The sequence below is a fragment of the Crocodylus siamensis genome, chromosome 3 (genome assembly GCF_052110815.1).
Source record: "Crocodylus siamensis isolate JL-2025a chromosome 3, ASM5211081v1, whole genome shotgun sequence".
NCBI classification, from domain to species: domain Eukaryota; kingdom Metazoa; phylum Chordata; order Crocodylia; family Crocodylidae; genus Crocodylus; species Crocodylus siamensis.
In genome coordinates this window covers 123,188,167-123,314,177 of record NC_143397.1, presented here as the reverse complement: position 1 = coordinate 123,314,177, position 126,011 = coordinate 123,188,167, and the positions used below count along the sequence as shown (strand labels likewise).

Here is a 126,011-nt window from a genome sequence, read left to right as displayed (position 1 = left end):
TGAACCAGTACGATCACCCAAAACAATGATTGTCAGTAGGGTGTTGAATGATTGTCAGTAGGGTGCTGTGGAATCTTTTTAAGGGTACCACACATTATTAGCACTGTTAGGTGTGCAAACACCTACACGCTACTTGCAAGATGAACACAAAAGGTTCAAATAGGAATCCTTAGCATCGAGAACATTTTGACCTGGTGTGGTCTTTCTGACTTCTTTGTAACCTAATATTCACTCTATTATAATTTTTCCACAATCAACAAAAATAAAAATGACAAAAAACAGAGCAAAAGCTAAAAGCTGGCAATTTCCAAGGTATGCCTTAAATCTAGAAAGATTCAGAACCACCAATTTATAGTTTGCACCCCTGCCATAACAAAAGGCTAAGGAAATCTTGCTCGGTAATTGTTGCGTCATATCTATACATTCCAGTTAAACTAGAGCGTTACTTTTAGGAGTACATCCAATAAATCTGAAAATTTCAAATCATGTGGAAACCAGGATAGTCCTAACTGCCATGCAGGAGCCTTTAGCAGTAGAAGTACAGTAGAGCAAGACTGCTCCACCTTTACTCTTCTTCATCCAAGGTCAAAGTTGGGTCAGTTTAATTCACTCACTCTACAAGCTCATACATATGTAATAATTAGAACATGACAGCTCCTCTGTGGTTCTAAGCAACATTTTCTGTCCTTTTGAGGCACTCTGAGTATGTTTGTTTAATGCTCTTAGATTTCTCTGCTCTCTGAGCTCTACTCCTCATGTCAGAAGATGATGACCAAGGAAAGTGTAGGCTCCTTCCTGAATGCAATGGGCAGTTTGATAAAAGGTCATGCAGAGAAGGCTGAAGCATTCAGTGCTTTTTTTAAAAAAATGTATTTCAGGCTGCACAAATAAGGTCAGCTACTACATGATGAGCAGAGCTAGCAGCCAGAAAAGAGGAAATAAACAGCTAAGTAATGAAAGAACAGGTTATGGACTACTTGGACAACCTGGATGTTTTTAAGTCCGTAGAACCAGACAAGATTCATCCTAGAGTAATCAAGGCATTTGCTGAGGTTACTGAAGAGCCACTGGCAATTCTGAGAACTCATGGAGACTGAGTAAGGTCGTGGGCATCTAGAAGAAGGGCAAAGATAGTGCCCATGTTTAAGAAAGGGAAAAGGGGAAATCTAGGAAATGATAGACTGTATGACCTTGAAACCTGGAAAGACAATGAGGCATGTCAAAGAAACAAATTTCTAAATGCCTGGAGGAAAAACAAAAGTGATAGGGAACAGCCAGCTACATGGATTTGTCAAAAGCAAGCCACTCCTGGCCAACCCGATTTCCTTTTATGACAAGGTGATGAGTTTTTTTTGTATTTGGAGCAGGAAATGGAGAAGAGAAATGGACAGGACTCTTCAGCAAGGCTTCTGACACCATCTTCCCCTCTTCACCTCCCCACATTGTTAGGAACCTAATAGTCTAAACTACTAAAAGGTGGACACAACTGGTTGCAGTCATGTTCAATTCAGTTTCAATTCATTAAGGATTCTGGCTAAATGCCACGCTCCCAAAAACAACATAACATGCATATGACCATAATATAAACAAGTTCAAACAAAGTAACCAAACTACAAATATTATACTAAAAATAGTGCCCACCAACATAAAAACTTTAATATATAGTATTAAATCAAAGACATGAATCTATAATATTGTTGTACATAAATCCACAAGAGAATAAAATCAAATCTAATGTTAAAATTTTTCACTCGTATTAGTAATAAAGGATATTTAACTCTAATCGCCTTAGCCAATTAGCAAAACCTGCAAGACTGTTTACTAAATTTGGATGTATGCTGTAAAAGTCAGATTAATTTCTCTCCGTTTGAAATATCCACAGAATAATTCTCTATCAATTTCCACAAGAACGGTAATAAATAGATTCTCCTTGTGTCATTACATAAAGAACATTCTAAAACATAGTGGATAGTATCTTCCAAAACTTCTAGACAGACTGGACAACATCTTTTAGCCCTTGGAATGGAAAATCTACAGCCAGCCAGAACAGCTGCGGGCATCTGTTTGGTCCCAAGTCTAGTCAAAGAGGATCACCATTTATTATTGAGATCCAACTGTAAATACCTTTCTCCCCCCAATCTAATTTCCAAAGTGTATGTAAAGGGGCAATGAGTAGCCCTAGCCACAGCAAAAACACTCTGCGTGGCAATCTCTCGTATTCTCTAGAAAACCCAAACTTTTTGTCTGAGGGAGAAAAATCTTTCATTATCTTTGAGGTAGTATCCCATCCCAGAAAGTGCAAGAGTACAGGAAGGAAAAAGCTAATCAGGGTGATTGGAGGAGGGGGATTATTAATACCTTCTATATAACATAATTTAAGCAGACTAGATGGTAAAAAGGGCAGGATTTTAAACCAAAATCCTGCTATTTTAATATAATATTAAAATAGAATTCATTCCCATCTTTAGTCTCAACAAAGATGCAGGAATTGAAGGAGGAAGAGCCCTTAAGAAACTTGTTCTGAGGTATGTCTAAATCATTACTAGCAGCATAACCCCATACTTCAGTGCCATAAGATCTAAAAGGTAGCTTTGGCTTATACGCTGATATAGGAGCTTGGACTGATTGTCCTGCTGTGGTTTCATAAAATTTCTTTATAGCCACAGCCGATTGGCTGTTTTAATTGACTGAATAAGTCTTCATGATGGAGAAGCTGTGAATAACACACCCAAACAGCTGTGCTGGGCTCCGGGCTCTGGCATCAACTCCACACTGGCGCATGTAGCCACGCATCACAGCAGGCGGTGAGGGAGGGGCCTGAGGCAGCGCAGCCTCGGTCTCTCCCTTGCTCCCAGCACAGAGGTGATAGGGCTCCAGAGCACAGCACAGCACAGCAGTTTAGAGCGATCCCAGGCTCTGGGCAGCTGCAGCAAGCAAGCAGGGGACAGGCTAGAAACAGCTATCACCACAGAACCTGGGCTGGGGGGCAGGGGCTTTGGGTGGGAGGCAGGGCATCCTGCCATGTATCCCTTACCCTTATTTAGTTTTTCTGCCATGCCAGCACTCCGGCACCTTCTGAGGTAGGCAGTGTGGTGTTTTTTGGCACTCTGGCCAAAAAACATGGTGAAATCTCCTTCCCAGGAATTTTTTAGGGCAGATCAGACAAATATTCGTCTGGAATGGTTTAAAAAGAGATGACCCTGCTACAACCAAGGAGGTGAACTAGAAATCTGCCAAGTTCCTTTCCAGACCACCCCCCGCTTTTTTGCCTTTTTTTTTTTTTTTTAAAAGGATTCTAGGCAAGGATTATTCCAATCCAAGACAAGGCTTCCTGCCTGCCCCCAGTTACGTGGGAAAAAAGCCTCACGTTAAGTTACAGTACCAGCCCAGGGCAAGCAGCAGCTCAGCTCCAGCTTTGGCCCAAGGCTTGGAGTCAAAGCCAAAGTTGAGCCATTGCCTGACCTGGGCTGAGCTGGCCCATGTGGCAAGGAACAGGCACGTGGCTGGGGAAACACGAGGAGACCGAGGCAGGGGGGAGTGTAGAAAGAAGCAATGCACAGGGGACACCAGCACATGCAGTTTGGGGGAAGGCAGGGGAGACCATACTGCATGCTCCACCCCCACTTACCTTCTGCTCCATTTCTGCTCAAGGAGGGTGGGGGGAAGGCAGGCAGGGATCTGGCATGTTACCCCTTGCCACAGCCAGAGGGTGGGGAGGGGGAAGAAGAGGGAAAAGAGAATTTAACACTACCTTCCACTAACTAGATTCTATACTTGGACAATTATAACAAATGTATTAGGTTCTATACCTGGAAAATTATTAACTGGCAAGGGGGAGAAAGGAGGTTGTCTTCATTTTGGATTTAGGTAAATGCAGCATCATGCCCATGTTGCTTTTTTAGATGCATCTTGAACAAATTACATTAGGGATGTCTAACTCCTCTGTCCCCTCGGGTCAGATCTGGACTGCAGGGCTCCCTGTGACTTGGATCTGACAGAGTGGCAGTGGAAAAAGTGGGAGCTACTGTGGGAGCTAATGCAGCCCTCACTGACTCTTCACTGCCAACCTGCATCCTCAGCAAGGCTCCTTAACAAGGTTTTGGTGGCAGGCCTGGCCCCTACAGGCAGCCACAAACCAGACAACATGGCTCTCTAGGGTGTATCTGGCCCACAGGCCATGTTTGACACCCCAGAACTAAACTGAAGTCCTTTGGTTTCTCACCACGATATACTTGTTCTCCAGATATCAAATTGCTTTTGTAGCTTTTCTCTGAACCCATTCCAATATGTTTCAACATCTTTTTTTTTTCTCTTTTTTTTTTTTGAACACGAACTGAAGAACTGGAAATATTACAGTAATTTCCTTATTCATGCTATGTATAAAGTGAAATATCATTTTCCGACTCCCAAGACTCAGTGTTGTAAAGACAGCTTAGAAACATTTGAGAACCTAAATATTAAAACAAAAAACAAAAAAACACTGCTTTTTTTTTTCGCTTTGCTTTTAATTTGGCTGAAATTTCATTTCACACTGAAAATTTGTTTTACAGTAGTAAGCCAGTCACAAAGAAAGTGTCCAGCTGGGCAGAATGACCAGTGATTTCATAATGGACATTAAAACTTGTAAGGAGTCCTCGGTTTCATTCATAAAATATTGACAATAATTTCAATTCTCCTTTATTAAATCAGCATACCACTCAAAGCACGGTGTAAGCTTATATCATTATGCTGCTGCTTGGCTCAGTTTAGTTTATAGTAACTATAGTCAATATCAAAGACAATGTAATTTCAACTCACCTGACAATTAACAAGAAAAAATATTTGTTCAAATTGAGGTATTTCTTTTAAGAAATTACTGAACATCACTGGTATTAGGAGGTAATGTTAAACCCATATTATTTAAAAACTTGAGAAAATGTATAAAACAAGTCAATTTTTTTTTTTAAATAGAATGCTTAATTTTCCATGCATTTTAATAAAAAATATAAAATCAAATTTTTAGCACTGAAACTATACTTTTCATTTGGAAGTGGTTAACATCTAGTCAAAGAATCTCCACCACCTGAACAACTGACTAAGGTATTTTTCTTCTTTTCTTTTTTGCTTAATTATGAAATATAATTCAATCCAGTGCAAAGATAACGGTCTATATACATATACCTTAGAAGCCTGTTAACGGGAAAAATCGGCAACAGAAAAAAAGTTTAGGATGCTTCCTCTCATTAGCAGTATATGCTGTTATTACGTTCCAGGGATTTAATAATAGCAAGGACTCGTTGGCAGTGTGCATATCTATATACAATCACAAAAAGGCTTGATCTAGCACTGTTGAAGTCAACTGTACGCTGGAACAAGACCACAATACCCATTACGTGGCTTCTTACAAAACTGGCTTTCCTGAATATGAATATAGGACTTGCCATATAAGCACAAGTCACAGCATCAACTAAAAGTGTTCTGTTCATGGCAGTGCCTATACTGAATACAGATGTAATGGAACACGCACACATGCATACAAGTTACCAAACTGATTATTTGAACAATTAACAGTTCTCTCAACAATTTAAATTCACATTTCATTTAAAAAAATGCAGAAGTGTTTGTCAAAATCTACAAATAGCCATATTTTGATGGCAGTTTAGAAGTAATTCATGAGATTTTAAAAAAAAAAAAAAATCCAGAATTTTTTTTTTTTTTTTTAAACTTTAACTTGGTTGATAATTCTTCCAAAAGAGAATTTATTTCATGCCTGGAGAGATATTGGGAATTACAAAAGATTTTTAAAAATGGTCCCACTGAACAGATTCTGAAATACTTTCAACATCATAATGCTGCACCACTGAAGTTAAAATAGTACGTTATACAAAGTTAGTAGATGCTTAACTTCATCCTCTTTCAGGATACAAATGCTTCTACTTTAAATAGATTTCTACATTTCTGAGTTCTAATGCTAAACACTTACTGATGCATAATTTTCATGGACCTCTTTAAATACCCTTGAAAATTATTACAGAAAGCAGTATAATTTTAATTAAAATAATTCACTAATACAAATTACCATGTAGACAAGCAGCTTTTTTTCTCTAAGTATATACAGTTGCTAATGAGTCTCAAGTTAAAGTTTAAGGAATTCTATTCTACATACTTTTAAAAACACGATTCAGTTTTAGGTTGTACTTTAAAAAATTGCTTTTCTGGTTAGGACAGCAGTCACAATAAACGACGTGCTTAGACATCCCTTCCAAAATATAAGAAATATCTAGTTGGATTTTTACAATAAAAGACAACATGTATGACAAAAATATATACTTAGAACATACAAGAACTTTACAAGTTTATTCAACATTTGAAATACAAAACTGTTTTCATGCTAGATAATGACAAAAGACATGTATCTGGGATTTTCTCCCCATATATGTTCAGAGACTTAGAAATGACCAATAATCAAATAAATTGTATACCCAATACTATAGTAGCATGTAAAGTGTTATAGTTTTCGCTTTCTCCAGCATCTGTAAGGACAAACTATTGTCCCTAGTTATTTTATCCACATTGCATTCTTATGGCAATAGGCACCTGCCAACTAAAGTAATGACGTGAAAAGGAAGCCAGGAAATACTACAAAAATAGACATAATCCAGAATGTCTCTCTTTTTTAAAAAAAAGAAAAACAAGAATTTCAACATCCAATTTCTTGTCTTACATAGAAACACACTCTTTCATTTCTCTCACTCAGATGGATACATATGTAAGGCTTGAATTATGGAGGGAAAGCAGTGGTATTATTATTGATAATGACACAGGCCTGAACAGTCAAGTGCATGGGACCATGGTTGCCAGAGTCCTGCAATGGCATCAGAATCTCATTTTTAAAAAAAGTCTATAAACCCTCATTCCAAATTGTGAAGAAAAGCTTGTGAACATGACCCAAGCCAAAGAGATGCAGGAATGTCTGTTTGAGGCTATAGCCAGCCACAAGCAGAAAAGATGAAGAGCACCAACAGGAGTCAGGAAAGGAGGAGACTGGACCACAGACCAGCATTAGAGCAAACCAGGTTCACATGATTCTGGAAAGGGACCAGACAGGTGAGTGGGACAGCTTTGTTGCTTGTGGGATTGTGTTGGTCTTGGTGAAAATCAGAAGTGCAATCTCTGCTCCGCCCCCCCCCGATTTTCAGTTCCATTGGTCAAAATTGAAAACAGGGACAAGTGTTGCTACTCTCAAATGCTCCTCATTCATGGCCCTAAATGGAATGTCACATTTGTAGTATATTATCCAAACCTTCTTAATATATTTTTTTGCTTTCCTTCCTTACCTGCCTTGACCAGAAAAAGGTTTGGCTGATATTTAAATCATCATTGCTGGGGGTCTCACTGTCTTTATAGCTCAGAGAGATGAAGCACTGAATTTACACCTTTTAGAGTTGTTAACGTTTCTAGCAGACAAAAATGCCTTAAACAACGAGGGTGACATAATTTTCATTTTCAAGGTTTTAAATGAAAAACATAATAGCTAGAAGGTTATTTTCTCTCCAGATTTTAAAATTTGGGCAACAGCCTCCAGGCAGCTCAATCCAGGCCAGCACAACGTAAGACCCAAAACCTGATCTTCAGCCTAGTAGAGAATCCAAGATATACAAAACATACCTTCTTCACCACAAACTGCTACTTCATTCAAACAAAGATAATGGTCATCTCCCTATCCTACCAAGAAGAGCTCGCTGACTTACCAAAGATGCTGAATCCTTCAACTGTTCAGCAATTTCTACAAATGTAAATTACTCACTCGTGAAGGCTGTGTTGACGATACTGTAACAACCGATAACCAGTCAGCAATACAGTGTAGCCATAAATAACTGCCCTGATCTCAGAGATGGCTTATCAATGAATTAATGTCAGACAAACGAAACCAGCGGACTCCAACACATACACAAAACCAATATGCTGACAACACAATGGGTTTAGTAAAAGATCACACTACTATCACACAATTAAAGGATGTGGAAGCCCCTGTTCCCTGCTTTTCCAGCTGTAAGTTACAAGGTGATATTATTTTGCCAAAGAAACATAAAAGTAAATCCAGATTACAGAAATAAGCCTCAGACCAAAGAATCAACCATGCAAAAAGCTCTCCTCCCTTTCACAGAAATTTAACTTTTAACTTTTACTACGAAAATTTAAAACAGAAAGCATCAGCCATCCCAGTTTGGTCCTGTTACAGTGGATAAAGGAGCCCTAAAAAAGTGTTTGAGCCATTACACGCAACTTAAGGTACAGCCCCTCTTGGTAAGAATAGAAGTTATTAACACTGTCTTGAAAGAGGCATGCCTGCCACCATCCCTGATGAATGTAATGGTCTCCCTGAACCTCCACACATGATGCATGAAATAGTCACAGAGGCAAGCCCTAGGAGCTATAATGGATGATCCTCTTATGGCTACGACAAACTTTCTAAATTTCATACTATCTAACCCGTTTATGTTTTAAAACACAAATTTATCAGAAGGTGCTGCCAAGCCATTCATAAGATATTGCTACGATACAATAGGCAGCATTCTTCTCAACTCATCCCAGAGGAGGGTGATGTTTTAAGGATGTTCACATGTAGGTCACACAAGGTTCTATTTTGATCCCAGCTGCTTTTCAGTATCTACATGAGGCTACTTGGAGAAGTGATGAGACACCACAGACTGCACAGCCAGTGGCCTCAGCTGAATAGTTTCTTTGAAAAGAGTCAGCGTCCTCACCAGTTGTCACAACGCCTGCAAAAAGAATGCACCCAAATAAGCAGTAGCTAGCTTAATCTGAATCCAAGCATGACTGGAATAATGCTCCTGGAAAAAAAAGAAGAGAATATTATTAAGGGATTACCTGAAATGGTTTCCCTCATTGGAATATCTGCTCACTGAAATATTCCCTCATTGGGAATACCTCCTAGTCATCAGCAAACCCAACCTTGGGGTCTGGATGGACTCGCCAATCTAGCGACACTGGGTAGAAATTTACACTTCCATTTCCAACTTGGGGGGAGCTTTTCTTTCTTCCTTTTGGAGAAACATCTGGTCACAGCTATACTTTGAGCAAAATGCTCAAAGTTAGGAGCCTATGTAAGCATGTAACCACCTAAAATCAGTGGTAGGCAACCTTTTTAGGCTGCGGGCGAAATGACTCTGCTCAGGTTAGAAGTGAGTAGGCAAGTGGACACTAGGATACAACCCCACTACCAGTTCTCCCTATTGCAGCACGGATGAGGCCCCCCCTGTGGTCAGGTCTCCCTGCTGTGGCACAGAGGAAGCCCCTGCCACTGAAGCCCTGCATCCTGGGGCTGGATCCAATGGTTCTGTAGGCCAGATCCAGCCCACAGGCTGTAGGCTGCCCATTCCGGATCTAAATAAGTAGTCTGATATACAAAGTGCTAAACCCAACAAGACTTACTTGCTGCTCAGCACTTTCCGAAGTCAGAACCCTGAAGATACAATTAAGAGCTTAGCCATTAAACCTCCAGTCCTTGAAAATCTTGGCCCACATGTTTATCACTGCCAGCCTGAATTACTGAAATAAGCTATCCTGGGAGTGAGGCTGGAAACAAAAGGAAAGTTCCAACTTGGGCAGGATGCAGCAGTCTGTCCCTCTCAAGATCAAGTGGCTGAGGCCTGTGATGGTACTAAAAGTCAATGATGCTTAGACTGCCAATTCACTTTTGTAAATTAACTCTAAGTAGACTTAGAACTAAGTGGTTTATGTCTTGCAATGCCAAGCAAAACAATACTGAATGTCTTTAAAAATCTGGGCCAGAGAAGATAGCCTCTGAACTCTGCATCATCCAGTCTCTCTCTGAGCATTTCTCCTCAAAGCTGCAAAGGGAGCCAAATTCTACTACATCAGTAAGCCACCTCTCTTTCCCACAGCCTGCCAAAATTACTGCAATTCTGGTAGCAGGACTAAACAAACAACCAAATAAACAACCAAACCACAAGACAAAGTAATTAGCATGTTATCAGTTGAGATGGTACTTCTGTTGAATGAGCTACCTGAGAATATTAGGAGTCAGATCTGTTAGATCTATGATGTAAAACCAACTTTTTAAATAAAGGTTTCATATCATAATGGAAATGTTTAACAACAGTAATGTTTAATGCACGCAAACAGAGAAGCCTTTCTAGCGGCAAAGGACTTGCACTTTGCGGTATAGATTACTCTGTCTTCTAGAGAACACATTAAACTGCCTTTTAGAGACACCTAAGCTAGCTTTAAAACAAGCTGAGCAGGACAGAGCTCCATTTAGGCTAATTTACTCTGCTACTTGAGCAACAGGGTAAATTAGCCCACACACTGGGTTACTGCAGTTGCTTTTAGCTGGCTCTGATCTCTGCATGCATACAAACAGGTAGATAACTAACTCCGACAGTTTAAAGAATCTTAGTCGCATCTGATCTGGATCCAAAGCATCCTGCATGTCCCTATAAAAGCTGCAAAACTAAAATTTAAAGAAGTCAGAAGTATGCCACTTGGGACAGAAAATAGAAGATCCTCTCCTACCACCTTTTCCAAGAAGAACAGTGATTTAATTATGGAAGAACTGATGCAACAAAACACAAGCAATTAACATGAAACCACTGTTGTACTTCGATACGGCAGCATAACATAAGGCATCATTTAATGACAAGAATACCAAAGGCTGCAAACAGATTACTTGACTTGTCTGAAAAGAAGTAGAATGGTGTCGAAGACATTAAGATGCAACTATCACCCTCTTCCCCACAAAAAAACCCCAAACCAAACCAAACCAAACCAAAACAAAAAACATTTACTACATACCAGTATTCTTGTGAACCATACTATTGAGAATGAGAGTGTAAAATTCTGGTGCTCTCCAGGCATAATTTTTTTTAAATTCCATTTTGTTTTTAACAAATGTGTTCAATCAAATTGCTTTGAAATATTACTGAACTACTACCTGAATAACTGATCTCTTTATTTACTCCTTTTAGTGGTAAGCTTTGCCTCCAGGGAGAAAGTGAAAGGAGTTCCTCTTTTTCTTGTTGTTTCCCTTCATTTTTTTGTTTTAAAGGAATTAGGATTCTATAATGGGATTAGCAAACAGAACAGTAACAAGTGTCTGTACTCCTTGCGAGCAAAGAGAAACAAAATTCTAACAAAAATATAGATAGATAAAACATCTTGGAAATTCAGTGATATGTGGGCATTTATCATTTATTTTACAAACTAATATTGCATGCAAGTTGACTTAGAAACTGCTTACAACAACATTTTCTAAAAAAACGGAAGAATTTGCTCTGACCAACGTTGTCTGTAATTTAAGTGAATAAAACGATTTAGCCAAATCTCCTAAAACATGTAAGGGATCCACACATGGATCTCACCTCTACAATGAAAGTGAAGATCAGTTTCCATGAGGAATATACAGAAGAATTAATACTACCTCCAGCTGTGGTTCCCAAAGACACTAGAAGACAACCTAAAGTTTTGTTTAAATCTCATAATTATCCCAGTAATCCTCTCTTTTAGGTGCACAGCTATTGAGTTACTAGAGAGCTACGCACAAGAATGATGGGAGAGGGAAAAAAAAACTGTTGATAAAATGCAAAATTCACTCAAGTCCCTATACTAAATAGCATTTCTTTAACTTTTAAGCCCAAGAAGTGAAGAAACTTCCTGGACAAAAAACTTATCCTTAAATTCTAGTTGAACAGAACCATAAAAACCACTATAGTTGGAATCTTGGAACCATATTCTACCCCCTCTCACCTATTAAGATCTCATTAAAAAAAAAAACCACACAGCACAGTGGAAAATTATAAATGCTTTGTTAAAGATACCTAGCAGGGCTTGATAAATTAAATTGCATCCTCCTCTCTCCTCCTTGCAAAAGACAAAAATTTAGATAACTACTTGTGTTCAGAGAACAGGGGTTTATAATTGAAGACCTCCATTACAGAGGACATTGTACCATGCCCCACTTACTTTTATGGGAGCAGCTTTTAATCGCCCTTACTCACGAATGGTATTTTACTCTTAGAGAATACCACCAAATCAGCAGGCAGGATACATGTAAAGTAGAACATATTTTAAAAGAGAGAGACAGGCTCAGACAGCGATTACGTAAAGAACTATTTAAAGATGCAGTTTCTTTTAAAAAAACCAAAAAACTCATCAACTTCCAGCCTCCTTTGAAACTATATACTGTATATAGTTCCCACTGTTCCCCAGCATTGTGAATCACCAGTTACATACAACTACCCACAGAATAAGTCTTACTTACCAGGTAGAGATGTCCTAGTTTAATATCCCTTACTTTATGGGAATAATATGGTAAGATCAAAGATTGGGTATGGTGGTGAAGAAGTGCACGTTATATTAGATTTGCAAAATTGATGCTATAATACACATTTTCTGTTAAAGACAATTTGCACAAATAAATTTGCATATCCAAGTGTAGAATAATCAAAATAGACAAAATACAAACTTTTGTGAGTCTTTACAAAAATTAAGTCCAATTAAAAACTTAGGAAAAAGCATTCATTAAGAGACTTTATCTTCTATGGTGGATATATGAGAAAGAAAGGGTAGAATATAGGAGCTGGTAATAATACAGAAACAGGAAAGTTTGCACTCAGTGAAACCTATGCTTCCAAAGGCATCCAAAGCATCTGCTTTTTAAAGCTAAAATGAAAACAAACTGGATGTTAGGTGCAGGCCACGTGTGCACTTTACAACTTAGGTCTAGAATGACTGCCATGCAGTAGGGACAGCTTCATCTAGTCAGCTCAGGGACCAATACCAATTTAGTTGTAACAGGAGAGAAGTTAATTTATCATATTCCCAAGCTAGCTCACATTAAAGTTACCTTGCATATCTTCGCATTACACTGCATTTGCCTGTGATACTATGGTGCAGAGAATTATATGCTCTAATGCTTAGCTTTCCTGGTTTTTCAAAAACAGAATCTTTGGATGCCTTGGATTTCTACAGTGTATGCAGGTGTTTTGATTTTAGTTAGATACTGCAGGGACACGGGGAAAAGGGGTGTGAGGGGAGACTCCCCCTCTCCCCACCAATAGGTTTGCACTACATCTCTTCAACATTAATTTCAGATTAATGAAACTTTGGCTCAGGTCTGCATCTAGCTATAGTTTTTAATGTGATAATTTAAATCTGGTATAAAAAGGGTTTTATTGGAACATACCTGGAAGGGCAGTAATACTCTTACCTGACAAAGAGCTATGACCAAAATACTTCTAAGTCAACAGAAATGAGTGCTGATAAACTTTACCACTCACCCAGCCATCATGAATTTCTGCCTATGAACTACATATCACAGAGAAACTATTTTAGAAAACTAAAATGATGGGTTTATATTTCTGCTTCTATAAAGTGAGGTGCTATAGTTACCACTGGCCTAGCTTGAGAGCTGCTAGTAGGTGTTGTAACACAAATATTCACCTTGATTAGCTTTTCTACACCTCAGATGTTTGACAGTGTTAATGCTTTAAATTATATAACATTCCCATTTCTGGCCAGATAGTGCTGCTAGATCCTAGAACTTAAAATGTGTCACTGGTCTAGGGCCAAATATGTTTTATTCTATTCCTCAGGCCACACTGGTTTTGGGATATGGGTAGAATTTCACATTTGCAGGAAGAATAAAAGTGTGTCAGATGAGTGTCCTTTAAAAACTGTGGCTGTTTGAAGCTACTAGAACATAAGTTTCAGATGAAAAGGATTAATGGACGTTAATTAAATAATGAACATAACTAAGTGTTACACCCCAACAGCCTGTACTGAACCCTGAAAGCTTAAATCATTTTTACCATTAAGATTGCAAAATTTCTTTCAGTATCTTTGAGACCCAGTACTTCTAATCCTTTCGGGGCATCTGGCACATTCTGAGGGTCCACTGTAGCATTGTTTTGCAGAAAAGCTGTATTTTCAGGAAGCTTTTTACATTTACTAATGTCAATTTTTCTATCAGCCCTGCTCAGTTGGATTTATAGTAATAACTAAGGCACTCAGTTTTACAAAAGAAAAAAAAAAAGATACAAGACTCCCAATACAAATTTTTAAAACTTCCGTAAAACATTCCTAAAATAGTTTGCAGATTACATATGCACCAGATACAGTGTTTATGAGAGGTATAAATGGATTTTCCTGGCATTCCTTTAAGATGTCTTGTAACTCATTTGTGACTTTGTCCCTTTTGAGGAAAATGCAACCCTTCTGAACTCATGATGAAAAAAAACCCTTTATTCTCTGCCATATATCAAATATTTATGTACATGTCTACATGGACTTCCACCAAAAATCCTTCCATCCGTGTTATTCCCACTGCAGCTACATTAAATAAATAAAGAATTAGTTTACAGGTTACCTGTGAAACTATTGGGTAGAAATGCCATTCAAAAACGTTTTTGAAATGAACGTAAAATAAAACCTAACCTTCCAAAATCTGCTTGAAAAAAACCTGATAAATACACCACATGGGAATGAAAGAGTAATGAAAGCGTTTTTTGTTGGTTTGTTTTTACACAAAAAAATGAATTTGCTGTATAGTTGACATGACTAAGAAGATCTCAAGAAAAGAAATAATCCTCTCACCAGGAGAGGAATGTGATGTTTGTAGTATCAATTCAGTTTCTTCTTCTGGGGATTCTTTTTATCTTCAGCATTTTCTGGACTGAAGTCAGTACAGAAGCCATTAGGGGCTGGAAGAGAGGAAGTCTCCAAACTGCTCTCAACTCCTGTCTGGTCAGGGTAGAGATACTCTTCTGCAAAGTCTGGATACATTTCTGTAAACCTGTGGAAGTCATCTAAAAAGAAACCATATAGATACTTTTGTCACATGGAGACTGCTACCTGTAAAAACAAAGGAAGTCTTACCACTTCAACTATTTACAGCCATTCACATTTCACATGATTCTCTTCAATGTAAGGATAGCTGTCACTGTTGTCTACTTTTCTCTCAAGGTTTCAGACCCCAAAAGGGAGTTACACAGGAGATGGGATAGGCAAGAGGGGGCAGAGAAAGCCATACAAAAATCTCAGAACAAATATTCATAAGCTTACTAAACACCAGAAACCACTAACTTAAGACACTGTAACAGCTGCACCCTCTGTTAACCTCTTTGCAGTCTGTGGGCAATAACAAACCTCTTCCCTTCCAAATACTTTTTTTTCTTCTGTGTTTTTAATCTATAGATTAAACTTATCTATAATAACTCTTCACTTATTCTATAACTTCTGATAAGTTATCTTTTTCCAAGCTTCCCTGCCACTTCTTTTTGTGCGCGATTTCTTTCATTAATATATCACGGTTAATCAAAAGTATTCTTTACCAGGGTATTTAAGAAAGTGACAGGGTGTTTGAGAAAGGGTGTTTGTACCCACAAGCTTTTCTAACATCTTCCCCCAACCATACAGCTGGTTTAGTTAAAGATAGTACCAAAAATCCTCCTTCTCACATGGAAGGATGAGAGGACAGATCAACCACAGGGGAAAAGAGACAATAGGCAAAAAAGAGTGAGACACGATCAAGGGAGATTAGAGAGAGGATAAAAAATGGAAATCCATCACAGAGTAGGTGCAGCCTGAAAAGAGCTCATCCAAGTACTACCTAGTCTAAGGTAGGAAAATTAAACCACTTAAATACAGCAATGGATCTTTTAGGTTCCAAATTTTGATCTAGCTAAAATTACTCCATCTACATCATCTTTCTTTTTGAGTTTGTTTTGTAAAGGCAACCAATGTTAGACAAGCTGCTAGGTATTTTAATATATATTGGGGCATCTTTGACCACTCACTTGTGTAAAGCATTTCAACTCCATTTTAACACTTACCAAATGTGATTGTTCCTTTCTCCCCTTCATCTATAGCTCTGAAGAGGTTTGTTACATTGAGTTCTGACACACCCATGGCAGTCTTCAGAATGCAAGCTAAATTGTCTTCTACTATAGTTCCATTTTCTGACTGATACATCTATAGAATAATGCAGGAAGGCAAATTACTACCAGCATAATTGTTAGAAAAATAACAAAGTTAAAATAATTCCCATATGGGTAAAATTTGTTTCTGATAAATCAAGTACATCTCAGCTAGATTCATTTTTGCATATGTACACTGCTTTCTATACAGGGATCTTACTAATGAATAAAACTACCCAAACCAGATAAAATAGTTGATTATCCCCATTTTACAGAAACTGAGCTGGATCAAGGGAAGGGAAGTGAGGAGCAGGCAAAGTCAGCTGGGGCAGAGTCAATGGGAAGAGGAGAGGGGCAGGTAATTGCAATAACTGCCTGCCCCCACCCCCATTGTCCCTTACTCAATTCTAAGACAAACTACTCTCCTCACCCCAAATGTTAAAATGGGGGGGGAAAGCCTTGTAGTGGAATTGTGCAGATATGGTACTCAATGAGCTACATGCATTCATAAAAAAAAAAAAGTCTTACTGTTACAAGGTGCCACAGGCCAAGAGCTTAATATGATAAAGAAGGACTGTACATTTCATGGAAAACAAAGATGCTAGGAATTACATGAGGGCAGTGGTTCTCAGCCTTTTGCACCTTATGTCCCACCCACCAGAGGTGGGTTGAAGAGCTGAGGGGAGGGGGATCCCTGAGCGGCCAGTCAAAGCATGGGGAGAAGGGACAGTGGTAGGAAAAAAACCTAACCAGTTTCAAGGAGAGGGGGAAGGAGGGGCAGCAGTGGATAGAGGACCCGAAGGAATCCTTGATGGCTTGGAACCTTTAATTTTGAAATAGATCCCTTCAAGAAACCAAGGACCCCCTCCAAGATGTTCCCTTTCTCCTAAATAATGCACAACAAACGAATGCACATGCTGCAAAATGAGAAAAAAAACTCACTGAAATCTTGCTTCCAAACTACATTTAAAGACTAAGAGTGAAGTTGGATAGAATCAGCTGTTTAAACACAAAAAACCAAGGACCCTAATCAGTCTGTGCTAGCAAGTTATAACCGACCTATTGTAGCAAAATTCAGGAGACAAGCTTTGCTTCCAGTGGGTCTCATGTAAAGGTGCCTAGGAGTTCATTTCCCAAAAGACACTATTTTTAGTACTGAAAAAAACCTGCTAAAAAAGTAGAACACTGGAAGCCAGTTATTCAGATTGGTGCTAAAGAATCACACTTCTTCCCAGCCAGCCACAACAGAAAAGGTTCTAATTTGCCACAGTCTAATCTACCTGTTCTGAAGATTTTTTATACATTCACTTAATCCAGAGGCACTCAGCTTCTGGCCCATAAGCCAAATCCAGCCCCCAGCATCATACTATTGGGTCCATGGACAGCCTTGCAGGCTGTGGTCCTGTCTACTAGTTTGGAGGTGCAAGGCCCAATCCCAGGGTGTGGGGAGCACTGGGCCAGGCCCCCATGTGTGAGGCTAAACAGGGGTGGCACAGAGCCCAATCCAGTCCACAGACATGTCATTCATCTGGCCCACATGGCCAAAGCCTTGAGCGCCACTGTCTTAGTCTAATTTAATTCTCCAGTTCAGCTAAGTGCATATCAAAACAGAAATACTGCAGAACTGCCAGATACAGGGGGTGTAACAAAGTAGTTACAGAAGCTCCTTTGGGGGTATCAGACCTCTAAAATCCTAAGAATTCTTCACCTCCAGAACTGTGGTACCAAAAGTTGTTCAAAATTTGAAGGCAGGCCTGGTCTATACCCCTGTAAGATTCCTGAGCTTCTCATGTTTCTCTTAGGGTGAAGAACTAACCACAGAATGATCTTATTTCACAACTCCTCCGGGCCTTTTCCTCTGTAGGCATTGACATGGTGATACATAATTTGCTTTTGCAAACTAGTATATCCTTTTTCCTAATGAATGTGAGGTTTCTTACTTTCCAAAACGTCTAGTACAGAGCAAGGTGGCGGCCCCTACAGTCCTAACCATTTCAAATTACCAGACTATATCCATCTGTTGATACCAAGTCTCTTCTGATGATCACCAGTTTCAAATAATGAAATATAGAAACAAGGACACAGGGAGGTATTGTAGGAAAACAGTCCTGGGTGTTCTAGAAATAAGGCTGCCTCACAGTTTTGCCAAAGGAAAACCCCAAGTCTGCATGTAAGCCAGCGGTGATAACGTAAGTCTCATCACTTCTCCAGTCGGTTGACTTTGAGCTATACTATATGTGTTCTTCCTCCAAACCACTCTCAACCAACCTTGAAAAGGTATTATGAAAAGTATCTATGTTATGTTTCAATCATATATTAGAGCTGCTTGCCCAGTTTCTTAAACACAAGGAATATCACCTGTTGGTATATGCTGCAAACATACATATAATGCCAAGCAAGATGACACCCATCCTCCCCTCCCTGAACACATTTGTTGATATAGTTCTGCAAGTTTTGTCCCTCTTGAAGCTGAGCTTCCTTTAATGGGAGGCAACATGTTGCAAAAGGAAAAGAGAGAGAAGTAAAAGGTTTTGATTAAATCAGGCCTGTCTAACTAGTGGCCCACAGGCCACATGTGACCTGCAAAAGGTTGAGCTGCAGCTCTTCCCCTCCCTTCACCCCATGTGGCTGCCACTCCCCCTATTGCTCCAGTTGTAACAGCAGCTGGAGTCTCTGGATTTTCCCTCCCTCCTCCAGCTTCTGCATTCTGTGGCCGGGGGGGGGCTGGGGCAAACATGCACTTTAGCAGGTGGTGCATCTACCTGGCATGCAGCACAGAAGCCCTTTTGGTGCAGCCCATGGAGCAGCTGGAGGGTGCGTGCTTAAACGTTAGACAGCCCTTTGTTAAATAATTCAAAGCAGCAACAATGAAACCCAAAGATGCTGAAGTATCACAGATAAGTGCCCTCTCTCAAGTTATTGTGCAGGTCCCCCCAACCATGAAGGTGACAACTGGACCACCTGGAATCTTTACTACATTGGTCTGAGGACTCTGCTGTCAAAAATATGCAGTTCTCAGGCAGGGACATACTATATACCTGATGTGAAGTCTGGAAAGGGGTGTTACAAAAGTACAGGTGGCCATATTGGCTGCAGTTGAGAGGATCTTTAAACGTGGTCACTGGGCAGTCGTCAACTAGCACCAACTCCCTCTCATAGGGACTGGAAGCAACCTTGCAGAAGGGAAGCCCTTGCAACCATGGAATATGGAGTGGCTACTGTGAACCAGTTTTGACATGGGAACCAGATTTGACCTTCTGCATGTTCACCAAGAAGTCAAATGCACAGAAAAGCTTCACCAGGCTCTGCAACACTTCAATAGAAGAGTTCCCTTCTACCAAATAATTTTCTCAAGAGGGGCAAATTGTGACCTCTCGTTCATCCAAGAGGAGCATCCATAACTAAGAGGAACGAAGTGAACATTTTTGAGTCCACTGACACACCAAAATAGAAGGACATTGTCCTGACCCACCAAAGTGCAAGGAAATGTGGAAATAGGAGTCTTGTAGGAGAGGTGTGAACCTCACCTCCTCCCACAAAGGTATGTTCAGTACTGAAGTCAACCATCTTGACACTGAGCTTCAAATGGAAGTGTTGAGTCTTCATATATCCAACATGGGGCTCTAGCTTTTCCTTCCTCTTGGGACCAGGAAAGAACTATTGCAGAACCCTTTGCCTGAGATGCAGGGTTTGGAAATGGCAGGAGCTTTGACTGTTTCTAAAGCCAAGGAAGGAGAGTTCTTTCTGCCGTAGAAAACTGAGAGAGGTCTCTGAAAAGGGACAGAGGGGGCCTGGGTGCAAAATGAACCCAAACTAGATAATATATCCCCTTTACTACCCTATCCCGAGACTACTAGCTCAATGGAATTTGAGCCCAGGCTGAATGAAAATGTTCCAAGTCATTGTTAAAAGGGAGAAACTAAGAGACAGAATGGCACCAAAAGGAGCTACTGGCATCTCATCATCGCAAAGGCCCTGTCTGTAATCCAATGCATACTAGGAAGAATCCGGTGCTACACAGAAATGTTCCCTCTTTTTAATCCATCGGTCCTTTTAACCATTTTCAACGGGTGATAATGTATGCAAAGGCTGCTTATGGGCAGAAGATAGTACTTTGGCTTCCTCTTTGGAGCCTGCAACTGAAACTTCAGGCCTATGCACTTCATCAGATCTCAGTACAAAACCTCAAATGCAATCCTCCTGACCTCCTTCAGAAAATCAGAAACCTGCTGCCAATAAGGTCATATCATGACAACTACCACAGACAAATCATATTTCAGCAGCATCCAAGGCAAATTGTAAGCAAATGATAATGTTACCTCTCTGGAAATACGGGGTAGAAGGACTTTCATATGTCCTATTGGTGAGGAGTCTACAACATTAGCAACATGACCACACATGTGGAGTCATACCTGGCAAGGAGAGACTCATTGTCTGCTATTTCAAAGCTGCAAATTAGTGGAAGAGTCAAATAAGTCCAAAAGTTTAGGCTCCTTTGTGAGGTCAACTATGCTGCTTTCTCTTTGCATTAGCAGCAGCAGCAGCAAAAAAGAAGGCATAGGGTGAGCGTAAAAAATGCTCCATCCCTTTGGAAGATGCATGGTTCTTTGGCTACAGACTTGCAGTCAGGGAAAAAGTACCTGGCATCTGCCAGATTGCTTTGGGAGTGTGTACAAGAGCCTTGTTTACTGAGCCTTTGTGAAAGCTCAGTGAATCCCCCCCCAGATCTGTAGTCTTCACTGCATGGCACATCAGTTGCTGTACATCACAAAGATCATCCTATGTGATGAAACAATTCTAGAACAACAGTCTTGGCCAGAAGGATGACAAAAAGTATGGATTATTGCCATGTGGACTGCATTCTTGAATTTGGAATCAGAGAACCCTTTTGATTTGAAAAATATATAGGTGGCTACTCCAGAGGCATGTGGTACATTAACATCAAGGGATGAGACCGCACACAGTTAGACCCAACCTTGAACTCAGGGAGAAAATGACAATCCAAAAGTCACATCAGAAGTAGACAGGAACCCTGAGACTCCTGGCCTGGGAACCATGGAATCTCCGAGGACATCTTAAAACAGTGGTCTCCAACCTTTTTAAGTACCTTTAGTATTTAAAAGCAACCCAAGATCTACTATGTGCTGCCACCACCCCTCCCCTCCCCTCCTCCCACACCCTGCAGGTAAGTTTGTGGGGAGGGAAGGGAGGGGCAGACTGAGGCAGAGGGAGAAAAAAAAATGATTTGGGGGCATGCCTCCACAGCAGGGAAGTCCCACCTGGCCAGGGTCCCACTCAACTTATCCCTGCTCCTGCCTCTGTGGCACTGTCCCTCACCGTGGGGGGCCTTGATCTAGCCATGGCCCCTTCCCTCCCCTATGGACTGACCTGCTGGGCTGGGGCACATGCTTGCATACACGTGGGTATTCCAGCCCCCCACCCCAGCCTCTGATCAACTCAGAGAGGCTCCAAGATCTACCGGTAGATCAAGATCCACTGGTTGGTGACCAATGTCTTAAAAGGACAGCATCCCTTTAAAGAGTCATTTGACTCATGAGGCATTTATACACATACTCTGGGAAGTGAAGAGCGGGGGATACTTTAAATTAGACTGGCTCCCAAAGCTTTAAAGTGCCCCTGCCACCATTTTTCAGCGTGGGGATACTGATGATACATGTGCTGCTGGAGTGTGGTAATTACCATGCTCCATGCTGTAATTACAGCATGTTGCAGCAGACTTAATGGACGTGTATAGGCGCCCATGGTGCTGGAATCATAGACAGTTTAGAGCCATGCAAGGACTAACACCCAGACATGGACTCTGATAAGCCAACCTCCTCAGGTAGCGTCAGAGTAATCAGACCAGGAACTAGCATGGCCAGCATACAACACTGATGCCATAAACAAAGCATAACTGTGGCCATCACAGATTTCAAGTACTGATTCTGTGGAGTATAAAGATATTTAGTGCCTTAGGGGAAAAAAGCAGCCTGTCAAGACTACATGCATGACTAGAGTAGTGGCAGTAAGCCTTTCATGCTCCATCCTGGTGTTGGCTATCGTAGAGGTGCAGAGCGACTGAGAAGCGCCTATGCCAGGGGTCAGTAACATTTTCTGGTAGGTGGCTAGAATGAATCACCCTGAGTTCGGGGAAGGTAAGGCTTAAGACACAGCCCACCTCTGCTGCTCCTCCCTGCTGTCTTTACTGTGGTCCAGTGCAGGGACAGCTTCCCTTCCACCAGAGCTGTCGGTGCAGCACAGGGAAACCCACCCCTCCTCCTGCCCACTGCCAAATGCCAAAGCCATGGCTCCACATGCTGTATTTTGCTGATCCCTGCCCTATGCCATTTATTACTAGTGTTCTTAGCAACAGACCTATGATGATCATTGTAAATGGAGAACAGTACTGGAACACTGGTACCACAGCCACTGTGAACTTCAATGATAACTATACCAGGCTGTGATATTTAGGGCTTAGGGAGGCAAGATGACAGCGGGGCATACTTCCTTAAGGAGCCAAGCATAGGTGACCTCCTGCAGGAACCAGGTCTTGGATCTCCAACCTGTAGCTGATCTCTGGATTGTTTCCACGGCCAGTGCCAGTGGAGCAGAGGTGCCACTCAAAGCCTTTGGATCCATGGCTGGAGGTGAAACCCATTCAATGTTCTCAGTGAGACATAGCCAAAAAGACAAGCTCTACAGTCTTTACAAGTGCCCAGTGTAAAGGAGAAGAAAATGTAGCATTTCTCAGGAATGTTGGATTATTCTAAACTTACCCCAGGGAACAAAAATAAATGGTTGAATATTAAAAAGCATTAAAAACCCTCCTAGTTTAGCTAACCACAAAGGGAAGAAAAAATAAATACAAACTAATAGCTTGCAATGGAAAAAGCAACCTGCAAGACTAAGAACCCAGGAAAAAGTAGAAGTGTGGGGGAAAAGAGAAATAATGAAAAGGCAAAATAAAAAAAAAAAAAGGAAGTTCTTTCAGAATGATTGCAGGCCATGGGCAGAAGCCAAAAATGATCTCTCTCTAACCAGGCAAGTGAAAGGAGATAGAATTGCCTACTCCAAAAGCTACCAAAACTGCTACAGCAAAGTAACTAATGATGAGTCTAGGGCACTTGTGGCAGCATAGGTATGTGTAAGGTTAACTACCCAAAGAAACATCTTTCCTTACCTCTGACTTCATGATCTCCAATACACTATTTAGGGTTTTTCTTTTCTTTTTTTTAAATGTATATGTGAAGCAAGAAGAATGTGTCAAATAAGATTCAGTCATATTAAACTGCATGTCTCTTTTTCTCATAAAAACATCTATGTAGTAAAAAACTGCTACTTGCCTTAAATGCCAACTGAATCGTTTCCAAAGCTTTAGTTGGCCTACATACTACTGATAGAGAAATCACAAATTCCCGCAGGTCAATTATGCCTTCTTCATTCTGTAAGGGGAAAGCAGCAAAACACATCCAGAATTTATTTTGTTCCAAAACTCTATTTACTTCATAGCCATTGAAAGAATGTTAAAAAGGTTCAAAATATACGGTGCATATCTCTGTGTAAAAAAGGCATGTATATTATACGATACAGATCCTGTAGGCTTTTAGCTCTATTCTACTGACAACCAATTCCAAACATCCTGACGCTCTTTCTAAAAACCCTGGTCAGAAGTCAGTCGAAAGCCAAAATTAACCTTTCAAAACTATTTAAGACTCTCGTCAGACATCAGGGCACTGGTTACTCCAGGATGCATTTTTCCACTTCACACAAGTCATAATAGCTGGGACTCATCACCTTCCCTCAAATGGCAGCGGCCCTAAGCTAACCCTGCATATGAGTCCTGATATTCAGGAAAGGAAAGAACACCTAGAGACATAATAAACTTCTCCACCTCCTGGCCCAGCTACCACCTTCTCTAGACAAAGAAAAAGACCATCTCCCTCCAGTGCATTAGGCAGAAGAAAGTGATTTGACTTGCCAAAATTGCTGACTGCAAGTTTAAGTTGTTGCTGTTTTAGAAAACAATCCATTGTGCTGATGAGCAGCTCTACACCACCAATAACCACAACCAGCAATGCCTTCACCCCAAGTATGCCTTTGTCATCATTTGTACCTTTAAACCAAAATGGCTGTCTGATTTATATACCAGGTACCTCTTCCTTGAGCCAGCATTTTATTTAGTTAATTGGAATTCTCAACATGTGCTAAATAAGAGGCAGTGCAAGGATACAAAGGGTTAAATTCTCCAAAGTTTACAGAGCTGACCTTGCTTTTCCCAACATTTAGTGTGAGCAGACCGGGGTCAAGGTTGAGTATATGTTTTAAAAACCCAGTTAGAATGATACAAGGAGATTCTTAGCTCTCTGAAGCATGATGGTATTTCTTACCTCATCAAAAAGGGCAAACATGTTCTCCAATATGTCAGAAACTGGAACTTCCAAGTATGCAGCAAATTCTTTAAGACTGACCCTTGCACCTTTCATCTTTTTGGCACTTTCAGAATATTTTTCAAGATCTTTTTCAAGCTTTTCTGGTTTCAGCCTATAAGGAATAAGGGAAAAAGAAGGAAAGTTAAAAGACTTTAAGCTAGAGGGTTTTTTTCCTTTTATTTTTAACCACAAAATACCCCTATCATACAAAATAGTGAAGAATAGATGTTATGTAATGCATCACTTCATAATCCTAATTCAGAATTAACAAAAACGCTGGAACCCCAATATTAAAGTTCCAAAAACAGGCCCTCCCATACAATTTCCAATAGCTCAAAAGCACTTAAATATTCATTATTATTCACTTTACTGTAGTATGTGGGTTCCCTAGTCATGGACCAGGGGTCCACTCCTGAAACTACTATACTACTGTCAACTGCAGATTATTAACAAACCCCAAAATTTTAGCAAGTGTATAGGATTGATTTTCAGGGGGAAAAATAAGTCTATGAAACTCTGATCTGTAACAGACTCGTTTCGACTGGCAGATGGCATGCTTAATCTAGGACAATGGTGGTGTCCAATGTTTTCAGCCTGAGTCCCAAGCAAGTAAGTGGACTACTGCTCATATTATAGGCAGTTTCCCTGCTCTGTTTTGTTCTACTTTTTTGCCATTCCAACAGCAAAGTAAGAAATCTTTTATAATTCTTCCCCCTCTCCCCTGCCCCACAACAGGAGAAACCGCCAGAAATTTGTTCAGCTGCCGTAACCGGCTCCTACTATTCTCTCTCAGCTCTTCATTTTTTCTAGGACTTCCCTGGTCTCCTCAGTGTCTGATGAGGACTGATTTTTGCTAGACCCTGTGGAACCACTACCCTGCTCTCCATAAGGAGACATAAAGAAACCAGAGCTACTGTATCTATCCCATGATGCAGTCACCAACCAGCAGAATAGTTAATGAGCCTCTGTGCTCTAGGGAAGGATGGGAGAAGAGCTATTCAGAGAGATCCTATCTTACATCAGAGGCTCAATTTGACACTGAAAAAGCCACTGAGGACTACCTTCTTGGGAAGCTACCTTCCAAGAAGTACTGGGACTGATTCAATTTAGTCATGATTGGGTGCAAGTTAGAGGGCACATTTCAAATCATCAATAAGAATTCACTTCTTAAAGTGCTTCTTGGGCCACAATTTAGAGCAGAGGGTTACAACCAGATGAAGTGCTGGACATAAGTAACCTAGGTAATCTAGCAGTGATGCCTAACCTATTCTAGGTTAAGGCCTTTTTGGCAAAGAAAACTACTCAGACTTCAGCTAAACTGTACCCATACAAGTAGGGTTATGACTTGACAAAGGCAAATCTGACTATCTATCACACTACAGGCAATCTTTTCTTGTTCTTATTGGGCTCTTACTGAAAACCTTGCAGCAAGACCTTCTGGAAGTTGAATTCACCTCTCTTACATCCAGAAGAACTCGGAAGAAATGCCCAAGTATAGTCCAGGAACAACACCAAGAGTCAATTATCTTTTCCTGAAGATGAATGTAAATCAAGAATCCACATTATTACTCAATCTCATGGGCTTGACAATGCTGATCAAAAGGTACCAATTTGCCTGAAAACTTCATGGCATGAACTAACCTCATTCTTTTCTTTCTGCAAGATCCCAGAATGCACAATTTGTTTCACTGCTCTGTTGCTACAAAGTACCCTGTACAGTTCTTCAAGTCTATCTGTACCTCAACACTGTTCAACTTATTTAAAGGAAAGAAAAAACAAACCAACCAACCTCCACAAACCTCACACAATACAAAGATTTTGGTGGGTTTGTTTTAGTATAGGTGACACTACCCAGCTTTATTTCTTTTTATAGTCTTAGCCAAATAGCTGGCTAAAAATTAGCTATAACTCAGATCTCAGAAAACCAAAACGATGTTGTTGAGATTTGAAACCCACCCAAAAGATTATATCCACTATTTTCTACTGGTGTTCACAACTCTGGAGTCTAGCTAATTTCTTAACTGTCTGATGATCAGGTTTTATAAGTGGTCAATATGGCCTGCTTTTCTTTCTTAACTTACATCTGGCCAAAATACAACAATTATTTTCTTTTTAAATAAGGTAGTGCTAGAAAATGCTGAACAAAGAAAACGAGTAGAATTTATGAGCCAAAGTGATGGACCAGAGAAAAGACAGGCAAAGTGTAAAAGTCAAAAGGTGGCCCTAACATTTCATGAAAATTAGATAAAAGTCTGAGGAAACTGACCAGACATGGATGAAATGCAAAGCACAGATGTGAAAAAGATATTACTGGGATGTAGTAGAGACTGAATGACTGCCAGTGAGATGGAGCATCTCCTGATCACTGCTTCTTTGAAGACTATAGCAAATCAAGAACTGGACTGGAGTGTTTGGAGGACAGTACTTTAAGCCTGCTAGAAAAATACACAGATGACTAGAGGGACCAGTTTGCATCCTTCCTAGTAAAGTCTGACTCTGCACACCCCAAAAATCAAAGCTTAAGAGCCAGGGAAGTTCCAATGATTTTTCATTACAAAGCTGAGATGGCAATGAGCCATGCCAGGAACAAGATCCTCCATGTGACCGTCTTAAGCAAATAGCCTGAGCAAAAAGGTCATAGCTATCTATTACCATTTTTAGAGACAGTGGGTGGGTAATAAGCACTGTTACCATGTATAGTGATCTACTTCAATACCCATAAAACTATAATCCCACAAACATGGGAGTTTACTGGGAGTTTAAAAAAACATTCCTACACTAGACAAAAAGGGAAGTGAAGATAACAATGAAAATGATAGCAATGATTTTAACTACAAATAAAGAAAAAAGCAAGTAGATAAGGGAGACACATCTGTTAAGAGTCCATAGCTTTTGGGGTTAACGGAAATAAGGAACCCTTGCAATGGTATAGGTCAAAAATACCAAACTACCAAAAATAAATAGCAAAATTATCAATAAAGCAAAAAAAGTATTCATTGAATAAATGTAGTTGTAATGATAAAATAGTAATTATGAGAGAGTTAAAAAAAAATCAACTATTAAAAATAATTTTTTAAAAATAAAACAGACTGAAGTGACTTTCAGAGGAACTCTGAACCAACAGTATATTCACTTTTAGAAAAGCAGGGAAGACTTTTTCTACTGGAGAAAAAAATTAATGCTGGGCTAATATTTAACACAGTGAGTTAGATGTCCTGCCAGGTGCTAACAGAATTATACCTAGCATCAGTTCAAGGGTGGGGAGAAAGAATATATACACATCTCTTTCTATCAATGTGGCTGATCAAAGTCTTAACTGAAGATGGTAAAATTATCAGTTAATATGATTTTATGAAAAACAGGTCCACTGAAGTTACCTTCATAAGGTTTCCATAATGAAATTTCAGTAAAACATGTTACTCAGGATAACATAAATATAATTAAAAACCAACACTATATAACAACTGATGGAGGACGTAGTAAATTAATTGGAAACTGACTGTATAATAAGTCTCGTAACGCATACTTAAGTACAGATTCACCCCAAATTACTATTTTGCAAGGACTCATCTAAAAGGAAGAAAAAACAACCTATGGATGACAGAAGATAGTACAAACTGGTAGACTAAATCAATGGAAAGGACCTCTTACGGTTCATACCTACCTACCATAGCAGGGGGCTAGTCTTAACAGCCTAGAACTATAGGACTCAGGTGGCAATTCCTATGTTTCAGGAACAGCTTAGAAAAGAGAGGTTGATTCCTACTGTTTTAACATAGCTGAACACCAGGTTGCATACACAGATAAAGAAATGAGAGGTCACTCATTACAGAACCTGGAGTTCTTGGACACGTGTTGTCCACATGCACATTCCACTCTTGATGCACTTCCCTCCACACACTCAACCTCTAAGACTTTTGTTAGCAGCCCCATTTGGCACACATGAACCCCGATTGGAGCAAGGACACAAAAGGGAAGTATATACCAACTTCACTGACTGCAGTTTCCTCTGAACTACACAATCCCAGGAACAGGTTACAAGGAACAGATTACAAGGAACAGGTAACAGTCAGGCTGCAGAATGTGGTTATGGACAATTAATCTCAAAGAAGAATTATAGTTAGTTAGATAAGAAATTTCTCAGTCACTGATGAGTACTTGTCTATGGGTATTTCACAGGTACAGCCAATTACTTCAAAGTAGTAAACTGGTTCAACCACAGGCGCGATCTCACAGTCACAGGAGAGCAGTGACTGAAACACCACTTTCCTTTGTGCATTGGCAAAAGCAACACATTAAAAAAAAAAAAAAATCAGGGCACCTGCACAGGTACTGCAGGCCAAACATTTCTGCAAGTGGCGAGTGCAAGTGCCTCAGTAGCAGACTGCACATATGGATAATTATGCCAAAGAGAATAAATTTCCTTCATTTGCTCTGGACATGTCTAATGTCAAAAGAGATCTGCCATATGAAGAGCAAACTGGTGGCCATACTGGAGAAGACACATGGTCTAGAAACACAACTATCAATGCTGCATAGCATCTGATCAAATGAAGATTTCCTGAGCAATTAGATTCAGTAAGTTTCCTCCAGAGAGGCTGTAAGCAAACAGAGGAGTGATAACAGAACTGGACAGCAAATCATACTAAAAAAAGAAAATACAAAATGGAATAGAAACAGGAAGCTTTTTAACCAGCTAGAAGCATCAAATTTATCAGATCTGAAGTGAAAGGTACTTATACACCCTATCTTTACACTTAGTTTAATGTACAGAAGAAAACTAGGTAAACAACGATGCAGCAACAGATTAAAAAGATGCCTGAGGGTAGCATATGGGAAGGAAGAACAAAGAAAATACTAAATACTAATAGTGACGTAGGTGATACAGTTAAGGAACACAGCTAATCTGGCTAGGAACTTGGTGAGGTCAGTAAGAAACAAGTGAAGTGCTTGTACACTAAATGCAAGAAGCCTTGGCACAAATGGAGAACCTAGGACTTCTGGTGCAGGATACTGGATATGAAGAGGGTAACAAACATGGTGGAATAGCAGAACTGAGACACAGGCATTATAGGCCATAAGCTAATCAGGGCAGATGAAAAAAGTAAAGCTGATGGGGTATCATTGCATGTTAATGGTGTGTAAAGTTGTGCATGTTAACAACTGTAAAGAAATAAGGAATAGCACGAATAAAACAGAATCCAATAGGGTCAAACTCATTATGGTGAAGGTATTAATGCCTTGTATCTACTATAGGGGTCCACAATGATTATCCCAGGGGCATGAAGACAACAGACACCAGCCACCAGCTAAGCCACCATTTTGTTAAGAAATACATCTGGAAATGATGCAGCTATTACAAACAGAGTGGGTGATTCTTCCCTTCATAAGCCATGCCCCATAACAGAGCTACTATCTGTACCTCCTCATCCCAATGCTTAGGGCTACCATATATCCAATTTCAAAAAGGAGGACACCTGTTGAGAGGGGGGTACATATGATTGTGGGAGGAGCAGTGATTTGCTGGTGCCCTGCCCCTGTTGTTGGCTGCCCCACCCTGCTCCGAGCCCTAATGCTGCCCCTTGCTTCTGACCTGCAGCCCTCCTGTCCCTGCTGGTGCCTGTCACTCCTGACCTGTGGCCCCTGGGCACTGCCAATGCCCCACACTTCCAACCCACAGTCCCCCACACCTCCCTGGCACCCCTCAATCCCAACCCACAGCTCCTCCAGCCCTGCCAGTGCCCCTCATTCCTGACCCACAGCCCCTTGCTCCCCTTGCCTTGCAGCATCTCCTGACTGCCCCACCCCTACAAGCAAGGGCTCTGGCCCCAGTGCCATTGTCATAGTTTCATAGTAGCTAGAGTCAGAAGGGACCTAGGTAGATCATCTAGTCTGACCCCCTGCCTTGGCAGGAAAGAGCACCGGGGTCAGATGACCCCGGCAAGGTGCTCATCTAACTTCCTTTTAAAAATCCCCAGGTTAGGAGCCTGCACCACTTCCCCTGGAAGCCGGTTCCAGGCCCTAGCCGCCCTGACTGTGAAGTAGCGCCTCCTAATATCTAATCTAAACTTACCCTCCGCCAGCTTGTGACCGTTATTCCTGGTCACTTCTGGCAGCGCACGGGGGAACAGGGACTCCCCCAATACCTGCTGATCCCCCCTGACCAGTTTGTAGCAGGCCACAAGGTCCCCCCTTAACCTTCTCTTGTGGAGGCTAAACAGGTTCAGGTCCCGTAGCCTCTCCTCATAAGGCCTGCCCTGCTGACCCCTGATCATACGAGTGGCCCTCCTCTGAACTCTTTCCATATCGTCCACGTCCCTCTTGAAGTGTGGCGCCCAGAACTGGACGCAGTACTCCAGCTGCGGCCTGACCAGTGCCGCATAGAGGGGGAGGATCACCTCCCTGGACCTGCTCGAGATGCATCTGTGGATGCATGACAGGGTACGGTTGGCCTTCTTGACTGCCTCCCCACACTGCCGGCCCATGTTCATCGTGGAGTCAATGACGACTCCAAGATCCTTTTCCATCTCCGTGCTGGCAAGAGGGGAGTTCCCCAACCTGTAAGCGTGGTGCCGGTTCTTCCTCCCCATGTGCAACACCTTGCACTTATCAGTGTTAAACCCCATCCTGGGCTTGCAGCTCCCTGCTTCCCCAAAAGGGTCCCCCCTACTCCCTTCCCCTGCTGGAGGGGCTGGCACCTCCCCCCTGCCCTGATGCAGCACCAGCGTCCAGACCGCTTCCCCTACCACCAGCAGGCACCTGTCACTCCTCAAACACCCAACCTCTGCCAAACCCATCCACCCGCCCATGCCCCCCGGAAGTCCCCAAGCCCTCCAACCCCTGCTCCCCATAGACTTACCTGAATCCAGCTGCTAGGGCTGCTCCTACCACCCTGCCTGAACGCATGCCGGCCATGTGCATGTACATGCGCACACAGCACCCCCTGCCTCCAATTGCCCTTCCCCTGCTTTCCCCAGCCCCAAGCAGCTCCTTGCTAGGGAAAGAAAGGTGGGAAGTGCCAGGAAAAACTTTGATGCTGAGCAGAGCAAAAACCCAGATATTTGTTTATATTTTTAAAAACCGCCTGGATGGAGATTGGAGGATCCAAAAAGAAGACATGTCTGGGAAAACCTGAACATATGGTAACATTACCAGTACCATGAGCAGTCCTTCTAAGACCCCCATCACCCTCTCCTATGAAAAGAAGAATTATTGGGAGGAGGAAAAAAACTGTTTCCTCAAACACAAAAGTTGTTAGGAGCTTCCCAAGCCATTCTCAAATCTCCTTTTAGATATCCCTTTACTCAATCTACTTCTAATCCTTCTGCTTCCAATTCACTACTATCCATACTATGCACCAACCAGACTGTAAATTGGGTGGCGTCACAAGTTACCCATCAGGTCCCTGGACTTCTCAATGTGGGGTAAGAAAATCCCATGTTTGCCCAGACTAATCTACAGAAAAGGCAAAAATGCCTTCCCAGAAACCTGTTTCTCCATAAGGAGTGGAGAGGGAGAATTACTAAAGGCAGAGTGGACCCCAAATAAAGCAAGGGCTTCAAAGTCTTCTCTTGAGTGCACAGAGCTTAAGTCTTAATGCTGTATCACAATGGTAACCAGACTTTTTGGTCCCAGCCACACAGGAATGGGACTCAATTCCTCCACACAGGACCAGTCTGGCTGAGTCCTGATCCAGCCATGTGGGGCTTGGAAATTCAGCAATGGGGAAAAGGTGGCAGTGTTAACTTCCATCACTTCCCACCACCAAATTTCCAGAGCTGTGGGGAGCACCGTGGGTCAGATTACATGGCTCTATCTAGTCAGTCAGAAAAAAGTCCATGGTGAGATGAAGAGGGAGAGAAGGAAATAATCCTTAAGAGAGGCCAGACAAACTTTCCCCGCAGAAGCTAGAAACAGGGCATTTGCTGAAACTAATCTCTTGTGTGGTATTGCTTGAAATATGCATTAGTATTCCTTGTTTGCAATATTAGCAGTTCCACTGTTAACAAAATATCTAAGTTGCGAGAGAGTGAAAACGAAATTACATGAAATAGTACTATAACAATGTTATCAAATAAAAATGAATGTGATGTGCTCACCCAAGACTTCTCACAAGCTTTGCAAATTCCAGGAGACAAGTGTTTGAAGGAAGACGGAGCTGTCCTTCAGCCAAAGCTAGACAGCAGTCTTCAAATGTGTAGTCTGTCACTGGAACTCCTAAGGCCCTTTAAAAAATAAAAAAAGAAATTCTGATATAGCACGTGTGATATCCTTTCACACCCTCCCCACAAATCCACACTATTGTAGTTCTGTACAGCATTAAAATGTTATAATAAATCACCTTCTATATCAAAGCAAAAAAAAAAAAAAAAGGAGCAGCCAAGAAAAGTGTAAGCACAAGAAAGGGGTTAAAAAAATACATTCTTTGCAAAGACAGGTCAAAGAAAGCCACAAAAAAGAATGTTAAATAAAATATGAAATCTGAACTTCCTCAATCATGACAGTAGAAAAAGAAATACTGGACTACTTTTATACACTTTCCATTCTTTAAGCATGTTGGTAGATAAAAATCAAAAGCAAAACAGTGGATGAAAGCTTAAATAGAATAAAATAAAATAAACCTTTAAAAGGTAGCATCCTTATTTACTTTGGAACACAACAATAAAACCATTTTGAAATTACTCACAAAACAACTGTACAAGTAGAACAACAATTACCTTAAGACGGTGTTAAAACTGTAGTTTACAGAACATCTTTTCCCAAAGATAAACAATATACAGTGAGAGAGATTATAGAATACAAATTACAAAAACAAGTGCAAAAGCTTGTTTGAACTTCCTACTAGTTAGGTTAGGGCCAAAAGAAAAAAAAAAAAAAAACACACCAGAAAATTAGAAGACCCTTATTTCAAAATAAATGCATTAAAAACTTTTTTGCTTCAGTTAGAGCTTGACCCTGTGAAGGTATCAAGAAGGGGTTTAAACTACAGTAGACCCCCAATTTATGTGATTCCGACTTATGCATGTCTCACATTTATACAATTTTTTATTAGGGTTCGGACTGGAAAATGCCCCTTAAAATGCGCGTCATTCGTGTATACATGCAAATGCTCACGAGATTCGCATATATACATGAACGCCTCACAAGATTTGCAGACAGGATCAAGCAGAGCTGTGCTGCCACTGTGGTAGTAGCATCTCAAGGTGCATAAGTGAGACACTAGATGTGCATCCTAAAAGCGATTCCACTGAGAAAAGAGGGAAAAAAGCTATGACTGAGGTATGCAACCCCTCACTAGTCTATTTTTTCCTATACGGAAAGTCACCCCAACATATGCAACTTCGACTTACACGAAATTTCCCCAAAACGCAATACTCATGTAAATTGGGGTTCTACTGTACTGTAATTGTTGACACTGCCCCATAAAACCCTGGATCTTGGGGGTCCTCAGCCCAATCCCCTGGATTGAAGTCAATACAGATCTTTCACACATTTGGGGAAAAAATGAAGCAGCCCACACAGGACCCTCAGTTCCCCTTTCCAGTCTCCTGCTGTCAAAGTACCATATCATATAATCTCTTTATGGATGGGTCAAGCTACTCAATAGGGCTGTGCGAAATTTTGCCGTCAGTTTTGTTTCGATGCTGTTTCGACTCATTTCAAGACTGAAACAGTGAAATAGAAACAAAACAAATATTTGTCGAAACAGCCACAAAACAAAACGAGGCAAGTCGAAATGTTTTGACTTTCGAAGCTGAAGCTGGGCTTGCCTTCAATGCCTGCAGGGAAAGAGAAACTGAAGTAAGGAGAGGGAAGGGGAAGCGGGGAAGGAGTGCTTTCATTATTGACTGTGTAGCTGGCCAGTGACTGGCAACCTTCCCTGGGGTCCCTTCCAACCCCAGGGCTCTGGGGGAGGGATGGAAAAATGGCAAAGAAGGCAGCATTGTTTAAACTGCCCTGCTTGGTTTCTGCCTTGGTGTCAGTTAGTGAGCTGTCTGTGTTCCAGCAGCTCAGCGTCAGACAACTACAGCTAGCAGCAGCACTGATCTTCTAAAGGATTCCCTACTTGCTACTTCCCTAGCAGGCCTGCAGTTTTCACCCCGCTCTGCCCCAAGACAGACAGTCCCACAAGCACCCACGTCACAAGTTTTGCCTGTCAGCGGCTAGAGGTGCAGGGCCCCAGAAGCCCCTGCACCTATCTCCTTGACAGCTGGCAGGCTTCATGGCCTCAGCAGGGGATATCATGCCTGCAGCTTTCACCCTGCTGCGCCTTAACACGCAGTGTCACCCATGTCACGAGTTTTGCTTGTCTGCAGCTTGCGGCACAGTTTCCGCCAAACCCCTGCACCGATCTCCTTGAAACTTGGCAAGCTTTGTGGCCTCAGCAGGAGCTAGCACACCTGCAGTTTTGACCTCACTGTGGCTTAACACATACACGTGACATGAGTTTTGCTTTCAAGATTTTGGTTTGCAGTTTCCTCGACCCCCCCTGCACCTATCTCCTTGAAACTTGGGAAGCTTCATGCCCTCAGAAGGGGCTATCATTCCTGCAAGTTTATTCCAAATAAGGCCATGACAAAGTTATAGTCTGTTTCAAGTTTCCCCATTATAGTCTATGGACGAAACGATGAAACTGTTTCGACAGAACGGAAAGGAATGGAACAGCAGTTTCGAATCAAAACTAAATTCAAAACAAAACGCTGCCATTTTGCACAGCACTACTACTCAATGCTACTCTAACTCCTGAAACCCATTACTCCCATCAGAAATCCAATCTAGAAGTCACTGCTCTGACGGTTAGAAAACTTCCACCAGTTACCAACCAAAACTTATTTATATATGGCTAGTTTATATTCATTTGCTCTCATGCCAATATTGCCTGTTATTTTCAATTCCATTCCCTCCCTTACAGCTCTCGCCCACTCCCATGTATAAACAGAAATCATATTCTCTCTCAACCTTTGTACTTCTAGGTTAAACTTGAAAAGCAGAAATCATTTAGTTTCCTCCCAGAACAGGATGATCAAAAAATGGATAAGCCCAATAGTCCTTTTCTGCGCCTTTTCTAGCTTGAATTCAGTTTTCCTGAACATGGGTGAACAAAGCTATATACTACTCCAGATGTTTTACTAGCTTCTCATACAAAGGCATTAATACTTCCCCCTCTGTTGGAAGCAGCTTGTGTGATGTAATTTAAGTTAGCGTCTGCCTTTTGGACCACACAGGTGGCTCATAAATCACCCTACAATAAATTGATATAGACAGGTCTCTCTACCCTAGCATTTCCAACTGCTGGGCTCCCTGTTTAACAGAGAAATTCTTGTTATTAGTCCTTACATGCATGGCACTGGACTTTGTACTACTAAATTTAATCCTATTTCTATCACTACAGGCCCAAAAACATCTAATTCTCACACTGTTTTCAGGCATTTGAAGACTTATCAAATCCCTCACCGTCTTCTCTTTTCCAGACTAAGTAACCATAATTCTTTCAGTCTTTCTGCATTGCCTCCCAGGTCCCCAATACTTTTTGCTGCTCTGTGCAAGACTCTTAGCAATCTGTACACATACTTCCTGGAAGTATAAGGTCCAAAACAGGACAACGGTCAAGATGAGGGCTCACCAGTGCTGAACAGAGCAGAAGAATTACTTCCCTTGATTTGCGAGCAACACTCCTGCTAACAGAGCCCAGTATGGGGATGGCTTTATTTATTTATTTATTGGTGCAATAAGAGCACACTGATTCATTCAGCTTCTGGTAAACTAACTCTAAGGTCCTTAGCTGCAATACTGCAGCCTAGCCAGTCATTTTCCAGTCTCTTTTTGTACATGAAATTATTGTGCCCTAAGGGCAGGACTTTGCGTTTTCCTTGCTGAATCTCATCTATCTACTCTTTGTCAATCTGGGTGCATCTACACAAGATGTTTACAGTGGAGTTGTCCAATTAGCTCCACAGTAAACATCTTAGTGTGTACATGTGAGGGCCTATTAGGCCACAGTAAACTAATGAACTCTGCAGCACTGCACGCATAGATGCTGATGTGGATGACTGGGGAGCGAGGGTGTTTACACCACAGTCAACTTCTCCTGGGTGCAGCATCTACATATGTGCCTAGGACTGCAGCACTTTAAGCCAGGCAGAGTAGCCCCAAGTATAGGGGCCCCAGGGAGGTGAAGTGAGGGGAAGGGAAGGAGGGTTGCCAGTCCCAGGCTCTGGGTAGTGTTGGGAGGTGGAAGGGCTGGCTGGGCCAAAAGGGTGCTAAAGCAAAGAGCTAAGCAGCAGGCAGCCCCCATACTTTAGCACCCTCAGCCCAGCCAGCCCATCACAGTCTACATGTGCATTTCAGTGCACATAAATATTCCACTGTAAGATAGTATGTTCCTTTACTGTACTACCCTATGGAGGAGTTAGTTAATTTACTGCGCCCTAATACTGCCACATGTGTAAATGGTGATGCTTTACTGTGGAGCCACTTAGTCTACTCCACAGTAAAGCACACATGTAGCTCCACCCTGAGTAACAGGAGTTAAAGTCTGTGTACTTTATAATATTTCTTGAGTCAAATGTACTTAACACTGCAACCCTACATTTAGCTTTAAGCAGTGACCAACCAGAAGCAAAGAGAGCTGCTATGTTCGGCACCCAAGCCCCAGGTATTCAAAGGAAGGCTACTCCCACCTCTAGCAGGGAGGCAGGATGATGCTGCTGCAGCAAAAGTTGGTACTAGATTTAACTAACAATGAGCTGGCTTACACTTCCCTAGCCCTGCAGCTGCTGCCAAATTTAGGCCTTTGAATCCTCATTCGCCATATAAAAAAACAAAAAGCTTGTGTTGTTTACAGGCCCAGGGAAAGAGTTAACCTAGCTCTTGGCAGTGACACTTCTTTGCAGTATCCTGCCCCTGGCTCTACTCTGCACAGCAGGAGGCTCAGGCTTCCCTACCTCCATTCTGACCACCACCCCCCCCACAGGACACAAACTATCAGGCACACTTCTGGGCACCTCCATTTACCCTGGAATAAGAATGGAAACATAAAACAACTATAGCAGAGGAGATGACCATTCTACAATGTTAAGTAGGGAGTGGAGGGAAATTTCTGTTTCTATGACCATGCTTTCAGGGAGCTGTAGCTTACTGTGAAGCTGGGTTTTTTTTTTAAAATTTCATTTCATTTCATGTCAGACTGATATCTGAGATGTTCGTCCATTTTAACTCAGTGTTTTCAAAACAAAAAAAATCTCATATATAGCTTAAACTTCAAGGAACATCCAGGTTTTTCTTATCATTTTACATAACATTTTTTCTGAAGTCCTAATACCATAACATAAGAGCAGTCATGGTAACATGTGAGGTACAAAGGAAGTCAAAGCACTTATAAGTTTTCATAGTACTTCCTCTCTGACAATCATTGCAGTTGATTAGCTGCCTCAAATAACCCAATACATTAGGAAGAAGAGTCAAGTAAATGGTGTTTTAAATGTAGGTTATATTCTATATGTTTGTCTGCACAGAGGCAAATATTGATAGCCTTCAGAACTTCTGTTTGATTCCAAAGTGAAAAATCAGGCATACTTACTCTGCCATTACCCGCCTGACATTGTTTGCATACAAAGATGGGTTCTTTCTTTCCTCTTCTGAAGGGATATACACAGGCAGAAACTGAAAACAGAAAACCAAATTATATCAAAATACATATACATTTGAAAACATTTGTATTATTACACTGTAGTGAAAAATATACGTAGCAGTCCTGCTCAGAATAAAATTAAAGCAGTAGTGTGGGAAGACAGCAATTTAAAAACCAAGATTTAGAAAACCTGATGTAATACACACTTAAAGCCACATCATAAGCTACAGCTGTCCATAATGGTATGGCTCTGTTCCTGCCCTCAGTAACACAGATTAGCTTCAACTCTTTTATTGACATGGGGTCTACCTATGTGTACTACAAATACCTTCTCCACTGCTCCTAGTGTAGCAGAAGAGAGAATGACCAAACTTCTACATCAGCCCATTAAGCCTTCCTGCCCCTCTGGACACTTCAACTCAGGGTCACCTGAAGAGTGACTCCTTAACCACAGTACAAGGCGAGCAGTGCAAAGATGAACTGTAAACATCCTTTGCACGAGGTGCCTAGCATGTTACACGCCCTTCAGTTATACACAAGGACGTGGTGCAAGATCTTTAGATAACAAGAAATATAACTAAAAGACTTTGTGAAAAGTAACCAAGGGGTGTCCCTTATGAAGCTATACAGAAGATGCACCTTAATGTATTTTCATAACAAAATGTTACCCTTTGCTCCATAGTTTGTATATTCAGTGCAGGGAATTCATTCGTCTATGGGTAGCAGAAAAAGTGTGGTAGGGCAAGGAGATGAAATGCTTTCTAGTTGAGTAATTCCAAATCGGACTCCATTGTCACTTTTTATAACTCAGCAGAATTCTGAATGTCTGCTTCCCATATTTTCTCTCACATACTCCCTTCCTCCACATGTACAGAAAACACTAGAAGATGAGTTGGGCTGAAGCAGTTAAATGTAGTTAAGCCCTGAAAAAGCAAATTGCAGATGCACAATATCTTTCTGAAGTATTTCTAAGTTTCTGCAACCTTACTGCTCAACTCTTCTAGTCACTACCCTGTTTGCAGCATACATCACAAGTTAAATGCAATTTATACAGAAAACAAGTATTAAACTGCTCATACTTATACAGCAATATTTTTTTTCCTCCCAGGTAACTGCCTAATCTCAACTGGCCAGAGGAAAGGGGTGTTTCTGGCTTGAGATACAGCTAAAACAACACACATGATAAAGCTTTAGACTGTTAAAGATCTTATCTTGGGCAGTTATGCCAGTGAATTTTTTTTTTTTTTTAAAACAAAATGAAGACTAAAAAACAGCATGAAATCCTATAAAAATCTAAGAATCCCTTTAAGAATACTTTTTTAAAAAGCTAGCATACAAACAGTACCTGTACTGAAAATGCACAATGCAAAGTTAAGGCTGCACATGAAAACTTAACTTTCAAATTTCCCCATTCTCACATGCTTAATTGTACAACTTCTTGTTTTGACTGAGGTATTAAAAGATTCTGTATGTGCAGAAAGAAATTTTGCATTTTTTCTCCTTCCAAAGAAAAATCTTAATATTGCACATTAATCATTGATATCTGAAAATAAGGTATCCATAGCTACCAAAGCACTTGGCAACTTGAATGACAATGTATCCTTTAAATGAAAATGCACAGCAGCCACAGAGGCAGGTTAGGAATTTTTAACTTTGATTTTGGGTAAAGCTTTCAGCTAGAAAATGTATGTATACTACATGTGGATGGTATTAAGCCTGCACTAGAATACAGTGCTGACACTGAAAGTCTCGCTACATATTTTTACTGTGTGATACCATTACTCTGCATATGTAGTATATAAAAGTATTTTTCCTTTTACTGCCTGTAACAAGACAGTATCGATACTTTTATACTAACCTCAATTTCCACAGAATTGTGAAACTGACACAAGGTAAGCCATAGTATTTCCATCCTTAAAAAAAAAACAAAACAAAAACAGAATTTTTGATTGTAGCAAAAGCAATGCACTGCATGTGAAGTTCCTCAACTAGCATTATATAGCTAAGATGCAAATTCCGAAAAAATGCATTTGGATGGCACTTTTACATGTATTACTAGTTTCTATAAACAAGTACAAAAAAAAAAATTTCACATTCAACAGATAGCCAATGATATGGGAAGTCTGAAGCAGTAAAAAAGTCACATTCCTTTGGGAATGCCTCCACTGTAGTATGACTAGTATGTACACAAACCATCTAAACATAACAGAAGTAGTAAGAAAACTGTCCAGTTTCATGCATGTATGCAGTTTGGGAGGTGGCAGGGGGGAAGGGGAAGGCAGAGAGTCAAACTCATAGTTGCCTACATTTAATGTTTTAGCCCACTAAAAGAAATACATACTTATCTATCTTGCTTTCCTCCACCACATTCAAAATAAAACTTAAGGGAAGCAAAAAGCATGCAGTGTGCAATTTAAGGATAAAGAAACCAACTGTTTCAGATGGTGTTAGCACCCAACTCCAGAAAAGGACATAAGGACAAAACTACTACAGAATAACTTATTCTCAGAATTACTCATAGTAAGGAGTAGGCATGACCAACTCTCCTAAACTTGACTGCTTGCAGCAGGTCTTAGTTATTACAATGCCTGACCACTAGGTGCCAGGGGAGCCAAAGCTTCACTTCCACCAAAAGATCTGCAACAAAATCTGTCAGAAGTATACGAGTTACTTCTAAAATTGTAAGTTTGTGTATATTGTGGTGTGAGGAGTTCTCACTATTTACAAATCTCTTGGACTCTAAAAAGATTGTCAGCCTTCATGGAAAGGAAGCTATTTTGCCTAGTAGCAAATGCCAACACAAAAGTTTTGTGCTGTTATGCTGAGAGAAAGTGATGCTCTGAGGAAACTTCAGAAAGTGCAGAAGATGGAAGCGCAAACAAACTGAGATTTTCCAGTGTAATGCACATGTGTTAACTTCAGCCTTCCTTCCTAGCTGCATTCAGGAAGATTATGGTTAATTCACTACATGCAAATTTACAGTAAGTTAATAAAACCGTATTGATCCAGGCAGGTACGGAGGCTAAGAATTAATGCGGACTTAATTCACAATAATATAATTTATTTTGTAAGTGAAATAAAATACATTTAATAAAAGGGACCTGAATTCTAAACAAGTATCTTTGACATTTAATGTGGTTTAACTCGAGCACGAGTTAATCCACGCTGTGAACAGATGTAACTTATAAAACACTTCAATGGGTGAGCCATACAGACGTCCAGGCCCCCTGACGCATTCCAAAAACAGCCAAAGTGCTCCACAAAAGTACCAGTTGAAATTGATATACTGTTTAAAAGTGTTTCACTTCCTGCCACATATGCATGCTTTCTGGTGCAGAACAGAGGACCCATGGATTCTCCATCAAACCCCACAGTGCTCCTCTCCTGCCCCTTTCTTCACAGAGCAGGTGAGGAAGAGATCGGGGAGAGAGAGAAGGGAGAACAATCATTCAGTGCTGTGGTCATCTGCTTCCTGCAAAAGATCAGGGACCCGCGGCAGCAGAAAAGCACGTGGGAGCTGAGGGCTGGAAAGCTGGAAAGCTAGAATCCTGGTTCTGGCAGCAGCACATGGGCAGGGGCAGGAGGGGCTTAGGATGGTGGCAGGATTCAAGGAGTGCTCTAAGCATGGGGAGCACCAGCACCCTGGTTGCTGACTGATGCCCCAGCATAACTGCTGCTGTGGTGCCAATTCTCCCTCTGGTTGCTGCTGCCTTCTCTCTTCCACCTAAGAGTGCCAGGAGCAATCAGGGTATCAAAGCCCTTAGCACTAAAGGCGTTCTCAAGGTCTGACCACTGCTGCAATACCCCTGCACTGCTGCCACCAGGATCCCAGTTCTCTAGCCCCCAAACTCTGTACACCTCTTTGCTTCAGTACAGTGTAGGCCAAAGTCATAGGAGAACACTCACAAGAACCAGCTCTGCTTCACCACCCCACAACCTCCCATTAAAAAAAAAAAAAGGGTTGCAGCCTGGGCAGCAATGAGCTGCAGAATAGCACTGACTGGTCCACTCCCCCTCAGGAGGGGACAGAGAGAGGAGCAGAGCCACAGTTCACCACAGCATCTTGTTGTGGCTCCTGGCTGGAGAGTTCAACATTGCATGCAGCCAATGGCAACTTTGAAGATCTCTAACTTAAGGGCACAACAGGCCCAGCAGCTGAAGTGCTACTCTTTCTTAGCCATCCAAAATATGGGTGCGAGTTTTATGCAAGGAAATTGATTCCAGCATTTCTATGAGCATTCCACACTGGGATGGAGGCATGGGGATGCTGTAACAGCTGCCAAGCCTGTGCTGTCTTTTTGGGCCCATGAAGGAGAGGCAGAGACCAGTTCTCAGCATTACTAACCCTCTCCTTCCAGCCCCAAAGTTCAGGCTTTAATCCCATCACAGCTACTGCCAAATTGGCAGCAGCATTTGAATCTTTAGCATTTCCTAAAGATGGCCAAAACATTCAGATGGCGATGCTAAGAAATGTGGAGATATGAAAGTTATATGTTGTGGGAGCAAAAGCAATCTGTCTCATCACATGCAGGTGGATCATATAACAATATTGAAATAAAAATGAAACAGGAAAACAAAAACAGTCCATAAAATAATCACAGCAATAGGACAAATGCCATTTAAGCTCGCATCGCCATGGACAGAAACAAGTGGCAGAAAACAATCCTAGTTTATTTCTAGATTTTTCCAGATGAGGTTTTTTTGTTTTGTTTTTTTTTTAAATGATGTGGCAATCAACAGGAACGACTCATTCATTTTATGGAATACCCTAATAACCAATAATGCCCATCTGACAGTACACTTGTAACACCAAGCTAATTTACGAAAGCAATCACAGCACACGGAAGAAGACATGATTGACTTACGCTCCTGGTCCTTGCCATGTCCATGTGATTGTGTCCTAAGAAGTGCAAAACAAATGCAATTATTTTCTCTAAGTCCTCATGAAGATAGCAATGAACCATTTTTAAAAAAGCTATTTCCGTTAGGAATAAACTGAATGCTAAACAGGAATAAGCTTACCTTTTATAAAGTTAAAAAACACAGTTCAGGTGTAATTCAGTGCTTACATACAAGAAAATTATGTTCATAGCACATTTGAAGACTCTTTGGATCCTTCAAAAGATGCCCACTTAAAAATATATACATTTAGAAAAAAGTTAATGCAATTCAGATGCTTCTTTTGTCCCATTAGATTTTTTTTTTTAAATAGGTAACTGCCAGTAAGGGTATAAACAGAAGCATATGAAAGAAAGAATGCAAGAGGTGACCCACCGGGTCAGACCACAGGTCCATGCCACCATGAACCAAATTTCTCTCACAGCAATGCAGTGCAGATGCTAATGGGATGAGCATTTAAGCAGGGCCTATCCCGACTGATTTGTCCCGTCCCCCTCCCTCTACAGCTTCTAACAACCAGAACGCTAAGTCTGGAGGTTGGAAAATGGAGTCTGTGTTATGAAGAACTTGAAATCTGAAAAAACAAAAAGAGCAAAGCAAATGCTGGAAAAAGATATGACATTAAAATCAATCAATCAATGTAATGAGTGGCGCACAGTTTATCATCAAAATACCTTTATTTCTAAGCAGCAAAACTGAAAAGTATTTTTACTACTACTACTGTGCAAAGGCCTTTATGGGTTGGCTACATTCTTTTTGGTTTTGCAGTAGAAGTGCACCTTGAAAAAGAATTTTAAAACAGGAGAGCATACAGTTAAAAAAACAGAAGACAATCCAAGCCTCAAAAAGGCACTGCATGAGTAGTGAGCATGAGTAGTGAGCAACCTGGGAGCAAGGTAGCAAAGACACGGTGATAGAAGGAGTGGACACAAGTGGGCATCATGTGTGTTGCAGAGGGAGGGAGATATAAGCAGTTAAATATGATAGGACTGGGATGACCTGGAAGGAAAGACTGGAAACTTGAACTTGATGCAAAGGAGAAAGGAGGGGAGTGATGTGCTGATAAGTGTTTCAGCTCAAACAAGAAAGTTTAGAGTGCTCGTGCTTTTGAGTAGATTTGAGGGAGGTCATCATGGGTGTCAGGAGCCAAGCAAGGAATAGCAGTCCAAAACAAAGATAAGGGTCTGTACAAAAGATTGAGCCACTGGAACAGAAAAAGGAAGTGGTATGAAGAAATAAGCTGCCTGATTTGGTAAAGACATGTATTTGTAACATAAGAAAGAGGAAGGAGTTTAAGATCAATTCTAGATTAGAAGCCTGATAGACCAGGAGGCATTACTGGAAAATGAGGGGATTAGACAGGCTTGGAAGGAAGCAAGCTTCAGTTTTCCAGAAGATGTCAGAGAGAGAGAGAACGTTAAGATTTGGAAGTTAACTTCAAAATTTTACTTCATTACACAAGAAAGTGGAAGTGAGGCTGTGGAGCCAAAGACAGTCACCCTTTATTTTGGAAGATGGACTGCGGGGATCAAAACAGAGTGGCTGACTGAAGCTTACCCAGACTCTCACTACCATATGCAAACTAAGATAAAACAGACAGTTGTGCCAGAAACAGTTATGCCAGAAAAGCAATATTTTATCTGTAGCTGATATGAGCACTGTATGTGTTTATAAAAAGCTTCCAACTCTTGCTCAGGGACAGCAGTTATTTTGTTAGAGACAAAGCACAATTTGAAGATTCTGTACCTAAAAAAGTGAAACCTTTGAAAGGTTTCTCTTCCAAACAATAGAGGAGACTTAAGGAAGTACTAAGGCTAAAAGCTCTGAATTTTTTTGTTTTTAATATAGTCAGTGTTGCAATCTGGGCCCTTTAAGATTAGCAGTGGGCTGCAGAGATGGGGGTATGTATTTGAATTATTATGGAGAGTCTGAGATCTGTCTTTAGAAAACTATGGAAATCTGCAAAGCAGTGCAACAAGCAAACTGCAAGTGTAAGTTGAACATGAGATGTGCATCCACACATGCAGGCACATGTGCTTACAGCAGCTCAAATAGTAGCAGCACAAATTTGTACTGGAGATTTGTGCCTCAGCACATGCCTAAACATGCACTTTGGGGTAAACTGTGCCACTTGAGGCAAGCTGAACCTGCCCAGCTCTGCCTGGATCTTCAGCCAGGAGGAGCTGCTGGCCCCAGCAGTATAAAAAGCTGCCCTCACGACCTCAAGACCTTCTGAGGCCCAGCCAGTTGGTATCTGGGGACACTAGCCCCTTTGTGCCAGCTGGACTACTGAAACAGCCCTAACCTGAAGAGAGGGACCCCTGTACCCTCTACCCAGTGCACCAGTCTGGAAGTGGGAGCTGCTACCTGGCTGTTATCTGCTGCCACCTGTGACAGCATCAGCTCTCTTGGACCTGCGGCCCCATGGCTGCACACCTGTCAGACCTGGACAGGGACTGCACAGCCACCTGGGCTGTGGTGGTATGGGGACTGCAGCAAAGCCTCCTGCACCTCTGGGCCAGTAGCCCGTGGCTGCACAGATGGCCTTCAGGTGGCACTGCTATCATGTCTTCTGGTGCCCCCGCTCTGCCATCTAGGCAACCCCCTGGGGCAACAGGGCCTCAACACAGAGAGGCTCTGGCTGGGTGTCAAACTGTCTCTCTGGAGGACTCAGCCTCACTACTTTTTTCAGCAGTTTTTAATTTGATACCAGGATTTCCCGGTATCAAAATCAGTGTCCGTGCTGTGCAAACATGCAGCACGGGGAACATTTTTTGGTTCCCAGAGTGCCTCAAACTGCTTTGAGACACTGCAAACAGGCATGTGCTTGCTTGTATGGATGTGCCCAAGGAGGCTTCAATAACCATGAAATAGGTTGACCTGTAGCAGAATAAACAAGCGAACGAAAATAAAGGGGGGGGGGGACTTCACAAGAAAGGCCACAATCTTAGAATACAATGGCTTTGATTGCCTACAAAGGAGTTTTGGACCTGAACGCATGCATATACACACACACACACGGATTTTGACAGGAATTAAGCCTACCTTAAATACAGCTACCATCTCTGGCTGAATAATATAGGCAAAACAAAACTGTAAAAGGTGGCAAAGGAATGTATAAAGAGAACTTAATATATTGCTATTGTTGCAAGCTCAGGGAGGTAACATGATAGCCCCTTACTTGGAATATGGATACTAACTGTCCAGAATCCAAAGAACTGAGGGATACTTAACCTACAGCAAAGAAATAAAGTGGACTCCTGAGTCTGAGCCACAAAAAGCAAGAGTTAATAAGTAGAATGGTGCAATGCCCATTCATACAGCTAGATTTCTCTCCACTTCATGCCCAAAAACAACTGCATCAAAATGTAATCCCCCTGTTCCTAAAGAAATTGGACCCACGAGAGAGACACACAGCTGACATTAGAAGCCTTAAGAAAAGGACTTCCAGACAAGTCAGCAACAATTAAGAAACTCTCCAAAACAATCAGAATCAGACTTACTGCGTCATTTCTGACTGTTTCAGTCTACTGCAAAGCACCAATTCAAGAACTAGGTACAGGACTAGAGATTTATAACATACTTATCCAGAGCTCTGGGTTCCATAAGAGCTGCCCACCCTCCCTGGTGGTGGGAGGAAGGGGCAGTATGGAAGGAGGTGGCAGGGGGTAATGCTCATGGAACCCAAAGGTCATTCCACCGTTCAGTTTGGAAGTCAGGGTTCTAGACTACAGGAGGCAAAAGAGGCTGATTAGCTGAAGCCCATGGCAGGCTTGCACTGCTCTATAAAACTTTAGAATAGGGCTTTGTTCTTAAATACAAATCTCTTATGCCTTAATTAGAACATCTATTCCTGAAAGTATAATTATAAGGAGTTGCTGCCCCCACAGGGAGCTCTCAGGAGGCCTAGAGAGGGCTGGAACCAAGGACTATAGAAAAGTAAATCCATCAAGAATGAAGCAGAAAACATTTGAGGCCAAAGCAATAAACCTTCACGTTTCCTGCTCCTGCCTAGCTATTCAAGGTCCAACTCCTCACAGCTCCACGAGTATGTGCCAGCCTAGCCAACACAACACACAAGCTCCAAATCCTATCCTTCCCCACCTACTCTGCATCTCTTCTCTAGTTTCACCCTACCTTCCCAATCTAACCTAACATTAATCTATAATAGCAATTTCTTTCCTTCTCCACTCCTTTTTGGTTTCTGAAGCTTATTTGCAGAAAAGGCTTAGAGATTATATGGTTTACCAAGATGGTGGATCTACGGGAGGAGTAAATGCTAATGACCCAACTGATGGAACTGAATAATTTTGAGGACATACAGGGAAGTACTTGCACACATATAGCCACACAGATGTGATGTCACATCCATATATGAAAGAATGATTGCTCATCCAGAAGAAAGGATTAGGACAATGCATCATCATCTACATTCTTAACATTTCTAGACTTAAAAAGATCCTCTTGCAGTTATGGAATTTGTAATGGGTAAGGAAAAATGTTTTTTCCTACCCCACACCAGTCATTTTTTATTTAATTTTAGGTTACAAAATAGAATCATAGAAAATTAGGGTTGGAAGAGACCTCAGGAGGTCATCTAGTCCAACCCCCTGCTCAAACAGGACAATCAACAATTAGATCATCCCAGCCAAAGCTCTGTCTACCCAGGTCTTAAAAACCTCTAAGAATGAAGACTCTACAACCTCTCTGGGAAACCTGCCCCAGTGCTTACTACTCTTCTAGCGAGAAAGTTCTTCCTAATATCCTACCTAAACTTCCTTTGTGGCAACTTGAAAACATTCCTCTTTGTTTTGTCATCTGCCACCACTGAGGACAGTCTAGCTCCTTTGTCTTGGAAACCACGATTCAGGTAATTGAAGGCTGCTATTACATTTCCTCTTCTCCAGACTAGATAAGCCCAGTTTCCTCAGCCTCTCCTCACAAGTCACGTGCTCAGCCCCCTAACCATTTTTGTTGCCTTCCACTGGACTCTCTCCAATTTTTCCATATCCTTTCTGTAGTGGGAGGCCCAAAACTGGACACAGTACTCCAGATGTGGCCTCACCAGTGCCAAATAGAGGAGAATAATTACTTCCCTTGATCCGCTGGCAATATTCTTAATGCAGCCAGGTATACCGTTAGCCTTCTTTACAACAAGGGCATACTGTTGGCTCACACTCTTAGATCTTGTTTGAAATTTGTAGGGGCAGAAGCAATCTCCAATATGTTTTTGTAGCTTAAAGCAGAGCACTCAATGTGTGGGTCATGGGCCAGATGCTGCCCCCCACAGCATGCTATTCAGCCTGTGGGACACAGGCCTGTGGGGAGCCCTGTGGGCCATGGCTGCCTTCCATGCCCAACTTAGCACATGGGACTGGGCAGAGGTGCTGCAGGGCCTACAGAGCCTAGTCCCCACACACAGGACCAGGCAGGGCCCTGATCCCAGTGGCCAAGGGTGGCACAGGGCCCTGGCACCTAATCCAGCCTGCAGATGCGTCTCATGCACACCCCTAATCTAACCCATGGTGGTTAATTTGACTTTAATTTTACCTTCAGACACTTTTATACATGCTCCAGGGATGAGGGAGGAGTGACGCTCCTTCACTCCTAATGAAGTGATAATTAGAGCTGCTCCAAGATTTTTTGTGCATTTCAAAGAGATTTACAATCTTCAGACAGGCTGCATAAAGAAATCTACTGTTCAAGACATCAGGCTGAAGACTTTATGCAGTATTCATCTCAAAAGATGTCAAATAAACATGCTGTTACATGTCCTAGGGTGTAATTGCAACTGACCTGGATACTTTTAAAAAAACTGCTCTTGGCTCTATCTACCAAAAATTGTTGAGGAATTAAAGTATTCTCTCCTCACCACACTAACTAAATGAAATCCACCCCCACCCCCCCAAAAACCCTCAATTTTACAGACTGGAGATTGCCTTAGAAGATTTTTCCTAATACTTTAAGTGGATAGAGGGAATTTTTTCAGGAGAGGGAAAGAGCAAGAGCAAAAAGTAAGCAAGTTGATTAAAAAAAAAAAAAAATTAAAAATAAAAAAAATCAGCAATTAACCTACACCTGTTTCCTGCTGGGCTTTTGTCTACAAAAAGCCAACAAAAACACCAATGGCAAGTGTGCGCTCTAAGTTAAACAATTTGACGGCAAAGCAGCAAACTCCATAGCCAAAATTAAAAAAAAAAATTGAGAAAGCAACTGAACTTACCAGTTTGTTAGGATACCGTAAAACTACTGGCTGTACAGGAACTCCAGGGATAAATGCACCTGGAAGGCATATGGATATCATTATTTTTTTGCATAAAATTTCTTTACTACAGTAAACTGTTCACTTCCAAAAGACTGTGAAAAATGGTTATTTTTTTCAGTCTTTCATGAAGAACAGTTAGAATTCACCGCATGACAAAGGAAAAAAAGCAAAAGTAAGTAGCCAATAATAATTCCTTTGAAAAAGTTATTTTAAAAAGACAATATATGTCCAAAAGTATAAACACTGTGGTCACTTATAAAGGAAATATAAACAATTAACAGATTGCAAAAAAAATGCTAAATCTTTCACTATCAACTTAAATGCAAATAATCAAGTACAAAAGAAACATTTTATCACATCCCACTCTCTCAAATTTGACATCAGGATTATTGATTTTTTTGGGGGGGGCGGCGCATGCTGCTGCCATGTGTGCCGCCCTGCTTTTTTCTGGCCTGGGTTTCTTTGACCCCAGGATCTCCTGGGGTCAAAAACAACCCTCCCCCCACCCCATTGCAAGGTAGCAGCATGAGAAACGCTGGCACGTGCATCAAGTGGCACCACAAATGGGCCTGTGGCACCACATACCGCAAGTCTGCACTTGTCTGGACACAATCAAGGAAGCCAAAGAGCACTGTTCCTAGAACTGGTCTTCTTGCTGCTGTCCATTCACCTAGCTGCTGACACACCATGGCTAGGGTAACAAGTCAAAAAGGTTTGATGCACTAACAAGCCCTTCTAGACTGATGTAGTTTGTGTCTGCAAAACACCACTTAGTTATTAATTCCTAATGGTTTCACAAACAAAAAGTTATCCTGGGAAAAGCACTTTCATGCTGCTATAACTGTTGAAGTACGGCATTTTGCCAAAGAAAGGTCAGAAAACAGAGGATCATCCTCTTAACTAGTACTGGAAGAAGTTTCTGGGGCAGACCTGGCCCAGATCTGTTGAGTACCTCTCAACAGATGTGTGTAGGTGCCTCTAGTTGGAAAGTGACAGTCAGCTACATATTATTTAGCAGTAGGTGTTATAGCACCCTCACACTGAATACTTATGCTTTTGGTAGTTCATGCTGCTCTATCATGAAGGATACAAAAATTCAGCGAGAGAAACTGTTCACAGCTCAGAAACAAAGGAAAAATACTATCTGAATTGGATTCAAAGTGCATAATTGTAAAAACATAGTCCAGCTATGGCAGCGATTCCCAACTTTCTTTGGTCACTGGGCACCAAAACTGAACAAATAAGGTGTTGCAAGCAATGCTTTTTCTCTCTGCATCAACTCCGCTTTCAGACACAGGAAATTAAAATGTGGTAAAACTATGCCATAGTGATCTATAGCATTAGAAAAATTCCACTTCAATCCCAGCCCTTCACAAGGCTTTTTCATTCACACCCTTCAGTAGCAAGCCAATTACAATGCAAACAATACATTTAAAATGCTAAAGCAATGAGAGCATGCTGTAAAAGGAAAATGAAAAATACCTACCAGGTTTGAAGGTAATTAAACAGGATCTGTTTGTGCAAGTGCCTTCAGGGAATATTATTATCTTGGAGTAAAAACAAAGTTCACTTTTATGAAATATAACTATTCCATGTGGATTTATTTATAAATATTTACATCTTTAAAGACAAAATTTTAAAATTCTTCATATAATTAACTATAATAATTTCAGGGGGGGATTGAGTTAAGATTCTTTTTCAATCCAAGTAAAGTTGTTTATTTTCATATTCAAACGGAACACCAGAGAACTCTGTTCTACAACCCTTCTTATGGGTTGTAAAACTAGATTCAAATACAAAATGTAAAAAAAAAAAAAAAAAATAATGAATTCAGCTCTCTTTCAGTTTCTTCAAAACACGTGCGCCTAAAGACCTAGTTTCACAAAAAATAAAAAAACTGCCACAAACTAATTAAGATCCCTCTCTCTCAGATTGGAAAGAGAAAAAATAGTCTCGCCCCCGCAAACTAACTACCTGGTAGTTATTTAGATACCACCATTGCAGAGACCCTAGAACACCTAAATGAATATTTTAACAAGAAAAAAGAAGATTCTTAAGACTTAACTGAATTATCAGCAGAGGGAAGTGAAGGTTAGATTCCAAGTAGACTCCAGTCAGAAAAAGAGAAATAGGAAAGATACTGAGGGCTCATATCCCCAAATCCAAACTGCTGAATTCAAGGGAAATGAATGCGCACTGCCAGTGAACAGACTACAAGACTAGGCCTCAGGAGAGCTGGGTTCTACTTCCAGCACTGCTCCTGGCCTTCTAAGTAACTCTGAACATGTTACTTTGCTCTTTACTCAGTTTCCTCTTCTTTAAAGCATCGGTAATACAGACTTCCTCTGCAGCACTGCAAGTTCCTTTGATAAAAGTCCCTAGGTAAGGACAAGACATTGTTCCACTCCATTACTCTAAATGGGTCAATGACCACATAATTACATAGTAGTCCCATCCATATCACAAGAACAGGCTCTAACAGGTTTCCAAATTGCAGTATAATATACATGCTTTCAGAAAGTTTAGACTTGCATCACAGAGCCTGAAATATCCCTCCTTTCCTATTTCTCTCCCCAAAGCAAACTGCGTGGGCCTCCCTGAGGAGGGAGAGGGAGCAGGAGCCTGGAGATCCTGGCTACAAGGAACAATGGGAGAGCAGCACCCAGGAGGGAGCCCCACAGGCCATAAGCTAAGGGCTCGTGAGTCGCATGCAGTCCATGGGCAGCCAACTGGACAGCCCCAGCATGCTGAATTATAACACTGGATATATCAAGTGTCAAACACCTCAATCATTCATTCTTAACAATATTTAAATTTTAACAGTATCACTCCAGTGGAAATGATCTCCAAATGCTAAACACATCACAACAGAACTACAGATGAGGCTAGAAATTCATCATGCAAGTAAGGATTTTAAGTTCCGTATCTCAGGGAGAAAAGCATAAGAGGATTAGGGCGATAGGGGAGAGTTGGAAACAGGACAGACTAAACTGCTATCAATAAATACCAAATATACTGTGTCACAGAAGAACCACAAGGTACCTGGGGCCATTTGCCTGACTGAGCACGTCTCTTTATCTCTTCAACTGTTTTCCTGCGAGAATCCTGGTCTGACCGAGACACAAATACCGGCCGGCAGTATTTAATTAGAGCTGAAAAGAAAAGAAAATTACATGCATGTTTTCATTATAACTTGCTTTCACTGCTGCTTTGTGGTATCACCTCACAGGCACCCTTTTGAACATGAACCTTTCTTACAAAGAAATAACTAGTCTAATTCAATCATCTTACAAAAACATTTTTTCAGCTAAATAATGGCAATTCCTTGACCCATTTTCATTACCTAGATTGAGAAATAAAAGGACAAAAAAATAGCAAAAAGTTCAATGAATGGATGGAGACTATACATGTAACTTTAAATGTAACTGTGTCTCTTTAATGTAAGTATATTTTTCTGCAGGAAATAAAAAGTTTGACCATCAAGACAGCTATATTATTTCCTCTTGTAACAAATCTTCTTGGCAGGGATTCCAATGAAGAGAATCTGTGCGAGGACCTCCTTGTGGAGACCTTCCCCACAATCCCCCTGGATAAGATTTTTTTTCCTTGTAAAGTAGGACACAAGGCAAATCCCAAACTTGACCTATGGAGATGCCTTAAGACATGGGGAGGCTAACTGCTTTTACAAAACCATTGCAAGTTTAGCTCCACGAGTGACTGGTGCCTCCTGATCTGGCAGGGCACCCGCAGAAGCCACCAACCCTGGTAGGAGGGTAACCAGCCCTACCAACAGCATCAGTGTTGGCTGTCGGGGCGGGGGGGGAAAGGGGAGGGAGGCCCATGGACCCCTTACCAGTCACCCATGTTTAGCACTGCTGAAACTGCACTGCCCAGCACTCCCCACAGATAAATCTTATCTTTTCTAAAGAGTTTCCAGAGTCATAAAATGCAATTCATCTCCTTATTCAATGGAAAAGGGTTTCCCGATATTAACAGGATTTCTCTCATGCATCTCTACCCCATAAACTATAATTTATGCTAGGCAGAGTGCATATATATAATTATGTTTCCTGAGAGATGAAGGCCAAGTTCTACAAAGGCACTGAATTAGGACTGGAGAATGAAATGCTTAAGTCAAACAACAGTACAGTCTACAAAATCCCCCTACTAATGGCTTCAGCAACTTAAATTCCCCAATAAAACTCCCTAGACAAAGACAGTGCTGGTCCTGCACAGGCTCAGAACTGACACCACCTTAGCTGGGCTGAACTGAGTCCAGATTCACAAACTAGGTATCCCTAGACCTACACCCCTTGCAGGAGGACTATTTAACAGGCATGCTTTTAGCATGACTGATGCATACAGATAATTTAAAAAGGAGAGCAATCTAGTGATCTGTACCTAAATAGATAACTTAAATATCCAAGATGACCTCTACCTGACTCAAGAAGTCTATGAGCCAATGAGAGGCAAAGTGCTGCTCAACCTGGTACTGGCTACTGGGGGTGACCTAATCAGCGACCTAGTGATCAGTGGGAAGCTGGGTGACATCGACCATGAGCTGATCACCTTCACCATCCGTCATAAAGCTGGCAAGTCAGTTAGCAACACGGAAGACCTTGACTTCAGGAAAGCTGACTTTGACAAGCTCAGAAGGCTCGTCAGTGAGGCCCTAAGGAACCATGACCCCAGGAGGAGGGGAGTTCAAGAAGAGTGGTTGCTCCCCAAGGGAGCGATCCTCAGTGCACAAGCTAATTCTATTCCATCTCGGAGGAAGGCAGCAAGAGGGCACAGCAGCCCCCCCTGGCTCTCCAGGGACCTAGCAGACCTCCTGAGGCTAAAAAGGAAGGCCTACAAAGGATGGAGGATGGGATTCACCTCCAAGGAGGATTATTCTGCACTAGCCCGGTCCTGCAGGGAGCAAACCAGGAAAGCCAAGGCTGCAAGTGAACTCCAACTAGCTTCTAGCATCAAGGACAATAAAAAGTCCTTTTTCAGATATGTGGGGAGCCAGAGGAAAAGCAAGGGCAACATTGAACCCCTCCTGAACCAGATGGGGCAACTGACAACTGACGCCCAGGAAAAAGCCAACCTATTAAATGGGTACTTTGCATCGGTCTTTCATCAGTCCCATGGGACGCCCATGCCCACAGTGGGACAGGGCGGTCCAAGTGAGGGAGATCCTCTGCCCTCCATCAGTGCTGACCTTGTGAAGGAACACCTTGAGAGGCTGGATACCTTCAAGTCAGCCAGCCCTGACAATCTACACCCCAGGGTACTCAAAGAGCTGGCAAGCATCATAGCCCAGCCTCTGGCACGGATCTTTGAAAACTCCTGGCGCTCTGGTGTAGTGCCCGAAGACTGGAAGAAGGCCAATGTGGTGCCGATCTTCAAGAACAGGAAGAAAGTGGATCCAGCAAACTATAGGCCCATCAGCCCGACTTCCAGCCTGGGGAAGACCTTAGAAAAATTTATTAAAGGGGCCATCCCTATGGGACTGCCTGACACCAACATCCTAAGGGATAGCCAACACGGGTTTGTTGCGGATAGGTCTTGCTTGACCAATCTCATTTTCTTCTATGACCAGGTGACCTATCACCTGGACGAGGGAGAAGAGATTGATGTCATATATCTTGACTTCAAAAAAGCCTTCGATCTGGTATCCCATGATCACCTCTTGGCGAAACTGGCCAATTGTGGCCTTGGGTCCACCACGATGGAAATCAATCATCATGGTGCCCTGTGACCAGTGGGGTCCCCCACGGCTCTGTCCTTGGACCCATATTGTTCAACATCTTCATTAATGATGTGGACATTGGAGTCAGGAGCAGACTGGCCAAGTTCACCGATGACACCAAACTTTGGGGCAAACCATCCACACTAGAAGACAAGCGAGTGATCCAGGCTGACCTGAACAGGTTCAGCAAATGGGCAGATGAGAACCTCACGGTGTTTAACACCGAAAAATGCAAGGTTCTCCACCTTGGGAAGAAAAACCTGCAGCACCCTTATAGGCTCGGCAGTGCTACGCTGGCTAGCACTACAGAAGAAAGACTTGGGGGGTCATCACTGACCACAAGATGAACATGAGCCTGCAATGCGATGCTGTGGCTAGTAAAGCGACCAAAATGCTGGCTTGCAAACCATAGATGCTTCTCAAACAAATCCCGGGACGTCATTCTCCCCTTGTACTCGGCCTTGGTGAGGTCGCAGCTGGAGTACTGCATCCAATTTTGGGCTCCACAATTCAAAAAAGATGTGGAGAAGCTTGAGAGAGTCCAGAGAAGAGCCACCCACATGACCAGAGGTCAGGAAAATGGACCTTACAATGACAGGCTGAGAGCCATGGGGCTCTTTAGCCTGGAAAAGCGCAGGCTCAGGGGTGATCTAATGACCACCTAAATTTATCAGGGGTGACCACCAGTATCTAGGGGAAAGTTTGCTCACCAAAGCACCCCAAGAGATGACGAGGTTGAACCGTCATAAACTACTGCAAGACCGTTTCAGGCTGGACATAAGGAAGAATTTCTTTACTGTCCAAGCCCCCAAGGTGTGGGGCAGCCTGCCATCAGAAGCACCTACATTGAACACCTTCAAGAGCAAATTGGATGCTTATCTTGCTGGGATCCTATGACCCCAGCTGACTTCCTGCCCTTTGGGCAAGGGGCTGGACTCGATCTTCCAAGGTCCCTTCCAGCCCTAGTATTTATGAAATTCATGAAAGTCTAGGAGGTGTTTCAAGCTATGTATCCAAATGTCACAGATACCCAACTCAGGGCTGTAGGGAGGCACCCAAGTCCAGAAAAGTAGGATTTCAGAGAGACAGAATTCTCTCAGATCTCCTGCTAGCTTATTATACCCTTGCTCAGCATACTACTTGTTGCCAGTCCCATCACTAGGTGCATAATGTGGCTTAGGTATCTCATCAGGAATTATGCAACTTAAATTAAGGTCATTTATTTCACTGTGGAAGTTAAGTGAAGTTTATGTGGTTCTGGCCTGTATTTTTTCTAGGAAGCAGAATGTTCCCTTTATGTGCAAAGTATGCAGATAAAAGTGGTAAGAGAAATTCAGGCCAATGGAAACGGGACCATTTTGCACAAGAAACTAAAGATGAATTTGCAACCTTTCCTTTACAAACTACCACGTGAGCTAGAGTGGCTATTTCAGGATTGAAAATTTTATTGTTTCAGAGAGTCACCATTTTCAATGCAAATGCCTTACAAAAGTTAAAATACCTTGTCTTTGCAGTTATTTTTACTGAAGTAATGTTGACCCAATATGTCAACCTGTGATAACTGGCATTAAATCCCTATCCTTCAATTCTTTTTTAACTGAATCCCTAATGAGCTTCTCCACTATTTTTCCCAGAATTGATGGCAAGCTTACTGCGCTATATTTATTCAGGTCACGAGGGGTGCACTGATAAAGGGTTTTTTTGACCAATACCAGTGGCTAATTTTTAACCAGCCATATTGGCTGATACCGATCTGATAAACAATATGCAAACCAGCAGCTTGGAGAGCAGTGTCCAGCGGGTAAGTCTGTGGTAGAAAGAATACAGGGAAGGGAAGGGGTGTGTGGGGCCCTCACAGTAAGGGAGGGCGTGGGGCTGGGGCAGGGACTACCCAGCCAGTGCAGAGCAGGGTGCGGGACAGAGCCATGGGTGTCTCATCAGGGGGTTGCGGGGAGTAGGGCGGCTCCCTGCTGCTGCACATACCCCTATGGGAGGCATGGGGGGCATGTGCCCCCCCAGATGTGTGTGGGGTGAGGATGGGCTGCCTGCCGTGGGCTTGGGGCCAGGGGCTATGTAGGCCTCTTCCCAATGGGAACTGAGCTGGGGCTGTGCAGGGGGAGCAGGGAAGGGAGCGGTGACACTGGAATGGGGACTACAGGGTAGGCTACAGCCAGCCTAAAATTTGCTGTAGCCCTGCCTCCCAGCACCACTACTGCCTGCCTTGAGCACAGCCCTGGGCCAGCCCCACCACCAGGAAGAGGCCAGTGCAGCCCCTGCCCCTGAGACCACACGCAGCATTTAATCCCTGACATTACTGGCTACACCGCCCCCCAAAAAACAAAACGCCAATTGCCGATCATGTTCATTTTCCTTTTATCGGTGCCGATCCAATATGGACCGATATGTTGGTGCACCTCTACAGGTCACTCCTCTTCAATTTTGGCTACTGACACTTCATTAACTCTTCAAGTCTTGGAGTGGTGGGAAAATTCCAGAAGACTTATTAATAATTTTCAGTGGGCCAGAAATATGTAAAAATCTTTTAGGGCTCTTGGGCACAAACTTCCTGGACCTGATAATTTTTAAATATCTGTCTTTAGAACTTTTAACATTCTCTCCAGTTATTAACAGCCTGGAAATTACTTCATCATGCCCACGTAATAGGAATTTACCATTCTGCTTCTTTCCAAATACACAATACAAATGTCTGTTGAACATTTCTGCTTTTGTGGTAACACTAATAATTTTACACTCTACATCCAGTAACGGACCAATCCCACCCTATGCTCTCCTAATCGGTATAAAACTAAGAGACATCCACTAAAATTAACAAAAGATGGCTTTATAACAGGGGTATCAAAGATATGGTCTGTAGGCCACATTTCAGCCTCCCAGTGCTGGCCTGGGACTCTAGTTGACCCACACAGAGCCAGTTCAGCATGTGCTGAACTGACCCCACACAGAGCCAGTTCAGAACCACACCCAACTCTGCCCCAATTGCCAAACACATACAAGATCCAACACCCATGACACTCACTCCTGCTTGCCCAGGCTGTAAGTCTTGCGCACAATGGGTCCTTGAGCAGCTGGAAAGAGTGCTAGATCCAGCATGGGGGGGAACAGGACAAGGACAGGTCCCAGTCTGGCCCATAGCACTGTTCAACCAGCCTGCAGGGCCAGATACGTTTGACACCCATCATTTAAAAACAAGCAAGAGGAAGTTCTTTTTTGTTTGTTTTTTTTAAACATAATACATAATTAACTGGTGGAATTCATTGCCATATGAAGCTGTAAAGACAGATAGAACAACCAGTTTCAAAAAGGGAACTAGACAAATTCATGGAGGACAAGTCCATTGATGGCTATTAAAGAGAACAGTCAGGGATGTAGCTTCTAACTTCCCTGATTAAAGTTGGGGGAAGGGGAGGGGGTAACGGGATGGATTACACTAGACACTCCCTGTAAATATATTTTCCCTCTAAAACATCTACACTCAGGTCTCTCTCTATGCGAGTGTTGCATTCCAATAAAACCTTGCGTAAAGTGAAATCTGCATCCACATAAAGCAAATCAATTATTGCATATAATTAACAGGGATATGTACTAGCCTCAGTCTACTTCCTCCCCCAAACCAGGACAAATTCAAACAAGTAATCGCACGATACAACAACTGCTGCACAGACAGGCTGCGAGCTCTGCGCTGCAAGCAGCAGCACGTGCAGGGAGTGCATCACCAGGGCAGCATGGAGGCAGGCTGGAGAGGAACTGGGGGTAGGGAAGCAGGGCAGCAGGGAACACTGGAGGCTTGCTGCTCCTAGCTCTACCCTGCTTCCCTTCCCCAGATGCCTCTACAGCTCAGTGGGCATGACCTAGCGCAACTGGGAACAGCGGGCCTGCACAGAGAGGTTATGAGCTTTCTGCAGCACGGAGTGCGGGGCAAGCACCTTCTCCCTGCAGCCCCACTGTTCCCAGCCATACCGGGCTGCAACCACTGAGCTAGGGAAGCACCCAGGGCAGAGAACCAGGTCAGCAGGAAATGGTGGCTGCTCATCCTGTGCTGCCCTGGGGACACGCCTCCTGCACCTGCCGCTCTTTGAGGGGTGCAGCCCTGTGCCACAGAAGGCACATGACCAGGGCAGCAGGGTGCAGGGCCCTTCACTTAAGATCAGATTTTTCTCACACAAAGCAAATTTCTGATATAAATAAGGTTGTCGCATATAAGTAAATTTGAACAAAATGAATTTGCATAAAGAGAGACCCAAGTGTGCTACTTGCCACTGTCATGGGGAGGACACCAGGTCAGACAGACCATGGGTCCGACTCAGTATAGAATTTTTTATATTCTTGGGTATACTACATTATCCGAAATACCCACACCTAGTCCAATTCCTTTTATTTAGCTCTGCCAGCCATGACTTTTCCTAGACTAAACCTCCTTTACCCATTTTCTGTATTCTGTAACTTTTAACTTTTATGTATTAATCTCCATTCCTTCCCCTTGTAAAAGCTATGTTATGCTTAACCTTGGCAGGATGCAATTCTTATTGCTAACTGACTTCACCTCACACTCACAGAGCAAAAGAAAAATATTTCCACTGGTAATCATCAAAGTATATAAAAAGGGGATGCAAGAAAAAAAAAAAATCCACAACAGGAGTACGGAAATTCAGAACATGGGGCACCACACATGCACCTGATGTCCACTGCAGGCGAGTGGGGGGAGCCCCAGCTGTGCCGGCCATGCACTGTTCCTCTAGCAGTGGCTTGGGAAGCCACTGCTGCAGGGTTCTGCTGCCGAGGGGCAGGGCTGTTGGCAGTTGGGTGTTGCCGGCCACTTGCTCTGCCAGGTTTCAGCTGGAGAATTGGGCACCAAACTCCCGTCGAGCCCGGTTTGGCCCTTCCATGATTGAGGCAGGGGCCAAACTGCTTCTGAGCCTGATCTGGCCCCTGCATGATATGGGCAATGCCTCCTATCCCAGAGCAGAGCTTGGGGATTTAAACCACTGGTGTCTGCTAGGTGGGGCTCATCACCCAACGGACTGTGGGGAACTGCTTCCTGCCCTGGGCTAGGCAGCCAATGCCTCCTATCCCAGAGCAGGGCTTGGGGATTTAATCACAATTTGACAGCCAGGAATCCACTGACGAGCTTCCTCCATCCTGCAGCCCCCTAGCCTGGCCCCAGCCCCCATGTGTTCAGTGCCACGAGAAGTGAAAGCTCCATCCTGGTACGAATGTACTACGAAATGAACAGAATGATTTAAAGCAGGTATGCTTTACTGATTTATGGATACTTACATTTTATATTTTGACATGGGATTTTATAGAGTAGACTGTCATTACTAAACTGTCTGCCCCACATCGTAATTTTGCACAATCCTGAATATTTAAATTGATAAAAATCAAAATAAATGCTTAAAAATAGACATTGATTTTAGCCATCAAAATTTATTAATAAAATAAAATAAAAATCAAGTTCTGCCAAGCCTAGTTATGCTGCTTTTGCTTCTAATTACAGGCAGTCCTCGACTTACAATGTTGAGTTACAACATTTCATACTAAGGACATTTATAAATTGACACCCTGTTACAACTTTATTACGTCAGTTTCAACTTACAATGCTTGATCTGATGCAACACCACACCAGCAAACAAGTTCACTGCGTCACTCATCTCCCTGGAGAACATCTGTCCAAACTTCCTTGGACACTTGCTTTAAGAAAGCAGACAAAACTCCAGAAAAACCTGCAGCCAAGAGTCCTGACAAGACTCCAGCCAAGGACCCTTCAAAAAGTCCAACCGAGAGCCTTTCAAAAAGTCCAGCAAAGTCACCTCAAAGAAGTCCTTTCAATTCAATACGATTGCTATTTATAATATAAATACATTAATGTATCTATATTACTCATCTATAATTGATCAAGTACAAAATTCTGGGGTATTTTTGGTGAAAATAGGATATCGGGCCTTGGTTCAGGAACCAGTCACCATTTATAACCTTGTTTCTTATGAGAAAATTGGTTCCGAGTTACAATGTTTCAACTTAAGTTTTCAGGAACCAATTGTGTCGTAAGTTGAAGGACTGCCTGTATTACCTTCAGTTCAGTACTGAACCAAGTGAGTAATGAATCAAGACTGTCCCGCTGGATCAAAGAATCTTGGCTTTTGGCAGTTCCTAAGGAAAATTATTTGATACTCCATATTCTCATTCACATTTTAGCTACTTTTTCCCTCCATAAATTTTGCTTGCAATTTCTGCCTGCTCTGTGAAGTTAACCCTTTTGAAGTACTAGTCTAGGGGGAGATATTTAGTGCCTGGGACTTTCTTGTTTACTTACAGTAAATAAAAATAAGGTTACAATCACTGATTGCCAGGCAACTACCAGCTTCCAGTAGAGTGACTAATTTATCTTTATCCATCATGTAGTCCATAACTAGAGCTTTGACGTTGGGTGCAAAACTCTATGTCGGAAAACTCTCATATTTCAAACACTCAGACACTGGATAGCCACCTGAGTATCTCCAGTGTGCTTACCCATAACATTTTCTTCCTACACATTATGGACAAATACCTTTGCTCCAAATTTATCCTATAGCTTGCACTTTTTTGTACTGACCAACACATACGCACAGGAATCAAATATCCTGGGGTTAGAAGCCATTATTTTTCTAAAGTCTAGAGCAGGTAATAGTGTCTTTACTGAACATGCCATTTAACACTGCACTTACTATGGAGACAGCACACTATCCTATTTTCCACATGTCCATTACTATGATCTTTTAAAAAAAGGACTGGCAGTGAAGACTGCTTTCTTCCTTAAAGTAGGTCAAGAACCTCAATGGATAGCTGCTTTCTTCACAACACTAGGACACCAACCAAACAAATGTGTTTCTTTGTAACAACTTTCATGTTCTCTTCTTCCAAATTTGTTGAATAGTTGTCAGCTATTTGGTACTTCTGTCCAGGTTGAATGCTTCCTGTTTTTCCCTATTGAACACAGCACTATTCTGCTTCTTCACTTCTACTCTTCCCAGTTATTTGACTGCCAGTTGCCCTCCCCTGCACCATGGCACCTGCAACAACTATTTCCAAAACGGATTACCCAACAGGTTTCTTCTTTTTGAGGTTGTGCATTGCTTCAGCTTGCATATTTAAACCATGCATCTTCCCATCTCATATACCTGCCACTTTGCATTTCATGAACCAGATTTGATCTGTCAGAATGAGAGATAGAATACATCCAAGGTAGGTCACAACCACTATTTCCCCATTATCCATATTCACTACCTGGTATGAAGCCATCCCTAAAAATAAAAGAAACCCTGCTACAACTTCACTTGCCAGTCGATACCCCTGCTCAATGGTTCATTTGGCAACCGATTAACACACATTAAATCTTGATGCTGGCTCCATTCCCACACTGAACATTGTCCAAAATTACAGACTGACAGGCATTAGATCCATCTCAACTGGATACATGACACAGTTTCAGCCTGCTGTCCACAGCAAAAAAAATGCCATTTTCCATCCCTTTTCAGTGATCCTTCTAAGAAGGTCTTGCTTCAACAAGCAGTATCCTCCTTGTTAACTTTAAGCAAGAGAGAGGAAGTAACCTTACACCAAGGAAATGGTTTCTGTGATGGATAGTTTCTGACACCAGAAAGGAATTTAAAGACAGGGCACTTTCATTTAATTTCATTCATTTTCAATTTGCAACTTAAAAGTTCAAGCTACTATTACTACATCTGCACAGTGAACTGGACCTTCCCACAGGAAGTGCCTGATTTGTGGTGGGTCAGGACCAGTACCAGGACAAGACTCTTCCATTCCACCTCCTGATACCTTCTAGAGTCTTTACCAAGATGCTCTTGGTAGTAACCATACACCTTAGACAGCAAGGGATAGCAGTGTATGACCATCTAGATGACTGCACCTCTTTCACACCCAAGAACAACTGATGAATACTCCTAAATCCAGTCTGACTTCTGGATGAGTCTGCAATTCATAAGGTCAATCTGGACCCTGTGACACCTAGAACTTATCTAATGCAGGAGCTAACCCTACCAGTCAACCACTGATCCACTGATAAAGCCAACGCTACACTCTTGATCACATGACCATCTACACCTGTGACATCATATGCCATGTTGAGCTTAGAGGCATGCAGTCCTGTCAGTGTGTGAAAGGTCTTTGAAAAATCATTTGCTTACCATTATGTTGACAATCTTCTAGGAGTTCTGTTCTCCTATGTCGAGGACAGATATGTTCAATATGTGTAAGGGTCAACAATGACCCAGATGTTTTTCTATTACAATGGGGAGCCCACATCAGCAACCTGCAGGGAACTGGACACCTGGATGTTTCAGAAGGCAAAACAACATCAACAGGATAATGCTCAAGGCAGTAAAAAAAGTCAGAAGGGAGAATGATACACAGAAGACTGGCAAAGAAAGCAGAAGGCCAGTCTCCCAGCAGAAAGAAGAGTGCAAGGGGAGGACTAGAGATGCATACCTGCCCCCAAAGGGGCAGATCCATGTGATTTGGGGTGACTACTGACCTCTCGAGATAATCAGATCTGGCCCCCTAGCACTTGGGCAGGAAAGACTGCTGGGCTCAAATTTCACAGATTTTTAGGGTTGGAAAGAGCCTCAGAAGCTCAGAGTCCAACCCCCTGCCCCTGGGCAGGAAAGAGTGCTGGGATCAGATGACCTTAGCCAGGTGTTTGTCCAATCTCCTCTTAAAGACCTCCAAGATAAGGGAGAGCACCACCTACCTTGGAAGTCTCTTCCAGATGACCCTGGCAACGTGAGCGTGCTTGCTGGGGAGAATCAATTGGCTTGTAACCAAGGTAGATTCAGGAAAGAGATGGGTGTGCTACCTGCCAGAGGGACTGAAGTGAGATATGGTTGGAAAAGATCTTCCTAGGATCACGGAAGAACTTACTGACTATCTTCATGGTGGGACACACGATACCACCAGATCCCTGATGAAAAGGGGGCAGGGGGGAGAAAGAGAGGAAGATGCTCAAGGGAAGGTAGGTTCAGATGACCCTCCAAGGTATTTTTCCAGTCATAGGATCAGAGAGAAGTGCAGCTGGAAGGGATCTCCAGAGGTCACATCTAGTCCAACCCCTCCACCTGAGCCAGCATTATCCTTATCCAAAGCATCCCAGGCAAACTCATTGTCCAACCTCTTGGTAAAACTACCATCAACCTTGACACAACATAAGATATAACACCCAAACCTGCCATGGGTGAAGCAAGGGGATCACAGAAGCCAATGTCCTACTGCTGTATAAGATTGTTAGAATATAGGCTTCTTCTCCCATATCTTCTTTATTCCACAGTCAAAAATTCTTCTGGTCACCTTCCCATCCATGCCTTATTCTCCAGGCACTCCATGAAGCAATACAGGATATTATCCAGGTATTTGCGATAGTAACTAAAGTTTTCTTGGCCATTTACGGGTTTTCTTGGCCCCCTCTCCTCGAGCACTGAGGTGTTCTCATCCAGTAGTCCTGAACTTCCTCAAAAGTGTCACCAAGATCTTCACTTCAGTAAGAGATGCCATCACAGAGACAGACCTAAATACGGTCTTCACACCTCTGATAAGGTCTCCCTCTGAGCCCAGGGCAATGTGTTTCTTGCTCTAACTCTCTATCTAAAGGAGATAAAAGCCCTTGTGGCAAATCCTCCATATTTTACCTTCTATCCAGATAAAAATATGTGGAAGAATTCACCTCAATTTTCAGTCCAAGATGGCTACTGAATTCCACCTCAGTAAAATGAGCTTGTAGGTTTTCATCCCAAAACCTCACTCCTCCAGTTCTCTGAAGTCATTATACATATTTTATGTACAAAGAGCTTGGTTGTCCTACCTACACAGGAATGAGCTGCTTTCTGCTCAGGTCTCTAGTTGTTTACTTCCCTAGCAGAGAGATCCAAAACACTCAATAGCATGTCCAGCTGTGTCACAAGACTATCAAGGTAGGACTGGCTTCTCAAATATAGAAGTCTCTGAGGCAGATGGTGCACTTATTAAGGTGGTTCTTTTACTTTCACCATCTCCGAACCCCCTCAAACAACAGACAAACAACTAACAAAAGAAAGATGGCCAAAGAAGGGGAAAATCTGCAAAATGCATATGAAGAGCACAGAAAAGAATTTTTGATAAATAAGATAAATTTAAGTCAGGAAGATTTGATAGTATTCACCCCAGTGCTCTGAAAGAAATAGCTAAAGCCTTAGAGCCACTGACAATAATGTTCGAAAACTCATGAACAACAGGTGAAAATTGTGGAAGAGCTAACAGTGCACATATTTGAAATGGGGGAAAAAGGAGGATTAGATCAGTAAGTATGATTTCAATACCTGGGAAGTTAGTAACAAGTCATGCCAAACTAACGTGATTACCTTCTTTGCAAGGATAACCAGCTTGCTGGATGAAAAGGAACATGTTGATATAATAAGGCAGTAAGGCATTTGATGTGGTCCTACATGATATTTTAATGAAAAACTCCGCTAAGTGTGGGCTAATATAATTACCAGTAAATGGAAGATGTTGTGCTTACATCATGGGAATCAGCTTTGGTGGAAGTGAAGACAGATAAACAGGTTACTATTCCACATATTGAAGCTGCTCTGGGACACTGAGAGGCAACCTGAACCCTTATAAAAATAGGTTCTATTTTTTTTTTTTTTTTTTTTAAGTGATGGTAGCTTGGCTAGATGCTTCCTACCAGTGGAACCTCTGGCTCAGGGGCAGGATATTATTTTGGGTGGAGGGCCGCTTAATGAGTTCTGGTGAGCTGTTGAGGACCGCATGGGTTGCCCTGCCTGCCGGTTGCCAATTTCAGACTGGAAGTCCCGCCCCTAAACCCTGACCTTTTTCACCGGAAGTCTCACCCCTTGCCTCCCAGAAATACTCCTTTTGGGATGGGGGGGTTGTCATCTTAGAACAAGAAAAAAAAACAAATCACACACTAGAAATCAAACACCTATTATAACATATTTTTGTCATGATTTGTGTTTGCGTAGTGTATATATAGGTGTTTGCATAATAACTTAAAAATAAAGTCTTAGTCTTGTATGTTGTGGAGGGGTGTGTGTGCATGTGTGGTGGGGTGTGACTGTGTGGAAGGGGGCACAGGGTATGTTCAGGAAGGTTGTGGGTGTGAAGGAAGGTGGGGGTGGGTAGGGAGACCCCCTCACCTCATACTCCCCCCATGGCTCAGCAGCAGCAGGCAGAGCTGTTCAGGGGACTGGTGCCTGGCAGGGCTTGGCTCCAGCCAGTGCTGCATATTGTGGCAAGGGGCACAGCCTCTGCCAGGCAGTCTGTATCACCAGCACTCCCCACTCGCCAAACATGGGAAGGAAGCCCCAGGCACTAGAGCCAGATGCTTTCCCTGTCCCCCAGGGGAAGGCACCTGAGGCTTTCCTCCCATGAAGTGCAGGCCAAGCGGAGAAGGCAGCCAGCTCCAGCGCATTTGCATGGCATGAGGGGGGGCTTCCCTCTCATGCCATGCAAATGTGAGAGCTGCACATGCAAGTGGGGAGCGCTGGCGATGGACTGCCCAGTGAAGGCTGCAGCCCTCACTGCAATGTGCACCACTGCCTGGAGCTGTGCCCCACTGGGAATGAGCACCTGAACTGGGCACAAGCGCCCTGAGCACCCCTGCCTGCTGCTGGTGCCACTGCCACCACCTGCCAGGGCTGGGCACCATGGGGAGGGGGAGAATGTGGAGGGGATGCCCACACCCTCCCTCACAACCACACACTGTCAATGTGAGCCCTCTGCTGCCACTGCCACACCACTTCCCTAACTGCTGCCCAGAGTGACCAGTAATCAGCACTACTGCACAGTAGCACCAGCACACATCTTTTAAGTAATGACTAGTTCTACTAGGCACTAGCACAGCTTTCACCGTGACGTGCTAATGTGCAGTAGAAATAGTCTACTGTGCTTTTACCATCTTGTGTAAATGCATTCAATGTGCACTAATTTGTGTTATATTTGATTTATTTGTAAACTCAATATTGAAGAAGGATTTCTGGGGTTGACCTGTCCTACAGAATCTCTATGTACTGGCTCCTTATACAATTGTCTCCCTTTGTCCCTTTCAGCACCATGCTCTGAACCCAAGGGTCTCAAATTCAATCTCTGCTTCTGAATTCTGCGGAATAATATGGTTCTGCTCATTAGCCATTAATCGTACGAACAACTCTTTCAATTTTTTCAGCTAACTCATTCAATAAGTCAACTAGGATAGAAGACTCTCACCTCTTCCCTTGTTCAAGTGGAATTTGGTTACATTACTTAGTATTTTCTCCCCCCATCTGCCATATTTAATATGTATTGGTGAGATTTCCAGGATGTCCTTTTTTTAAACCTTCCTTGTAAGAAAGACATTTCTATTAACTTACTTCCCCAGACAGGAATATCTTTGCTTTCTGCCTTCATCACAATGGAGGCCATGGTCATAGTCACAGAAATAGCATCGAAGTATGAAGAATGTGGAGCCACTGTGAGAATGGCTGCTTCTGTTGGTGATGCCTGCCTGCCCTTTACAGTTACCCAATGAAATCCACCAGCGAGCCACATAGTTCTCATGAGTGCTTTCAGCAAGCAATGCACTGCCCTGAGAAGGGGAAAAAAAAAAAAAAAAAAGGATAATGGTTATATTCCCCTAGGTAAAACTTTTGTTATACAAGCAGATACTTACATAAGTATCAAAGAAACTGAGTAACAGAATAAGAACATTTTAGTTTTTTTGTTCAAACTTTGTGAAGTGGTCCAAGATATTTGTATGCTAACAGGTCATGGACAGATGTGCTCCAATTTCCGCTACAATCTGGAGCACTTTGGTATCGTACAGATGCATGCCCCTCTCTTCCCACCCAGCCACACTGGAGTGTTTCAAAACTGCTGCAATGCCATACAGCAGTGGTGTTCTCCAACTAAGGGGGGTGACAGGGACCTGCTGGTCCTTCATTGTCCCACAGTGCTCAGCTCCTCGCTCCCCAAAAGCAAATTTCTCCAGTAGCATCAGTTTTTTTTCCAGCCTTTTCTCCTTAAACCAATTAAGTTATGCAGTGGTTATTTTTTGGTAATACCTCAGCATATGCTTTACCAAATGAGTGAAGATAGGAACTCACTTTCGCCACCAGGAGCGAGGCTTTTCAAGTTCCTTCTCGTTATATCCCAATAAAGCAATAAATGCAAAAAACCAGGCAACTAACATCATAGAAACAGCAAAAAAGAGTCGAATAGGGAACAAAGTCAAGGTCATGAAGGCAACCTGCAACACACACAAGAGAGTCAGTTTAGAGTACATTAAAATAACAAATTGAACAATCATTTTAAGAAACACCTCAAAAGAAAGTTAGTTTAAAAATAAATATTCTTCCATTTAATGCGAAAAACACCTTACTAATTGAATGAAGAGAAACTCTAAAACAAAGCTGTAGCTATATAGCTACATCACACAGCAACATAGTTAAGAACACCTGAACATTTCCATTCTCAAGTCTTCTATATGTAGTCCATGTCCGGGAGTGAATTCTTAACTTTGAATTGAGTTGTGTAAAAATGTCAATCAATCATTTGAGCAGAGGCAGGGGGACACTTGTCATTATACAAGAAAAAAAGGTTTGTGTTATTAAAAAAAAAAAAAGCCCTCTACCCTATATTAAAAGAACATTTGAAGTATTAACTCTGCATCTCTTAAGTCAGGACATATAAAAAAAAAAAAAATCAAGGTTTTCTTCACAACCTTACCTCAGCCTTATTGTTCACATTTGTTGTTGGGTTGGACCCCAAGCAGGTCTTTTTCTCTATTTTGTTTCAGGGCTGGGGGAAATGATTTCCAGGGCTAATGAGTTAGTTTATTTCCATTTGCAGCATTTAACACACATCAAAGCAATGGAAATAAATGGCTAGATTTAAGTCTTAGTCACAAAATCAATAAGTAGGTGGGGGCAGGAGCAATGTTTCCCCACCCCATCCCACCCCACCCCCCTTCTTACTCAGTAACATAGCAATTAAAGCACTCATCCAGGATGCAGAAGACTTGAGCTCAAATACCTCATCTCCAGCTTCCTAGGAACCTGCCCAAATCACAGCCCTATAATTTTCTTAGGTGTGCTGCTTTCAATCTTTTTTAGCAAACATTATCCACTTTTGCATAAAAGTTACATATTCAGTCAAGCAGAAACTACCACCTGGGCAACTCAGTTGAGTGCTGCATGACCCTCCTTTTTTCCTCCACTGACCTAATGAAGAATTTACTTGCCAAAAAAATTGCCCATTCCTATTTAAGATAGTGTTTAATGACATGGTTATGCACTACTATTTTTCTCTAGGGCCCTCAGACTCATTCAGTGCTCAGAATAAACATGGTATACCATAAATTTGGACTGCATAGAGGAAGAGACTGTCTTCAGGATCCCTACTTAGTTTGCTGCAGAAGTTAGAAAAGGGTACTGTGAGTAAGGCAGGAGAAAACAGTAAGAGTAAAGAGTTTCTTGGTTCAAATGATTGGAGGCTGCCCTGTTGAACTGGATTCCCTGCCCCTACAGAAGTCCTATGTGATGCTAAACAAATGACTCAAACAAAGCAGGTGTTATATGAAAGTCCACAGTTCTCATTTCTGGATGCTTCGCTTGAGATCCAAGCTTCAAATTTGTACTCATATTCAGGGATATAGCTTATATCCGTGTTGGTCTAAAAAGCAGAGGCAGACAAATTCAAGACTCTTGGACTACAGATTATATCTTTTATTAGACCAACTAAATAGCAAGGGGGTGGGAATGGTCTTTGAAAGCTTTCGGGTCCAAACTCATATTTTCATGCTAAGAACTTTGAAAAATTATGCCCTAGGCATCTCAAACTGAGCACAAGGAATTCAAGTTAGAGCCTCATATGGAAAATGGGGATAAAACTTGCCATCACAGACAGACAGACAGACTCTGTGAAGCATTCAGATACCACAGTGATGATTACCAGAGAAAACCCCATCAGGAAACTAATTCTTCAGAGCAGAATTTTAATAGCAAGCAGTAAATGCTCATAAGGATCCCACTGAATAAGCAGAAAGCGTAACACTGAACAGCTGCTCATTAAGAGTGCCATCTATTGTATATGGAGGGTAACTAGAGTTTTATAATCTAACGTTTGATGCAAACAGGTAGTTAATTGCTTGAAGATAAGTGAAGCTGATGGCTTAAGGTCTGACGAGCTGCTTCCCAGAAATAGAACTAGCTAGGCAGTGCTTTTACAGAGATGGGTAGCTTATTGTAGTTCTCCATCTCCATTGCTCATCTTCATCCAATTTTCATGAAACCAATAAAAACGTACGGAAAAGGGGAGACACACAGAGCCTTTTGGTGCTCAGGTGTTCCTAACTAGTACAAGGTCCATCTTATGGGGAGAAGTAAAATGTTCTGCTGGAGTAAGTTTTCCCTTTTTTTTTTGTAGGGGCAGAGGGTCATAGCAAAGGCTGACAGTTGCCCCAGTTCTTTGCTATCATCACCACTCCTGCTGCATAGCCCAGCTACCTACACTACTCCTCCACCTAATTTAACTCTATAATAGGTTTGGAGAGGGATGTTAATTTATGAGAAAGGTAGTATTAGAGGAATGCTGTAGCCATGATGGCCCAGAAGAGACAAGGATATCTTAGGGTGATGTCTTATATTGGACCAACTGCATAGCTGGAATAGAGTTGGACAAGCTTTCAAATGCAAAATGCTCTTTCATCAGGTTGAAGTAGTGAAAGCCCCTGGTCCTGCCCCCTGGCTTTCACTGCTTCAACCTGATGAAGAGCATTTTGCATTTGAAAGCTTGTCCAACTCTATTCCAGCTATGCAGTTGGTCCAATATAAGACATCAACCTAAGATATCCTTGCCTTTTTGAGAAAAGTAAGTTTCTACTAAAACCTTTTGGGAGGCACAGACAACAAAAAAGGCAAATCAGTCAGCTTTGTTCATGTCTGTCGCTCTCTCGGTCAACTGCGCCTATACCAACGCAGGAGTAAGGAGGGAAGGAAGGTTGGTTGGAGACATTCCAGGCCATTTTATCAACAGTCATAAAGGCTCGTTTGCATGAGAAGCAAGTGCAGAACAAGTCGAGCAACTTTCCTTAGTGAAGGTGCTTCTCTGACCTTAACACTGAAGAAGTCAAACCAGTCTTCTGCTCTCTGATGTTTGCTATCTTAAGCAAACTTCAATACCTGAAGAATTATTGGAGTGATTTATAATAACTCAATTTGTAAATACTTGAGGAGGAAGGGGTGATTGTTATCAATCAACATGGGTTTAAGAACAAGTCTTATCAAAAACAACTTGATTTCATTTTTTTGACAGGTTAACTAGTTTGGTGAAAAAGGCAAATACAATCAACATAACATACCTGAACATTGGTAAGTAGTTTCTGACATGGTCCCACATACTAGTCTCTTAAGTTAACTGGAGAAACATGAGGCAGACATAACTTCTAAGTGGATACATAATAGACTGAATCACTGCAAGCAAAGAATAGCTACTGACGGATTGATTTCAGACAGACGGGGGATCTCAGGTGAGGTTCTACAGGTGTCCGTTTTGTTTCCAGCACTGTTTAACAATTTATTAATGACTTGGAGGCAGGATTAGAGAGTATACTGATTGAATTTGTACACGATCAGAGGAGCTGAGGATCAGATAAAAATCCAGAGGAATTTTGAAGGATTGGGCTATAGATTTTTTTAAAATAATTAAACAAGGACAAATATAAAGGTGCTGCACATCAGGATGAAAACCTAAATGCAGAATGGAAGATGGCAGGTTTGACAATCGCACAGCCCAGGAGGACCTGGGGGTCCTGGCTGAGGCTGAAATCCAATGAATCAGCCCCCCCCCCCCCCCAAAAAAAAAAAACAAAGGCAATTTTGAGCTGCATTAACAGAAGCATTGTACATAAAAGACACAGGTGGCAAAAGTAGTATTCTGCTCAGTACTCTTTAAGCCTCAGCTTGATTACTGTGTCCAGATTTGAGCACTGCATTGTAAGCAGTAAAGAAGCTGGAAAGAGTCCAGAGGCAAGCAATGAAGATGATAAAGGAACTGGAAAGCAAACCATGTGAGGAAGGGTTGAAGGAACTATATATGTCTCATTTGCAGAAAAGGGGATTAAGTAGATGAGGAGGGAAGCGACAGCAGTTTTTAAATATTTGAAAAGCTGCCATGAAGAAGACTGAGAAACATTGTTCTCCCTTGCCACGGAGAACAGGACACAGGGCAATAGGCTTAAACTGAAGCAAAGCAGAGTCGGACAAAACCTGGGGGAAACTCCCTAACTGTAAGAAGAGTAGGACAATGTAACAACTTTAAGGAAGTCACGAAGTCTCCTTTACTGGAGATTTTCAAGAGACTGGACAGACAATATCTGGAATGGTGTAGGAATAGTGAATCCTGTATTTCTATAGGGGATTAGATTAGTTGATACTGGAGGCCCAGTCCAACCCTATGAGTCTATGATGTCACACTGGGCATTTAAACAGCACAGAAAAAGAAAGAAAGAAAATGTACTTCAGTTAAGTTACAAACATATTCAGCACAGGACAACCAAAAGGGTCTGTCACTACTAAAGCACATTTCTCATCTATACCCGGAAATAAATTTGAGATTTTTGACTCAGTAGTCCCCAACTGCCAAAAGTTTTCTAAACCCAACCAGCAAAACATGAAACTCATCCACATGAATAACCTAATCATACAGAAAACAACATCTTAGTACTAGTCACTCTGTCACTACAATTTCTTATTGTTAGCTCAAGTGTGTTGGCATTAAAAGTTTGGCATTACCAAAAGTTCATGAGGGAGTCAATATGGCCCCACAGGACAGAAATTTTGTACATTTTCCAACCTCATTTGCTTTTTTATTTAAAAACAAAACAAAACAAAACACAGAAAATCTGATAAAAGATATATAAGAAAAAGTTTTCAAGTTCTGAAGTCAGACATTAAAACAATAATGTCTGAAGTTGCAGGATTACATACTCCTTTTTATTTTACCAAAATCCTATTTCATTCAGTACACTGAGCAGGTGGATAGTACACAGAGAACAAATCAGGATTGTACAGGAAAAAGGCAGCTATCACTCAAAAACTTGTGTGCTATTTGTTGTGGAAATTTACAAGTATGTAGCAAATCAAGCAGGTGACTACAAAATGAAAGAAAGTTGGTTCATGCAGGTGACTGCCACCCTAAAGACCAGAATTCTTGTTTGGCTTCAATTTCAGAACTTGTGTGATGCCAGCATAGTTTCTGAAGGCAGAGTTAAAAAAGGAGCTGCTGCTGGGACTGCTATACAGTTTGTATGAAGGACTCTTTCGATAAAATGCATCAACAGCATGGGAAGCACAGAGCAGCACATAGAGTACTCCCCTTACACCTATACCAGACAAATGCACAGGTCACTAACCACTAACCTACATCCCTCATCCACTGCTTACAGTGTTACAAACTTCTACATATCACTCAAATACAAAGCATCTTTCAGCTCCTCTACTTTGTAACTTAACTGTACTGCAGTTAGCAGTTTACTAGGTGGAACTGTCCTCCAATGAAGCCACCTAGTTTAACACCCCATTGCGCTCCATTTAACTGCACCAGAAATGGATATGTGTTTTGACGTATAAGCTTCCCAACAAAGGTTTAGTGTGGCTTACAGTAAGGAAACAGAATAACTTATAAAACAAGAGAATGAACATGAAAACAAAACAAAAAGCATTTGAGTATCAAGATAAAACAGAAACCCCCTAAATAACCCAACCTAGCTTGCTTTGCTAAATGCCTGCCCAAACAAGGTAGTTTTACAGCACTTCCAAAAGATGCCTAGGTTCAGGCTCTGACAGACCTGAAGAACTGAGGAGCAACTGCTAGGAAAAACTTCCCACACATTTTCACCAAGCAAACTCGGGGATGAATAAGCAGTCATGGAAGGCCTGCAAGTGATGGGAGCGTACCTTGGGGGCTGTGAAATAGTGTCTAAGAGCAGCCCTAAAACTGAGTAGTTCCAGCCACTTTCACAGCATCTAGCCAGTTTGGGGGCTGCTACTACCACAGCATTCACATTACTGCATATTTAGTGAGCTCTGTTTAGGTTGATTTCTGATAAGCACGTACTCTGGGTAAGTGCAGAGTCCTTTTTTCAGCATAAAGGAAGTGCATGTATACCAAAATACACTATCCTCACCACTGAGCTAAAGGGTCATGCTCCTTGCTCTATTCTTGCATTCCTGGCTGCCTGCTGACGCAGCTAGAGGGGGTAAATGGTGACCCTGCCTACCCTATTGTAACACCTGGTGGTTCAGACACTCTCCTGGGAGGAGGGAGATCTAAATTTAAAAAATCACGGCAGGAAGAAGGAAGTATGGCACCCAGATCTCCCTTTCTTGGGTGGCTGTTCCAGCCCTTTACCTGTTATGCCATCTCCCAGTGCTTTTAAGGGAAAGCAATCATGAGGGTTGAATTGCATGCGTCTGGGTGTGCATGCCCTTAGGGGCATACCTTAGGGATGTGGCCCCTCCAGGAGCTCAGGAGCAAACACCTAGTATGTAAATCCCAAATGGCTTACGGATTTAAGTGCTTAAACATTTGATTGAGCCAAGGTGGTGATGCCTCTGGGCCTATGCAGCAACTGATCTTCAGACAGATTTTGTTAAGACATTTGCTTGGACTTGGGTGCTTAAATTCTGCCTACAGAGCTCCAAAAGCCCTCTTTGGCCTCTGGCCCTTAAAAAACCCCCCAACAAGTGTTCCCTTGGTGGCTACTACATGTTTTTACTTGCTGGATGCCAGGGCTAGATTTACCAGAGGACTGAGCACCCACAACTACAACCGAGGTAGACAAGCTGTTCGTGGAACACAACACACAATAAGAAGGTTAAGCATCCTGCAAAAATCAGGCCTAATAGATGAGAGACTGGAGTACCCCATATTAGTGAGGGTACATGACTATTTTGGCTGTGCACTCAGTGCCTTGCTTCCCTCCATTTGTAAACCTGGGCAGACAACACCTTACTGGAGGGGGACAAAGATCTGTTTACAAGATGTTTGTGAAACAGCAAAACATTGCAGCGATGAGCACCAGGGAGAAGCCCTTGAGAAAACTCATTCTGTATCAAGCACAATTTGAATGCTGTGTAGCTACTGAGGCTAGAAGAGGAGGACCACAAGAAACGCTCACAGACTGAGCCACGCCACGGGCACTTTCAGGTGCACTGGACTGATCGGAGAACCCTAGACAAGCTGGGCTGGGAGTGACCTCCAGGGGGCACCCAGTCCAAGGCAGGACCATCCCTACCCAAGTCACCCCAAACAAGCCATCCCCCAAACTCTGCTGCCAATGCACATACAGCCCCATCCCAAGGGGCTGAACTCCAGGGGAACCGGCAACCTCCAACCCTTTGCCCAGCCCCTGCCTTGCCCACCCCTGCACCCTGCCAGGGGCTGCCCCAACGTGCCCGCAACACCCCCTGACTGGGGGGCACAGCACCAAGCCCCAGACTGCCCTTGCCCCCCAAGCCCTTTGGAGGGGGAGCAGGCGCTCGGGTGCTCGCGGCTTCCCAAGTCACTCAGGCCCTTCTTCATGGGGGGAGGGGGAGCGGGCTCAGCTGACCGAGCCCGACTCCACACAGGCCTGTTGGGTATGGGGGGAGGGGGGCGAATTGCACGACCCACCCCTCACCCGCCTGAGCACCTTCCCCGCATCCCTGCCCCCCTGCATCGCAGGACCACGCACCCCCCCCCCCGGCCGCGCCCCGCTCGCACCTTGGCTCGCTGCAGGGCGCCGAGGCGCAGGCGATGCACGAAGGGGTTGCGCACGGGCGGGGGCGGCCCTCGCGCCCGGCCGCGGCTGCTCAGCTTCATGGCGCGGCGCGAGGATGCTCGGGCGCGCGGCGGCGGGATGGAAGGAGCGGGATAGGCGGTGGGGAGGGGGGAGCGAGGCTGCGCGCGCCACTCCGCTGGCCGCTAGGCCGGTGCCCGCAGCCGCGCATGCGCCTCAGGCGGCGACGAGCGCGCGAGCTGCCGGCGGCGGGGCGCATCCCGGCCCTTTCAGCCCGGGGGGGGCAGGGCGGCGGGGATGAGGCCGGCGGGGGCTGTCTGCCTGGCGCCAGGCCCGGAGCGGCTTAACCTGAGCGGGACGGCTGTGCCCGGCTTAGGGAGCGCAGCGCGGGGGGAGGCGCGGTCCTGCTCCGGGCGGCCGGGCTCCGGCAGCTGGAGCCGCAGCCCCCGCGCGCGCGGTTGGCAGCCCTGGGGGAGGAGGCCGGTCCCCGGCAGCCCCTCGAGCGCACACACGTAGTCTTAGGAGAGGAGGCCGGTGCTAGTCAGCGGAATCCACAACACGCACCCGCCCACGGACCGTGACACGGTCCTGGTGAAGGAGGCCAAGCCTAGGCAGCAGTGTCCCCACAGACGTGTGCATGCATGTGCGCACACACACGCACACACTATCGCCACATGTACACACACACACACACACACACTAACCACTATACACACATGCACACACACACTTAAGTATACACACACTCTATTCCCACATGTATACACACACTAAGCAGTATACACACACAATGTGTGCCCGCACACACAGACACGCACACTAGTCCCACATGCATGTGCGCACACACACACTGTACCCCCCCCAAACACACACACACTGAGAGTTGTAACTGAGCTGTTTCCCTTCCAGCAAAGGAAACTGATGAGTGTCCTGGATGGGAGGAAGAAAAGTGGGACTGAAAACTTGGAGTTTTTAAGAGAGGCAAGATTTATGAATCTATGAATTTCTTAGGACAACATCCTTTCTTGAACCAACAGTGTGGTTGGCATCAAGTTAGACATGAATTCAGAGACCTGAGGAAGAATGTCTTACATTCAAAAGCTTCTCTAACTTGATCCCAACCATACCGTTGGTCCAATGAAAGATATCACCCTAAGAAATCCTTGCCTCTCTCATAATTCCTAGAGTATCATGGCTACAACAGCAGTTTTTTAAGAAGCATTTATTAGACATGTGCCAAAGCAGACTTTCACCATCCAGAGAGAGGGCAGCTTTGGTTTAAAAAAGGCATAAGCTGAAGCAAATAGAAATGATAATGAACAAGTGGGAAAAAAGAAGAAAGCATATATAGTTAAATTTCTTTCATGCAAAAATTGATAGCTAAAGACAGTAGGCAAGAATCCACACTTAGTGAGGCTAACCATAACAAGGAGGATTTTTTTTTCAATTACATTAAGAAAAAATCAGAGTTTACCCATAGAATAAGCCCGTTAACAGATGGAGGTGGTAAAATGCTCAATGATGATGTAGAAACAACAACCATGTTCAAGAAATCTTGCTCTTCTATATATAGATGGAAGCAGGATGATGTATTTGTGTCACGTGAAGAAGATGAAGTATTTTCCTGTCCATGAACAACTCAAGAAAATGTTAAAACAACACCTACTTGGCTGGGCTATCCAGCTTCTGAGTGGCCAATGGCTGCATGTGCCCCAACTGGATGCTGCTCTAGTTAGTGCCATCTCACTGCACCATGTGGGGCCCCCATTGCGCCATGTGGGGAGTGCCCCGCAGCAGCACCATGCCTTTCCCCACACTGTGTGGTGTCTCCAGGTTCCCCCAGAAATCTTGGCTGCAAACTCTCTATACACCATGAGCCGTGCTGACCTGCACCCCCAGGACAGGAGTAGATAGCAGAAGCAGGAAGAGGGAGGGGGAACCCAGAGACCCTGGTGGCAGTAGCAGGAGAGTGATGAAGGGAGTGATAGCATTCTCAGTAAAAGGTTGATACTGTACTGTACAACATCAGTAAAATACCAGATTAAGAACTTGTCTGAAAGACCTCAGAAAGTAGCTGTAGGTACAGAATCATCACTGAATGGAATATTTCCGTTGGGATTCCACAGTGATCAGGATTTGAACCAACACCATTCAACATTTTCATCAGTGATCTGGAAGTAAATAGAAAATCATTGCCAATGAAATTTGTAAATGACGCATGGAGCAGGGGGCCATATGTTCTGAAGTGTTTGGTGGAATGCATCCATTCAAACAAAATGGGTTTTACTACAGGGAAAGCAAATCTCTGCATTTAGCAAGAAGGGATGCTGGCCATACCTAAAGAAAAGTAAACTGTACCCTGGAAAGTAAGAACTAAACAAAATGTAGGGGTCATGTTGAGTAGTGAACTCAAAATGGGGACCTGGTGGAATGATGTGTCAAATGTGATCCCCAAACATATGAAGCAGAGTGGTGGGTAGGAGCTGGGAGGTAATTTTACCTTTGTAGACAGAATTGTTATCACTGATACTGGGATGCTATGTACAGCTCTTAGGTGGACATCTAATACTCTTTTGCATGTAAACAGCAATTTTCCAGCCATGTATGGTAAGTGACATTTTTGGCCCTTATGGACAGACTTTGATTCTGTTACCCTCCGTTAGCCATGCAGAGTGGATAGCCCATGTATTTCCCCTGAGCATGTGCGCATTTGTGTGTGTCTGATTTCCCAGGACAATGCTCTAAACAACAAGTCACAGGTCAGGTATTATCCAGAGCCTGCTCCAGCACTCCTTTTGAATCCTGGGCAGTCAAGATAGGGAGGTGTATGAGGCTGGGAGGAAGCGTGCGTCTCAGTGAGAGGGCGGCAGCTGTGGGAGTGTGGAGTGGCAGGGAGACCCCTGCTTCCACTAGGGCAGAAACTTTCCCATTGCCCCCCACCCATTTTATCTCATGATGGTAAATGTAAGGTGCAGTGGCTCAGCTTCAAAAGGAGTGTTGGAGAAAGGTCTTGATAACATCTAGTTTGTGGTGTGGGAGTTGAAGCAGTGTGCTGGGAAGTTTGGAGAAATTTATCTTCAAACCTCTCAGCCTGGGTGAGTGGCTAAACTGTGGGTCTAAAAGATACAAGGAGCCCTCCTCTGTAATTTTCCCAGGAATTATGCTGATGTACTCTTGTACATAGGCATGTAGCTGTCCAGCATACCTACAGCATGCCATATAACTTACGAATATCCACTTATGCATACTCACTGAACAGGTAACAGAATCACAAACTGTGCTTCAGTGTCCAAAACCCCGCTTACATTGTGGGGGATCATTTAGGGACACAAAGGGAAATAGAATTCCACCTTTTGCAACCACCTTTTAAAAAGATTGTTAAAAAGTAGATTGCAGAAAGGATCCAGAGAAACTATTCAAAGGATGGAGAAAATGCCTTACAATGAGAAGCTTAAATTGCTTGTTCTTAGGTTAACAGAAAGAGGAGCATGAGGTGAATTGATGAGAGTTTATAAGTATTGACACCCGAGAAAAGATCACGTTCCATAGGGCTTTTTAATGTAGCAGAGAAAAGCAAAAAATGAATTAATGTCTGGATGCTGAAGCCATTGGAAATAAAGCTCAGATATTTAATAGGGTGACTGACCATTGGAATTAATAATGAAAGGAAGTCCTGGATATTCCATTTAATTCTTCATGTCAAGATTGGATGTCTTTCTGGAAGATAAACTTTAATCTCATGCAAGTTATTGGATTCAATATAGGGGTAACTGGATTTAGCATAATGCCATGTGATATGCAGGAGATCATATTCACTGATCTAATGGTTCTTTCTGGACTTTCTGAATATATTTTTTATAAATACTCCAAAACCAGCAGCTGTTTCCACTATGATCTAGTATTACTTTATTCCTATGGCATTTGCAGTATCTTCTAGAATCATTACAAGCAGTCCTCAACTATGGCTTTTCAAGTTACACTGAATGTCACTTACAATGTTTATAAATTGACACCCTATTTCTATGTTCCAACATGGGTTTCGACTTTACAACGGTCTATACAGCTGTGTCCAGCTGGTAAGTTTGTTATGATGGAAGGGGAGAGGAAGGGAAATGGCATGGGGGAGCAGATCAAGGCCCCTGCGGTGTGGGAGGGGCTGGGGCTGGGCAGGTGCAGGATTGAGCTGCAGCTTGTTGGGGGGCCATAGGGAGGGAGGGGGCAGCAGCTCCTGCTGCTGCATGCTGCTCAACTGGTGGCTCATCCAGTGGTTGCTACTGCTGCTCGCACTGCTTGTCCAAGAGGGCATGGAGGGGCATGTGCCCCCGGATCTGCACAGGTTGGGGTGGGCAGGGCTGGGGCTGCACTGAGCAAGTAGCAGGGGCTGCGGTGAATTTTCAAGTGGCTGCAGCCCCCTCATAGCCCCCACTCTGCCACCTTTCCTGCCCTGATTTGGAGGCACATGCCCCCCAAACCCTCCCACTGCTCAACCAGCCGGGGCAGGGTGGGCATAGGATGAAGCCGTGGCTTGTCGGAGGAGTGTGGGCAGGGCAGGCAAGCTTCTGCCTCTTCATGCCACTTATCTGGAGGCAGTGCAGCCACTCTGTCCTGTACCCACCCCACCCCAGTAAATTCCTAGGCGATTGGTGGGAGGGCATAGCCCCCACTCCCAGCACCACCGCCACCAGCCCAGAGCACAGCCCAGTGCAGCCCTGGCCCCATGTGCCCTGCCTAGATCCAGGCGCAGTCCCTTCGGTCCCCTCCCTCATTGCAGGGGCCACTGATCTGCTCCCCCGCCATGCCCCTTCCTTCTCCTCCCCATTACCCTTTCATCACAATGGACTTACCAGCTGGACACAGCTGTATTGAGTGTCATAAAGGAACCAATCACCCATTTATAACACTGTTTCTATGGGAAAATTTGTTCCAACTTATGACATTTTGACTCAAGATGTGGTTTTCCAGAACCAGTTGCATTGTCAGTCTGAGGACTGCCTGCGTATCAAGTGAGAACATACCAAAATTTATATAAAATGAATAAAGTTCCTGTATTGCATTTTTTATATTTATAAATAGGTTTCCTTTAAAATTGGTAGGAAAAGAGGTCTTATATTTGCCTTGAAGTATTAAATTTGCAAGTGTTGTATTGGTTGTTATTACTAGTTTCATAGTATTGGTCTATTTTGTATGAGATTGCTGGTTGCTTTGACTGTAACAAGTGAGTTAAGTGAGGTCTGTTAGATTATGTTTTCATGGAACTCTTATGTTGGACTGGAATAGTACTCCATTGCAGTTTTTCTGTTATTTTCTAAATCAAGGTGTTTTTAATGAATATTTTTCCTTTTAGATCTTATATAAGAATGTGTGACTTTTTTGACAGTTGCAAGAGCTCTCCCAAGCATCTCCAGTTGCTCCCTGTCCAATGGTGGTGTGGCATTACTTTAGCTGTGCATTTCCTGGCTTTCTTCTATTGGCGGGAAGGGGTCCTCCCTCCCATTGCAGACCCTTTGCACTATCCCCTTCAAGATGAATTGTAAACCTCACTTCTGAGGAGATGATTTCCCCCAGTGAAGGAACCAAGGCATCAGGGCGCTCCACATAAGTTTTTGCATAAGAAAAATGCTAGGTCAGGTCTTAAGGATAAGAATATTGCTGGTCACAAGTAACTCAGCTTGGACTGCCACAGATAGGGGCATTTTGGTTCCCCACACCAACCAAAGGGACAGGCATTATCTCTCCATAAAGCCATCCAAGTCACATTTTCCTAAACACTGGGCTGGGAAGTTTGAGTTTACATAAATATGGCACCTAAAGTGTGATTTTATGTCCGTGATTTGTGCAGGTGTATCATAAGGAAGGCAATATTTTAACAATAAATATCCTGCTTTAGTGAAGTTAAGTGTTAGTGTCTAATTTTTCCATATTCTAAACAGTTCTGTAAGCAAGTATTGCCCTGGTGAGGGCACAGTATTAAGTTATCCATAGCAAGGAGTTTTGTAAGTAATATTAGAGACTGAATGCAACAGTACAGTATAAATAAAGTTACTTTAGTCCTGCTATAAGTGAAAATCTCAAGGTAAACGTGACCATGGATTTGCCACCATTACTTCTATAATACAGCTTGCTTCATTAATAAATTTAAAAAAACTTGAGAACACATTACTGAAGGATGTACAGAATTTGCTTAGCTTGTCAAGAGGAAGCATAGTTACATAAATTATATAAATGTAATTTGTGTTGAAAGTAAAACAAAGGAAAATTTTAAACTGAATATCCTGATAATAAGCTATTCTAGGCCCAGAAATAATTCCCAGGGAAATCTCTGAAGTGTGGAACTTTTAAAACTTGACTGGCAATAGCAACTTAATACTCATTATATGTGTTGTGTTTCACATTGCCACAGAGAGGGGTTGGAAGATCTAACAGGTCATTTCCACCATTAACGTGTGTGTGTGTGTGTGTGTGTGTGTGTGTAAATGAGCCATAAAATAACAATTTGCCTTTATCAGATGCATGCAAGTATGTCTAAATCATCTAGGAAGTCAGAAAAGGAATGTTCAATATTTAACATTTGAACTGAAGTGTTTTTCTTAAAAATAAATTAAATAAACTTTTGTAAAAAAGCACATATGTCTGACCACATTTCCATACTTCAAAAAGAAACTTCTTTCATAATAGAAACGTTGAGTGTTGGCTCTTGCTTTGATTTAAGATTTTGATTTAAGATTATAATAGTGCTTGACTTTTTGTATATGCAGCAGAATCAATTGCTACCTACCCAAGCACCCTTCACTTGTGGTTCACTTTTGAAATACTAATTCTCTACAGTTGATATCATGCGGCTGTATATTTATTTTCTCCCAAGGATTCCTATAGCAAATTGAAAAAGTGTTCAGGATAATCTCAGTTTGGGAACAGAAAATACAAATATGTTCCTTCACTTTGCATTAGCAACAGTAATACAAATTCTATTATGAGAATTTATTGGCAATTTTATTCATGCTAGAGACAGAATACAATCCATTCTTTTTCATGATTGGTATTCCTTAATAAAAACACAGCTGTGTATAGTGCTAATGGTTTTTTTAGTACTAAAGCTACCTTGCAGTGATAACTGTGAAAAAAAAATTAATACTATAGCTACTGTTTCCCTGAAAATGCAATAACAACATATGGAACATTCAGCAGGCAATTTAAACATGCCAGAAAAAAAGGTAGAGAAAACAACAAAAATTGCATTATTTCTAATTAAAAATTGAAAAAGTTTTTAACATGCTTTTTTGTTTATCATTTGTAATTGCTATGATAAGGTTGTTATGTTTGTTTCTTGGTATTTATGCCTTGTCAATTTTCTTTTCTCTTTGGTTTTCTGATGAACCCATTAATGAAGTACTATAGTTTTAAATTGCATTGACATGTATTGAACTCTTTAGTTTATTCAGTAAAGCATTTAAGTGGAGAACGTTGTGTGTGGCTGTGGGGTGTGATTTGCAAAATCTTGCCTTTTTAACAGAATGGGCTTCAGAATCTTATGTTTTATAAGAAATAATAGTTTAGATTTACAACTCGTCACTAGCCCTAGCCCTTCAGAAAAAGGGAGCAATCGTAGAAGGTGTGATCATAGAGGGGTCTAAAAACCTGGGTCTGTGTTACTGTACAGGTACTCCAAAGATCCCAGTAGAGAATATCTCAAAGAAGGGACTGAAGGCAGGAAGCTGTTTTAGGGCCAGGATTGCAACACAAACAATTGCAGTGATTCTGGACAGTACAGAAGCCTGAGAAGACTGAAGCAACTTAAACAGACCCCTCAAGATGTTCTTAATCAGATAGTACAAAGGCAGGCTGGAGATTTTATGCTTCTCCTCTTAAAAGAATAGCATAGATTCTCACCTAATATTTCTAATTCTCTAGCTGGAAGTGTAAACCTATGCAGAGATTGTCCTCTGAGGTCATAAACATGAGGATTTTTCCTGTTCTTGGTTACACCTGTTCATCTCATTTAGGATGTTCATTCTGACAATCCACCTCCCAAAACATGGACAATTTTTGGGTTGTAGTTATATGTCCAATAAGGCACAAGAGTGAAAAGAATTTTTTCCACCCATTATTAGAGCTATATGTGGGACAGAAAGATATGTGAAGACTGAACTTCAATGCTGTCAAACTTGACTCCATCCTATTAGAAAATGGACGAAACTATTTTTTGTCCCTTACATGTATAGAGGTATTTGTATCAGAATATTTCACAGACTTAAAGGTCTTTCAGTAAATTGCATCAGTTTCAAGGCTTTTTGTGTCAAATTTAAAACTTTCAAAAACTGAAATCTAATTTTTTGGGGGAAAAGTTCGTATGGCTGCATTTATAATTTCCTTGCAGAAATGGTGGACTGAGACAGAAAAGGGAAAGAACCAAGATACATCCTTATTGTTTATTTAGCCTAACCACTCTACTACACACATCCACATACATGCATGAAGCAAATTCCTGGGAACAAAGGTAAAATTCCCTGCTGGCACAACAGGTGAGGTCCACACCAATCAGAACTAGACATTCAGACTAGATATCAGGAGGCGCTACTTCACAGTAAGGGTGGCTAGGATCTGGAACCAACTTCCAAGAGAAGTGGTGCTGGCTCCTACCCGGGGGGTCTTTAAGACAAGGCTAGATGAACACCTTGCTGGGGTTGTTTGACCCCAGTACTTTTTCCTGCCAAGGCAGGGGGTCAGACTTGATGATCTGCTCAGGTCCCTTCCGACCCTACAAACTATGAAACAATGAAACTAAGAAGAGCATGAGATAAATACCCCAGGCCCAGGCTTTCCAACCATAATGCCACTTTTACAAAAAAAAAAGGCCACTTCTCATGGGTGCTTTATACCAGTAGGGGCCCAATCTTTTGGACAGGTGTGGAACAATTTAGGCCTGCACCCACTCCAAATGCCACTTTGATTGCCTTCCCCTGCCTGATCTACTGCTCTGCTTTTTGTGCCCTGCTCTCTCTGCCACTGTGCTCCTGTCCCTTCCCCAATCAGCCATGTGCCACATACATGCACACAGAGGCTGGCCCTGCCATTTGTGGCATCCATGCCATGGGTTGGCCACCCCTGTTTATACAATAGATTATTCGTTTTGAGCAGTTCCTGATCCTCCCAATCCTTGTTCCAAGTAGCCTGCCACAAGGAAGCAGGAGGTTAAGAGTTTCAACTTCCTTCCCCTGAAAACAAAACTACATTCTGTCTCCTGTAGTCTATGTGGTAACAAGCTCCTCCACTCCCAAGGTTTGCTCCTTCAATAATTTGACCTTAGGACTGGAAAGAGAGGTCTTTTTTCCCAATAACTCTTAAAAGAACAGAACAAATTCCCTTGTCTTCCATTAATTTTGCCAATTGCACTATCTTCAAAGACCTACCACCCTTGAAGTCTAGACACCTTTCCAGAAGTAGAACACAAAGATCCTCCAAGAGTAAAAGGAACCTTAAGGGAAATGCAAGCCAGAATCCTGTGGTTTCAAAGTGATGAATTTGCCACTTAACTAACACTGGGCCTATCTACACTACTACAGAGCAGACTAATTTGCTCCACAATAAAGTCTCATCATCTACACATGTGCCACAATTAGGGCTCAGTAGAGTAATTTACTCCTGTGTAGGATAGTCCCATCAGCCACAAGTACTATCCTATGCCAGTGCAAATAACTGTGATTAACAAACATGTTGATGATGTTGTGGGCTCAGATTGCACCATCAGCTAAGCTAACAGGGGGCCAGGCTCCTGCCTGTTGCTGAACCTAAACTGATTCACCCAGGCTCAGTTTGCTCCTGTCACCAGGTGCATGTTCAGATGCTGTGCCTGGATTAGTTTACTCGGGTGCAAATTGTGCTGGAGCAAATTCAGTCATATTAATTGCACGTGTAGACAAGCCCACTGTCAATCAGACCTCCCCAGATACAGGCTGGGATAGAGATCTGTCTTAGCCTCTTGTATGAAAGATGAAATTAAGGTGAAGATAAAAAGCATTGCTTTTCCACTTCACAGGGTTATGAAACTATTAAAAAGAAAACAAACACAGTGTGAAAAAATAATGCATTTTGACAGAGGCTTTATCGCAGGAGAAAAGCAGCAGCAGATATCATCTCTGATATGTCAAATAACATAGCCTTCCCCGCTGCTTAAAAATCTGACTCAGCTCTTGAGGATGCAGATCCCATTTTTATATCAATGTAGAGTGATCTAACTGCACCTCAGCTACTACAAATGAAGCTGGAATTATCTCATGGATACCTGATGGCATCTGTATGAAGGAGATCAGGCTAGATGATGACAGTGGCCTCTTCAGCACTACAAAGGGAAGCAGTCTTGCCCAAGCTTTGGCAAGCCTCCTTGCAGTCCTGGCCCTTGTGGTCAGTCCTATATAGTTGGGTGAAAAGCAGGAGAATCATCTGGTTCAGTTCTAATATGGGAAAATGGGGTCTTTCTTGCTAACTCTACTGTGTCAATCAGAAGCCCCCTAATTTACCATTTGAAACTAGGGACATGCTCAAGACCAGAAAATATATGGGAAAGAAAGGGAATATTTCAGTGGGAGCTGGGTGGCTAATCTTTTAGACATCTTTCAAAATTCCAGCCAGTATCAGCCACTACAATCACCCAAGACCATTCCAACTGGCTCCTGAACTCTCTCTTCATCTTAACTGCCAGACATGGTGAATCTCCTTTGTTTTCTGGTAACATGTACTACATGAAAAAGGATGGGAACTTGAAATAAGCTGAAACATAACCTATTTCTCTAAGACTAGTTTGAGGTTGTATCATAGGCTAAAAGAACTTTCTTCTTAGCTACCACGGAAGCTGTTGAATCTTCTCCTAAAGAACAATTCAGGGTGGTCAGGTGCTTTATCTCTCTAGACTGCTTGTAGTCAAGAGCAGCAACCCAAAACAGGGACTTATCCTCTGATTTTCCAGAAAAGATCATTTAGTGTAAGAACGCGTCTCAGGTTGCACAGTTCCAGTGCTCCTCCGCTCACCAGCCAACAATCCATCTTCATGGCATGAATTCAGCACATTGTATGGCAATACTGTACTATGTGGGCATGCATATGCAGGTAATAAATTTACTGCTCAGTAGACTAATTTACTGTGCACTAAACACCTGCATGTGTAGACAGTGATGCTTTACTGTGCAGTAGGTTAATCTACTATCCAGTAAAGTGTCTCATACAGCTACAGCCAGTGAAGATGAATAAAAGAGAATCATGAGTCATTACAGTCTTTCTTGATGTCTTCAGGAATCAGCCAAAGACTGCAATGAACTCCCACAAGATCTAACAGCTACCTCAACACCCATCAATTTCCATTGCAAGGGCAAGGAACTCTGTGTCACCTTGCTTCACTAGAACACACTCATGCAACAGGCTAAAACATAGAAACACGTACCAGTAACTTAAAAAAAATCTTTCCCCTTGGAGAGAAAAAAGGGATAAAATGAATTTCAAATGCTCCTTTTGGATAGGGATGATCCCGCCTCAGGCAGGGCATTGAATTAGATCAGTGGTTCTCAACCTTTTTTGTACCAGGACCCATTTGTAAACATCAATGGCCAGTCCCAACGTAGTGCTCCACACTCCTGACCCACTGCCCCCCACCACCAGGCCCCCATTGTGTGGGGTAGGGGTGTGTGTGTGGTGCATGGTGGGCCCCAAGCAGCCCCTTGCAGGCTGGAACTCTGCCAGCCTGCAAGGGAAAAGCCACCATTTCCCACATCTTTCTCTTTTAAAGGAGGATCCATTTTTAAAGTTTGTTCATGACGCTTTCATATATTTTTGTGACCCACTTTTGGATTGTGACCCACAGGTTGAGAAATGCTGGTCTAGATAACCTCTGGATGTCCCTTCCAGCCCTACTTTTCTATGATTCCTTTTTTTCCCCCACCTTTGTATTTTGCCCCTTCCACAAAGTAATTTTTTTTCTGATCAGTCTCTGAAAAAATACTTCTTGAATCATACACCAGCATCATACTTACTCAAAAGTTATGCAGCTCATAAAAAGGGTCAGGTGTTTTCTGTTTTCATGGTGATAGATTTGCCAATTGTAATCACTGTTGCAGAACTGTTCTCCAAAATGCTAGGTAAATTCTTCAGACGCAGGTTTCTAGAGTCAGGAACCCTGTATTCCTGATGAGACACTTTAATTTAAAGGGCGCTGTCATCACATCACAGATGTACATTTATCCAATGTCGCGGGGCACTCCCGCGCCCCGCTCCTAAGGAGATGCCCCAGGAAGAGGAGAGGCCTGGAGCAACACAGATGGGGGTTGCTAGGGCAACCAGGCAGGTCATGTGGCCAGGAGGGGGCAGGGCCAGGCCCTTATAAACAGCTAGGCCAAAGCCTAGTTAGCAGTACCCTTCTGGATGCTGCAGGAGCAGGAGCAGGAGCAGGAGCAGGAGCAGGAGCAGGAGCAGGAGCAGGAGCAGGAGCAGGAGCAGGAGCAGGAGCAGGAGCAGGAGCAGGAGCAGGAGCAGGAGCAGGAGCAGGAGCAGGAGCAGGAGCAGGAGCAGGAGCAGGAGCAGGAGCAGGAGCAGGAGCTCTGTGGCTGAGCTGAGCGGCCAGAGTCAGGGGTTGCAGCCTTACTTTACTGACCGGCTGCAATGATGCTAGGGATGAGAACGCCCTGATAAGAGGTAGGGCTGGGAGCCCGAGAGGGGCTGAGAGTTGGCTTTATGAGCGGGTAGCTCTTTGTTGGTTTTGTTACAGCCGTTCGGGCTTGGCTTGAGTTATGGTTAACCGGAGGACCGGGTGAGGCTGTAGGGGAGCGAGGAGGCCTCAGCGGGGCTCCCCAGCAGTTTGGGGGCTCTGGGTGCCCAGTAGAGGCACAGTGCCAGGGGGGCACAACGGTTTGTGCCGGAGTGGCACGGAGCACGGGGTTGGACCCCGGCCCGGAAGGGCGGCACTTTGCCCAGTGGGGCAAAAGACCCAAGAAAGGGTCAAGGGGGCCAGGCACGGCTACGGCCACCTGAGCCCCAAGCGCGGGAGGCGCGCAGTGCCGAGAGCGCGGTACAGGCCCCAAGAGAGGGCGAGGCCCCAAGAGAGGGCGCGGCCCGCCGAGAGCGCGGTACAGGCCCCAAGAGAGGGCGCGGCCCGCCGAGAGCGCGGTACAGGCCCCAAGAGAGGGCGCGGCCCGCCGAGAGCGCGGTACAGGCCCCAAGAGAGGGCGCGGCCCGCCGAGAGCGCGGTACAGGCCCCAGAGAGGGCGCAGAACAGAAACGACCCAGGAAAAGGTCAAGGGGGCCAGGCACGGCTACGGCCACCTGAGCCCCAAACACGGGAAATCCGCAAGCGCGGAGGACGCGGCGGAGACCCTGAGAGGGGTGAGAGGAGTAGCTAGGGAGACGCAGGGGCGCCAGTAATAGGCCGGTGGGTGAGAGCCCGGCCCAAGGGCGCCAGGTGGGCAACGAGCCCAGGGCGCCAGAGGGAGAGCACCCAAGGGGCAGGGGACCAGACAACGTCCCCCGGGACAGCTGCGAGGCTTGGGGCGTGCTAAAGGGGAGGTTTTGGAGGCACGCATTTGCCCATAAGGCTGGGGTAAGAGTACCCCACTTTGGAACGGAGGGAATACCATCGGGGTGCCGTTAGGCGTAAGTAGGCAGCCTCCCATTCTGAACTTTAACAGCAAAGACGTGGGGGGGCGAGTAGAGGGTGTCAGACCACCCTAATTGGCACGGCAAGGGGGCGCTCCGAGCTCACGGCCGCTTGCGGGGCCATCCGTGACATCCAAAATACTCAGGCACACTCGGATAGATTAGGTGAAAAACACATTTGCCATGCCTCTACCAGCTGATTCTGCTATCTCTATAGAGCTATCATACAGGCTGAGCCTCTGTAAAAGGTATATGTAAATGAAGACCCTTGGGGAATTTTACACTGAATTTGGAAAGTTCAGCTATAGAGAAAGCAATTTTATAAATAATTTAAAACAATAAAGACTTTTCAGTAAATGTTTATACCTATAGCTGATTTTATTTATGGCTTTTCCTCTTTCGTCTTCACAGAGCTTTACACTCCTTCAGGCCTTTGAGTTGCCAGTCTGAGGACTCTGTACATGTCTAGCTTCAAGAGGAAAAATCTAACCCATAAGAATAAAAATAACATAGCTTTTTCCTTCTGATCTGTCAGATGATGAACTGGGCCCAGGAGGGCCAAAAGCCACACAAACTCAGCAGTGACTAACTCTAATGACCAAAGGTCATCAGAAAGCAATCTAGAAGGGATGCCTCCTCTAAAATAGGCTGCTGATTCATGGAGGATAGGAAAACTTTCTGTGGGACAGCCAGAATGGTTGTAAACTACAAAATTGGTCCTGGATTCAAGGATTAGCTCCTGCAGAAAACCCTGTGCTCAAGCTGATACAATTATTTGTATCTTCTGGATGGGAATATGTGGGCAGCAATTATATTCCCTAATTTACAGACCTGTCAATTTAGAAGGTATTTGTATTCCCCCTAAATCCTGAAGATGCATTCTATATCAGCAACAACACCATTTATGAAGTTGTGCACAAGTATGTACTAGCAAAAACTGTATCTTCACAACATTACTGGTCCATTTGCTTATGCAGCCTGAAATATTAAATACTATGTCAATATTTTCCATCTTCCAGAAAAACATATAATTTAGATAAGGACATCTTAAGCTTTTTGTAGGTTTCATGGTTCCTTTGTGCAAATATTACAAAATTTTAACAAACTAGCCTTTGAATTCAACAGCTGTTAATCTGTATGGGTTCTTATTCTAGTCTACTTGCCTGAGAGCAGTACTCATTTCAAACTTATGTTTTTTACTAAGGTTTTGAGTTAGGCTATATAATTTTTTTTTTTTTTTTTTAAAGCATGTCAACTATACCTAAGTACTAAGTAAAACAGTTATGCAAATGTGCACTCTTAATAAGAAAAATGTCACAGCTACAGCTAGTAATATACTCTTAAGCTACGCAAACTAGGTGCCACAATTTCTACTATGATACACATTTTAGCCTATTCAATTATTTATTATCCTTTTCCTAGATAATACTGTCATAACACTATTATATAATAATATTCTTTTAACATCTAGATATTTATTAAACAATAACGTTAAAAAAAATTCTTGGGGACAGCGAACACCGATCAATCGAATTCACTATATGGCATACGGTGGGTAAGATAACTAGCAGGGTGAAAGTGCTTGACTATAGGAATGCTAACTTCAGTGTGCTTAGGAGTCTTGTCAACGATGCACTGCAGGAGAACAGTATTGGTGAGATGGGAGTCCAGGAAGGGTTGTCATTCCTAAAGGAAGCGATCCTTTGGGCACAGTGGGAGACTATCCCGGTACGAGGGAAAAGGAGCCACAAAACTTCCTTGGCTAAACAGGGAAATCCAGGGGAGCATAAGGACAAAAAAGAAGGCATATGGGCTGTGGAAGCAAGGGGAAGCTATCAAGGAGGAGTATACCTACTTGGCCCCCATGTGCAGGGAGGCAGTTAGAAAGGCTAAAGCAACTACAGATCTGAGGCTGGTAACACAAATTAAAGACAACAAAAAGTCTTTTTTTAGGTATGTAGGGAGTAAAAGGAAGGCAACAGAGCAGCATAGGACCCCTACTGAACAAGGAGTAGCAAGGAGTGACAGGCAGCGGGGGACAAGACTGAGCTATTCAATGAGTTTTTGGTCTCAGTTTTCCCAAACAGGGCTCAAGATAAGTCTCCTAATGGGTTCTTAGATGGGCATCAGAGGGACACCAGCCTACCAACTGTCAACACTGATTTGGTGCAGAGTCACTTGGATGGAGTGGATGTGTTCAAGTCAGCAGGCCTGAATGAGCTGCATCCAAGGATACTGAAGGAATTGGCCAGTGTCATAGCAGAACCACTGGCATAGCTGAGCACTCGTGGCACTTGGATCAGGTCCTAGAGGACTGGAAAAGGGCCAATACGGTCCCTATTTTCGAGAAGGGGAGGAAGGAGGATCCAAGTAATTATAGGCCAGTCAATCTCACCTCCATCCTTGGAAAGGTCTTTGAAAAAATTATGAAGAGTCATATTTGTAGGAGTCCAGTGGGAAAAATAATGCAGCAGAAAAACCAGCATGGATTTGTAGCAGGTAGATCATGCATGACCAATCTGGTTTTGTTTTATGATGGGGTCACTGTGGATAAGACTTACCTCAGCCAGGTGAGGACTGGATCTGGTAGGATGCTGCACTGGAACTGGAGCATATCGAAAGTAAACTGCGGCCGATGGGGACACTGCAGCAAAGAGAAAAAAGAAAAAAAAGCTGCCAAGTCAGGAGGAGCCAGGACCGGCTCTCACATGGGCATGGGCATGCTCTATAGTAGCATGCCAGGGCCACTTTACTGCCCGGGCCCCTGAAGCCTGGCGGGAAACCAGCAGGGGAAACCAGAAGTGAAATTCCTGACTGGCTCATAGGGGCCAGATCTGGAACACAGTCCCAGCACAGGGATGTGGTGGCTGCCCCAGGAAAGGGCTTTCTCAAATAATCACACCCAGATAAGATTCAATAACTTACCAGAAAAGACTCCGTGGGTATCAGATATCTACAACACAGACTGGATCCTGGCAGGACCAAATGGGGCAAGGACTGACAAACAGCTGACCCACAGCATGTATAAAGACCAGATAGGGAGTGGGATTCTGGGGCACAAGACTGCCTGGGATCTGGAAGATGCATAAATAAAGCAAGGTGTGATAGGGAGCACTCAGGTTAAACAACGTCCCAGTCCTACCACCATAAGTTTAAAGGGCCAAGACACCAAAGTGCACGTGAAACCATCTCTGGTAGTCCAGTAAATGACATCTTTGGTTGGCATTAGGTGGGGTGTAGGGGAGGTGTAGACCCAAGCAGGAAGGACAACCAGGATGACTGAAGGAAGGCACCAGAAGGGACGGGATAGACCATCTTCCCCCAATTGAAATAATTTTCCAGCAAAGACATGGCAGGAGAGACCCCATTAACAAGTCTGTTTCTTCCCTAAAGGAAAGGCAAAGCCAGAAAAGACGCCATGGACTCAACGCACTGGTGAACGGCACGGAAGGCTTAGATGCAGGAGTTAGAGGTGGATGTCATTTTCTTGGACCTTAGCAAGGCCTTTGATATGGTATCTCATCCTATTCTCATAAATAAATTAAGAAGCTGTGACACAGATCTTTACACGATCCGGTGGGTGGCAAATTTGATTAGTGGTCGCACCCAGACAGTGGTAGTAGATGGGTTGGTATCGACCTGGAAGGATGTGGGTAGTAGGGTCCCGCGGGTTTCAGTCCTTGGACCTGTATTCTTCAATATTTTCATCAGTGACATGGATGTGGGTGTGAAGCGTACTCTGTCCAAGTTTGCAGATGATACTAAATTGTGGGCTGTGCACTCTGGAGGGTAGGGAACGATTATAGGCAGACCTGGACAGGTTAGAAAAGTGAGCAGTACACAATAAGATGCAACAAGGATAAGTGCAGAGTGCTGCACCTAGGGCACAAAAATATCCAGCACACTTACTGGCTGGGAAGTGACCCTCTCAGCAGCACAGAAGCAGAAAGGGAGCTTGGAGTCATAGTGGACTCCAAGATGAACATGAGTCGTCAGTGTGACAAAATCATCAGAAAAGCTAACCGCACTTTATCATGCATCAGCAGATGCATGACAAATAGATCCAAGGAGGTGATACTTCCCCTCTATGCAGCACTGGTCAGACTGCAGTTGGAGTACTGTGTCCAGTTTTGGGTGCCATACTTCAAGAAGGATGTTGATAGACTTGAGAGGGTCCAGGGGAGGGCCACTCATATGGTTAGGAGCTTACAGGACAAGTCCTATGAGAAAAGACTGAGGGACCTAGACCTCTTCAGCCTCTGCAAGAGAAGACTGAGAGGTGATTTTGTGGCCACCTTCAAATTCATTAGGGGAACACAGCAAGGGATTGGAGATGCTCTGTTCACCAGGGTGCCTCTTGGGGTAACAAGTAACAATGGTCACAAACTGACAGAGAGAAGGTTTAGGCTAGATGTCAGGAAAAACTTCTTCACGGTGAGGGTGGCCAAAGTTTGGAATGGGCTTCCAAGGGAGGTGGTGCTCTCCCCTACCGTGGGGGTCTTTAAGAGAAGGCTGGATAGGCATCTGGCTGGGGTCATCTGACCCCAGCACTCTTTCCTGCCTAGGCAGGGGGTCAGACTCGATGAACTGTTGAGGTCCCTTTTGACCCTAACACCTATGAATCTATGAAACTTATATAAAATACTACAAACCAGTACATGGGCAAGATCTGCAAAACATGACATTCAAGTCACTTTATACCCTATCTTTCAGAAGTGCAGGTTCATATGACTGGAAAATAGGTTGACTTCCCAAGAGATCTCTAGGTAAGAAGTAAATAATGAAACAACCATTTCTGCTTATGACATTTTTCAAAACAGCCACTCCAAACCTTATGGATTTACTCCTATCCAGTCCTAAAACTTAGCCTGTTTCCTATTACTGGTTGGCTTTACGCTGTCACATTGTTCCTGTTTCTTGGCCTTCAGGTAAGTCTCCGTTTCTGGGCTGGTAAGTTTAGCCCTCTGACCAAGCTGATAAAAATTGTTCCTCCTGGAGCAATGAAGTCTAAGAGCAAAACTGCCCTTTGTCTTCCTTGAGTTACAGCTTCTTCATTTTCAAGCACATGCAATGTACTTCCCTTGTTGGGCTCCAGACTAAACAGCATCCAGTCACACTGAGTTTCTCTGATGTGATTACTGACAATTTCCATGCAAATGCAGAGGGTTTTAGTTGAAAGTGGAATTCTTATTTTCATGTTTCTGGCAGCTTCAACTGTGGATCCCTGAAAGGAAGCAGCTGCTTGCCCTAAGTTTTCTGCAGGATCTGCTTCAATGCTTTGAGTCATTTCCTTAACGTAGCGCTGCAGTATGCATTTTAGGCTCGCTCTCTGGCCCCTCTCCAGATGTTCTACAGATCTTTCCAAGCTGCTTTTTGAAGTTTGAGGCTCAAATACTACCTTTTCTCTCACTGGATAAACTCACCAGCAGCTTCTGTCTCATGACAAATCTCTTACTTTGCTCTTATTAATAACAACTACCACAATTTCACTTCCCTTCTGCTCTCTCTCTGTGGAGGCTCACAAGATGCTGGCATTCTTCCTTGTTGACCTTTTACTGGGGAAAGGACTGTTTCTATCTCATTTCCTGTATTTTAATAGGCCTTGGATAGGGGAATGACAGCTCTTGGAATTCCTGGAACCTGGGTTGAACTCAGCTCAGGCCCAACACTCTTCTTAACAGAGTCAGCATGTCCTTTTATATTCTTCAACAGCTCTCCCAGTATATCTTGCTATGAATGTAAATTCAGCATGACTAAAACAACATTTCTGATTTTTCCCACCCAACCTTCTCAACCCTCACATGCTCACTTACAACTGATGAGAACATCAATGTTCCTGTCATCCAGTCCCGTAGCCTTAGCATCCATTGTCTTTAATTCTTTTGTCTTTCAGCCCACATCATGTCCGGCACCCAAAGTTACTTCCCTGACTCTGATGTATTATAGCCCCGATAAAACGACCCCCCCATACATTTGGATCCTCTTTTAAACCTGGTTATTCTTTTATTTTTCTACAACTTCTTGTGGAAGTAAGTTTCACATATAAATTATGTGTTGAGTATAATGCCCTTCCTTTTGTTTGCTTTAAACTTGCTGCTTGACGATTTCATTGGGAAATCCCTAGCTCTTCTATTATGAGACATAATGAATACCAGTTCCCCAACATTTATTCCACACCAGACATGATTTTATTATACTCTATCATATCATCCTTCTGTCATCTCTTTTTCAAAGTGAACAGTCCCAGGCTTTTCAGTCTCTCTTTGCATAAAAGCTGTTTCATATCCATATCCCTGATGCCCTTCTCTGTACCTTATCTAATACTAGTATACAATTTTGGAGATGTATATTTTGTCCTTTTTGAAAACTCTCCAGAGGATTCCGGATGTGGGTGCACCATTGTGTATAAATAATTTAAGTTAGTGTTGATTTTTCCCCAGGTAAATTAAATTGGATTTATCAGTTTTGAATTTAATCTGCTACTTCTTGCCCACTCACTCAATTCTGCAAGATCTTTTTGTAACTGTTTACTATCACCTTTGGATTTCACTACCCAAGATAATTTTGTATTTTCTGAAAATCTGCCACTCACTATTTACTCCTCTTTCCAGATTTAATATGTTGAACAGTACACACAGTTAGGGAATCTTTTACCTTCCTCCAAATAAAAAAAATGAACATCTAGCCCTACCTTTTGTTTCTAATCTTGTGATAAGTTTTCAGTCTATGAGAGCACCTCCCTTCTGATCCCTACCAGACCACTGGGAACAAAGGGTAGAATAACCAGTGAGTAGCTCCCTGAATCACCACTGCAACCTCTGGTATGGCAAGCACACCAGAGAGCTGGAGCTCAGTGTGATTGGGTGGCAACCTTGCAGTTCTCTGGCCCCGCTGCTGATTTTAGGTTATAAACTATTACTAGCAGTTCTGCAAGTACATATCTGAGTTCCTTCAAAACTTCAGGGTTAATACTATCTGGTCTTGGTTTCTTGCTCCTGTTCACTTGATCAATTTGCTCTGAAACATCATCATATACTGTCACCTTAATTTGAGCTTATTCTTCACATTAACCTCCTAAAAAGAATGGATCTAGTAGTGAAGAATGCAGAAAATCCATCAAGCTTCTGTGTGATGCTTTTGTTTTCTCTGAGTGCACCTTTTACACGCTGGTCATCTAATGGCACCACCAACACCCTGGCAGGCCCCCTGCTTCCAATTCCAACTCCTAAAAAATATCGTTAGGAGTTCTTGTGTCTGTAGCAAGATGTTGATGTTTCTCAAATTCTTCTTTAGCCTGCCTGATTCTAGCTTTACATTTAACTTGCCAGAGCTTGTGTGCCTTTCTGTTTTCTTCATTTGGGTCTGACTTCCATCTTTAAGAGCATCCCTTTCTCTACTATTAAGCCACTCTTTTTTAGACCACTTAACATCTTTTTTGATTTGTGAGAGACATTTATTCTAGACTTCTACTATGGCATTTTACAGCAGTTTCCACATTGTCTGCAAGAATTTTTCTCTCTTGGCTCCACCTTTTAATCTCCCCCTAACTAGATTCCTCATTGTTATGTTGTTCCCCTTCTTAAACTTAAATATTGCTGTGGTGGTTTTACTTATTTCCTCCTGCAAGATTTGAATTTAACTTTATAGAGGTTACTACTATAAAATGGCAAAACAGTGCAGTCTTCAGTGACCTAAAACTTGTAAAGGAATCTCACAAAAAGTGGAAACATGTTCCTATTATGTATAATGAGTATTAGAGTACAGTGTGTGCAGGTTGGGAGGAAATCAGTTTGGTGATGGCACAAATTGAAATACAGCTAGTAAGAGACATAAAGAGCAACAAAATAGCACTGTACAGTACACATATGTTAGAAGTAGGAGAAAAACAAAGGAGAGCGTAGAACCTACTGAATGAGGTGGGTAGCTAATAATGGATGATGCAGAGAAGGCTGAAGTGTTTAATTCTGTTTTTACTTCAGACGTCACAAAAAAAGGGCCAGCTATCAGATAACAAGTACAGTTGGCAAGAGGGATAGAGGAGGAGATAGTTAGCCTACAACAGGTAAATAATAGGTTAAAGGTAGAGGTGCACTGATATTTTGGTCCCATATCAGGTTGACGCTGATATAAGGAAAATTGACAGGATTGGCAGTTGGCTTTTTTTTGGCTAATGTGACCAGTAAATGCCCTGTGCATGTGCTCAGCTGAAGCACAGCATGCAGGTGACCAGGAGTGCAGCCCATCAGTGTAGAGACCAGCATTGGGGTAGTAAGTCTGTTGTGGGTGAAGAGGTGGGAGGAGGATAGGGGCATTGTGGGGTGGGTGCAGATTGAGGCCCCTGCGATGAAGGAGAGAGTAGGGCTGGGGCTGAGCCAGGGGAAGGCTCTGCACAGCCGGGACAGGGTGTGGGGTGGGATGCGGGACGGAGCCACAAGCTGACCGTCTGGGGAGGTTGAGGGGGGGAAGCTTTTGCCCCAGGAGGGCATCGGGGGGGTGCCCCCAGGTTCTGTGCACATGGTGAGGGTGAGCTGCTACTGTGGGCAGGAGCCAGGGCAGCACCAAGCTCTTTCCAGTGGAGAGGCTGAGCCAGGCTGTGCTCAGGGCAGGTGGTGGTGGCACTGGGAGGGGGGTTACAGGGTGGCTACGGTGAATTTTAGGGTGGCTACAGCCCCCCCATACCTCCACTGCTGCCCTCCCCAAGCGTGACCTGGTCCAGTCCCCCACTGGGAAAAGCCCGGCACAGCCCCATCCTCAGCCTCCAGTGGCAGGCCACCCTCACCCTGTGCTTAGATGCGGGGGCACATGCCCCTCATGCCCTTGCAGGGTGCGCACAATGGTGGGAGCTGCCTCCCATACCCCCCAGATAAGTCACATGTGGCTCCATCCCGCACCATGCCCTGGCTGTACAGTGCCTTTCCCTGGCTCAGCCCCAGCCCCAGCCCCACTCCTTCCCTCACTGCTGGACCTTGATCTGCATCCCCCACAAATGTTCTCTCCCCCACCCCTGCTTCCACAAGAGACTTACCAGCCTGATGGTGGTCTCCATGCTGCCTGGCTGCATATTGGCAATCAGATTGGTAATGGCCGCCATGGCTTGATAAAAATCGGCCATTGGTATTGGCCCAAAAAAGCTCTATTGGTGCACCCCTAGTTAAAGGTTACTTAGAGAATCTGGAGGTTTTCAGGCCAGCAGGTCTGCATGCAATTTATCCTTGAGTACTCAAGGAATTGGCTGAGGTAATTTCTGAGCCAGTGTTTCTACTACTGAGAACTGTGGAGACTGGATGAGGCCTCTGAAAAATTGAAATGTGCACATCTTTGAAAACAAGGAAAACCAAGGGAACTTACAAACCAGACAGTCTGACTTTGATATCCAGAAAGATACTGGGGCATGTCATTAAGGAATGCATTTTAGGTACCTAGAGGATAAAGAAGTGACAACGAACAGCCAAAAGGTATTGGTCAAGAGCAAGTCATAGTTAATCAGTCTGATTTTCTTTCTGGACAAGATGGCAGGCTTTGTGGATGGGAGAGAGCAGTGAACATGATACATCTTGACTTTAGCTTGGCTTTAGTATGGATCCCTGTGGGCTGAATGACCTGGTGTCAGGGGCTGGTTCTGGCCTATGGACCAGGAGTTGAGCACCCCGGTCTACATAACTGGTCGAATCATTTTGCTCAAAGAGTAGTCATTGATGACTCAGTGTCTAGCTGGGAGGAAGTATGAAATGGGGATCACAGGGGCCTGTCCTGGCTCCAGTACTGTTCTATATTTCCATTAATGAATTGAGGGATTGAGTGCATGATTGATTATTTTAAAGATGACACCAAGCTGAGTGGGGTAGCAGATACCGTGGACAGTAGGACTAGGATTCAAAATGGCCTTGAAAAATTGGAGACAAGTCCTGAAATTAATCCAATGAAATTCCATATGGGCACCTGCAAAGTATTGCATTTGAGGCAGAACAATCAAAGGAACCTGTATACATTGGGGATCAATTAACTAGGCTGCAGAACAGGACTTGGGGTTGTAGTGGATCACAAACAGAACACGAGTTAACAGTGTGCTTTGCTTCCATTAGTGTAGTAGGATTTATTAACAGGAGTATGTATGTATTTGCAGGTCAAAGGACATGATCTTTCTGTTCTATTCATTTTGAGTGAGGCCTTGCCTCGAGTACTGCATCCAGTTATGAGTATCACACTTCAAGAAACACATGAATGAACTGGAGATGCCTTAGGGCATGTCCATGCTGTCAAAGCAACACATCCCAACCTGGGCATCCTCAAACATGTCCTAGTACCCTGCTCCTGCTTGCATGCTTCCACCTGGAAATGCCTTGGTGCGAATGCTCTGGGGCATCCTTCTGTGGCTGCTTTTGTGACCTCAGCCTCCAGAGTGCTGGAGAGCAGTCAATGGGGATGACGCTAGAGGGGCCTCACCTGTCCACTTCTGGTATTACAGCATGAATGGGAGCAAATGCATAGGGTATGCACAGGAATTTCCCAGCCAGGGCTGACTGCTGCTGTAGTGTGGACATGCTCTAAATTTGATGTGAAGGCAGGTGGTCTGAAATTCTTGAAGAGGGAAGTCTCACATGGGCTCTGATGTAGAGGAACTTCTCTCTGTGGGTGCCAGTATGAACAATTGTTTGCCTGTGCATCGCTTAGCAACATGTGACTGGCTCTGCTCCCAGAGTTTGAGTTGGCTACAAGCCCTGTGAGAGAGAGGGGGAGCAGGTCTTTTTTTTGTTGAGTCTAAGGGCTTGGAACAAACCCATATTGTTTGCATGCCTCCGGGGGAGTGAGAGCAAGCCCCTGACCCCTAGCTATGCTGCTCCTTCTCCTGACCTTCTGAGTGTGGCTTCAGTATAGCTCTGTGCAGCTGGTGCATGTGGGACCTGTTGTCAGCCCTGGGGCATGTAGGTCTCTCTGGGATGAATAGAGACTGCCTGCTCCTAAGCATCCTTTGGCTTTCTTGCTGTCTGTGTGTAAACTGAATGTAGCAGGTCGAAACTGTGATGTTGCAGGCAGTGTGATGGAGCAGGAACTTGGGGAAGAAAGGTAGGTCAAGGGATTTCTATTTACAAGTGGTGTCTAGGCTGACAGCTTATCCTGTCTTTGCACAGGAATAAACAAGTCATAGAAAAGTATGGCTGGAAGGCTCTCAAGAGGTCATCTAGTCCAACCCTCTGCTCAAAGCAGGATTTTTTTCCCTACTTAAGCCATCCTAGACAAGTGCTTGTCTAGTCTAGATGTGCTCAACCTCTGGCCCACAGGCCAAACGTGGCAATGGAGCCATTACTTCTCGCTCTCAGGGCTCTCCACAAGTCAGGAAATTTGGTAGTGGGGGAGCAGTGGCCTTTAATATGGCCATCCTCTCCATTGTCAGATTCCCAAACCCCAAGCCCCATGTATCCAGTTGGAGCAAAGATGGTCCGCCTTCCCCTGGAGGGGTTGGGTTGGGACTAGGCCAAGCTGCTGTCCCCACTGCAAGGCTGGACCATACCCCCTTCCACCTCATGGGACTGGGTTGGGGCCAATCCATTCCCCTTCTCTACCATGGGGCTGAACCATGCCTCCTTCACCTCCCCCAGCCAGGTCATGTCCCTCCATGCCCCCTGTGGGGCTGGGTGAAGTTCTCTTCCCCACCTGCAGGACCAAGTTCAGGCTGAGCTGCCCCCCACTGCCCTCCCTGTGGTTGGATGGTCCCCACTGCTTTGGCCCTTGGCACTGGATCAGAACCACCATCCAGCCCATGGTTGGAATAGGCACTTCCCATCCAGCCTGCCAGGCCTGCCATGATCTGCCTGTGCTGGGGAGGGAAGAAGCTGGGAGCACCGGCTGCAGCCAATAACTGCTCCTATACCCACCTGCCTTCTAAAATCCTGGACCTGCCCATGGCTGGGTTCTAACACCTGCCACCCACCTACCTCTGACCCAAACTGGGTCACTCTGGTCCAGAGCCTACAAAGGTTGCTAACTGCTGCTCTCAGCATAGACTGAGAGTCTCCCAGAAGCCATGATGGAGAGTGTCTTCTGGTGAAATCTACCAGTGTTGGGGCATGGCAAGTGAGTTAAGCCAGATAAGGGAAATGATAACCATGCAAGTGCAGCTCACATCTCTCTGCTCCCGTTCCAGCTACTGCCATTCTGCTCTTTCCACTGCCTCTGTGATCACCTGTCCCCAGACTGTCTCTCAGCGGCATACTCAACTTACCATCAATGACACGTATAGCCTATGTATCCCAAGTCTGGAAAAGACTGTATTGTATGCACCCTCTATATGATGCTGGTGTAGGATGACTGCTGTTGGAATTTTCAAGAGTAGGAGCATTTGCTTTTGTATCATTGCTTTGCAATTCAGGAGATAAAGTGGGTATCCCAATGTATTCACACACTTCTGGCAACTCCTAAAAGCTGCTGCTGGCCAAGAGTATTGTTCTGATTGGCCACCAGAGTGTGTGAGGGGGCTTTCCTGTATGTCTGGGGTTCAAGGGTGTCAGGCATCATTCTCTTTTCATCTTCTGGCCAGCTGCGGCAGGGCTGCCCCTAGGGGTGCTGTGACCTCCCCTAGTGCCCTTGCCTACCGTGCCAAGTCTGGGTCTTTCACATCCTCCGTCTCGCCCACCACGTCTTTGCTCTAATTAGTTTAGTGAAGGAGGCTGCCTTCCTACCCTTCTTGGCATGGGGCCGGTCTTACTATGCCGGGATTTTCTCCGAGTCCCGGTGTTGGTCTTCTCCCGAGGCCAACTCAGTACACGCGCCCCCCCCTGGGGTGGCTCTCTGACTGTGCCCCCTTTCTCGCCCAGCTTGGACTTCTCTATGGACTTATGCCCCACTCAGGGCTTCGTAACTTCCAGGCAGCGCCCCGCTCAGGCCTGCCTCCCCTATGTCCCGCGGCCGCTCGTGTACCGGCCTATTCTGCGCTCCTGTGCTCCGCTGCCCGCACTCGGGCCTCCTATGCCCCCACTGGGCCCTCACTCACGCCTCTTGTGCTCGCTGCCCACACTCGGGCCTTCTATGCCCCCACTGGGTCCTCGCTCGCGCCTCTTGCGCTCGCTGCCCGCACTCGGGCCTTCTATGCCCAACTTGGGCCTGGGGTTGCACCTCGTGCACTCCCCGCCCACACTCGGGCCTTCTATACCCCCACTGGGGCCCTTGGTCGCACCTCTTGCACTCCCCGCCCACATTCGGCTTTTTATGCCCGACTCGGGCCTACCCCCCACTGGGGCTCTTCCCAGTTGGGGCTTCCAATTGGGGCCTGTCCTGGTAATGCCCACGCTGGGCTGGGGTCGGGACCCCCCCACTGCTTAGGCCCACCTTCCTGGGCCCACACCTCGGCTAGACTCTTCCCGAAGTCGCCCCAATGGGCTGGGGTCGGGACAACCCCACATGCGGCACCCTCCTTGGTGCCAGGAACTCCCCCACCTTACTGGGGAGCTCCTGCTGAGGCCTCCTCCACCCCTACAGCCTCGCCCGGTCCTCCGGTCTAATAATCACAACTCCGCAAAACTATGCTGGCTCTCTCACCTACCTCTATCAGGGTTCTCTCCACCCCTGCATCATTGCAGCTGGTCAGGCTACAGCCACTGACTCGGGCTGCTCAGCTCGCCCACAGAGCTCCTGCTCCTGCGGCTGCCAGAGGGGAAATTTTTTTGGCCTCAGCCTTCCCTTCCTTATGAAGGCCAGGCCTTGCCCCCTGGCGGTCAGCTGACTGACTCAGCTCCAACAGCTAACACCTGCTGCCTTACTAACTGGCAGCTAAGCCACTTCCTATCTTCAGTAGCAGGCACCGTAGTGCCCTGCTACACCAGCTGTATGCTCCTTCCTGCTCAGGGCTTTGCACTTTGAACTGTCCTTTGGAATCACCTAACTCTTTCTCCTCTGATTATAGAGGGAGACTAGCTATCCTGTGGCAAGCCAGTAGGGGGAGCTCCTGAGCTGAGCCAACTGCCTAATTGCCACTGCCCAAAAACCAAGCCTTGGGTACCTCCCCTGGGACGCCTATGTTATGCCCCACCCCGCTTCCTGGAGAAAATCGCAATCCTGGGGTAACTGCTGCCACCACCCAGGGTCTGGTCTTTGTTCAGACCCTGTGCCCCACAGGGTACACACGCCTTGTAGACCTTGAGGGTGCTTGACCCACTGTGAAATCTTGGGGTGCTTCCTTTAACTTGAAGCACAGAAAGTAGCCTCCTATAGTCAGCCGAGCAAAGCGAGCACAAAGGCATGGCCAGTTCCTCTCAAGCATGTACCACAAAGCTTGCTATAGTGGATAGCTTTATTAGGTAGAAAGGGAAGGCTTGGGGAGGGTACAAGTCAGAGAATTATCAAAAGAATAACACTGTTCAAACAGAACTGGCTTGATAGCAATTTAATACACTTGTAAATTACTGTAAACTACCTTTTTAGTTAAGTTTCTGGTAATTTACTCACTCAGCATCCCAGAAGAGAGAGAAAGTTGCAGAGGTTCAAGTTGCTGTGTAGAAGGCTCAACATGTCTCCCCTCTCTTCCTGGATAGCCTCTCTCAAATAGCCCTCCTGACCTCACCTTCTAGACCCAGTCAGGGGTGATGTTGTTTGATGTTCACCAAGCAATTTGAAAAGCATCACACCTTGACCTGGACTCAAGCCCCTGCCCCCATGTCATGAATTCAGAGCTCAAAACAATAGAGGCTATATCTACACCCTCTTATCTGATTCAGGTTATGTACGCCGTAACCTGGGGCAAGCAGATTGACTGGCACATGAGGAGACCAAGACAAAGAAAAGGAAAAAAAACCCTCAAAAAACCAAAAAGCAGGAGTCTGGAAAGTGATTCTTCCACATATCCAACCTGCTGTTTTTGGTCATTCTGATTAGGGCCCTATTATTTTGGCATTGCAATGCATATACTAAGATACCTACAGAGCCAATCTGGACCTAGCTCTAAATATCGGGTCCAGATTCTAATCCCACCTTCAAGTGCATAAGTGGACATAGGTGTTTAAGTGTGATTCTGTTCCACCCTGCTCAAGTCCCTGAAAAATCATTAATGCTAAAGTGTGTGTGTGTTCTTTCTCCTTGCTGCTTCTGTGCAACTCCATCTTAATGGTCTGATGACAGGGTGTTAATGGATTTTCAGGGACTTGAACAGTGTGGAAAGGAATTGCACTTAGGTGGCTTAGTCCACTTAGATGCCTAATAGGTAGAAGAGTTTGTTTCCTCTTAGGGTGGAAACAGACTTTGTTTGACTTTTCATTTGTGCTGCCTTAAAAATACTTAAGGTGGCAAAAATGCTGAACTAATAAGACATCCTTAACTTTTGTTGTGCCACGTGACAGGAAAATCAATGGTGCAACAAAGGCTGGTAATAAACTGTTCCGCTTTATTGTGGCAGATCAGCAAACCCCCCCAGTTTTCCTTTTTTTAAATTTTAAAACGCATTCCCTCCCCTTCCCCAACCATTTCTGACTTTTCCTCTCCCTCTCTATTCCCTATAGATAGGATTTCATAGATTTCATAGACATCAGGACCGGAAGGGACCTCGGGAGATCATTGAGTCCAGCCCCCTGCCCAAAGGGCAGGAAGTCAGCTGGGGTCATAGGATCCCAGCAAGATAAGCATCCAATTTACTCTTGAAGGTGTTCAATGTAGGTGCTTGAACCACCTCCGCTGGCAGACTGTTCCAGACCTTGGGGGCTCAGACAGTAAAGAAATTCTTCCTTATGTCCAGCCTGAAACGGTCTTGCAGGACTTTGTGACCGTTCGACCTCATCATCCCTTGGGGCGCTCTGGTGAACAAACGTTCCCCCAGATCCTGGTGGTCACCCTTGATAAACTTATAGGTGGCCATCAGATCACCCCTGAGCCTGCGCTTTTCCAGGCTAAAGAGTCCCATGGCTCTCAGCCTGTCATCGTAAGATCTGTTTTCCTGACCTCTCTGATCATGCGCATGGCTCTCCTCTGGACTCTCTCAAGCTTCTCCACATCCTTTTTGAATTGTGGAGCCCAAAACTGGACGCAGTACTCCAGCTGCGGCCTCACCAAGGCCGAGTACAAGGGGAGAATGACGTCCCGGGATTTGCTCGAGAAGCATCTATGGATGCACGCCAGCATTTTGGTCGCTTTACTAGCCACAGCATCGCATTGCAGGCTCATGTTCATCTTGTGGTCAATGATGACCCCCAAGTCTCTTTCTTTCATAGTGCTAACCAACATAGCACTGCCGAGCCTATAAGGGTGCTGCAGGTTTTTCTTCCCGAGGTGGAGAACCTTGCATTTTTCGGTGTTAAACACCATGAGGTTCTCATCTGCCCATTTGCTGAGCTTGTCCAGGTCAGCCTGGATCTCCCGCCTATCTTCTGGCGTGGATGTTTTGCCCCAAAGTTTGGTGTCATCGGCGAACTTGGCCAGTCGACTCCTGACTTCAGTGTCCACATTGTTAATGAAGATGTTGAACAGTATGGGTCCCAGGACAGAGCCTTGAGGGACCCCACTGGTCACAGGGCACCACGATGAGTGACTGCCATCAATCATAACCCTCTGGGTCCGACCACAGAGCCAATTTCCCAGCCAGCGGATCGTGGTGGAGCCAAGGCCACAACTGGGCAGTTTGGCCAAGAGGTGATCATGGGATACTAGATCAAAAGCTTTTTTGAAGTCAGGATATATGACATCAATCTCTTCTCCCTTGTCCAGATGATAGGTCACCTGGTCATAGAAGGAAATGAGATTGGTCAAACAAGACCTACCCACAACAAACCCGTGCTGGCTATCCCTTAGGATGTTAGCCTGGGCCAGTCCCTCAAGGATGGCCTCCTTAATAAACTTTTCTAAGATCTTCCCCAGGATAGAAGTCAGGCTAATGGGCCTGTAGTTAGCCGGATCCACTCTCCTCCCTTTCTTGAAGATCGGCACCACATTGGCCTTCTTCCAGTCTTCGGGCACTACACCAGAGCGCCAGGAGTTTTCAAAGATCCGTGCCAGGGGCTGGGCTATGACGCTCGCCAGCTCCTTGAGTACCCTGGGGTGCAAATTATCAGGGCCGGCTGACTTGAAGGTATCTAGCTTCTCAAGATGTTCCTTCATGAGGTCAGCATTTATGGAGGGTAGGGGATCCCCATCACCCGGATCTCCCTGTCCCATAGCAGGCATGGGCGTCCCATGGGACTGATGAAAGACTGACGCAAAGTACCTATTTAATAGGTTGGCTTTTTCCTGGGCGTCAGTTGCCAGTTGCCCCATCTGGTTTAGCAGGGGTCCAACGTTGCCCTTGCTTTTCCTCCGGCTCCCCACATATCTGAAAAAGGACTTTTTGTTGTCCTTGATGCTTGAAGCTAGTTGGAGTTCAGTTGCAGCCTTGGCTTTCCTGGTTTGCTCCCTGCAGGACCGGACCAGTGCGGAGTAATCCTCCTTGGAGGTGAATCCCATCCTCCATCCTTTGTAGGCTTTCCTTTTAAGCCACAGGAGGTCCGCTAGGTCCCTGGAGAGCCAGGGGGGCTGCTGTGCCTTCTTGCTGCCTTTCCTCCGTGTTGGAATAGATTTAGCTTGTGCATTGAGGATCGCTTCCTTGAGAAGCAACCACTCTTCTTGAAGTCCCATCTCCCTGGGGTCATGGTCCCTGAGGGCCTGACCGACTAGCCTCTTGAGCTTGTCAAAGTCGGCTTTTCTGAAGTCAAGGACTTCCGTGTTGCTGACTGACTTGCCAGCTTTACGGCGGATGGTGAAGGTGATCAGCTCATGGTCGCTGTCACCCAGCTTCCCATCGATCACTAGGTCGCCGATTAGGTCGTCCACCGTAGCCAGTACCAGGTCGAGCAGCGCTTTGCCTCTCGTTGGCCCATAGACTTCTTGAGTCAGGTAGAGGTCATCCATGCACGAGAGAAAGCTTTGCAACCGCTCGGATTTAGCTGAGTGATCTTCCCATGAGATGTCCGGGTAATTGAAGTCACCCATGACAACCAAGGTCCTGGAGCAAGCGGCCTCAGTCAGTTCCCGGGCGAACTCCTGGTCAAGCTCAGGACTTTGAGTGGGAGGTCTGTAGTAGACTCCCACCGTTGTGTCCCCTGTGCCATATTCCCCACGAATTTTTACCCAGAGGGTCTCTAGCTGTCCATGCCGGTCGCCAACATCAGCTTGCAGGGACATGTAGCTTTCCTTCACATAGTGAGCTACACCCCTACCCCTTTTGTCAACACGATCCCTCCTGTACAGGGTATAGCCCTCTATACCCGTGGTCGAGTCATGGGTGGAGTCCCACCAGTTCTCTGTTATCCCAATGACGTCATAATTCTTTGCACTGAGCAGGAGGACGAGCTCCTCCTGCTTGTTGCCAGGCTCCTGGCATTAGTGTACAGGCAGGCAAGTATGCCCTTGGGGCCTCTTGCCTTGCCCACAGATTGTGCCAGGGCTGGGGCAGGGGTGGGTTCCCTGAAGTGCCTTGGTCTGCTGGCTTTGCAAGGGTTGCTCAGCGGGCCAGCTGTGGCAGTAGTCCCCCCATCCCCCAGCGGGCTTAGTTTAAAGCCCGGTGGAGCAGGTCAGCCAGCCTGGCTGAGAAGAGCCTCCTCCCCAGGGGGGAGAGGTGGAGGCCATCTCTTCCCAGCAGCTCACTGCCTCTCTCGCCAAAGAGCGGGCTGTGGTCATGGAAGCCAAAGCCTTCCCGATGACACCAGCTCCGCAGTCTTTGGTTCACCGCGTGGATCCTCCTCTCCCTCCTCAGCCCATAGCCTGAGACTGGGAGGATCGACGAAAACACCACCTGAACTCCCAGACCCCTAAGCCCTGCTCCCAAATCCCTGTAGCGCCTCATGACCAGGCTGGGGGTGCTCCGAGCCGTGTCATTGGTGCCCACGTGAATAAGGAGCATAGGATAGTGGTCTGTGGGCCGGAGGAGCTGCGGGATCCTCTCCGCAATGTCTCGGATGCGGGCCCCTGGGAAGCAGCAGACTTCCCGGGCTAAGGGGTCGGGGCGGCAGATTGCCCCCTCAGTGCCCCGCAGGATGGAGTCTCCCACAACAAACACCTTTCGTTTCGTCTTGGGGAGAGCGGGGGCAGTAGCTGTGGTTGATCCTGGGTTGCCTGCGGGAGCTGGCAACTGAGCAGGTTCTGCTGGGGCTGCAAGAGGTGCGAACCTGTTGCTAAGCTCCGGCGAGGGAGGGCCCTTGGTGCGGTGGGCCTTGGGGCCCTTGACCACCTTGGCCCATGCCCCTGACTGGGCAGAGCAGGAGGTCCCAGAGTCCTCCTTAGTCCTGGAGGGAGATGGTGCTCTACCCTGAGGCTCCCGGGGGAGAAGGGCCTGGCAGTAGGAGTCTATCTCCTGCTCGCAGTCCCTGATGGCACGCAGTCTCTGGACTGTGGCCTGGAGCTACAAAGTATAAGTAAGCTAAGATGTGGGATAAACTTTAACATTTTATTTTAGGTAGTAAGTTTTATTTTTCTCTCCCCTCTTTGCAAATAAGTGCCCTGCTATTTTGATATAGATATCCACTGTTTTGTAAGTGATAATTATCATGTTTGTATTGATTTTTTTTTACTGCTTTTATATTGTGGGATTACTGTTTTAGGCCTACCTATGTATGTTAGCATAAGTCATGTCAAGTTTCCATTTTGTAATGTCAAGCCTCCTTCGTGTGTCCCCTGACCTATGACTCATACCTACCCCTCTTATGTAATTTGGTTGTGAATGAATGGGGATGAATGAGGGTGTTTGAGAGACAATGGCAGTAGATCTAAAAATAGTTCCCTCTGAATGACTGAACCACCAACACCAATACCTGGACCAACAACCCAGGCATTGGAACCACCCTCAGCATTCAAGACTCAAAAGATGAGGTAACCCACCATTGTGCCAAGGCTGCACATGCTCAGTAAGAACACCTGGAGCCCTCTGGAACAGGACTGACTTTGTCTGGACAGGCCCTCCCATAGGAGATCAGAGGTAGTCTGCCCCATAAAAACGGGTAGTGAAGACTGACTCCTTGGGATGCCCTCTCCATCTGGAGCAGCACCATGCCACACCACCTATCCACCCAGAGGCCCTGCTGGCGACCCTTCTCTGGACAACACCTACTGGACAAAAATCCCTTTCCAGCCTGGATAGGTAGCTATCACCTCCCACCCCCTCTTCAACCAAGAATTTGGACTCTGCTTCTCCTCCCTATGTGGACTCCAACCCTTCCACTGAGTCTTTTTCTTCTGCTGCCATTGTGCGTGCTTGTGCGTGTGTGTGTATGAACCAATAACTTCATGGGGCTGTATAGCGTGTTGTCTGTTTAATAAACCTGTTATTTGGACCCCTGAGTTGGGTTTTGCTTTACTATGGTTCGGCCCTGCTCCAGTCTCTGCTCCTTGCCCCTCTAACTTTTGTTTCATTTCTCCCTCTCCTGCTTTTGGCTCACTGCCACCTCCAACACCTGTCCTGAGCTCCTCTCTGCCTCCAAACCACCTGTTTCTTTGCCACAGTCTTATCTGCCTTTTCTCCTGAGCTCCCATGTTTCTGCCTCAGTTTCTTTCCTGTCTGTCTCCTCCTTGTCACCACTTATCTGCCCCCCACCCAATATCTCAGCTGTCTGCCTCGGTTTCCAGCCCCAAGCTCCCAGGTTTCTGTCTCTCTCTCTTTCCTGGCTGTCTCCCCCTTGCCACCAGGCTTTTTTTTTCCTTTGCACCAGTGACCTTGAGTAACCCTGGGGCCACTTGATCTTAAGTAAGCCCAAGCCTCAGTTCCTCAGCCAGCTTCTCTGTAGTCCACTGGTTCTCATCCTGGTTCTGGCAGCTTTCACTCCCTACACTTTAACTCTCTCTCTCATCTTAACCTAACTCCAAGTATCCCAGGTACTCCAAGCATACACGTACATACCGTACAATCCAAGTTAGGAACTTACTTGTGTAGGTGGGTTTTGTGTGTGTGTGTATATATATGTCATTGGGTGTATGATATAAGAATTAGTGATCTGTATATGTGTACTGAGTTTGCGGGTATGGACAATTGACTTTTGTTTAACTTTTGGGGTGTATAGTGTGTATGTGCTTGAATTGGTGATAGGTATGCATGTGCCTAGGCTGATATGGATGTGTATGTGCCCGAGTTGGTAGTGTGTGTGTGTGTGTGCGCGCGTGCGTGTGCACCTAATTCATTTGTGTGTTTGTATATGTGCAATTGTGTCACACCATCCTGTCTAACAGTGCAATATTGAAATCCTGAGAGTTGGCCTGACCCCACAGGGCAACAATAAGACATCCTTAACTTTTGTTGTGCCATGTGACAGGAAAATCAATGGTGCAACAAAGCGTGGTAATAAACCGTTCTGCTTTATTGTGGCAGATGTCTATTACCTTGTGGTGCTTTTTTCTGCTCAGCCAGCCCTGCAGGTCTGGCTGTGTAGGGAAAACCCCACTTTTTTCCTGCTGCCCCAGGCCTATGCCCCAGGCCTATGCCATAGGTCTGGGGCAGTGGAGAAAAGCACTTCCCTGCTCAGCCAGCCCCACAGGGGTTTTGCCTCATGAAGCAGATCAACTGTACTGCAACACATGGCACAGCTGAATTGCTCCATTCAGCATCTTCTGTTTCTAGCTTTATCTAGGAAGAGGTGCCTGTATCTTACAAAAGAAGAAATAGAGAAATGGAAGGAAGATTTCTGCAAGCATGATGCAGTGGAGAGAGGGACAGGTTAGGGTCATACATGCAGATCTCCCCAGAGCTGATAGAGAGCTAGGAACTCCACATAGTGGGACAAACACTTCACTTTGAGGAACAGGACTTTCCATATTAAAAGGCAACAACAAGACTGGTGAAAACAGAGAATCCCAGAACATCCTTGTGTATAAGGGACATGCCATTATGCGTTCTTCCTGTACTCCAGGAGGTACAGCACATTGTTGAATCCCTGGGCCACCTTGGAAGTGAAAACTCACACACAGAATTTGGTTAGTTATTCAGCTTTGCAATGGGTTTCAAGCTTATTCTGTTTATATTACACTTTTACTCATAACAGTAGCGTTGGTGGATTGCTATTTATTACAAATTCATAAACCAGACTCCCCCAGCATCCTGGCATGCTCTCTAGGTAGGACAGGGCTCTCTGCTTGGCAGACTGAGCAGGGACCAGCAGGGGTCTAATTCCACATGCTCCACATCCACCTGCCAGCCCCAGTGCAGCCCCATCGGCCGCTCGCCGCTCCGGCTGCCGGGCGGGGGCGGGGGCGGGGGTGGGGCCAGCTTCCGCCGCTCGCTCTGGGCCGGGGCAAGCCGCTGAGGGAGATTATTCAGGCCCCATTATTCCCCCGCGCCCAAGCTTGGCCAGGCAGACCCCATGGCCAGCAGCTGAAGAAGCCCCTCCCCGTCAGGAGGGGGCTTGCCCCAGGCACAGAGGCGCCACTCGCACCACAGCTCAGGGCAGCAGCAGCCGGGCCGGGCAGACCCAGGTGCGGGACAAGCAGCCCCTCTTGCTTGGGGCAAGCCCCTACACTGGAGGAGCACATACGGCCTTTTGGCTTGGTACAGCTACTTGTTTCCATCTGGCATGTATCGGTATAATAAATGTTTATGTTTCCTTGATTTAAAATTAGCACCTCTGTCAAAAGGACTACCCCTTCTTCTGCCATCAGCCAGTCTCTTTCATCTTGGCTCATCAGCCCCAACATGCAAGCCTTATTTCAGCCTTTCCATTACAGAAGAGCTGATGATTTTTTTTCCCCTGCTTTCAGGTCTCTCCTCCTTGCCCTTTCCTCTCTGTCTTCCCTACCTGTGATTAACTATTTCCATGCTTCACCCCTTCCACACCTGATTCATTCGGCCCTCTGTCTCCCTGCCCAGTTCCTAGCCCAAGCTCTCCTCCAACATCTATTTCCTCTGCTGCTCTTCAGCAGTAGAGCTTCTCCAATAGAAATCCTGTGACAAGGCTAACTTCCTCATCTACAAATGTGTGCCTTCCTCTTTCAGTTTTTTCATCTTCCCAGATAAACCACAACTCTGACTCTAGCTGTACAACTGAATACCACTCTCACAAACCCAGCTGCTTTTCTATCACTTTTAACTTACTCTTTAAAACCTCCTTTCCTTCTGCCTCCTTTCTCCCTTGCTCAGTAGTATTTTCTAATTTTTCCAAGAGAAAATTGATGAAATGCCAAAGTACTTCTTCTTCCACTCCTACAACTCATATCTTCCTTCCCTCCAAACATACCAGTAGGAATGTAAAGTATGTTTGACAAATAACAGGACTCTGTTTTCCGTGGGAGATTCTATGAAGCACTGACACATACATCACTGCCCTACCTAGTGGGATCTGATGGAAAAAGAAGTTAAGAATTAAGGTTAAATAATAAAAAGAATGGGCTGTAAGGGCAAAATGTACCAGCAAACCACATTTGTCATTTATATCCTGCAGTTCATGACCCCAGAATTGTCTTGTCACTTGGCTCTTTTAACACTTTCTCTTCCCCCAGAGACTCTGTTCTATCCTGTTTCCCAGTTTTCCCTGGCACCACTTTTATTTTCACCCTTACTATTCTCACTTTCTTTTGAGTCTCTCCTGTCTCAATATAAACATGCCTTAGTCTCTCTCATCTTAATGCCCCCACTCCCCATAACCCACACCCTTGACACCTTTTGCCTCTCTACCTACTGCCCTTTCTTCTCTAAGTTTCTGGAATGCACTATTGACAATAGTTTTATGGTGTTCCTCCCTAGACCTTCTTCAGCCTGGCTTCTACCCCTTTCACTCAATTTAAATTCTTGTGTTGACATCTCTTAAGTTTGTTGTCACATTTCTAAAGCAGTATGCCATCCTCATCTACTTTGACCAGTCACCTGCCTTCAGTACCATGAACTGTGCTATTCCCCTTAAGGCTAGGGACAGACGGTCAAGAAGCCTCAGCCTTAATTGATTCAGCCTTTGCAGGTTAGTCTAACCTGGCTATGCTGAATCAGTTTGTAACTCCACAGAAATACAGGCACATGCCTGCAGTGTCTCAGGCTAGAAGCCCGGGGGCACTAGAGCAGCTCTCCCTTTCCTTCCATAGTGCTGAGCCCTGGCAAGATGCTCTGATTAGGGAGGGGTTTCCATCCCCTCTTCTGACCAGCCCAGCAGGGAATTGATAACAGTGTTTATTACCCCCAACTCAGTGTTTATCACCCCATTAAGAAAACAACAGAGGGACTTTACCAGCCCTGTTGATTTCGTCTTTGTCCCATCCGCCACAGCACAGAACATAGCCAGCATATGGCCTGCTAGCTAATGCTGAGAGGTGTCTGTATAAGGCAGAGGGGACAGGGGATCTCTGCTGAACAGGGAGTGGTGAGGGGAGGGGGGAAGCAGGGGGAAGCCAGGCAGGTACCTGTAGTCTTTCCTGGAGCTCCAGCCAGGGGAGCAGAGGGAAGGGGCCAGCCCTGCTGTGGAACAGAGAGCCCTGCCCAGCCCAGGGAGCATGACAGGATGCTGCGGGAGTCTGGCTTAACTTAAACAAGCAAGCAAAATTCTCTCTAAGGTACGTGGCCATGCACAACTAAAAGTATGGCTGTGCACAGCCTTTTCAAGGCCGCATACCAGGAGAGCCTGGGGCAGGAGACTGGCACGGGATCCACCAGCTCTGGGGAAGTGCTCCACTCCCCTGCATCAGGGCCAGGGAGTGGAGCACCTCTCTAGAGCTGGTGGAGCCCATGCCAGCCCCCTGGCTCCTGGCTCCTGGCTCTGGCCCCTGGCCCCAGCCTCCAGTCCCCAGCTCTAGCCTATGGCTCCAGCCTCTGGGCCCCAACCCCCGGCCCCCAGCTCCTGGCCCCATTATTCCATTACTGACATTTTTTGAGACAAAAGTACTCATTTTTAAAGCATGAGAATGAATTAAGTCTTACTTGCAAATTGTCACAAATTATGCAGCCAGAGGACATGTCTACACATGCATTTACACCAGCTTAAATTTACTGCACAGAAAGTTAGTCCCAATTTTTTAAAAATTTCCAACTGAAAGAACTGATGCCCCCGGTATCCCCCGACCCTTGAAACAGCGACAGCAGCAGCAGCAGCAGCAGCGATTGGCAGCTAAGGGACAGCTGTGGCAACAAGAAGGTAAGTCAGGGGAAGGGAGCAAGCAGGGCCAGGTGCTGGTGACTGGGCAGGGAAAGAGACCCTTTTTAGCTGTGCTGGGCAGGAGCTGAGCTCTCGAGCTGTGTGAACAGGAAGTGCAAACAGGTGCGCTCTTTAGGGGCGCGCCAGACTTTGTGCCAGGGTGGGAGAGGGCTAGGAGCTTGGAAGCCCGGGAGTCAACTTACCAGGGATCCCCTGGTGGGGCAAAGTTCTGGCCAACAAGTGGGATTCCCACGGGGGGGGGGGGTTTCAGGCAGACACAGCTGATTGTCTGATTGGCCCTGCTGATTGGCCCGGGAAATTTGAACCCAGGCTAATTGGCCGGCCAGAGCAGTCAGCTGAGGACACCGGAGGGAGCACACAGTGCCCCTGATATCCCTCGACCTTTGAGACAGCAGCAGCAGCAGGGATTGGCAGCTAAGGGACAGCTGCAGCAATGAGAATGTAAGTCAGGGGAAGGGAGCGAGTGGGGCCAGGTGCCGACGATCGGGCAGGGGACTTTTTCCCTGCCTGACCCTATTTAGCTGCGCTGGGCGGGAGCCGCTCGAACAGGGAGTGCAAACAGGTGCACTCTCTGGAGGCACGTTTGCGCCAGGGTTCGTGCAGGGATGCACGTGAGGGAGGCCACAGGCAGCGGAAGAGCCAACGGCGGCAGCAGCAGCAGTAGTAGTCTCCAGGTAAGTGAGGTGGGGGGGACAGCATGGGAGTTGTCATGTGGACTGCAGCCAGGGCTCCTGCTCCACGGCTACCTCCTGGCCTGGAGACTGGTGAGGCTTCCATGCAGGTGGGACCACCTGCCTGTGGGGGCTGCCTGCCTTGGTCCCTGGGGCCGGAGGGGGAACACGGAGGCAGGGACTTCTCTCACCTGTCCCACCTGTGCCAGGATTGTGGCACTGGAGGGGAAGGTGAGAGAGCTCCAGGCGGAGGTGAGCAGGCTGTGGGGGATCAGGGCCATGGAGGATGAGATTGATGGGTACTTTCTGTCTCTGCAGGGCCTGTCCCCTCAGTCTGTCACCACCCAGGAGTCTGCAGGAGGCGAATGGAAGACGGTCACCTCCAGGGCCAGGTGGTGTTGCAGGTGGTGCGTAGCTGCATCAACTGTCACTCCAGTACCACTGGGGAACAGGTATGTGGCCCTGGCAAGAGGAGACTGGGCATGAGGAAGAAGGAAGGGAGGAAGCCACGCCTTCATCCAGCAAGCCAGCATCCATAACAACTGAGCATCATCCAGTGACCCAGAGGAAGAGACGTCAGGTCATCGTCATAGGGGACTCTCTCCTCAGAGGAATGGAGGGACTCATCCTCCACACAGACCCCAATGTGAGAGAAGTGTATTGTCTCCCAGGAGCCAGGATTGGGGACATCACAGGGAAGATCACTGACCTCATCCGGCCTTCTGACTACTATCCTATGGTCCTCATCCATGTGGGAACCAATGAAGTGGCCCGGAGTAGTCTGGACCAGATCATGGATGACTACAGGGCCCTGGGGACCAAGCTGAGAGAGTTGGGGGCCCAGGTGGTCTTTTCGTCCCTCCTCCCGGTTAGTGGAGGCCATCAGTGGCAGAGTGCCTGCATCCGTGAGGTGAACTGGCGCCTCTGGAGTTGCTGTCGTCACGCTGTATTTGGCTTCCTGGACCATGACCCACCCTTCAGATCAGAGGGCGTCCTGGGGCGTGATGGTTTTCATCTGTTCCCCAAAGGTAGAGTTTGTTTTCTTACAGGCTAGTTGACCTCCTCTGGTGGGCTTTAAACTAAGTTCGCTGGGGGATGGGGATCCACAGGAGCAAGAGAAAACTCAACCAGGTGTAGGACCTGCCCAGGTAAAAGCTCAGGTATATACCAAGGGACCGGTTGTCTCTCAGGTAGGGGGGGTGCCCAGGGCTCCCACGGCGGGATTATGGTGTCTCTTCACTAATGCAAGAAGCATGCGGAACAAGCAGGAGGAGCTTGTTCTCCTGCTTGCAAGTAGTAAAATCGACCTGGTTGGCCTAGTGGAGACATGGTGGGATGAAACATTTGACTGGGCATTAGATATAGAGGGCTATAGGTTGTTTAGAAGAGATAGGAAGGGGAAAAAGGGTGTGTGTGTGTGGGGGGGGTTGCGCTTTATGTTAGGGAGCAATATACCAGTTCTACCTTCCAAATGGGACCAGAGGAAGGGTTAACTGAGACCCTGTGGGTCAAACTTCAAGGAGGGTGGGGGGAGAGGGATCTGGTGGTAGGGGTTTACTACAGGCCACCACATCAGGAGGAAGAGCTGGATCTGGAATTCTCTAGGCAGCTGGGGAAGGCTGTGTGTGCAAAGGGTGTTGTGGTCATGGGTGATACGAATTACCCTGACAGCAACTGGGAGGAGCAGTCGGCCTGATCTAGCCACTCACGAAGGTTCCTGACATGCGTACAGGACCTACACCTCGTGCAGGAGGTACTCATCCCCACTAGGGAAAATGCCATATGGGATCTGGTGTTAGCCTCTGGGAATGACCTGGTGGGGGATGTGCTAGTACAAAGGAGGCTAGGGGACAGTGATCATGAAATGATCCAGTTTGCTATTCAGAGAAAGGTGGGGAGAGTAACTAGCATAACGCAAATGCTTGCCTTTTGGAAAGCCAACTTTAATGTGCTCAGGGCAGTAGTCAGGGAGGCACTCGGAGCCCAGGGGGTAGCTAGTATGGGGGTCCAGGAAAGGTGGTCCTTCCTCAAGGAGGCTATCCTTGGGACACAGCAGGACGCAATTCCACTGTGAAGGAAGGCGAGAAAAGGGTCCAAGAAACCTTCATGACTGAGTGCAGATATCCAGGCTGGCCTGAGGGTGAAGAAAAAAGTGTACTGGTGGTGGAAGCAGGGGTCAGGGACAAAGGAGGAGTACACCTCCCTGACCTGAGCTTGTAGGGATTTGGTAAGGGAGACTAAAGCAGCACTGGAGCTTAGATTAGCTTCTGGTATTAAGGATAACAAAAAGTCCTTCTTCAAGTATATAGGTAGCAAGAAGAAGTCTTGGGGTAACATCGGACCCCTCCGGGGAGGGGCAGGGCAGGGCAGGGCAGTTGGTGACGGATGTGCAAGAGAAGACAGAACTCTTTAACAAGTTCTTTGCCTCCGTGTTGCTGTCTGCTGACAATGGGGTGCTCTTGGGTGATAGCGTAGAGAGGCCCAGGAAGGATGCGAGTCCCCCGACTGTTAGGTCAGACCTAGTTAAGGTTTACCTGGAGGGCTTAGATGTATCCAAGTTGGCAGGCCCGGATGACCTTCATCCGTGGGTGCTGAGGGAATTGGCTGGCGTCATCGCAGAGCCATTGGCACGGCTGTTTTGAGGACTCCTGGTGCTCAGGCCAAGTCCCTGAGGACTGGAAAAGGGCCAATGTGGTCCCTATTTTCAAGAAGGGGAGGAAGGAAGAGCTTGGCAACTACAGGCCAGTCAGCCTCACTTCTATCCTGGGGAAGGTCTTTGAAAAAATTATCAAGGGCCACATTTGTGAGAGCCCTGCAGGGGAAGTGATGTTGAGGGGTAACCAACATGGGTTTGTGCCAGGCTGATCCTGCCTGACTAACCTAGTCTCTTTCTATGACCAGGTAACAAAAAGCTTAGATGTGAAGGAGGAAGTCCATGTCATCTTCTTGGATTTCCAGAAGGCCTTCGACACAGTGTCCCACCCAATTCTGGTGGGCAAGCTGAAGGACTGCGGCATTGATGAATGCACAGTCACATTGGTGGCAAACTGGCTCCAGGGGTGCACCCAGAGGGTGGTGGTGGATGGGTCGATGTCAGCCTGGGAGGGTGTAGGCAGCAGAGTCCCCCAGGCCTCGGTCCTTGGGCCGGTGCTGTTCAACATCTTCATTAGCGACCTGAATGAGGGTGTAGAGAGCACCTTGCTCAAGTTCGCTGATGACACCAAGCTGTGGGGTAAAGTGAATACACCGGCAGGCAGGGACCGCATCCAGGCAGACCTGGATAGCTTAGAGAAGTGGGCGGATCTGAACAGGATGTGGTTCAACAAGGACAAGTGCAGAGTGCTGCACCTGGGGAGAGGGAACCAGCATCATGGTTATAGGTTAGGGGCTGACCCTCTTGGCAGCACAGAGCCAGAGAGAGATCTTGGAGTCATGACTGACTCCAGGATGAATATGAGTCACCAATGTGACGAAACAATAGGCGGAGCCACCTGTCATGCATCAACGGGGCATCACTAACAGGTCCAGACAGGTCTTGCTCCACCTCTGTGCAGCGCTGGTCAGGCCGCAGCTGGAGTACTGTGTCCAGTTCTGGGAACCGCATTTCAAGAAGGACGTGGAGAACCTGGAGATGGTCCAGAGGAGGCCACTCGTATGGTTGGGGGCCTCCGTGGCCAGCCTGTGAGGAGAGGCTGAGGGACCTGAATCTCTTCAGTCTCCTCAAGAGGAGACTGAGGGGGGATTTTGTGGCTGCCTACAACCTTGCAGGGACTTGGGGAAAGTCTGTTCACCAGAGCCCCCCTTGGAGTCATCAGGAACAATGGCCACAAGCTGAGGGAGGATAGGTTTAGGTTAGATATTAGGAAGAACTACTTCACTGTAGGGGTGGCTAGAGCCTGGAATAGGCTTCCCAGAGAGGTGGTGCTCTCACCTTCCTTGGAGATCTTCAAGAGGAGACTGGATAGGCACCTGGCTGGGGTCTTATGACTCCTCCCACCCCAAGTGCTCCTTCCTGCCCATGGCAGGAGGTCGGACTCAATGATCTGTCTAGGTCCCTTCCGACTCATTGATTCTATGATTTTATGAAAAAAACATTCTACATTGATAATTTTGAATGACATATTTTTCCTTCAGAAATGTTAATTTGGAGGCATTTTGCATTTCAGTTGAGGATTCCAAACTATTTCACTTTGATCAAAACCATCAGCATTTCTTTTCTCAGATACTTTCATATGAAACTTTTTTCAAGTGATTTTTTATATTTCCATTTTTTGTTCTGATTCAACTAAAGTTAGTCCCAAGACTGTCCACACACACAGTATTACCACACAGTAAGGCATCTACACATGCACAGTAACTAACTGAGTGTAAACTTGATACCTGCATCATGCAGGTATCAAATTTACACTCAAGTCAGTGTAAGTCCCCATATTTTCTGTGCAGTGTAGATGCACTGTGCAGTAATTTGTTTACTTTGCAGTAAATGCGCATGTGTAGATGCACCCAGAGAGAAGAAGTATTGTTATACTTTGGGAGTGATCAGCATATTATTAATATATAATAAAATAGTTTGAATTTCAATTTTATATATGAAATTCTGTTCAACCCTTATAGGTGTAATCCTGACCAATGCTTTCACAGTTTCATGTCACCAGAGTAATTTTAGTACTGCTCCCTAAACCAGCCATTTCTCATCCAACTCTCTACCTCAGCTAGCTGCTGGGAAAGTCATGTATCTTCACTTACGATGTCAGAGCTGGCAGTTATTTGCATTCTTTTGGTACCAGCCTGTACCACCTTACTTACAATTCCAGGCGGTCTGACATACACATCCAATGGTACATTCTTTGTACAATGCTTAGTAGTAGGGCTGTGCAAAATTTTGCTGGCAGTTTCATTTCAACACTGTTTTGACTCGTTTCAAGCTTGAAACAGCAAAATCAAAATGAAACAGACAGTTTTGAAACAGTTGAAATGAAACGAGGCAAATTGAAACGTTTTTGAATTTTCTAAACATTTCGAGTTTCAAAGATCAAGATGGGCTTGTGTCACGGTGCAGGGTCCTGCCAGAGGGCCGTGATTTCCCCAAGGCCCCCTTCCCATGCCAAGTTGGCCTAAAGGGCACCCTCGATTCTTGCCCACCACGTCTTTGATGTAGAATAAATATATGAGAGGCTGCCTTACATCCTGTTGGACACGGTTTGCTGTAATATACAACCCCGTGGACTCCCAGACCCCTTGTGGGTCCTGTTCTGCAATGGGTGTTTTGGGGCACCCTAGTCTTATGGGCTATGCATGGCTCCAACCACCCCTTTACCATGCCCCAAGCCTCGCAGATGGAACCAACGTTGTTCGGTCTGGGCCTTGTTATAATTTGGCCCTCTTGTCCTCCTCGGGCTCTCTGCAGCCTCACTGGCGCTCAGGGTCGGCGTACCCCCAATGCTGCGCCCTCTCTGGTGCTCAGGGTCGGTGTACCCCCAATGCTGCGCCCTCTCTGGTGCTCGGGGTCTTCACACTGCTGTAGGCACCCTATGAGGCCTCCTCCTTCCCCTAATAGCCTCACCCGAACCACCGGTCTTAAACAGTAAACAAAACACAAGCCCCTGGTCTATAATATAAAGTCAAGCCACCCGGCTACAATATCATTCAAACCCTACTGGGGAATACCCCGTCCCTCAACAGTGTCAGAAGCTGCTTCTGCATCAGGCCTCTTCCCCTTTGGTTGCTCTGGGAGAGCTCCTTCCCCCTTGGTTGCTGGCAGGGAGCTACCATCCTGACCTCAGGCCTGGGGTTTATATGTGAGCTAGTTCCTGCCCCTTCTGCTCAGCTGACCACTGGCAGGTGGGTCACTAGTGCCCTCTGGTTGCCCTGGTCACCAGCAGCTGGGGCTCCACACTCACTGCTAGGGCTCTTTTCCACTCTAAGGAGCAGGGCACCTATATGCTCTGCGACAGCTTGTCTGCAGGGAAACAGAAACTAAATTAGAGAGAGGGGGGAAGAGGGGGAAGGAGTGCTCTCATTATTGACTATGTAGCTGGCCAGTGACTGTCATCCTTCCCTGAGGTCCCTTCCAATCCCAGTGCTCTGGGGGGAGGGATGGAAAAACTGCAAAGAAGGCAGCATTGTTTGAACTGCCCTGCTTTGTACCTTGGTGTCAGTTGAGTGAGGATCTACCTTAATACACACAGTGTCACCCACCCATGTCATGAGTTTTGCCTGTCAGCAGCTAGAGGTGCAGGGCTCCAGAACCCAGACTCCCCCTGCACCTATCTCCTTGACAGCTGGCAGGCTCTGTGGCCTCAGTAGGGGCTACCATCCCTGCAGCTTTCACTATGCTGCACCTTTACACACACACTGTCTCCCATGTCATGAGTTTTGCTTGCTCACAGCTTGAGGTGCAGTTTCCCCCAAAACCCTGCACCTATCTCCTTGAAAGCTCACAGGCTTTGTTGTCTCAGCAGGGCCTAGCAAGCCTGCAGTTTTGACCCTGCTGTGGCTTAACACATACACGACACGAGTTTTTTGCTTTCAAGATTTTGAGGTGCAGTTCCCCTGAAACCCCTGCACCTATCTCCTTGAAACTTGGCAAGCTTCATGCCCTTAGAAGGGGCTACCATTCCTGCATGTTTCATCTAAATCAGGCCAGAAATGAAAAAGTTATAGGCTGTTTTGAGTTTCCTCATTATAGCCTATGGACAAAATGTGAAACTGTTTCAATGAAATGAAATGGAACAGCAGTTTTGAATTAAAATGAAATTTGAAATGAAACACTGTTCCATCAAAATGCAAGTTGAAACAGAACGGTGCCATTTCACATAGCCCTACTTATTAGCACCTCAGTTAATGGTTAATGGTTGAGAATTACTGGCTTAGACCTTAGACCAGTGGTTCCCAACCTTTTTGGCTGTAACCCTAAATTGGCCATGAACAGGACCTTCCAACCTGGTGCCGTGGGGGCTGCTGGGAACGGAGTGTGGTGGTGGTGGCAGCAGCAGCCCGGGCATGGGGGCAGGGGAGCCGCCATTGTCCCTTTTATGCAAGGCAGCCCGCCACTCCCAGGCCATGCACGTGAGCATGCATGTGCATGTGTGCGCGGGCCCTTCGTGGCCCTACTGAGGACCCCTGTGACCCTGATTTGGGTCACACCCTGAGGTTGGGAACCAGTGCCTTAGACCCTTATTCATGATTGGGGCCTGAGGGTGCAACTTCAAGACAAACATGTAGACCACACATAATCTATGAGTCCCCAGATAATTTTATAATCTATAGCAATCTATAATAATTATTCATTCTAATAATCTGTTAAAACATGAGCTTTAAAAATTGTTTCCTCCATTCTTGAGTCCTGGACAACTCTTCCTTGCACTTATAGATAGTATGGACCAAATTGTTGGTGTTGATGCCACTGCTTGGTACCACTGGCAAAATCTGGTGAAAAATCTTATGAATCTGGCCTTGCAGAGGTCACTTTAGGTGATCCTGGGATGGTATGGTGGCTCTTATCACTGAATCCAGCCTGCTGTTTCCCTATGCTGTGCTTTGGTGTTAATAAACATAATAGCACCACCTGGTGGCCGCCAAAATTTTCACACGTGCTGAACCAGCCACGAAATATTTTCATAGGGTAGGACAGAGGCCTCCCCTTGCCATTATTTAAAAAATGTGTATATGCACCTGGTTTTACTCTGGTGTTGTCATTCACAAGCGATCAGCTCAACTGTAAAGTCATAAATGGAGTGTGACAATAAAGTTTCACTGACAAGATATAAAAATGATAAAAAGTAAAGCTATAAAAATATTTAATAAAAATTACTTGCTTCTATCAAGTCATTAATATTAATTATAGTTAGTGCTATTTAAATACCCCATTTTATGTTAAAGAGTCCCCTGGTTCTAAATTGTGTGAGTGTAATTTTTATATGGATATAATGCACTGGGAACATGCCTACATGAGACATTTACTGTGGTGTAGATTAATTAGCTCCACAGTAAACATCTCAAATCTATACATCTCTCCCTATTAGCCTGAAGATTAATTAACTCTATAGTACTTATAAATACAAGTAAATACAAGTACTATCCTGCTGCATAGTTTTTCACTCTGCAGCACCACAAGTGTAGATGCTGACAGGGCTGGCTGGAGAATGAGGGTGTTTCAGTGTAGGGGCTGCCTACTGCCTAAATTTGATGAAAAAAAATGATGTACTTGTGACACTGAAGTAAAAAATAAAAAAGGAAAATGCCAGTTTTTCATGGAAAAGACTGCAACAAAAATGAGTGAAATTTGAACTAGAAATTAGGCCCAAAGATACTTTTAATGTTTGAGTTTTTAATATATTTGGGTTTGTTTTATGGGATTTTGCTGTCTGAAGCCTCAATTTGCAAAGGCATATGTACAGAGGTAACTTCATGTAGCATGAGTAATCCTTTTGACGTCTAGAACCTGATCTTATTGCACGTATTATGTGCCTAAGTGGATTTGGGTGCCTAATTTTCACCCTCCTTGAAACCCATGAAACAATGAACACAGAGAGTGACTGGGTCTTCCTCCTGCTCCCTGCTTTTTGTGACTGACATTTATGGGTAAGACAATGATATGTTACAGAAATTGTGTTACGGTGGACTGGGGCATGGACAGTTACTCTAAAGAGACTGTATTAGAATAAGGGTTACTGTAGACAGTACTGAGGTCAAGTTGGTTATCCATCTGAATCTGAGGTATTGAATAGGAGGTTGTGATGAAATCAGGGTCAAGTCAGGATGTTTGTCAGACTGGGAAGCCAAGCTGGGGTCAGGAGCACTCAGGGACATGCAGGCCAGGAACAGAGCAATCCAGAATAGGAACAGGCAGGCACAGTAGCAGGAGCAGTCAGGCACGTACCAGGCAAGAAAGAGTAAGGTATAGATTCAGGCTAGACAAGGTGCGGGCAGGAACTAAGTAGGGACAAGGCACAGGCTTAGGCCAGGCACAGGTGCAGGCAGGAATTTAAGGAAGAATCAATACAAAGGATAGGCTAGGCAAGGCTCAGGTGATAGCTAAATAAAAGAAAGCAATCAAGCAGGTTGGCAGTCAGAGGCCTGAGTGGCTCTTTGTCTGGGAAGAGATGGGTAAGTCAGGTACAAGGAAAGCTACCCCATTTCTCTCCATAACTTGAGGTGAGCAAGGTTCCTGGAGAGGAAGTTGATTGTCAGAATTGATGCTTAATATGAGACTTCAAAGAGACCCTGGGCATGGAGCACTTCTGATTAGAGAGTATTTCTACTGACACCACAATCACTGGTAGCATATTCATTTTTATTCTCAAGAGTTTCCTGTTGCCTTCAGGAAGCAGCAGGGGAGTCCTCCTATGTCTGATCAACATCAAATGTGATATCCTAGCATGTACACCACACTCTAACACAAGGGTGGACAAAATAAGACCTGCCAAGGGATACTGTCTGGCTCATGCTGAGTCCCTTTGTCCCACCTGGCTCAGGCATGGACGGGGAAGGGGGTGGGGGGGGGGGTGCCAGCCTGAACTGTGGTATGTGCAACCAGTCCCACTGCCCACAGGTATGCAGCAGGCCTGGAGCAGTGGAGTGGCTGGATTTGCTTCTCAGCAGCCCCAGTGGTGATGACTCCTTCTGGCTGTTGCTGCCACCAGCCCCAGCCCCACTGCCTGGGCACCCCAGCCCATTTGTCCTGCACCCACTGCGTGGGGTGAGACCTGCATGAGCAGGGCGTGCAGCTGGGCAGATAGGATGGGGCTATGGGTGGGTGGGAAGTGGCATCAAGGAGTGGGATAGGTGGGTGGGGCCGGGATCCTGGGGAAGAGCCACAATCTGCTCCCAACATGTCCTTGCAATGGGTGCCAGTTCCATGGGGAATGGAGCATGGAGCAGAACCATTTAGGGAGTTTTGGTGAGCTGTTGTGGGGAAGCGGGGCAGGAGGACTCACTGGTGCGCTGTGGGGAAGGTACTGACTTGCCCTGTGACAGCTCACCAAAACTTCCTAAGTGGAACTTGGGCCCAAATGATTGCCCATCCCATCTCTAACCACCTCTTGGGTTACAGGTCAAAGGATGCACGTTGTCCTAGAAATTCCTTATATTCTTTCCTTTTTTTGCCTTTCACAACTTCAGGCACCAGTTTCAATTGGAAATATTGGTATCATCCTGATGCCTGGAGGAGCAAACTGAGATGCACTCAGAGTAAAGAGTTTACTGTCTTATTCAAACCAGTGTCAAAGAATCCAAATTCTCATGCAAGTTTCTGCAATTTTAAGGCATGTTCTGTTTCCCTTAGACATTGGTAAAATAACATGCATACTGAGACATAGGAGAGCTCACATCTGAAGAGGATTTATGCTTAGGGACTTCTCAGGTGACAGTTAACAGCTAAGAATCAGCTAAGAATCAGGTAATAAGACAAACCAACCCAGGGTCAAATAGGCAGAGATATTCTTGGTGTTTTTTCTCATTTCCAATTCCATCTGACCATCTGTGGCCAGCAAGTGGTCATGCAGGTCTCAAGATCAGCAGTGGAAGCCCTTGGGGTGACATTATTGTCTCGTGTGCCAATCTGACACTTGTGGAGGGGGAAACCTAAGCAGGGACGTGGTTCTTGTTTACATTCTCACGGGCACCATGAAAATGACATGGACTTGTTCCGACAGTGCATCTCAGCAATTGGGATTTCTCTTCTCCTCTGCTCCCCTTTTCTTCCCAGGTCCTAGAAGTAGGAAATACTAAAAAGAAAAAAAAAAAAAAAGGGAACAGTTATCATTCGCTGTTACAGCTTTTGTCTACCATCTCAGGTTTCTCCACTTCTGGATAGACTTGATGGTCCATCTATGGCCCCTCAGCATTCACCTGTTTCTGCTGCTCCCCCCAAAATGGTTATGCTTAGGGACCTACTCGATTTGTGATTTCATGGATTTCATGGA

At 44.6% G+C, this 126,011-nt stretch overlaps 1 protein-coding gene across 3 annotated transcripts; it reads right to left on the bottom strand.

Annotated features, from left to right (window-relative positions):
• Positions 1-4,495: 4,495 nt before the first annotated feature.
• On the bottom strand, positions 4,496-75,927 carry LPCAT1 (lysophosphatidylcholine acyltransferase 1). Of its 3 annotated transcripts, none has more exons than XM_090039118.1 (15): positions 75,704-75,927; positions 68,047-68,189; positions 67,315-67,529; positions 52,204-52,313; positions 50,648-50,708; positions 49,120-49,178; positions 42,863-42,897; positions 39,856-39,910; positions 37,947-38,029; positions 32,467-32,592; positions 24,326-24,479; positions 23,282-23,380; positions 15,855-15,993; positions 14,617-14,828; positions 4,496-8,834 (listed from the first exon to the last, which is right to left on the bottom strand). In XM_090039118.1, the coding sequence occupies exons 1-14, from the start codon at positions 75,800-75,802 to the stop codon at positions 14,644-14,646; spliced, it is 1,563 nt and encodes a 520-aa protein (XP_089895244.1). In that variant the 5' UTR covers positions 75,803-75,927; the 3' UTR covers positions 4,496-8,834; positions 14,617-14,643. The 3 variants fall into 3 exon arrangements, with proteins under 3 accessions (XP_089895244.1, XP_089895245.1, XP_089895243.1); XM_090039119.1 differs by having other exon boundaries at positions 4,496-8,762; XM_090039117.1 differs by lacking the exon at positions 4,496-8,834 and having other exon boundaries at positions 11,409-14,828.
• Positions 75,928-126,011: the final 50,084 nt, after the last annotated feature.

Bases quoted from the DNA above. Each gene is read 5' to 3' on its own strand.
- LPCAT1 (XM_090039118.1), bottom strand. From the start codon at position 75,802: ATGAAGCTGAGCAGCCGCGGCCGGGCGCGAGGGCCGCCCCCGCCCGTG. The intron at 39,911-42,862 runs GTAAGTCAATCA...TTTTTTTTTAAG, and splicing joins ACATGGCAAGGACCAGGAGC to GATGGAAATACTATGGCTTA. The intron at 38,030-39,855 runs GTTAGTATAAAA...TTCTGTTTTCAG, and splicing joins ACAATTCTGTGGAAATTGAG to TTTCTGCCTGTGTATATCCC.